This window comes from Rhinopithecus roxellana, chromosome 4, assembly GCF_007565055.1.
Source record: "Rhinopithecus roxellana isolate Shanxi Qingling chromosome 4, ASM756505v1, whole genome shotgun sequence".
Taxonomy (NCBI): domain Eukaryota; kingdom Metazoa; phylum Chordata; class Mammalia; order Primates; family Cercopithecidae; genus Rhinopithecus; species Rhinopithecus roxellana.
The window spans coordinates 136,101,242-136,245,420 of NC_044552.1; positions in this window are offsets into that span (position 1 = coordinate 136,101,242).

Genomic DNA, 144,179 nt, shown 5'->3' on the forward strand with positions numbered 1-144,179 from the left:
ATAAATCATTCAAACTGTGTCCATTTTGTTTGAAAGTATTGTTTGTTGAATACATTGCCTACAGATGATATCAGGGAAATAACTTTTGTTATAAACCATAACTGATGGATTAGATGGTAAGGCTTAGTTCCAGAGGAGGGGATTCCAAGGTGGAGTTTCAATTAACACAAGAGGGTAAGACTTGGAGGTTCTTGTGGGCAAGGCATCTTAGAGGAACAATAAAATCCACCCCTACTCTGGCTCCACTCCTACCAGATAAAGAGATGTTTGGAACATGAGATCCTGGAGGACTTATCTCTTTCTTAGGGCCTGGAAAAATGAGTATGAACACTGCCTGACTACATTGTAAGGCACCACTGTGCCTGAGCACATTGTAAGGCACCAATATATTTGGCTCTCAAAAGGGAGAATAGTTTATTTAGAAGCCAATTGTCACTGAAGAGTTCTCTCCATTGTGATAAGGGGATGCTAGGAAGTGGTTTGGGCTAGTGGCTGCAGAACTGGTGGACACAGTGTCTGCTTGTGTTACCCCTAGTGGAGGGATGGTCCTGCCTGAGGTCAACAACCAACTTAACACCAGACACCTCCACCCACTTCTCACGACTAGACATCTCAGGGGAGGGAAAAGGCCAATTCAGAATTAACTGAGTTTATGCCTCACTTGACCAAGAAACTCTGAAGTGGCTGAGAAAAAAAAAAACAAAAAACGTGGAATTGACTTAAATTAAGTTTCTGCCATCCAGCAACTAAGCTCAATTATAAAGATAAATATTATTTTACGTATCTGATTTTTCTCAGCTAAAAATATTGTGCTGACAAACATTGCTGTAATTTCAGTAAATGTGCTCTATTTCCTATGTGAATGTACAAAATGATTTTGGAACATCTATTTGATACTAGGATCAGCTTCATAGATAGGATTGTAAACTATTTTATAAAGTACCTTTAAAGGGTTAATAAGGAGAAATTAATTACCATATGTTGATATGCTCAGAAATGTTTACATAACCTATTAGTTGATTGGAATTTTTAAAATAATTAATATTTCAAGTGAAAAATCACCAATAGCAGAAGTTCAACAATATCAATTACAAAAACCTTCAGGATTTTGCTTGTCAATTTCTAGAAATGCTCACTTAAGGGAGCAGATTCTATTCTGTAAATGCATTTAGAGTGTTTGGAGCTGATTTTATGACATCCTAACTTTTTTCTTAATTGTAAGACCATTGAGAGAACCATTGAATTACATTTTTGAATTAAATATATATATATGTTTTGCTTTTCTTACTTTTTAAAGCAGTTGAACTTAATCTTTTATTGCTCTAAAAGTATGGCTCAAGTAATTTGTAAGGATTTCCCTTAAGGAAGTATTTTTTTACATACCTGGTAATCAACCATTTCTCGAAGGGTTTTGGAGACATCAATGTTCTGAGTATGGCTAAGACTTGGGTGGTTTTACCCAGTCACAGAACTCCCTATATTCACTATAGTGCATATCATAGATCTAGGTTTATGTCTAGACAAGTTCTACACTCTGAGACCTCAGTGCTTTAGAAGATTGTTTTGGATTTATGTAGCCTAAAGTAACTAATGATTGTGCTGCATAATTTTTATTAGGAATCTGTTATATGTCCAGTCATTATCTTTCTTACCTTTATCTCTTTTTATGAGTTGATTTTCAGATACATTCTTTCTTGGTAGGTATTACATTATGTTCATTGCTGAAATTCCTAAAGATTATGTCTTATTGCTTTTCAATTATTATTAACAAATTTGCATATAATGTTATAGGAAACCTAGGATGGGAGGTGTTTCTAACAGCCTGTAACCTAAGCCTGAAAAGACTTGTTATAGAAAGTTTTAAGAAAAGTTTATGTATTTTTCACATATAATAAACTGCAAACATTTAAAGTGTACAATTTGATATGCTTTGCAATAGATACATACCTGTGAGCCCATCACTATAATGAAGATAATGAACATATTCATTATGTCCCAAAGTTTCCTGTGCCATGGTAATACCTCCTTCCTGCCTTTCCCTGTCCCTCTTTTCATCCCCATGCAACCACTGATCTGTTTTCTGTGACTATAGATTACTTTACATTTTCTAGAGTTTAATATAAATGGGATTGTACTGTATGTACTAAAGTTTTCATATTAATTCTTTCACTGAACATAAATATTTTGAGATTTGTTACATGTATTGATAGTTCATTTCTTTTAATTGGGTTTTCCCCATTGTATGGCTATATGACAATGTGTTTATCTACTCATCTGTTGGTAGTTATTGGAATTATTTCCATTTTGTGGCTTTTACTAATAAAGCTGCTATTAAGTCATTATATGGATATATGCTTTTATTTTCCCTTATAAATACCTAAAAGTGGAATGACTGCATCTTACAGTAAGTGTAGGTTACACTTCTTAAGAAATGGCCAAACTGTTTTCTTAAGTGGTTGTGGCATTTTATGTTCTATAAGCAGTGCATGAGAGTTGTAATTACTCCATATTATTGACAATCACTTGGTATGGTCAGTCTTTTTAGTTTTAGCTATGCAGTGGTAACTCATTGCACTTCTGATTTATACTTCCTTAATGTTTAATGACATTGAAACACTTTTCCTGTGCTTCTTTGACATACAGGTATCTTCTTTCATAAAGTATTTGTTTAACTATTTTTCCTATTTTAAAATTTTTACATATATAACTCAGAGATTCAAAGCCCATTCATACATTTGGTTGTTCATTAGAAATACTCACAGGACTCAGAAGCAACAGTATTCCTGACTATATTTTTTTAGTGATCCGCAATGGAAACAGATTCATCAGGTAGTCTGGAGGAATCCCAGCACAGACTTCCAACATTTTCTCTGTCAAGAGGGATCACACAGAAATGCTTCTCCTCCACCAGTGAAATGCAGCAATATATGTGCAGTGTTTTGGCCCAGGAAACCTTGTTTGAGACTCAAGAGTCCAGAGTCTCAGGATGTTCCCAGATATTTGGGGCTAGTTATATAACCACCCTTTGCTGGTGTGGCCAGCCACACGTAGCAAATTTCCAGAAGGGAAGCAAGTATTCACCGTCAATCACATTTTCTTGTACAATCAGTGTAGGCAAGCTGGTACAATAACAGTACAGTAACTCATGTAGACAAAACAGCCTTATTAGCATAGAGAATATTCTGAAAGCCAAGTCCTCAGATGCCAGCCAAAGACCAATTTTGCAAGCAGACCCATCTAAAGATAGTAATCCCCAAAATGCTATGTTCTCTCTCTCTCTGTCTCGTCTCCACACGTGCACACACACGCACAATTTTATTTTCACCAAAATCTTATTACTGTGGGATATCCAGAAGAAGTGAGAGTATGGTAAACCAGAAAAAGTCACTATGTTGGAAAAAGTAAACAGCATAAGATACAGGGAAGCACAACATCTGGGAATGTGGTATTTGCCTTGCTGCCATAGCTACTGGGATTTGAGTCAATTGTAATTTATAACAATATGGTAAGGAATCCAGTTTCACCCAAAGGTAGAACTTGCTTGATCTGATGGGAAAGTGAGGCTGAGATTAGGATGAGATTTATAAAAACATAAAACTTTCTTCTGGATTGTTCTTCAGCATGACCTGAAGCCCAGGGGACATATTGGAGGTTAGGTAAGGAATGAATTCAATGGAGGGGGATTACCACTCTGGTAGCACCTCAAGCCCAGAAAAGAAATCTTTGGGATGAACATGCCATGCTCCCTCTGGGAGGCTAGATGGGTGCCTCTGGGGACAAGAATCTTACTACATCAAGCAGTGTTGCCATCTTGAACTTATTTTGATTCGTGCTTGTTGAACTGCTTGTCTTAAATTCTTGTCCCACTCTCTTTACCCATGAAAGCTTCTTGTCGTATCATAAACAATGACCTCCCCAACATTCTGGTGGTAAAAAGTACTTCCCATGTTGCTGTTTTTTCTTTTTCTTTTTTTTTTTTTCCAAGAATGTCCCTCAGGGCAAGCCAATGGGGTATGAAGGAGAATGTGGATGTGTGTAAATTAATAATTCAATCCATGTGGGCAATGTTCTATTGGTCTATTTTAATCTGAGGACAAGTTTTAGAGTATATGGTAGAACTGACTACTGGAATCTTTCAGGCAACATTGTATAAGTGTTGCTTTTTTTAATTTGGTTTTTGATAGCCATGTAAAGCCTTTCCACTAGGTTCAAGATTAGGCTTCCTGAAAAAAACCTGAAGAATAGGTATCAGACCCGTTCTTGTTAATAGGTAAGAGGCACTGGCTTTGAATTTATATTATTATGTGAAAATGAAGGCAGTCAAGAAAGACAGTTTCTAGTCAGGGTCACCCCTCCTTAGTGAGAGGGTGTGAATTTACTTTAAAGGTAAAGTTACAGTAAAGGTAGTTAAGAATGGATAAAGGAACTAATTGAAATTTGTCTTTGATGGAAATAGTAGATGTTTAGTTTATGGGCTGTCATCTGTAGTTTGATTATGCTGGTAAATTTTTTTAGGTCAAGTTATAAAGTATAAATATTCTAATTTTACCTTCATTAGAGATATGGATTTTGTTACCTGTATCTTTTGAAATTGTGTTAAAAATCAAACAAACAATTCCCATAAAGTCTTTCACCCCTGATACAAAACAGTGGTTGAGGTAACCTTATTTATTGAATACTAACTTTATTAAATGAATATAATTTCTATCAGTGCCATAATTATTATTGTGCTAATTGTGAATTATTGACATGTTTAGTGCCTAAGGAGCAGAAAGCCATGTAAAGATATTTAAAAACTTTTAGGTCTTCTATTAATACAACACTAATCATAGCCCTGAAATATTTTGATATTACATTCCTGATATCGAGTCTCCATACATCTATTCAGAATGTTGCCATTTCAAATATTACTTTCCTCTTTTTAATGGAGACAAAGATGACTCATTGAATTCATTTCATTTCATTAAACTACTTTATGCTTCTTGAGATCAACTGTGGCAAAAGTAGAGGAAAACAAGTTTCAAAGACAAAGAATTGATGTTAGCAGTGAGCAGCAACATCAAGACAATGTCTATATTGGCACAAAGTGAAGTAAGGATGTGGTAATCAAACGATTAATTTGTTCTGAGTACATAGTCATTTCTGATGATAATGTTGATGATGATGGTAGTGGTGGTGGTTCTGGTGAAGATACTAACCCAAACTACCACTTTTTGAGTACTTATCAGTGTCAGGCAATGTACTGAGCACTACTCTTGCATTAGTTCATTTAGTTATCAAATAACTCTAAGAAGTAAGTCTTATTTTTATGCTCATTTTTACAGACAGGTAGATTGAAGAAGTGACAATGTTACGTAATCTAATGTTCTAAATGATCATCTGATGTTATAAACTCTCCAACCACCTCACATGATTGTCTTCAGAGACAAAAAGGATTGGTGAATGAGAAGCATTTTTAAAACTCAGAATATAATTAATAACACAAGGATGAATTATTTAACCAAAACCTTTTATCCAAAAAGTTTAAAATTTTTTTTATTATTATTATACTTTAAGTTCTAGGGTACATGCGCACAATGTGCAGGTTTGTTACATATGTATACATGTGCCATGTTGCTTTGCTGCACCCATTAACTCGTCATTTACATTAGGTATATCTCCTGATGCTATCCTTCCCCCCTCCCCTCCTCCCACAATAGGCCCCGGTGTGTGATGTTCCCCTTCCTGTATCCAAGTGATCTCATTGTTCAGTTCCCACCTATGAGTGAGAATATGCGGTGTTGGTTTTCTCTTCTTGCAATAGTTTGCTGAGAATGATGGTTTCCAGCTGCATCCATGTCCCTACAAAGGACTCAAACTCATCCTTTTTTTATGGCTGCATAGTATTCCATGGTATGTATGTGCCATATTTTCTTAATCCAGTCTGTCACTGATGGACATTTGGGTTGATTCCAAGTCTTTGCTATTGTGAATAGTGCCGCAGTAAACATATGCGTGCATGTGTCTTTATAGCAGCATGATTTATAATCCTTTGGGTATATCCACAGTAATGGGATGGCTGGGTCAAATGGTATTTCTAGTTCTAGATCCTTGAGGAATCGCCACACTCTTCCACAATGGTTGAACTAGTTTACAGTCCCACCAACAGTGTAAAAGTGTTCCTATTTCTCCACATCCTCTCCAGCACCTGTTGTTTCCTGATTTTTTAATGATTGCCATTCTAACTGGTGTGAGATGGTATCTCATTGTGGTTTTGATTTGCATTTCTCTGATGGCCAGTGATGATGAGCATTTTTTCATGTGTCTGTTGGCTGTATGCATGTCTTCTTTTGAGAAGTGTCTGTTCATATCCTTTGCCCACTTTTTGATGGGGTTGTTTGTTTTTTTCTTGTAAATTTGTTTGAGTTCTTTGTAGGTTCTGGATATTAGCCCTTTGTCAGATGAGTAGATTGCAAAAATTTTCTCCCATTCTGTAGGTTACCTGTTCACTCTGATGGTAGTTTCTTTTGCTGTGCAGAAGTTCTTTAGCTGAATTAGATCCCATTTGTCAATTTTGGCTTTTCTTGCCGTTGCTTTTGGTGTTTAAGACATGAAGTCCTTGCCCATGCCTATGTCCTGAATGGTATTACCTAGGTTTTCTTCTAGGGTTTTTATGTTTTTAGGTCTAACATTTAAGTCTCTAATCCATCTTGAATTAATTTTTGTATAAGGAGTAAGGAAAGGATCCAGTTTCAGCTTTCTACTTATGAGTGGCCAATTTTCCCAGCAGCATTTATTAAATAGGGAATCCTTTCCCCATTTCTTGTTTTTGTCAGGTTTATCAAAGATCAGATGGCTGTAGATGTGTGGTATTATTTCTGAGGGCTCAGTTCTGTTCCATTGGTCTATATCTCTGTTTTGGTACCAGTACTATGCTGTTTTGGTTACTGTAGCCTTGTAGTGTAGTTTGAAGTCAGGTAGCATGATGCCTCCAGCTTTGTTCTTTTGACTTAGGATTGTCTTGGCAATGCGGGGTCTTTTTTGATTCCATATGAACTTTAAAGCACTTTTTTGCAATTCTGTGAAGAAAGTCATTGGTAGCTTAATGGGGATGGCACTGAATCTATAAATTACCTTAGGCAGTATGGCTATTTTCACAATATTGATTCTTCCTATCTATGAGCATGGTATGTTCTCCCATTTGTTTATGTCCTCTTTTATTTCACTGAGCAGTGGTTTGTAGTTCTCCTTGAAGCGGTCCTTTACATCCCTTGTAAGTTGGATTCCTAGGTATTTTATTCTCTTTGAAGCTATTGTGAATGGGAGTTCATTCCTGATTTGGCTCTCTGTTTGTCTGTTACTGGTGTATAAGAATGCTTGTGATTTTTGCACATCGATTTTGTATCCTGAGACTTTGCTGAAGTTGCTTATGAGCTTAAGGAGATTTTGGGCTGAGACAATGGGGTTTTCTAAATATACAATCATGTCATCTGCAAACAGGGACAATTTGACTTCTTCTTTTCCTAACTGAATACCCTTTCTTTCTTTCTCTTGCCTGATTGCCCTAGCCAGAACTTCCAACACTATGTTGAATAGGAGTGGTGAGAGAGGGCATCCCTGTCTTGTGCCAGTTTTCAAAGGGAATGCTTCCAGTGTTTGCCCATTCGGTATGATATTGGCTGTGGGTTTGTCATAAATAGCTCTTATTATTTTGAGATACATTCTATCAATACCAAATTTATTGAGAGTTTTTAGCATGCAGGGCTATTGAATTTTGTCAAAAGCCTTTTCTGCATCTATTGAGATAATCATGTGGTTTTTGTCCTTGGTTTTGTTTATATGTTGGGTTACGTTTATTGATTTGCGTATGTTGAACCAGCTTTGCATCCCAGGGATGAAGCCCACTTGATCACGGTGGATAAGCTTTTTGATCTGCTGCTGGATTTGGTTTGCCAGTACTTTATTGAGGATTTTTGCATCGATGTTCATCAAGGATATTGGTCTAAAGTTCTCTTTTTTTGTTGTGTCTCTGCCAGGCTTTGGTAGCAGGATGATGTTGGCCTCATAAAATGAGTTAGGGAGGATTCCCTCTTTTTCTATTGATTGTAATAGTTTTAGAAGGAATGGTACCAGCTCCTCCTTGTACCTCTGGTAGAATTCAGCTGTGAATCCATCTGGTCCTGGACTTTTTTTGGTGGGTAGGCTATTAATTATTGCCTCAATTTCAGAGCCTGCTATTGGTGTATTCAGGGATTCCACTTCTTCCTGGTTTAGTCTTGGGAGAGTGTAAGTGTCCAGGAAATTATCCATTTCTTCTAGATTTTCTAGTCTGTTTGCGTAGAGGTGTTTATAGTATTCTCTGATGGTAGTTTGTATTTCTGTGGGGTCGGTGGTGATATCCCCTTTATCATTTTTTATGGCATCTATTTGATTCTTCTCTCTTTTCTTCTTTGTCTTGCTAGCGGTCTATCAATTTTATTGATCTTTTCAAAAAACCAGCTGCTGGATTCATTGATTTTTTTGGAAGGTTTTTTGTGTCTCTATCTCCTTCAGTTCTGCTCTGACCTTAGTTATTTCTTGCCTTCTGCTAGCTTTTGAATATTCAGTGTTTCTTCTTGCTTCTCTAGTTCTTTTAATTGTGATGTTAGGATGTCAATTTTAGATCTTTCCTGCTTTCTCTTGTGGGCATTTAGTGCTATAAATTTCCCTCTCCACATTGCTTTAAATATGTCCCAGAGATTCTGGTATGTTGTATCTTTGTTCTCATTGGTTTCAAAGAACATCTTTATTTCTGCCTTCATTTTGTTGTGTACCCAGTAGTCATTCAGGAGCAGGTTGTTCAGTTTCCATGTGGTTGAGTGGTTTTGATTGAGTTTCTTAGTTCTGAGTTCTAGTTTGATTGCACTGTGGTCTGAGAGACAGTTTGTTATAATTTCTGTTCTTTTACATTTGCTGAGGAGTGCTTTACTTCCAATTATGTGGTCAATTTTGGAATAAGTGCGACGTGGTGCTGAGAAGAATGTATATTCTGTTGATTGGGGTGGAGAGTTCTGTAGATATCTATTAGGTCTGTTTGGTGCAGAGTTGAGTTCAATTCCTGGATATCCTTGTTAACTTTCTGTCTCGTTGATCTGTCCAATGTTGACAGTGGGGTGTTAAAGTCTCCCATTATTATTGTATGGGAGTCTAAGCCTCTTTGTAAGTCTCTAAGGACTTGCTTTACATGAAAGGACTCAGATGGAGGGGGCGCCCAAGATGGCAGAATAGGAACAGCTCCAGCCTCCAGCTCCCAGTGTGTGCTTGACACATAAGACCAGTGATTTCTGCATTTTCAACTTAAGTACCGGGTTCATCTCACTGGGGCAGTTGGAAAGACCCTGCTGGTCAGCTGGTGCAGCCAGACCAACAAGCTGAAGCAGGGCGAGGCATCGCCTTACCTGGGAAGCACAACGGGGAAGGGAATTCCTTTTCCTAGCCAAGGGAAACTGAGACACACAACACCTGGAAAATCGGGTAACTCCCACCCTAATACTGCGCTTTACCAAGGGTCTTAGCAAGTGGTACACCAGGAGATTATATACTCACAGGTGGCCCGGAGGGTACCACGCCCAGGGGGCCTCCCTCATTGCTAGCACAGCAGTCTGAGATCTAACTGCAAGGCGGCAGGGAGGCATCGGGAGGGGAGCCTGCCATTGCTAAGGCTTAAGTAGGTAAACAAAGCCCCCGGGAAGGTTGAATTGGGTGGAGCCCACCGCAGCTCAAGGAGGCCTGCCTGCCTGCCTCTGTAGACTCCACCCCTGGGGACAAGTTTTTAATATTTTAAAAACCATGGTGAGCTTGCTTGACTTTACACACAGGTGTTTAAATCCAGGGCTAAAGATATTGCTGTCTACTTTCTCCAGGAAGCCTAATGGGTGAGTCAAAAAGAGGAGAGACTATATTGGGAATGTTTAAGGGTGTTGGATAGGCTGTTTTGCTTCAAAAGCCTTCATAACACATCTCTTCCGGTTCTGGGAACTCCTCCATTTGAGGCCGAATGGTACAGAGAAGAACTAGTGCACACAACATCAGGGCTGGTGTGGCTGGTACAGCAGGCCACTGAGGTGCAGAGGGCGGAGGATGGACCTGGCTTCGGTTTCTGGTACTTCTAAGGCCCTTTTCACCTTTAACAACCCTTTGGGTGATGGTCATGCCTGTTAAAATGCACAACCTCATAGGATCGGCCTAATCAGTAATACCTAGTGAGAATTAATTAATTAGATTATTCTCAGGCAAACATACTAGGGAAGGGCTTGCACTAGGGTTAATGGTAGTTGGAGGTGGGTAGAGGGAAAAGAGAATGGCCACAGGAGGAAGTCCTGTGGAGCTGGTAACATCAAGAGGGTGCTCTAGATCCTTGAGAGGGTCCTACAGATTCTCAACAAGTGGCCCGTGGTGGAGAATAACGAGAACAGAGTGAGATGAGGAAGGCACAGTAGGAGATTTTCATTTCATGTCATTGCTTGTGTCTGTTTTTATCATAGTTCCCCTTTCCCTACTGCCCCTTTGTACCCTGGAGTCTTTCCCTTACCTCAGGAAAGATCTAAGGATTCCTTGACATGAGCACTCCCCACTCCCGTTAATTAATTTCCTCATCCTCTGTGCATATTAATGTTGAACTCTATTCCCTATCACTTGTTTTTTGATCCGACTTTCAATATACACAAGCTATGGGAAGGAACTGAAAGGTGGACAGAAAAGTAAATCTGAGATTACTGATTTTTTAAACCTAATTATTTACTTCTTCCTGTAGCGTGAAAGACTGCCATCTATGACTTTCTGCAGATAAAATTCTGGAGTTGAAGCCCCAAGGTTTTGCATAGAAAATCGTAGACTCAGTTTTAGAACTAAGTTTGACTGTAGTTCAGATCTTTTCCTTAAAGGGACAATTTAATGCATCCCCAAATATTTGAGACTTTCACAAGATATGGCAGGTCTTCTGATTCCCAGTACCATGAAATTTCCATTCAACTACATCAAAATACTGAGTGCCCATCTGTGTGTGTACCAATCCCCTGACTATATCCACACACATGCACACTCTTATTGGTTCTAAGACCAGTTCCTGTGCCTGAGCGGTCAGTGGTGGAAACAGTTTTGCTACTATTTTCCCTTACACTGTTACTAGGCCTGTGATTTGCATTTAGTATAGAGAGGTGGTTACCAGGTTGAGTACATCTAATTTGTCTACATATCTAAGTACTGGTTTAAAGTGATTTATTACTATTTTCATGATGTCAAGATTCCTAAGTGGCACCAGATGAAATGTCAAACTGGGACATGGTTACCCTGGTTACATTTGATTATATGTTTTGAAACTACAAAGAGAGATGGATTTGTATTTGTGTTTGTGTTTTATAGATATTAGAAATAAAACCTCCTTAAGGAGAGGGATTTTGTCTGTCTTGTTCACTGGTGTATGTCAACACCCAGAACAATGTTAGTAACTGTTGAATGAAAAACATTAGCCTTATCATATGTACTTATCTTTGCAGTAGAATCAAGCCCTGGAAATACTGTGTCCCTTTTCTGGTCTTATCAACTGATTTCCCTCATCCCAACCCTCAATTGATTTTCTACTATAACATTACCGAAATTGACCAGGTATAATTCAGTGACTATTATTTACATTGATTATTTAGCAAAATCTATATAAAAGTGTTTTTTAATACCCAGTAAGTTCTGGGTGGAAAACAAAATTAATATTGGCACTGAATTCTTTAAGTAATATCTGGACTTGAATGGAGAATGTATAGTGTACATTATCTCTGCTCAATGTATCAGCATATGCCAATTTTTGTGAATTTACTTGGCAGATCAGTATATTTTTTTTTCCCAGAAAGCTCGACTTCCATTTTATAGTTTGGCTAATCAAACAACAAAAATATTTTTCTTTTATTTTTGACTTTTTAAGCTTTAAAAATGAAAGTAGAAATAGGAAGTCAGACTTACCCATATCCCTTTATGAGGATAGTGAAAAAAGTGACCAATCAGCTGAATGTGAGTTTAATAACAGAAATTATGGAAAATATTGATGTCCTGAACAGTGGAAACTGACAAAATGATTGTGTTTACTTGGAGATAAAAGGGTACCTACTTCCAGCTGTTCTTTCCAGAAATAAAATAACCAGTGATTCTGTAATACTTTACCAGATTTGAGCAAATATTCCCTAATGTATGTCCTCTTGTTTTGAACTAATTTAGACCTGAAATGAGCATACTTCTGGTCTCAGTCTGATTTTATTTTAAAGATTAGAAATATCCTGAAATTTTGAAGCAATGATGTGTATCTTGCCATACTTTGGACATCCGATTATTCAATAAGATTTCAACATATGACAAGTCTGAATACAAATGTCATAATTTTAATTTTGGTCCATCAATATTGCATATTTATTGAAGGAAAGGCAAATTGACTTTTTATTTTTGTCTTTTTTTCTTTTAAAAAATAGTCTTATGAGATTTAATTTACATGCCATATAATTCACTCTTTTTTTTTTTTTTTTTTTTTTTTTTTTTTTGAGATGGAGTCTCGCTCTGTCACCCAGGCTGGAGTGCAGTGGCCAGATCTTGGCTCACTGCAAGCTCCGTCTCCCGGGTTAACGTCATTCTCCTGCCTCAGCCTCCCCAGTAGCTGGGACTACAGGCGCCCGCCACCTCGCCCGGCTAGTTTTTTTGTATTTTTTAGTAGAGACGGGGTTTCACCGGGTTAGCCAGGATGGTCTCGATCTCCTGACCTCGTGATCCGCCCGTCTCGGCCTCCCAAAGTGCTGGGATTACAGGCTTGAGCCACCGCGCCCGGCCTAATTCACTCTTTTTTTTTTTTTTTTTTTTTTTTTTTTTTATTTATTATACTTTAAGTTCTAGGGTACATGTGCATAACGTGCAGGTTTGTTACATATGTATACTTATGCCATGTTGGTGTGCTGCACCCTTCAACTCGTCAGCACCCATCAATTCATCATTTATATCATGTATAACTCCCCAATGCAATCCCTCCCTCCTCCCCCCTCCCCACTCCCCATGATAGGCCCCAGTGCGTGATGTTCCCCTTCCCGAGTCCAAGTGATCTCATTGTTCAGTTCCCACCTACGAGTGAGAACATGCGGTGTTTGGTTTTCTGTTCTTGTGATAGTTTGCTAAGAATGATGGTTTCCAGCTGCATCCATGTCCCTACAAAGGACGCAAACTCATCCTTTGTTATGGCTGCATAGTATTCCATGGTGTATATGTGCCACATTTTCTTAATCCAGTCTGTCACAGATGGACATTTGGGTTGTTTCCAAGTCTTTGCTATTGTGAATAGTGCCGCAATAAACATACGTGTACATGTGTCTTTGTAGTAGAATAATTTATAATCCTTTGGGTATATACCCAGTAGTGGGATGGCTGGGTCATATGGTACATCCAGTTCTAGATCCTTGAGGAATTGCCATACTGTTTTCCATAATGGTTGAACTAGTTTACAATCCCACCAACAGTGTAAAAGTGTTCCTATTTCTCCACACCCTCTCCAACACCTGTTGTTTCCTGACTTCTTAATGATTGCCATTCTAACTGGTGTGAAACACCAAAAGCAACGGCAGCAAAAGCAAAAATTGACAAATGGGATCTAATTAAACTAAAGAGCTTTTGCACAGCAAAAGAAGCTACCATCAGAGTGAACAGGCAACCTACAGAATGGGAGAAAATTTTTGCAACCTACTCATCTGACAAAGGGCTAATATCCAGAATCTACAAAGAACTCAAACAAATATACGAGAAAAAAACAAACAACCCCATCAAAAAGTGGGGAAAGGATATGAACAGACATTTCTCAAAAGAAGATATTCATACAGCCAACAGACACATGAAAAAATGCTCATCGTCACTCGCCATCAGAGAAATGCAAATCAAAACCACAATGAGATACCATCTAATTCACTCTTTTAAAGTATATAATTTAATGGCTTTTAGTATATTCTCAGAGTTGCACATCCATCATCACAATTTTAGAAGATTTTCATTACTCCAAAAGGAACCTCATGCCCCCACACCTCTTAACTGTCATCCCCTTTAGGCCAAATCTCCCTGACCCTAGGCAACCAATAATCTATTTTCTGTCTCTATAGACTTGCATGTTTTGAACATTTCATATAAATGGGATCAGACAATATGGTTATTTGTAATTGGCCACTTTCCTTTAGCATAATGTGTCGAAGGTTCATCCATGTGCTAGCATGTATCAGTACTTCATTTCATTTTATTGCCCAATAATATTACATGGTTTGAATATACCACATTTTATTTACCTGTCCATCAGTTGATGGACATTTGAGTTTTTTACACTTTTTGGTTATTATAAATAATGCAATTATGAACATTTATGCACAATTTTTTGGTGTATGCTTCCATTTCTCTTCGGTTTAAATACCCAGGAATGGAATATATCGAGAAATGGAATGGCATGGTAACTGTATATTTAACCATTTAAGGAACTTACAGATAGTTTTCCAAAGTTGCTCTACCATTTTACATTCTCACCAGCAATCTATGAGGGTTTCAATTTATCCATATTCTCATCAACACTTGTTAGTCTCTGTCTTTTTTTTTAATTATAGCCATTCTAATGGGGATAAAGTGGTATCTCGCCATGGTTTTTATTTGCATTTCCCTGATGGCTAATGATGTTGAACAGTTTTCAGGTGCATATTGGCCATTTTAATATCTTATTTGGAGAAATGTCTAAAATGTTATAATTTTAACTATATATTCATGATGCATCCCCATCAACTTCCATTTTAGGAAATAAGTTTGAGCTGGTGACATGAGAATTAAGGAAAAATCCAGTTACGAAAAGCTACATGTTACGTAATTTCATTGATATAAAATGTATGGAATAGCAAATCCATGGAGACAGAGATCATTGGTTACTTAGGGCTTTGGAAGGGGGGAAATGGAGAATTACAACTAATGGTTGAAAGATTTCCTTTTGGAGTGATGAAAATGTTCTAAAATTATATTGTGGTAATGGTTATACAACTCTGTAGACATACTAAAAATGATTAAATTGTATACTTTAAATAGGTGGATTTTATTATATGTAAATTATATCTCAATACAGCTGTTTCAGAAAGCCAGAGTAAAAAGAAACAAAAACAAAAACAAGAAGTAGGCAGCTAGTCCTTTTGGGTATCTATCTGTTGAACTCACAATATTATACTTTCCTTCTTGATAGTTTGCATAGCTCGTAAGTGATGCTTAGTTAGAACAGAGAACAAATAATATGACATGCACATTTGTTAACCGCTTTATTCTGAAACCAGGTGTCTCTTAGTTCTAAAACAGAGTATTTATCTTTTCCTTCTATTTTAGAGTAATAATTCAGATAAAGTTAACATTTCCAGTAAAAATTGAGGTTTTTTATTTTTAATGTGTTCTATTTTAAGCTAATAATGAAAACTTCAAAGTATAGTAAATTAATGCCTTCCTCATTTGGCACTTTTTCAAAAAACTTTTACTGAGAGTTTGCCATATGACAAACATTGCGCTAGACAATTTTACATGTTGTTTTATTAATTCCATTTTATAGCTCAAAAGACTGGGTTTCTGTTTTTATTTCCTTTAATAGCATAATTAGAATAGCATACTTTTGACTGTGCTGTGATAGCGAGAGCAATGCCCAATTCATATCATTTCCCTTGGAATATCTTCAGAATATAAAAGTTATAGGCATTCTGGTTCAGAAGAGTAGAAGATAGAAGGGAAAAAGGTCACTGGTTTTAAGCAATTTTGAAATCTACACAAGCATGTTTCCATAAGTAATGCTTAGATTCTTTTATTAGAAAAATAATCTGGGCCAGGGGCAGTGGCTCACGCCTGTAATCCCAGCACTTTGGGAGGCTGAGGTGGGTGGATTACCTGAGGTCAGAAGGTCAAGACCAGCCTGACCAACATGGTGAAACCCCTTCTGTACTAAAAATACAAAAAAAATAGCTGGGTATGGTGGCAGGTGCCTGTAATCCCAGCTACTTCAGAGCTACCTGGGAGGCTGAGGCAAGAGAATTGCTTGAACCTGTGAGGCGGAGGTTGCGGTGAGGTGAGCCGAGATTGCGCCACTGCACTCCAACCTGGGTAACAGAGGGAGACTCTGTCTTAAAACAACAACAACAACAACAAAGAAAAATAATCTGTCTTCTTGTCAAAGTATTTGATAAAACAAAATCCACATGGATTCCTAAAGTGACTTTTTCTTTCTTTCTTTTCTTTTCTTTTTTTTTTTTTTGTGGAGAATGGGGAAAAAATTGGAAGCCAATTCTTAGTTTGAAAATTATCCAGAAAATGACCTGGAATTTTTTGTTAGTTAAAAGGTTTTCTCATCAAGGTAGATTATATTAATCCACATTTGAAATAAATAAGAATTTTTAACTAGAGTCTAATTCTTTAGACTTCTTTATCCAATGAAATTATATTCCAAAAATTAAGAAAAATTTTCTGACCAAAAAAGCCAAGATAATTCATTGCTTTCAGAACTTCATTAAAAGAAGAGAGTTCTTCAGGCAGAAGAGAAGTATTACCAGGTAAAATTTAGACCCTTCTTTTAAAGATAAAATGTCTTTTATCTTTACCAATCTTTTATCATTTCCGGCACTCTACATTCTTTTGACTAAAAGAATTAAAAAAAATCTTTAAAAGATACTTCATTGCTTAAGGCCAAAATAATGACAATTGATTGTGGGGTTTATAACACATGTAGAAGTAAAATGCATAGCAATAATAGCGTAACGGATAGGAGAGGGAGATGGAGGTGTGCTGTTGTAAACTTTTTTATAGCTTGTGTAATGATATATCACTTGAAGTTAGCATGAGATAGGTTAACGATGTATGTTGTAAACCCTGAGAAGTCACTATAAAGGTAAAACAAAGAGGTATGGCAAATAAGACAATAGTGAAGATAAAATGGGATACAAAAATGCTTAATCCAAAACTAGCCAGGAAAAGAGGAACAAGGTGCAAAGAAAAGATGGAGCATTGAGCACTATTAGAAAGATGACAGATTTTCAACCATACCATATTAATAATTATGTGTTGATAAATACATAAGTAGCCAACTATATTACACATAAAATGCAAATTGTTAGACTAACTAAAAAGCACAACCCATCTTTGTCCTGTCTATAAGAGATCCACTTTGAATATAAAGTCACAGGTGAGTTAAAGTAAAAGAATGGAAAACACAGTATTAAGCAAACACTAGTCAAAAGAAGCCAGAAGATGCTATGTTAGTGTCAAAGTGGACTTTAGAACAAAGAATATTACCAGGAATAAAGACGTTACATATTAATGATAGGATCAATCTACTATGAGGATATAAACAGTTCTAAATGTTTATACAACTAACATCTCAGCTTCAAAATACTTGAGGAAAAACTGATACAACTGAATCCTTTTCTTTGTTGGAAACTTTTAAGCTCCGCAATAGCAATTCTACTAACTATTTGAATTTTTAAGAATCTAAATCCCATGGATGAGATTTTTAGATGTTTTATACAGCAGCATCCTACTGCCAATTACCAAAATCTGTATTAGTTTTACAGATCCTTCCTAGATAAATCAATCTCTATTTTTGCCTTCAGCTCAGATGGATAAGAAGGAATTAATGTACGACATCTAAACCATTAATATAAACACTGTTTTTGTGAAGACAAAATTCTAACTCCAACATGGGCACCTTAAGCATATTAATTAAAATGTTTATTCAAAAATGCCAACTACATACCAAATATTTTATATATGCTGTATAATTCACACAATAACCTATGTTGCACACAAGGAAACTGGGCCATAATGAGATTGTGTACTTGCTCAAGGTCACACAGGAAAGGCCAGAGCTGAGATTTGAACTCAGATCTGTTTGTTGTTGAGTCTGTGATCTTTCTACCATATCACATTCTTTCTCTCGAAAACACACAATGACTTGAAATAAAATAAAAAATAATTGAACTGGAATTTGTGTGTGAATGTAAGTGACGGTCATTCCCTGAATCATCAAAGAGATTGGAAAAGAAGGGAATGCCATTTGTTGGTTAACTGCTTTTGTTCTAGAGAACTACTAAACATGACTGCAGTTAGTTTAGGTAGAGACTCCATTCTATAGGAGCCACACATACTAGTATAGTCTAAAGGCCTATAAGAGACCATGCAAAATTTGCAGTAATGTATAGTCTGTAATTTCACAAATCTATATACAGCACTGCTACATTAATATTTGTTGAACAACTGAATGAATAGATAGTATTTCTGTAGTCAAATGATAATATCATGGGATTTTAGTGTTATCAATTCAGCAGTTTAAAAAGTATGTGGACCAATGTAGTGGGATTTATAGAAGCTGTTATTTTTCTGAAATTGATAAAATCTTCCTATTGCAATATTTCGATGACCTTATTAATTAACCAAGTCTTGCAAACTTGTTTTAGCAAAGGAAGTAGAACTGAATCAAAGATACAGAGAAAGCACATTGGTTGAAGAAAGATAAGGTTGATTTAAAAAATATCTTCTTCTGATTGCAACCAAAATTTAAAAACTATTTTGGAGATTCAAAACATCACAACCTATGACAATTATCTTCATATTCACAGCTTGGACATGTTCACTACCTACATGTCATGTAACAGACAGTCAGCAGAATCAATGTGTTGCTAAGGAAACACATCTAGCATAAACATAAAAGGCGTAACAGGTTCAAAGGGCTCCAGGGAATTATTATAAAGCCATAAAACCTGCCAAATAATTGGAACAATAAAAGTGGAAAATTAATTTCAAGTAAGACTAAACATTTCAACTGACTGCTGACAGGCTTTTAAAGAGTATATACATAGACAAGGAAAAAGAGGTGGGGACTTTTAAAGATCCAAGTGGCTAATTAATGGAGACTGAAGCCAAATGCAAGCACTGGGAGAATAGCAGAAAAATTTGGTTTCTGGTTTCACAAAAGAGGATTTACCTTAATCAAATTTATTAGTAAGAAGGATGAAGGTGCAGGGAACAGGCTCCTTGAAGCAGTTAAAAATGGACCATTATTCTAAGCATTGCAATTTGATGTGTTTCTTCGTCCAAGTAAAATATAACTAGGGTGTTAAAGGAAGTAGAGACAGAAATAGGAGACCTTTTTGTGAACAGTTTTACAAGTGCACTTAGTTCTAGAGAGACCCCCTAGGATTAACCAATGTGATGGAATTATTTTTAAAAGGTCTGGGAATGTACCAAGTGACTTGCATGCCAGTTGACATCACTCATAAGAAAAGTGCTAAAAGGTGTTTTGAGGGTCAAATGAAGAAACACTTGGAAGCTTACTTGCTTGATGAAGGAATGCCAACTGATTTTTTCAGATGGGAGAGAAATGCTTCATTAACTTGTCAAAGTGTCAGAAAGGTATTATTTCTGTGGGAGAAAAGAGGCGTTATAACATATCCTTAGCGTTTCTATAGTGGGCAATTTACTGAAATGCTCTACTGGGGTTAAAACGATCTCCTCTCTTAAAAGTGGCATAATGGGAAAATTGGTAGATTGAATTGAAACTTGCTAAATTGTACAAAACAGAAGTTATTTGGCAATGGAATCATTGCTAGTTCAGAAAATCACCCTCTAGAGGACTTAATTTTGGCAGCCATGCGAATAGCTTCCTCTTTTTAGACAAAATCTATGTAAAATTCCCTCTTAGGCACTGTGTGCATACAAAATCATATAGTACATGAGGTGTGACAAGCTTATTTTTTAATAAAACTTATTTTGAAGTAAAACTTAAAAACTTACACACTAAGGAAAAGTTAGTTCCATCAAAGTCATCAACTTGGCAGGCTTCATACTCATTTCAGGGATGCCACCTTTGGACAACTCATTCTTGGAATTTCTCTTGTGGAATTGTCCCACAAGACCATGCAAACCTTGAAAATTGTATTTCACAGTAAAAATTTTTCATGCTTTGAGCAAAAATATTATATTTGGGAAAGGTCCAAAGAAATCAGAGGCTCATCTGGTAAAGAAAGTGAGTGATTAAACCGTTATTAATTTTTTTTAAATGAGGTGTGACCATTAAGTAAAGAAAGTGATATTCTTTTGTGGCTTGTAACCTGATTTTCAAAGTAACTCCTAAAACATTTTAACATGTTTTGATCAGTCAGTTATGCTTGTAATGGGACTAAAGATTTTCAAGGTGACTGCCTTGAAGGACAGTTTTAGTATTGGTAGCTGGTATGCTGATTAGAAAGCCAGTCTCACGGTGTTTTAACTTATAAAGAGAGAGAAGTAGAACAATATTGATGTCTAGTAAAAATTCCTTGGTGATTTTAAGAAATGAGAGCAATATATTTTAACATTTTTATAGAAAAGGAAAAAGCCAATTTTTTGTTGTGATTTGCTATGTGAGAAGAGCATGGTACCTACTAGATGTCCAGAAGTGAAGCTATGTGAACTTGGGTAAGTCACTTTGACATCTTTTAGTGTCTGCTTTTATCTTAAAAATTGGATTATTTTTACTTTTGGACAATGACAAAAATATTATTGTCCCATTTGAAAAACATATGCACACACACCCATTAAAGGGTGATTGTGAAGTTCAAATGAGATACTGTATGAAAAAGCATTTTGAGAATGCTAGTGCATAGTATATATAATGTATTGTAATTTCAGAGAAAATATTTTATTAAGCAAAAATTAGAAGCATATAATGATATCAGACTTTGTTCTGCATCCTGACTTCCTTCCAACATTAAGCTGTTGCTTTCATTTTTACATAAACAGAAGCATGGATTTTGTCACAGCTTTTTCATACATAAAAGAAAGAGAGATGATACTTGCCTTTGAGTTATCACATGAAAATACAATGGAGTATTAGTAGAAATACTTGGAAATAAAGGCCTTGTATAAGTGTATATTTACATTGCCAAGTGAAATGGCTTGGCAAGTGCCTGGCACACAGTCAGTTTACAATACATTCTATTTATTATTGATATTCTTAGGATTCATGGACAATGGTTTGTCATTGAATGTCATACTTGTGAATTTACCTATCCAGAACTCAGATTTGAGCAGATTTTCTAGTAAAAGTACTGATTTTTTATTTTTTTAATACCTTAACTGTAGTCCAAGAGATCCTAGAGATGGGAAATATAAAGTTCCCTTTAGCAGTAGAAAAATTCACCACGTGATGGAAAATTTGACTTGAATAACATGAATTACTTTGGACACAAAAGATTGAGAACAAAGGACTTTAGCTTTAGATTTCTAAATTACATATTAAAATTGGGCATATTACAATAATAGAAACATCATGCAAAATGCTTGGAACTTGAGATATTTTGCATTTGACATGAAAAAAATCATTGAGACCTCTGAAATAATGAAATTTTGTCATTACTCGCTCTTCTCTATTAGTGGTCCAGGCTAATATGTGTTGTAAATAATCCTTTTCTGCCCAGGAAAAGATGTTGAATAGTCTCGATGTAGTTAGGAAAACAGCAATAATACATCTTCTTAGACAAGAAGTCATCTGTTTCTCCAGTGTTCTCCACTGTGCATCCAATAATTCTCTGTGCCCGATTTTGCCATATGAAAATTCAAGCTCTGAGATACAGTGAGAAAGAAAGTGAGAGAATGTTTGGGACACAGGCTGATACCTCAGTACAGCTAACTATTATAATTTTGTTTAACAAATTCCGAAATGTATCTTGGCTTCAGCACACCAAGGAGCTGGATATACTATATCACATGTTAGGAGTTCTTCCTCCACCTCATGAAATGTTTCAAACATGAGTCCATGTTTTCTGAATCTAGTGGTAAAGAATGGGAATTATTGTTTTATGGGCTGAGAGCTCACACCTCATTTCACAGACGTTTCATGAAGTGCCCAACTAGTTATCATAAGACCCAAACTCTATTTCTTGGTTCAGGTAGAGATATTCTGAATGGACATGTATAAGAGAAATAACTTTATCTAGATATAGAATTTGGGGAGGGAGGAGATATTTACTAAATGCAACAAAATTAAGGAAATTTTTATTAGGTAGAATTCAATCCATCAAGATACCAATGTAAAAAAATAAACAGCGGTCTTTGAATTTGGGATTAATGAAGTGATTTATTTAATATGCCTAAATCTTAAAACAGAATAATACCTATGTTAGTTTCATTATAAATTAATTTAAACACACAATTTAAAAAAAAATAGATACTTCTTCATGGACTAATGATATTGCTAGGGACTGGAGATAAGACTAGAGGGGCCAAGAAGGAGGCTTTTCTGATCATTTGGGACTCTCATTTTTTGTATTATCATAGTTCTTCCTTTTTTTGCCTGGCAATCCCATGGGTATCTTGGAATTGTCTCTTTTCAGTTTCAGGTCTTTATTCTAATTTTTTAATACGATTGATCAAATTATAGTCTTTATCAATGAATTTATACAATCCCTTTGCTTCACCCTTATATACTCTGCAGAAATCCTGACTGCTCAATCTAATAAATCATTTTAGTGTGTTTACTTGACCTGGTAGCTCTCTGAACAATTGTTTATCTGTGTATCTATGTCAACATATTTTCTGCTGTCTGCTTTCTCTGGTTCACTATGTGAAGGTAGGGTTTATAATTCATTTTCTTTAGTGGGAAAGTGATTTGTGTTTGAGATCCACACAGAAAATGGATGCTCAATAAATAAAAAAGACTGCTTTGATTACATGTAACAGAAAACTAAGGTTGTCTTAAACCATTAGGATGTTTAAGTTGATGAATAGGAAGCCCAGAAGTAGACTGTATGGGAATGGTTAACTAGCTTGGTGATGTCAGCAAAGAATCCAGGCACTTTCAGCCTGTGTCAGGATGCTGGCCTTATCCTTAGGCTCAAGTGCAGTCACAGAGGACTGCTAAGGCTCTTGGCACTAGTCCCAGTGTAATGGCATCTAGAGAAAAAAGAAAGAGCAGGGGTTAAATGGGATCACTCAACTTGTATATCTCTTTTTTTAAGGCTGGAATATTTTCCAGAAGCAATCAGATTTTTTCTACGTAGTATTTTCCAGAATTATGTCTCATGGCCCCCTGAGCTACAAAAATGGCTGGAAAAAATAAATTTCTATTATTTCTAGACTCCCTGACCTGAGAGAAGGTTTAGACTATTGAATGGGTAACTAAGGATTCATATCAATTACAGGCCAGGCGCAGTGACTGACACCTGTAATCCCGGCACTTTGCGAAGCCAAGGTGGGGGAATCACTTGAGGCCAGGATTTTGAGACCAGCCTGGCCAACATGGCAAAAATTCATCTCTCAAAGAAAAATAAAAGTTAAAAAATATTTATATCAATTACAATAATTGTGTTTTAATTTCCTGTTATACATAAATGTCCCCCTTTCAGCCACAGCAGAACACTTCTAATATCTTTTAATATCACGAGAGCTACATATACGCATGACTGTTCTCTATTCATTTCTAAACTGTGTCATACAGAACTATAACAGTTCTTAATTGTACAGTTATGTGGATAAACACATAAATTTTCATGTACTAGAAATGGGTGTTTTGCTGTATCTCACATATACATAATGTGTGCTTGATACATATTTAAAAAAAGTAAGAACAGAAACTGATCCAACACTGGAATTTCTCTGAATATCACTGGATAAATGTTCATTGCTACAATTAAAGCAAAAATTAGTCTACACTTGATTAATGTAAAAACAAAAATGTTCTATTAATAAAAATAGCTATTGCAGTCATATATAAAATAATATAAATATATATAAAAGTAATATTAATATAGTAATGAATTAATAAATAATTCAGGAACTGTTCAAGGATATGAAGACACAGGAATGAACAGAACAGGTAAGACTTCATAGACCTTGTATTCTGTAGGCAAAACAGACAATAAACAGATAAGTAAATACACAGTATGTCAGATGATATTAGGTGCTTGTGAAGAAAAATAGCAGAGAATGCTGTTTTGGGTGGGTGGGTGGGTGTGTGAAGACTGTTGCTATTTTATATAAGGTGACAACAAAAGGGCTCATAGGTGAGATTCCTCACAGATTAATATTCTGAAAGAGGTGAGGGAACAAGGGAACAAAGGGAAGTGACAAAGACAGAAGTCAAGAGAAAACTTGCCCTCTTTAACACACAGGAATACATGGTAACTTAAAAGACTTTGCTGAATGGAGTGTTACATAAATGAATGAACATATATAAATAATGCTTCGGTATGCTTGCCTATTGGTCTGTTGTTAAACACCAATTCTTCATTATAAGGGCACTGATGAAATGAATTTTTTTAAAGTTTTTTTAGATTCAAGGGATTTGTATGTAGGTTTATTACATGTATAAATTGCATGATGCTGAGGTTTGGGCTTCTAAAAGATCCCGTTGCCTGAATGATTAACATAGTACCTGATCGGTGATTTTCCAACGCATTTCCCTGCTCCCCTTTCCCTCCTCTTCAGGAATCTTCAGTGTTTGTTGTTCCTATCTTTGTATCCATGTGTACCCAGTGTTTAGCTCCCACTTACAAGTGAGAACATGTAATATTTGGTTTTCTGTTTTCAGCATTAATTCACTTAGGATAATGGTTTCCAGTTACATCCATGTTGCTGCAATGAACATGATTGTGATTTTTTTTTATGGCTGCGTAGTATTCCATGGCATATATGTACCACAGTGTGAACTGGACTTTTTAAGGGAAATTCTGTCCTCATTCAATCTAGGTCATTTTCTTTGTCTGTAGACCCAGTTCTTTGTTACCTACTGGTTTTCTTATCATACAGTTACTATTTTGAGTACATATTATGTGTTGGATAGAGTGTAAAATGGTTAAGACACAAATCTTACTTAATAATTTTCTCAGTCTTACATACTGAGGTACATCAAGACTAACTTTTCCAATTTCAAAGCCAAACAGAATTAGAACTTTGTTTCTTAAATGATGCCACATTTCAAACTAATTCACTAAAGCTCAGACTGAACTTACAATTTTCTTGTACTTAGTATCACATGCAAATTGAAAAAGGTATCTCCATGTCTGTAGTTGTTAAACATTTAGAATTTAGGTAAACTTCATTAATTTCTCAAGGTGTATGGTTTTAAAATTATATTCCTTGGAGCATTATTGCAAAAGGTATTAATACTTTTTATATGAAAAAGTAGTTCCATGGTCAAATAATTTTTTAAGAACACCAGATTATAGAAAGGTAAACAGGCTACTTGAATATAGGGCTTCCCAAAGCTTTTACATACTCCATGAAATGAACTTCTCCAAATTATTGGATTATGGAAGGACTGTTTATGAAAGACCTCTGAGTGTCTGAATGAACTAGTTTATGTGATACACAGTTCTTGAAATTATACTTTGGTTATGTCAGTTTCTATGAGATACTATTCAAGTCCATTCAGTGCAGGAGGTTTACTATGTGATATAGTTTGGCTGTGTCCCCACCCAAATGTCATCTTGAATTGTAGCTCCCATAATTCTCATCTGTCCTAAGAGGGACTCACTGGATGATAGTTGAATCATGGGTGTGTGATTTTCCTGTGCTGTTCTTGTGATAGTGGTTGGTTTTATAAAGGGCAGTTCCCTGCACAGGCTCTCTTGCCTGTGGCCATGTAAGACATGCCTTTGCTTCTCCTTTGCCTTCTGGCATGACTGTGAGGCCTCCCCAGCCATGTGGAATGTGAGTCCTTTAAACCTATTTTTCTGTGTAAATTACCCAGTCTCAAGTATTTCTTCATAGCAGTATGAAAATGGACTAATAGAGTAAATTGGTACCAGAATAATGGGGTGCTGCTCTAAAGATGTCCCCAAATATGAAAGCAACTTTGGAACTGGGTAACAGGCAGAGGTTGGAAGAGTTTAGAGGGCTCAGAGGAAGATATAAAAATGTGGGAAAGTTTGAAACTTCCTAGAGAGTTATTGAATGGCTTTGACCAAAATGCTGATGTGATACAGACAATAAAGTCCAGGCTGAGGTGGTCTCATATGGAGATGAGTAACTTGTGGGGAAATGGAGTAAAGGTCACTCTTGCTATGCAGAGAGACTGAAGGCATTTTGTCTCTGCCCTAGAGATCTGTGGAACTTTGAACTTGAGAGAGATTATTTAGGGTATCTGACAGAAGAAATTTCTAAACAGTATAGTGTTCAAGAGGAGGCAGAGCATAAAAGTTTGAAAAAAAAATTTTTTTGAGACAGAGTTTTGCTCTTGTTGCCTAGGCTGGAGTGCAATGGCACAATCTTGGTTCACTGCAAAAATTTGCAGCCTGATGATCCATTAAAACAGGAAAACCCATTTTCTGGGGAGAAATTCAAGGCAACCGCTGAAATTTATATAAGTAACAAGGAGCCATATGTTAATCACTAAAACAATGGGGATAATGTCTCCAGGGCATGTCAGAGACCTTCACAGCAGCCATCACAGACCTGGAGGCCTAGGAGGAAAAAATGGTTTTGTGATCTGGGCTCAGAGCCCCTCCTTTACTGTGTGCAGGTTAGGGACTTGGTGCCCTGCATCCCAGCTGCTTCAGCCATGGCTAAAAGGGGCTAAGGTACAGCTTGGGCTGTAGCCTCAGAGGGTGAAAGTCCCAAGCCTTGGCAGCTTTGTTGCGGTGTTGAATCTGAGGATGCATAGAAGTTAAGAATTGAGGTTTGAGAACCTCCACCTAGATTTCAGAGGATGCAGAGAAATGCCTGATGTCCAGACAGAAGTTTGTTGCCGGGTCAGGGCCCTCATAGAGAAACTCTGCTAGGGCAGTGTGGAAGGGAAATGTGGGGTTGAAATCCCCAAAGAGAGTCCTCACTTGGTCACTGCCTAGAGGAGCTATGAGAAGGCCACTGTCCTGCAGACCCCAGAATGGTAGATCCACTGACAGCTTCCATTGTGGGCCAGGAAAAGCTCAGACACTCAATGCCAGGCTGTAAAAGCAGGTGGCAGGGGGTCTGTACTCTGCGAAGCCATAGAGGTAGAAGTGCCCAAGGCCATTAGAGCCCACTTCTTGCATCAGTGTGACCCAGATGTGAGACATGGAGCCAAAGGAGATTATATTGGAGCTCTAAGTTTTGACTGCCTCACTGGATTTCAGACTTGCATGGGGCCTGTAGTCCCTTCATTTTGGCTGATTTCTCCCGTTTGGAACAGGTGTATTTTTCCAATGCCTGTATTCCCCTTGTATGAAGGAAGTAACTAACTTGCTTTTGATTTTACAGGTTATTAGATGGAAAGGACTTGCCTTGTCTCAGATGAAACTTTGAACTGTGGACTTCTGAGTTAATGATGTAATGAATTAAGACTTTGGGGGACTGTTGAGAAGGCGTGCTTGGTTTTGAAATGTGAGGACATGAGATTTGGGAGGGGCCAGGGACAGAATGATATTGTTTGGCTGTGTCCCTACCCAAATCTCATCTTGAATTGTAGCTCCCATAATCCCCATGTGTTGTAGGTGAGTTCTAGTGGAAGGTAATTGAATCATGGAATGAGTTTTGGCCATGTTGTTCTTGTGATAGTGAATAAGTCTCATGAGATCTGACAGTTTTATAAAGGGCAGTTCCCTTGCTCATGCTCTTTTGCCTGCCACCATGTAAAATGTGCCTTTGCTCTTTCTTCACCTTGTCTGCTATGATTGTGAGGGCTCCCCAGTCACGTGAAAGTGTGAGTCCATTAATCCTTTGTCTGTATAAATTACCCAGTCTCAGGTATTTCTTCCTAGTAGTATAAAAATGGACAAATACACTATGCTTCAGTTAGAATGCATTCTAGCTATTGCGTATATAAAAAAATCTTTCTTGCACTTCCTTAATTTGGAAAAGCTCCTATAACTTGAATTTAGATGGTAAAATAATTACATCAAAGACGAGCATCATCTAGAAGCTTTCCCTCCTTTAGCATTGATTTGTAGGTTACATTTAGAAATACCCATTTCTTTAATTCTTTCCTACCATTTTCAGTTACTTGGAATAAAGAGGAGATAAAGATATGTCCACTTTATCTTTCTTTATAGGTTGCTGTTTAACTGTTTCTTACCTGTCTGTGTGCAGTTTAGGTCTTCTCCATCTAACCCAATAGTCTTTAGCCAGCTTCAAGTAGGGCTATTTTAATCCCACATGTAACATGTCACTATTTACTCTGAGAACAAATGCTATCATTTTATATTTGGCTTGTAAATGAGACTTCTGTTTATTAGTGGTACCTAGTTGGGGCTTTGAGGAGAAGCTCATTTTTATGTAATTTATCAATGAAAGAAACGAATATACAGGTGAAATTTCCAAAATTCAGCTACATCCTGACCTTGGGTTTCTACTTTCTGGAGGTACCAATTAGCTTGGGAAGTCTTACTCTCTCAAAACTTACTCTCTTAAAACTTTCTGAACTTAATCTCTTAAAAATATCCTATTGCTATTAGCTACATGTAAGTGTGAATGTAATTCAATGTGTTACCATTGCAACAAGAACACGAAAATCAAGGTTAGTGAAATAGTTTAGTTTGCTGCTTGAACTGAGTGGACTCCATCTCTCATGCTTGTATTCTTTGTGTTATTTTTATGGCTTTTCTCTCGTTCTTTTATTCCTGACTGGCCATTGTCTGTCATCTGACTTTTTTTTTTTTTTTTTCTCTTCTGAGTGTAACTCTTCAATTTCATATGTGGACTCTGAAGCTATATGTTAAAAATCTGTTGAAAGGGTGTTTAAATAATAGTAAGCAGATGCTGAGTTGTTTCCTCTATAAGATAACTTTGGGGCGTTAGGAGATAGATTATGTGATGGCTGCTTTGACTGTTTAGTTATTTCTCCCTTTCTGTTACTTGATTACTTTTGCATTATGTGATATCTGGTATTTGATGGCAAATATTCAATGACCTCAGTTTTTTGAAATATCTCTATTGTGTGAACTTTTGACACTTAACACTTTTATGAAGCAGTCAATTTGGATTCTAAAACAGCAGAGTTAACTATGCAAACTTTCAGACAAGCGTAAGTTGGTCTAATGTCCCATCAAAGCATTTATTGTGCTGCAACATGGCTGATCTTAACATCTACTCTGTGTTTCTTGGGCCTCGTGGTGTTAACTATTTCTTTCAGCAGATGTGTTTTGACAGTTAATATACTAAACTTTGTTGCTACCTGTTTTTTTTTTTTTTTTTTCAGAAGCAATTATAGATCTTGGATTGCACTCTTCAATTAACAGCACACTTGCCAGATCTAATAGAAGGGCTGTCCTCACCTTTTAACCACCTGCCCTGACGAGATGCATCTGAGTTGTCAGAATGCTACCTCTGGGCTTTAGAGTAATGTGCTTCTTATCTCTGCACTTGTCATTACCATACTGAAATAGAGTACAAACACCTTTTGTTTACTCCCACTCAGATGTACACCATTAATTTATATAAGTACAACTGCTTATCTTGGTTATCTTTGCTATGGATAGTGTATGATATCTATAATGTCAGTTTTGAATAAGTCTATTTGTTTTGAAAGGAAAAAAAGGTGCTAATAATCGATTTAAAGAAAAATTTTAATTATCATTATTTGCAGTAAAGCTAATTTGTTTTATCTTACTAACCATTGTCAGGCTAATACTGGGTGGTACTTTGTTTCTATCTCTTATCCTCTTATCCAGGAAACTACTAGCTTTTACTTTGATAAAAAGAAATGATAACGCCTGATTTGACTAATTCTTTTTTTATTGAATTCAGATAAAAATTATGATTAGCCTAAATAAATCACATCTGAAAAATTTAGAAAGTGTTATCTCCAAGGAAAATAAGGTAAAATTATTTGACAATACTTTGCTGGTTTTGTTGAGACCTCATTCTGAGTAACAGATTGACATGTAAAAATTTTATATTCCCAAGGATTGTGCCTCCTCCCAATTTCTACACGTTTCCTTCTCTTTCCAGTTTATTTGATCCCATGCACAGGTGTCAAAGTGTGTGTGGTTACTAAATTATGTTTGATCTCAAGGCATATTTCCAAACATGGTCAAGGATTGATGGACATCTCAAAGATCAAGGGTCTAAACAAGGAGTGAGGATGACTTCAGAAGCCCTGGGAAACAATAAAGTCATGCAAAAATAATGAACTTGAAATGAAGAATAGAAAGAAAGACAAAAGCATTAGACTGAAGAAATATTGTTACCAAGAAGAGAGAATGAAAAAACTAGGGGAATTGAGATGCCAATGTATTATTATACATGTATGGATATAGGTGAAAGATGAGAGAAAAAGTGATTTTTCTTACCTGAGCTGCCTGTCGTTGGCCTAAACTGGTCCTTGGTCTTCTTTAATAGTGAAGGTTCACTTCCTAAGGGATTTTTTTCGGTGTGTGTGATGTTTAGACTGTATAATCTATTTTTTTTTCTGGTCTTTTTATTTCTCTTCTATGTTCAGGTAAAATTCATGACTAGGATATGTTTTCTTCATAAAGCTCTAAATCATTGGAAATAACATTTCCTTTTATAAGTTAGATATTTATACAAAAATAAGTAATGAGACAAACTGTTTTAAGTCTTAGGACGATAGTTTTTATGAAATACAAAAGTGTAATACTATAGAGGTGATATAAATAGAAGTTTAATATAACCCAGATATCATTTGTGATCTTTGATTTTACTGAAATGGTATCATTCGTAATATTGCCTTCTAAATTTATACCACAGATTATAAGTGCTAGAACTAAGAATATCTATAAGGGTTTATTAATATGTTGGTAATGCAATACAATATAGTTGTAAAAGCACATACTTTGGTATCAGACATGTTCAGTTCAAAATCTAACTCAATGCAGTGGGATAGCATCTATCAGGAATTAGAGACCTGGATTCAAGCCTTGATACTGCCAGTAACATTGGTCAAGTCATTTGAATCTTTCTGAGCCTCAGTTTTCTAATGGGGAAATGAGGATAAAAATACTTGCTCTGCTTAATGTTTAGGCTGCTTAGGGAGCTTAATTGAGGTAACCTGTGCAGTGTGGATAGCTGTGAGACATTGTGAGCACAATTGTGAACTTGCTTTTTAACACCTGCATAATCCTGGCTCATGGACAGTTAGTGGCACTCAGATACTTTTTACTTATTCATCAATCTGGTCTTTTTTAATCCTGAATATTTTATAGTCAGGGCTCAAGGAGAGATTGCTATGAGGAAACTCAAAGAGCCATACCCTTAATTTTGGGCCTCTTATATCCTCCCAAGAGGAGAATTTGAGGATTTCAAACATGATAATTGTATCAGGATGCAATTTCTACTCTGAGATATGCTTTAACATTTAATAAAGAAGAAATGGAAGATATTTAGTTTAAATATTAAAATTCTTGACCAAATTGAAATTTTCAAAATGTAATATTTTTCACATGAAAAGCAGTTGTCCATTTGATTTTGTTTTTGGAGAGAAACTGGTTTGCTGATACAAAGTTGATAGAACTTTTTGTGTGGTTTATCTTTTTAAGAACTTTATTGTTTAGTGAGGAAATTTCTCTGGAATGAGACGATGTTACTAGAACAGGCATTTTTAACATGGAGGAAATTACAGGACTATGTGAAATTACAGTTTTAAGATTTAGAGACATCTGAAATTATGTAATGTATTCATATTATATGTTAAGGACTTACTAATTAAGGTGGACTTTTAAAAATAATTAAGCATTATGAGTGTTATTTAGCAGTGATTTAGTCATCTAAAAACAACATAAGCAATATATCTAAATTGTGTGTAAGTTTTATTAGGGATCTTCATAATCACAGTACTGAAGACAAAGGAATTGATCCTCTTTTCAGGAATAGCACTAGTTGTAATATAATTAATGATATGGTGGCATATAAGCACAAGAAAATTATATATAATTTCTTATTTGTTGTGGCCAAGACATTAATATTTTTATGAGACTTTGTATCTGAACATATATAGAGAAATTTTTATTCAGTATTTGAAGCAAAAGACTTCTTCCCACATTTCTCTATGAATCAGTGTATATTTCATGTTCTATTAAAAACAAACAGGACTCTGGAAAAGTTTTCACTCTTTGAAAACGTGTGACTATTTTATTTGTTTATTAAATTCCTTACTCTACTATAGAGGCAAATTTGGTGATTGAAACATGACAGATAAGTTTTCTGTTATGGACGTGATTTCCTAATCAATAGTAAACTGAAAAAAAATGTAGTAAATATAGGCGGGTCGTAAGAAAAGAAGGTATTACAAGGGATTGTCCTAGTGCCAGGCTGGCAGAGAGAGAGCCACAGGGCAGTGCAGAGTGTGGTAAAGTGGGATCAAAGGGTTTGAACTCTAGCTCTGGTCCTGCCACTTAATCACTTGTATGTATGATCTCAGGGAGGTCCATCTACCTTGGAGCCTTAGATCCCCCATCTTTAAAAGGAGTGTAATTATACCTGCTCAATAGGAATTCTGTGATGATGACATAAGATTATGTTTTAAAATAATACAATGTAAGGGACAGGAAGGTAGCAAACAAACACTAGTTTCAGCCAATACATTGAAAATAAATGTTTCCACTGAAGTGGGCCATAAGAAGTTATATCATCTCCATCTTGATGTACTTAATCTTTATAGAGCAATAATTAGTCCTAGAAAAAGCTGATTGCCTTAGGAATATCTTTATTGAAACAATCATTTCTCTGTCATATCATTCATTAACATGAGGTTGTGGCTCTGGCATTTTCAATAAGGATTTGCTATGTAAAAAAGGAGGTCATTGGAGTTACTTATTATTAGTGTGCTTATTCTACATTATAACCTATTTATAGTTTCCATAAAAATTACCTGTTTTGGTATTTGAGGTGATCCACAAAAACTTTAAACAATAAATGAGTTTCTATATTAAATTTCTTAAACTAACCATTCTCTGAGAATATAGCTTTAATTGAATTATTTGCTCAGAGACAAATCAATAATTAATTTCCCCATTCAAAATCTATGACTTGGATGTTTCCTTTAAAGTATGCCAGTTGAAATAGAAGAGCCAATACATGTATACTTACTGACAAGTTGGAAGGTGTTGCTAGGCTTTTTCATGCGTTCTCTGAAGATTAATGCTTTATTTGAAAAGGAATTTCAACTACCCTTGATCAAGGTGCTTAAGTCTTAACATTATATTTCTATTTCATAATACACATCTAGCTCCCAGTGGTAATTCTACCATAGTTTGTGGTGATTAGGAAGAATTTTGTCAGACAATGAGTAAGCTTGTTATGAGTTGACTAAGATGGAAAGAACATGTTTGAATTCTTGTATTCCACGAACTTTAGAGGGCCAGTGAAAAACCGGTTGCTATATAGTATTTGTTAATGTAAAATGTTGATAAGTTTTAGCAAATTTTATTAACAAAGGATGTAAATGAGGAAAATGAGGTATTTCTAAAACTATGAGTTTTCTAAAGAAAATCCTACAGAACAATTATTCTTCTCTCTGCTTACTTAATGTCATTTTATTCAAAGTGCCTAATCTGATCCCCCTTATGTAAAATTGTACATCTCAATGCTTCTAATCTTCCTTGGAATGCTCTGTTTCCTTCTGGAGTGCTAATTACCTTCAAATGCACTACATATTTTAAAATATTTATTTATTTTATTGTCTTCACTCTTCTCCTATCAACTGTAAACTTCATAAACTCAGAAGTTTTGTTTGCTTTATTAATGCTTGCAATATTGTCTGATAGCTTGCAAATGCTGAATAAATCCTTGTTGAATGAATGCATAAACGCATCAATATCTGCAGAAATAGATAAATAGATTCAATGCACGGCATCAGCTTGTGCACCTGAAAGTGGTTCTAATTGATCATTTGGTTGGTTGTCTGAAGCCTGAACTCATCAGTGGAATGTATCAAATGAAGTTGAAATGACAGAAATAAATTTGTATATTGAAGAAAGATAAATCTAAAGAATTAAGGGAGACTGGATACCCTCTAAGTTTATTCCTCAAGAGGATATTGAAAACAGTTCCCTCAGGTAGCATGATGCCTCCAGCTTTACTCTTTTTGCTTAGGATTGACTTGTCTATTTATTATTTTGCTTAGGATTGACATGGCTATTGATTGGCTCTTTATGGTTCCATATGAATTTTAAAGTAGTTTTTTCTAATTCTGTGAATAATGTCAAAGGTAGTTTGAATGGGAATAGCATTGAATCCACAAATTACTTTGGTTAGTATGTCCATTTTTCACAATGTTGATTCTTTCTATCAATGAGGATGGGATGTTTTTCCATTTGTTAGTGTCCTCTCTTATTTCCTTGAGCAGTGGTTTGCAATTCTCCTTGAAGAGATCCTTTACGTATGTTTTTAGCTGCATTTCTAGTTATTTTACCCTAGGTATTTTATTCTCTTTGTAGCAATTGTGAATGGGAGTTCACTCATGGTTTGGCTCTCTGCTTGTCTATTGCTGGTGTACAGGAATGTTTGTGATTTTTGCACATCGATTTTGTATCCTGAGACTTTGCCTAAGTTACTTATCAGCTCAAGGAGCTTTTGGGCTGAGACGATGGGGTTTTCTAAATAAAGTATCATGTTGTCTGCAAACAGAGACAATTTGACTTCCCCTGTTCCTATTGGAATACACTTGCTTTCTTTCTCTTGCCTGATTGCCCTGGGCAGAACTTCCAATACTATGTTGAGTAGGAGTGGTGAGAGAGGACAGCCTTGTCTTGTGTTGGTTTTTAAAGGGAATACTTCCAGCTTTGCGCATTCAGTATAATATTGGCTGTGGGTTTGTCATAAATAGCTCTTATTATTTTGAGATATGTTCCAACAATACCTAGTTTATTGAGAGTTTTTAACATGAAGGGATGTTGAATTTTATTGAAGACCTTTTCTGCATCTACTGAGATAACCATGTGGTTTTTGTCATTGGTTCTGTCTATATGATGGATTACATTTATAGATTTGTGTATGTTGAACCAGCCCTGCATTACAGGGATGAAACAGGTTTGATTGTGGTGGATAAGCTTTTTGATATGCTGCTGGATTCAGTTTGCCAGTATTTTATTGAGGATTTTTGCGTGGATGTTCATCAGGGTTATTGGCCTGAAGTTTTCTTTTTTTTTTTTTTTTTGTCTGTGCCAGGTTTTGGTGTTAGGATGATGCTCGCTTCATAAAATCAGTTAGGGAGGAGTTCCTCCTTTTTAATTTTTTGGAATAGTTTGAGAAGGAATGGTACCAGCTCCTCTTTGTACGTCTGGTAGAATTTGGCTGTGAATCTGTCTGGTCCTGGGCATTTTTTTTTTTTTTTTTTTGGTAGGCTATTTCTTCTGCCTCAATTTCAGAACTTCTTATTGGTCTATTCAAGGATTCAACTTCTACCTCGTTTAGTCTTGGGAGGGTGTATGTGTTCAGGAATTTATCCATTTCTTCTAGATTTTCTAGTTCATTTGTCTAGAGGTGTTTATAGTATTTTCTGATGGTAGTTTCTATTTCTGTGGGGTCAGTGGTTATATTCTACAAGGCTACAGTGACCAAAACAGCATGGTACTGTACCAAATAGACATATAGAACAATGAAACAGAAGAGAGCTCAGAAATAAGACCACATTTCTACAACCATGTGATGTTTGACAAACCTGACCAAAACAAGCAAGGGGGAAAGGATTCACTATTTAATAAATAGTGCTGGGAAAACTGGCTAATCATATGCAGAAAACTGAAACTGGACCCCTTCCTTACACTTTGTACAAAAATTAACTCAAGATGGATTAAAGACTTAAATGTAAAACTCAAAACCATAAAAACCCTGGAAGAAAATCTAGACTATATCATTCAGGACATAGGCATGGACAAAGATTTTATGGTGAAATTGCCAAAAGCAATTGCAACAAAAGCTAAAATTGACAAATGAGATCTAATTAAATTGAAGAGCTTCTACACAGCAAAAGAAACTCTCATCAGAGTGAACAGGCAACTTAAAGAATGGGAGAAAATTTTTGCAATCTACCCATCTGACAAAGGTCTAGTACCCAGAATTTACAGGGAACTTAAAAAAATTTAAGTTCCTTTTAAGAAAAAAGCAATCCCATGAAAAAGAGTGCAAAGGATATGAACAGACTCTTCTCAAAAGAGGACATTTATGTGGCCAATAAACATATGAAGAAGAGCTCAACATCACTCATCATTAGAGAAATGCAAATCAAAACTACAATGAGATACCATCTCATGCCAGTCAGAATAGAGATTATTAAAAAGTCAAGAACTACAGATACTGGCGAGACTGTGGAGAAGTAGGAACACTTTTACACTGTTGGTGGGAATGTAAATTAGTTCAACCATTATGGAAGACAGTGTAGCAATTACCCAAGGATCTAGAACTAGAAATACCTTTCACCCAGCAATCCCATTATTGGGTATTATAAGGAATATAAATCATTCTATTATAAAGATACATGTACACGTATGTTTATTGAAGTACTGTTCACAATAGCAAAGGCATGGAACTAACACAAATGCTGATCAGTGATAGACTGAATAAGGAAAATGTGGTGCATATACACCACGGAGTACTATGCAGCCATAAAAAGGAATGAGATCACGTCCTTTGCAGGGACATGGAGGAAGCCTGAAGCATCATCCTCAGCAAACTAACACAGAAACAGAAAACCCAACACCACATGTTCTCACTCAGGAGTGGGAGCTGAACAATGAGAATACATTGACACAGGGAGGGGAACATCACACACGGGGCTTGTCAGTTGGTGGGGAGGGAGAGTATCAGGACAAATTGCTAATGCATGCAGGGCTTAAAACCTAGGTGATGGATTGATAGGAGCAGCAAACCACCATGGCACACATTTACCTATGTAACAAACCTGCATGTTGTGCACATGTATCCTGGAACTTAGAGTAAAATTTAAAAAATAAAAATAAAAAAGGAAACACTTTCTTCATTAGATATTAAGAAATTCATTGAGAAGGGGAATGCAGCATTCTTGAAAAAGACTGCAGTGTTTGTTATATGTTTGCTGGGATGATACTACCATATACAGTGGCATCCCGTATTGACTGAGGCCACACAGCAACACTTAATTGGTCAAGCTAGGTGATGTGGTTTTCATAATAATCAACTGGGTGAGAGTGATGATAATAAAATTTGACATTGAGAAAACTTTTGGAAGTGACTAAGTGATCATGAGGATCCTAGAACTGAAACTGATAATAACCCATTAAGGTCCCACTTAAAAACTTTCTAGGTTTGGCAGTGACTTGGGTGATGCACCACATTGGAAATTCATGGTCCCTCCCAACTTGCCTGCCTGACCTAATCAAATAATAGACTCAGAGCTCCTTAAATAAAGAGAAAGATTTACATCATTGAGAAGGGCCCCACAGTAATCTCTAGTATGTCTGTCTTCTTGTCTTCCTCTAGTATTTTAGAGAGTGTGTATTATTGGTTATTAACTTTATGCGATCCATAAATAGCAGGATATCAAAACTAGCTTGTGATGGCACTAAATATAAAAGGACTGAATATCTCTCAGAGATAATCGTGGTGACTGAATGTGGATATTCACTTTGAGGAAGAGGATGCATATATTTTCATCTGGAATATAGATAATTTCATTATGTCAAGTTTGAGTATGCTGTCATTGCTATTGCTTTGTTTTGAAGTTATATGTACGAGAAGAAGGCAGTGTTTTGGGGAGAAGTCAAAAGGCAGATTCTTTATTTTATTTTAAAATAGTTGCTGACTTCTCTTTTATTTGTATTTATTTTTAATTTTTGTGGGTACATAGTAGGAGTATATATTAGGTACATGCGATATTTTGATACAGGCATACAGTATTTAATAATCACATAAAAGTAAATGGGGTATTCATCATCTCAAGCGTTTATCCCTTATTTGTGTTATGAACAATACAATTATACTCTTTTAGTATTTTACAATGTACAATAAATTATTGTTGACTGTAGTCACCCTGTTGTGCTATCAAATACTATATTTTATTCATTCTAGCTACATATATTTCAGTACCCATTAACCATCCCACCTTCCCCACTCCCCTAGAACTCTTCCCAGCTTCTGGTAACAATCATTCTACTCTCTGTCTCCATAAGTTCACTTCTTTTAATTTTCAGTTCCCATACATAAGTGAAAATATGCAAAGTTTGCCTTTCTGTGCCTTGCTCTTTGCAAAGTCCAATGCCCTGTAGAATTTCCCCCAATTTTTTTTTTGAGAGTTTAATAGGCTAAGGTGTTAGACATGTCTTTAATCCATTTGGATTTGATCTTTGTATATGACAAGAGAAAGGAGTCCAGTTTCATTATTCCGCATATGGATATCCAGTTTTCCCAGCACCATCGGTACCATTTTTTGAAGACACTGACCTTCCCCAATATTCTTGGCATCTTTGTTGAAAATGAGTTCACTGTAGATGTATGGATTTGCTTCTGGGCTCTCTATTTTGTTCCATTGCTTTATGTGTCTGTTTTCATGTGAGTACCATGCTGTTTTGGTTACTATACCTCTGTGGTATAAATTGAAGTCAGATAATATGACACCCCCAGTTTTGTTTTTTTCTGCTTAGAGGAGCTTTGGTTATTGTGGGTCTTTTGTGGCTCCATATAAATTTAAGGATTTTTTTTCTATTTCTGTGAATAATGTCATTGATATTTTGGTAGAGATTGCATATAATCTGTGGATTGTTTTAGGTAGTGTGGACATTTTAACAATATTGATTCTTCCAATTCATGAACATGGAATGAATATCTTTCCATGTTTTGGTGTGTCTTCAATTTATTTCATCAGTGTTTTATAGTTTTCATTATAGAAATCTTTTATTTCTTTAATTAAATTAATTCCTAAGCATTTTATTTGTAGCTATTGTAATTGGGATTACTTTTTTGATTTCTTTTTTAGATTGTTTGCTGTTATCACATAGAAATGCTACTGATATTTAGATATTGATTTTGTATCCTTCAACTTCTACTCAGTTTCTTTATTAGTTCTAATAGTTTTTTGGTGGGATCTTTAGGTTTTTCCAAATATAAGATCATATCATCTGCAAACAAGGATGATTTGATTTCTTCCTTTTCAGCTTGATTGTCTTTTGTTTCTTTCTCTTGTCTAATTGCTATAGCTAGTACTAGACATAGTACTTCTTCCGGTACTATGTCAAATAACAGTGGTGAAATGGGCATTCTTTTCTTGTTCCAGATATTAGAGGAAAGGCTTTCAGGTTTTTTTCCATTCGATTTGATACTGGCTATGGGCCTGTTAAATATGGCTTCTATTGTGTTGAGGCACATTTGTTTTATACCCACTTTTTTTACGGTTTTGATCATGAAAGCATGTTGAACTTTATCAAATGCTTTTTCAGCATTAATTATAATGATCATATGGGTTTTGTCCTTCATTCTGTTGATACAATATATCACATTGATTGACTTGCATATGGTGTACCATACTTGCATCCCTGAGATAAATCCTACTTGATCACAATGAACCATCTTATAAATGTGTTGTTAAATTAGGTTTGCTAGTATTTTGTTAAGGATTTTTGCATCGATGTTTATCAAGAATACTTGCCAGTAGTTGCCTTTTTAAAATTTGTCTTTGTCGGTTTTGCTATCAGGGTAATACTGGCCTCATAGAATGAGTTTGAAAATATTCCCTCCTCCTCTATTTTTTGAAATAATTTGAGTAGTACTGGTATTAATTCTTCTTTAAATGTTTGGTAAAATTCAGCAGTGAAAATCCTGGGTCCAGGGCTTTTCTCTGCTGGGATACTTTTTACTATGACTTCAATCTCATTACTTGTTATTGGTCTCTTCAGGTTTGGGATTTCTTCATGGTTCAGTCTTGGCAGGTTGTATGTGTCTAGGAATTTGTCTATTTCTGCTAGACTTTCTAGTTCATTGGGATATAGTTGTTCATAATTGCCACTAATGATCCTTTGAATTTCTGTGGTATCATTTGTAATGTGTCCTTATTCATCTCTGATTTTATTTAGATATTCTCCCTTTTTTCTTCATTGGTGTAACCAAAGGTTTGTTGACTTTAACTTCGCAAAAAACTTTTTTTTGTTTCTTTTATGTTTGTATTGTTTTCTTCATTTCAATCTCACTTATTTATTCTGTGATATTTATTATTTATTTTCTTTTACTAATTTTGGGTTTAGTTTGTCTTGCTTTTCTGGTTAACATGCATCATTAGGTTATTTGATATTTTTCTACTTTTTTGATGAAGGTGCTTACAGCTATAAACTCCCCCTTGGTACAACTTCTGCTGTATCCCACAGGTTTCAATAGGTTGTGTTCCTATTTTCATTTGTTCCAAGACATTTTTCAACTTCCTTCTTAATTTCTTCATTGACCCACTAGTCATTCAGGAGCATGTTGTTTAATTTCCATGTGTTTGTACAGTTTCCAAAATTCCTCATTACTCATTTCTAGTTTTATTCCATTGTGGAAAGAGAAGATACTTGACGTAATTTCAATTTTTTGGAATGATTTAAGACTTGTTTGCGACCTAACATATGGTCTATCCTTGAGAATGATCCATGTGCTGAGGAGATGAATATGTATTCTGCAGCTGTTGGATGAAATGTTCTGTAAATATCTATTAGGTTCATTTGGTCTAGGTGCAGATTAAGTCCCATGTTTTTTGTGATTTTCTGTCTGGGAAGTCTGTCCAATGCTGAAAGAGGACTGTTGAAGTCTCTAGCTATTATTGTATTTAAGTCTATCTCTCACTTTATCTCTAATAACATTCACTTTATATATCTGGGTGCTCTGGTGTTGGGTGGATAAATATTTAAAATTGTTATATTCTCTTACTGAATTGATCACTTTATCATTATATAATGACCTTTGTTTTCTTTTTTTGGAGTTTTTGCCTTAAAATCAAGTTTTGTCTGATATAAGCATAGCTACTCCTGTGCTATTATGCTTTCCATTGGTGTGGAATCTCTTTTTCTATCCATTTATTTTCAGTCTGTTTGTATTTATAGGTGAAGTGTGTTTCTTGCAATCAACAGATCACTAGGTCTTTGTTAAAAAATCAGTTTAGCCACTCGATGTCTTTATTGGATAGTTTAGTCAATTTACTTTCAACGTTATTATTGGTAAGTCAGGACTTTTGTTATTTGTCGTTTCCTGGTTGTTTTGTGGACTTTCTCTTTCTTCTTTCTTTCCTTCCTGTCTTCCTTTTAGTGAAGGTGGTTTTCTCTGGTGTTATGTTTTAATTTCTTGCTTTTTTTGTGTGTGTATCTGTTGTATGTTTTTTATTTGAGATTATTCTGAGGCTTGAAAATAATATCTTATAACCCATTATTTTAAACTGATGAGAACTTAACATTGATTGCATAAAGAAACAAGCAAACTTACAAAAAGCAAAGAGAAAACTAATAACAATGCTACACTTAATTTTGTCCCTCTGCCTTTTAACTTTTTGATCTTTCTATTTATGTCTGATTGTGCTGTCTCTGTCTTAAAAAGCTGTTGTAGTTATTATTTTTGATTGGCTTGTCTTTTAGTCTTTCTGCTCAAGATGCAAGTCATTTATACTCCCAATTACAGTGTTTTTTAAAACATAATATTCTGTATTTTAAATCAGCATATTATTGATGACACTGTATCTTGCTCCTGCAATAGCTACTCCTATTACCTTTGAGTTTGTGTTCTATAACAGTCATTTTTGAGTTTCAGCCCAACTCCTGTCTCTTGTTTATGAATTTTTCAAATCTTTGAACATGCAGTTGATACCATACAATTTAGTCCTGAATTATACACTGCCTCATTGTTGGGTAATATTATATACATGTGTCTTTTTCTTCCTTGAGATCATATTGCTTTAAGACGAGAATGTCGTATGTTCCCTTTTGAGTCATGCTCAATAATTGCTGGACTGTTAATCTATTGGAACTTCCATATTCATGGTCTCCTTCTAGCTAGTCATTTATAATTCAAACAAACAGAGATCCAACAACTCAATTACAGCATTAATCAACTAGACAAGTCCTGACACCCAAATCCTGAAAGTCCGGGAAAATTAAAATATATTAGCATTTTTGAGGCTGGTAAGGAGGCTGGAAAAAAAGGAGAGTTCAAAGCACCCACTCTTCATTCTATGAAACCAACCAGCAGAGGGAGCAAAAGAGATATTAAAGTTTTTCTATTTCTGCTTGCGGACCTTCCTTGATGGTTGCTGTCTAAAGCGAGGCTATATTTTAAAAATATATTCTCTTTAATCCGAAGGTAGAAATTCTGCCATATAATTACCATGCGCCTGTAAAACCAATTCTAAAAGATTGTACCTGCAGGATTTATTTTCCCAATTTTGAGTGGAAACATTAAAATCTGTTCAAAATCTAGGACTAAAATTCTAGGCTTCTAGGTGGCTTAGGAAGTAAGGCAAAGGGATTTTGAATGAACAAAAAATTTAGCTTTCTAACTGTTGCTTAGGTGAATGATGTTAATAAATTTCTGCTATATTTGGTGTTATCTGAAATCTTTCAAGAGATTTTTCACACTATAATGGAGTTTTTACTACATTCAGAATCAATGTATATTTTCTATATGATCAGGAATATCACAGATATGGTCACTCCGAAAATAATGTTTTAAAAATATATATGCATGCAAGTATCTACATATACATATTTAACACATATACTGTACATAATATGTGTTCATATTTTCATATGAAATGTCTTTTAAAGATTACAGGTCAAAGGAGCTTCTCATTATCCTGAGTATTTGGGCTTAGACAGTTTTGTCAAATATAAACATGAAGATTGCCAAAGACTCATGTATGATTTAGAGCACCCTTTGCAGGGCTTTAAGAATGTCATTTCTTGCATTCTTCAGATGAATTCAGTATAAGGTTTTCTTGGATGTATCATATCTTGTTTCCAAAACTGTCCCCTAAATTCAATAAAGTTAAAGTATAGCCACAAGGGAAGTGAAGAAGCAAAAAATAATAAAAATATGTGATGATGCAAAGCTAATATGAGTTTAATATGAATCATTTTATTCCTCTGCTAGAGGATATCAAGAAAAAGAAGTATTTATAGCATATTTCTTTTTTTTTTTTTTTTTTTTGAGACGGAGTTTTGGTCTGCCACCCAGGCTGGAGTGCAGTGGCCGGATCTCAGCTCACTGCAAGCTCCGCCTCCCGGGTTTACGCCATTCTCCTGCCTCAGCCTCCCGAGTAGCTGGGACTACAGGCGCCCGCCTCTTCGCCCGGCTAGTTTTTTGTATTTTTAAGTAGAGACAGGGTTTCACCGTATTAGCCAGGATGGTCTCGATCTCCTGACCTCGTGATCCGCCCGTCTCGGCCTCCCAAAGTGCTGGGATTACAGGCTTGAGCCACCGCGCCAGGCCGCATATTTCATTTTTAAAGAGAAGATAATTTAGTTTCTTTTGTGTTGGGGTTGTATAAATTGTTACACTAATGAAATATAACACAAACTCTGGGAATTTCCAGATATCATAGCATGGTGGGCATTCTCTTCACTTGTAATTTCTAATATTAGGTAGAATTATATTAGATTTAGTTGTTTCAGTTGCTCATTAAAAACCTGTCATTTGAAGGGTTCTTTGATTGAGACTAATAAAATTATTTTATGAGGAAGTAGATTGGACACATTGTGTGTGTCTGTATGACTGATCAACAATATAATATTTGCCTCTCTAGGAAGAAACAATCTGTCATTAAAGTCATTTCTTCTCTCTGTTATCTATTTCTACTCTGTAGAAAATTTTTAGCATAATGTGGTTATTCCTTGCGCCAGAGGCATAAATTCACAGAGTAACTGGAACTCTGTGTGGGACACCTTTTCTGTCCTCTGGCTGGGTGGTTGGATTACGCTGTGGAAAGAACAGCATTACAGCTTGGAGAAGAAAACGCTCCACCAAGTGTTTTGTAAGAACATCCAGAAGAGAAACAAATAAACCAATGTTGGCATTCATTTCATTAAAGACACTAAAAAAGCAAAGTTTGAAAACTCAAAGTCTAAAAAGTACCTTTTACTTTAAAAGAATTAAACCTTTAGGAAGATTGAACTGTCTGGTGCTTCTTGGTAATACAGTTTAAAGAAGTCCATTGTTTTAGCCTTTTTGGTTGTGTGAGTATGGATAACGTTCGAGTTTGCTAAGTGATTCACAGATTGGGAGAAAGTGCTGAAGAAAAGGTGGTGTGGTGTGGTTCAGTGAGCTGGCTTGAATCAGCAGCCCAGACATGTCAGTTGTATAGATCCAACTTTATCATTCAGTAATTGCTTATCCGTGGTCAGTTCAGCAAATTTTTTCTCATCTGCTCTTCTTATAGGATCCCGTAATCAAATGAAGAAACTGAAAAAACCTGGCATGTTATAAAAATATGGACTATCTTTATGAAAATTATTTGTTGGTATTAAAAATACTCAAGCAGATGATCATCATGGTAGTTTTGAATGATTTTTAAAACTATACTCTAGAATACACAGCTCCGAAATAATAAATCTTAACTAAGAATAAGCCAAAGTGCACTGATCTTTGGCAATTAGATGAAAATAATGCAGTATTCTTGAGGACATTCATGGTGATTAGGGAGATGACCTTGACAGGTTATCAGATTCACAGCCTCTTACAATGGACCAAACCTAAGCCAATTTGATTAAAAGAGATTTTCCATTGTTTATAAAGACTACCATGGCCAGCCAGCACTTCATTCCAATACAAGCAGTTTCAATATTATGCAATCCTTTCTTATGTAATTCTTGATTCTCAGGCCACACCAACATGGGGATAAAAATAGAACATTATGATTGCTGCAAACTGGTGTTTCTCTGGCCATGCTCCTATTCACCATGTGAGAACTCTGGATTACTCTTACATTTTTATTAAATAATTATAGCATTCTTAAGATGTATGTCATCTACAATCAGAAAATTTAGACTTTTAACTACCCAGTGACATCCTATGCTCGATTTTCTCTCTCTCTTATCTTATGCCAGTGTAATATGTCTCCTGCCTTCTGGTATAAAAAAACAGCAGTTTTGCTGCCAATACCTTCCTATGGAGATGATTCTAGAAGGAACAGTGTCTGTTCCCAGGCTGCTAGTGCTGACTGCCAAATGTGTCAATGAAGTCTTAGCATTAGTCACCAGTATCTCCTGCTGTGGGGGATGAGATTAGCCCCAGCGCTGTAGTTGTCTTGTGTTCTGTATATATGCCCTGGTTGCTCTTGATTTTACTTGTTCTTCAGTCAATGCCATTCCGGTATTTGGTCAATACTATTCTGGTATTTGGCCATGAATCTGCAAGTTCTGAAGTAAGGGGAATATGAGTGACTGACATTGTACTGCCCAATAATTTTGTCTTGCCTTCGATTTTGTAGTCCTTGAACCAAACCTGTGTGTCTCAATTCAATTTTGCTATAGTTTTACCCAGGAGGAGTTTCAGTCTCTTCTCTAATACTCCCTAGGAGGCACACCTTATAGCCCTACCAATCACACGTAGTTCTTTAGGCTTAAACTGATATACTATACCCCAAAATACCCCCTAATAAAATCTATATCATGCTAATTCTGAGACTTTTCTTTTAGTTGGGGTCTTAGAGGTCTCTCTCATTTTTATAGAAGTACTTCATATACTAACAGATCATAGACGGCCTTCCCAAATATCACTTCTGCAAAAAAAAAAAAGAATTTTTTAAAAATAAGGGTGTTATTTTATAGACTTTTTCTTGTCTTTTTGATCATAGGCTTGAAGTTTTCTTCAACTTATTGAAAAATTGGGATACTTCATTCTAAAATATAACTTCTCTCTTTCACAGGGTTCCTTTGTTTATCAAACTTAAATGATGAGATGAAGTATCATTTATGGGGTCCTAACATAACCCCCATTCTCAGTATGTCCAGTGTTATTGAAATCACACAAAGAGTGCATGCCTTTTAAATGATGCATAAGAATGAAGTGTTACAGCAGGCTCCTGCTTTACCCTGGCTTGTAGTTTCCTGAGAGATGCCAGAATTGGCCAAGGGAATTCTTTTTGAAAAGATGGAAAAAGGTTCCATGGAAGACAAACATAGATCACTTTAAAAAAAAATCGTTTTCTTCCATTTCTATTCCCCTCATCAGTTCATAAATATTAAAGCCCACTTTCAAAAGGTACACATAACATATTTGTGTTGGAATATAATTGGAGGGATTTTGAGAGCCGTTTAGACATTTGACAAATGTCATTTTGAAAAAATTTCATTATTGGCTGAATAAAATCTAAAGCAGATGTCACATTTGATTGTCTCTCTTAAAGATGATATGTCAATTTATCAGTGCGTATCAAAGAGCAAGTTGACATGTTTTTTTCAACGTATTCATTTCTCTAATTTGTCTCAGGCAGTAAACGGTATAGGTTTTTTTTTTTGTTGTTTGTTTGTTTTTTAACAGTGATCCCTATAAGGTATTCTGGGAAAGAAAGAGTCCATGGTCAGTGAGCTTGGCTTTCTACCTTGTTTTCAGAGGCGCTGCAGCAAAAAGTTTTTGCTTAACTTATTTAACTGACTCATTTCCAAACTAACTGGACCACAATAACTACCCTTTCCTTTTTGTTTCAAACAGGGACACAGGAACACATTTAACATCTTGTGGAACACACTTTGATAACTGCTCTGGTTTAAACTCTCTAGTACTTTTGATTTAATGAGCCATTTATTCCAATTTTCCCCTCAATAAATATTCCAGGAATTGCACTGGTTCTGTTGAGTCAATCAGGGTTTTTGATATGGCATACATATGTAACTTTATTCTACTCACAATTTTATATGCATTTTTTACACATATTTGTTTGCCAAAATAAATGTTTGCATTAGGTTCTCATCATATTGTAAGGCAAATGCAAGAGGATCTAAACATGCATTTTTTTAATTTTATTTTTTATTTTTAAATTTTTATCTTTTGCCTGGAGCCCACCCTAAACATGTATTTTTAAAGTAAGGTATAGGCAGTTTTTAGGAGCAGGATGGTGCTGAGACTGGCTGTCTCCTGTTTGGGAAAATACTAAAGGTGCAGGACCTTCAGTGAATGGGCAGGCAGCTCAGAAATGCAATCAATTCAATAGCTGCAAGAGACCATAGACATCATGTAGTGTTAACCTTTCATTTTGTGTTAGTAATCAGAGGCCCAGGTTACCAATATGACTGGCCTCAGATTAGGCAGCAGTTGTGGTATAGTTGCATTTAAACCTGGCCTTATAAGTCTTAGTACTCTAAGATTTCTGCCATACTTAGGGCTTCTGCTATTTCTTATGCCTCTAGTGGAATAGTCAGACCTTGCCTCAACTTCATCTCTACTGTTTTCACCAAGAGCACAAAGCCACAGCCTTGAAAACATTGACCTTGGTTTTGAAAAGCACAGCTATAGAACTGACAATACATACCATGTGGAAAAAATGCCTTAAAATGATTAAACTGTATCAATATATTTCTAAGTAAAAAAGTGAGTGTGGTACCTCTGTGTGTGTGTGTGTGTGTGTGTAGGGTCATTGTGGTGGTGGTGATGGTGTGGATGGGGAAGGGAAATGCACAGTCTAATTGACTTACCTAAGCTAGAAACAAATTATTGTCTTGGGATTCCAGGAAAAAAAACAAAATAAAAGTAAAACTGTCATCCCATTAAAGTAATTGTTAAATATTTTTTCTTAATTCATTTTTTGAAGAGCTATTAAATAGGCTGTGAAATGGGTTGGTGGTGAAAAATGAGCCAGTAGCAATTATTTCCCCATGTCTTTGTTGACTTGAATAATACCAACTTTGCTTTGCTATGTACAATCTAAATGAAAATGCAGACCCAATGACTAATGTCTCGGGTGTGTCAAAATGGCATGCAGGCAGTGTTTACAACTCATCTCTCTATTTAGCATTTCTCTCTGTTTCCAGATTAATGTTAGCTTCCTCTTAACTCATCAAGCTAAGTCCTTTCACAGGGGAATACAGATTTTATTGCAATTACCTGGAAGAATCTCTACTCAAGTACTTGTTGGAAGTTGTTTGGGTGGAGTAGGGGTTTTAACAGGGAAATAAGCACTGCAGAATTACGTCCAGCTGTGTACAAATATTTATGGGAACAGCCACAGCAACTAAAATAATCGGTGCAAAGAAAAACAATTACCAAAAAAACATGACATTGTTTAGATGCAGCAGAATATTCCATGGCATCCTTCTCAATTCTCCATTATGACTGTATTCATTAAATCTCAAATAATTAGAAAAATTTCTGAAATTAGAAAGTAGTTATCAAGAACTGGGTATGCATAATTATCATTATTTTCTAGAATAAGGACATTTCTTAAAGAAAATATAAAGAAAGGGTTGTATTCTAGCCCATCTATCAAAACATGACTTAGAATACTTGGCAATTAAACATATAAGTAATAATAAAAGGCTACAAATTGTATAAATTTATATATAAAATTTTATAAATTTCTGTGTAAGAATTTGTAATTTATTAATCAGTGGAATATTGACATGAATTAGAAAGAAAGTGGTAAAATATACAAGGGGAATCATATTGATTTTATTTAAAAATATAGGTTGAAGTTCATATAGATTTACATATCTCTTAGGATAAATCTGCTTCCCAGAGACTTGGAGCCCCGAGTCTAAGAACAGTGGGTTTTAACATAAATACAATATTTAATGTAGCTCTCGCTCAGGCTTGGTGCAGTCCTGCCTGGGTGTGCTCCTCCCGCCAGCTCCAGGCTTCCCACCACCCTGCCCTGTGACAGCCAGCAGCCTCAGCCACTCCTGAGGGCACGCTGGGCACCTAGTGCATAGGCTCGCCCATGGAGGTCGCCATGGAAGTCTGTACTGCAGAGGCGTGTGGCTCGTCTGCCAACAGGTATTCTTTAGATCACAATGGATAGTGACTCTTCTCTTCTGCCTGAGAGTGGTTCAAAATTGAGTCTTCCAGCTTCAAATTGACCAGAAAGTTTTCAGAGTCTGTTGAGGAACACAAGAGTCCCCAGGAACAGCTCCAGTCTACAGCTGCCAGCGAGATCGACACAGAAGATGGGTGATTTCTGCTTTTCCAACTGAGGTACCTAGTTCATCTCACTGGGACTGGTTGGACAGTGGGTGCAGCTCACAGAGGGTGAGCCAAAGCAGGGCAGGGCATTACCTCACCCAGGAAGAGCAAGGGGTCAGGAAATTTCCCTTTCCTAGCCAAGGGAAGCCATGAGTGACTGTACCTGGAGGAGCGGTACACTCCTGCCCAAATACTGTGCTTTTCCCACAGTCTTCGCAACTGCCAGACCAGGAGATCCCCTCCCATGCCTGGCTCAGTGGCTCTCATGCTCCTGGAGCCTTGCTAGCTGCTAGCACAGCAGTCTAAATCGATCTGGGATATGGGAATTTAGCGAAGGAGGGGTGTCCACCATTGCTGAGGCTTGAGCAGATGGTTCTATGCTCACAGTGTAAATAAAGTGGCAGGGAAGCTTGAACTGGGTAGAGCCCACCACAAGTTCAGCAAGGCCGATTGCCTCACTAGATTCCACCTCTGGGGGCAGGGCATATCTGAACAAAAGGCAGCAGACAGTATCTCCAGACTTAAATGTCCCTGCCTGACAGCTCTGAAGAGAGCTGTGGTTCTCCCAGCATGGCATTTGAGCTCCGATAATGGACAAACTGCCTCCTCAAGTGGGTCCCTGACCCCTGTGTAGCCCAACTGGGAGACAACTCCTAGTATGGGCCGACAGATACCTCATACAGGCAGGTGCCCCTCTGGGACAAAGTTTCCAGAGGAAGGATCAGGCAGCAATATTTGCTGTTCTGCAGCCTCCACTGATGATACCTAGGCAAACAGGGTCTGGAGTGGACCTCCAGCAAACTCCAACAGACCTGCAGCCGAGGGACCTTTTAGAAGGAAAACTAACAAACAGAAAGGAATAGCATCAACATCAATAAAAAGGACATTCACACCACAAAACCCCATCTGTAGGTAACCAACATCAAAGACCAAAGGTAGATAAAACCACAAAGTGGGGAGAAACCAGAGCAGAAAGGCTGAAAATTCCAAAAGCCAGAATGCCTCTTCTCCTCCAACGGATCACAACTCCTTGCTAGCAATGAAACAAAACTGGACAGAGAATGAGTTTGATGAGTTGACAGATGTAGGCGTCAGAAGGTCGGTAATAAAAAGCTTCTGTGAGCCAAAGGAGCACGTTCTAACCCATTGCAAGGAAGCTAAAAGTCTTGAAAAATGGTTAGACAAATGGCTAACTAGAATAACCAGTGTAGAGAAGAGCTTAAATGACCTGATGGAGCTGAAAAACCACAGCATGAGAACTTTGTGAAGCATACACAAGCTTCAATAGCCGATTTGATCAAGTGGAAGAAAGAGTATAAGTGATTGAAGATCAAATTAATGAAATAAAGTGAGAGGAGCCAATATCATACTGAATGGGCAAAAACTGGAAGCATTCCCTTTGAAAACCAGCACAAGACAAGGATTCTCTCTCACATCACTCCTATTCAACACAGTATTGGAAGTTCTGGCCAGGGCAGTCAGGCAAGAGAAAGAAATAAAGCATATACAATTAGGAAAAGAGGAAGTAAAATTGTCTCTGAGGATGACATGATTGTAGATTGTACATTTAGAAAACCCCATCGTCTCAGCCCAAAATTTCCTCAAGCTGATAAGCAACTTCAGCAAAGTCTCAGGATACAAAATCAATGTGCACAAATCACAAGCATTCCTATACACCAATAACAGACAAACAGAGAGCCAAATCATGAGTGAACTCCCAGTCACAATTGCTACAAAGAAAATAAAATACCTAGGAATCCTACTAACAAGGGATGTGAAGGACCTCTTCAAGGAGAACTACAAACCATTGCTCAAGGAAATAAGAGAGGACACAAACAAATGGATAAACATTCCATGCTCAGGGATAGGAAGAATCAATATCGTGAAAATGGCCTTACTGCACAAAGTAATTTACAGATTCTATGCTATCCCCATCAAGCTACCAATGACTTTCTTCACAGAATTGGAAAAAAACTATTTTAAACTTCATATGGAACCAAAAAAGAGCCCATGTAGTCAAGACAATCCTGGGCAAGAAGAACAAAGCTGGAGGCATCATGCTACCTGACTTCAGACTTTACTACAAGACTACAGTAACCAAAACAGCATGGTACTGTTACCAAAACAGATATATAGACCAATGGAACAGAACGGAAGCCTCAGAAATAACACCACACATCTACAACCATCTGTTCTTTGTCAAACCTGACACACACAAGCAATGGGGAAAAGATTCCCTATTTAATAAATGGTGTTGGGAAAACTGGCTAACAATTGCGGAAACCTGAAACTGGACCTCTTCCTTACACCTTATACAAAAATAAATTGAAGATGGATCAAAGACTTAAACATAAGACCTAGGACCATAAAAATTTTAGAAGAAAACCTGGGCCATACCATTCAGGACATAGGCATGGGCAAAGACATCATGACTAAAACACCAAAAGCAATGGCAACAAAAGGCAAAATAAACAAATGAGATTATGTTCTCACTCATAGGTGGGAACTGAACAATGAGATCACTTGGACTCGGGAAGGGGAACATCACACACCGGGGCCTATCATGGGGAGGGGGGAGGGGGGAGGGATGGCATTGGGAGTTATACCTGATGTAAATGACGAGTGGATGGATGCTGACGAGTTGATGGGTGCAGCACACCAACATGGCACAAGTATACATATGTAACAAACCTGCACATTGTGCACATGTACCCTAGAACTTAAAGTATAATAAAAATAAATAAATAAATAAATAAATAAAATAAAAATAAATAAAAGTTAAAAAAAAGAGAATGATGGTTTCCAGCTTCATCCATGTTCCTGCAAAGGACACGAACTCATCCTTTTTTATGGCTGCATAGTATTCCATGGTGTAAATGTGTCACATTTTCTTAATCCAATCTATCACTGATGGACATTTGGGTTGGTTCCAAGTCTTTGCTATTGTGAATAGTGCCGCAATAAACATATGTGTGCATGTGTCTTTATAGCAGCATGATTATAATCCTTTGGGTATATACCCAGTAATGGGATGACTGGGTCATATGGTATTTCTAGTTCTAGATCCTTGAGGAATTGCCATACTGTTTTCCACAATGGTTGAACTAGTTTACAATCCCACCAACAGTGTAAAAGTGTTCCTATTTCTCCGCATCCTCTCCAGCTCCTGTTGTGTCCTGACTTTTTAATGATTGCCATTCTAACTGGTGTGAGATGGTTTCTCATTGTGGTTTTGATTTGCATTTCTCTGATGGCTAGGGATGATGAGCATTTTTTCATGTGTCTGTTGGCTGTATGAATGTCTTCTTTTGAGAAATGTCTGTTCATAACCTTTTCCTACTTTTTGATGGGGTTGTTTTTTTTTCTTGTAAATTTCTTTGAGTTCTTTGTAGGTTCTGGATATTAGCCCTTTGTCAGATGAGTAGATTGCAAAAATTTTCTCCCATTCTGTAGGTTACCTGTTCACTCTGATGGTAGTTTCTTTTGCTGTGCAGAAGCTCTTTAGTTTAATTAGATCCCATTTGTAAATTTTGGCTTTTGTTGACGTTGCTTTTGGTGTTTTAGACATGAAGTCCTTGCCCATGCCTATGTCCTGAATGGTATTACCTAGGTTTGCTTCTAGGGTTTTTATAGTATTAGGTCTTTTAAGTCTCTAATCCATCTTGAATTAATTTTCATATAAGGAATAAGGAAAGGATCCAGTTTCAGCATTTCACTACCCCTAGCACTCCTGCCACCACATGCCAGTCAATTCTATCTCTTCAATGTCTCTCAAATCTGTTTTTTGGGGGGAGTGGGATGTGTCATCTTTTCAGACCAGGATTACTACAATGACCCTCTTACTAGTTCCTCTTGTTCCGTTCTTGATCTTTTTAAATCTGTATTTAAAACAGCTACCAGAGTAATATGTCTATAATAATAAAATGTATTGAGTGACTACTATATACCAGGCACTTAACATTGATAAGGTCATTTACTTCTAATGGTAATATCTTTACTTTGTTCGATAAGGAAATTATGGCTGACAGAAGCCAAGTGGCCCAGGTGTCACATGGCAGTAAGAGGCAGAGCCGGGAACTGACCCCTCAAGAGCTGAAACCCAGTTTGCTTTTCTATTACACTATGCTTCTTCTTCAAGTCAATCAGATCATGCTGCTCTTTGTATTAATGTTGCTGTTCTGGTCATTCATGAAATTGTCAATTTGGTAAGGCAACTATTTTCTTTGCATGCTTTTGTTCTGAGTAAATTAAAAAACTACATGATATTATTTTTATGTCTATTTTATGGTATTGTCTGTTAATGAAACCCATTCATAACCAAAAGTGTTTCAATGATGCAGAGAGACAATGAATGAATTGATTTGTAAGTTAGAGGTGTGCGACTGTTAGAGAGATATAGATCTTTAATTAACTGTGGTTGTTTAATTGGGGTGATTCACGCACCATATGAATGAAGTCATGTTCATGAATTCCGTTCCCATGTGGGCCACATTATTTAGTTATGCTTGCACTCTTAACCTTAGTCAACCTCCTTACTAATGCATATTATTATCTGAAAGCAAAGTGCAATGTGAATGGAAAAGTGCAAATCCCTTCCCACACTTGGAAAAAATTACCCAATATGTATGTCCTAATGCCACTGGCAGAGAAACAGGGCACATTATTAAATCTTTGATTGTTTTTAGTTCTCCTGAAAAATTCATTATGTGACAAAGTGTCATGAATCATAAATAAATTTGAATCTCCTTAGAAGATTACTTTGACTGCATTTTAAACTAGTTAAACATTGAGATACAACAGATTTAGGTACAAATAAAAAAGAAAGTATAGTGATACCCTCAGTTTTAAGAAAAACATTCACTTATCTAGATAGGAATAGTTAATAGTCACTTGAGCATATTTGCCTGGGGTATTCACTTTCTTTCTGTTTCATAATAAATTCTTTTCATCTGAGCAAATGATGGTGATCTATGAGACTACCTTCATTTTCATAGGCTTGAAATAGGCCTTCCAAAATTGTAGAAAAATGTAGAAAATCCAACTTAGTATTTCTCAGATTCTTCCTTTCTAATCAAAGCAATGAACAGCTGACATAAATGAACCACCATCACCTTTTAGGTGCTAGAGCCTTTTTAATTCCCATTTATAATACTATTGCTCTTATAGTGCAATTGTTTGCAACTATCATAAAATACTGATTCTTTTCTTTGTAATACCTACCATGGAGGGATAAATGTATTTATTTAATACATATTTATTGAGTTTTCACAAAATAAATTCATATTTTTTGAGCACTAGTCCTTGGAAATACATTTGTGAGCAAAAACACGACATCGCCCTTTCCTCATGGAGGTTTAGAATATAGTGGGGATGAGAGACATTGATAAAATAATACCTTATTAAAAATATTTATTGAGTATTTCTATATAAAGAGCTCAAAAATATCCTTGGCCTGAGTTTATATTCCTATGAGAGGACAGAGTCTTAAACAAAATAAAAAACTAAAAATATATAATATTTCAGATAATAAGCTATATGCAGCAAAATAAAGCAGGAGTGGAGTGGGTACAATTTTATATCAGGTGGTCAGCAATGCACCACTGAAAAATGTGACGTTGTAGCAAAGAACAAAATGAGGTGAAGGCAAGAGTCTCGTGTATCTAGGAAAAGAGAACAAGGGCAAAACTCTAAGACAGAAGAGTAGTATGTTCTCAGAACAAGATCAGAAAGGTTGAGGAAGAATAAGCAAGGGTGTAACCAGTATGAGCTGAAGTCAAGGTTGTAACGGGAGGCCAGGGCAGGTAGGACCTCAGTGGGACACACAGAGATGTAGGTGGGGAGTCATTGATGGTTTTTATTATCCTATTTAGATCTTAATAACATCATTCTGTCTGCTGTATTGAGAATAGACTGCAGAGGGGAAAGAGGGCAGTGGTGAGGCACATCTATGATTTAGACTAGAGGCAATGGTAGATTTGACCAGGATGCAAGTGGTGAGATGGTGACAATTGGTTAGTTTCCACATATATTTTATTATTTCTAATAAGTGGCACAGTATAACTGATTATATATAGGGGCAAAAATGTTAGGTTTATTTACCATACCAAACATTTTCTAGTTTTCTTATATTTGCAATTTATAAAAAAGGATCTATACAATTACCAGTGGATAATTTATATGTTATTACCCTTCACTGAAACTCACTCAACAGATTCTCATTCTATTTAAATTCCAAACTTTACAATGACCTAAAAGGCTAACCTAATCTACTGCTTTGCTATCCAATATAGTAGCTACTAACCACATTTGACTATTGAGCATTTGGAAGAAGGCTAGTTCAAATGAGATGTGTCTTATATGTATGTATATGTATATATACATATATATATGATATAACAGAATTCAAAGCATAGTAAAAAAATTGCAAAATATGTCATTAATTTTCAAATAGTTTTTACCAGTTGAAATAATACCTTTGATATATTGGTTCAAATAAAATATAGTTTTATTGTTAGTTTCATGTATTTTTTACTTTGAAAAAATGTGGCTACTAAGACATTTAAAATTAGACATTTCTGTGAGTGGATCAAGATGGTAGAATAGGAGCCTGCACCATTAGTCTCCCCCACAGGAACACTTCATTTTAACAACTATCTGCACACAGAAAAGCACTATCACAAGAACCAAAAATCAGGTGAGCAATCACCTGAAATCAAAAGTGTGCGGTTTTAACTTCATGTTACTGAAAAAGACATTGAAGAGGGTAGGTACGAGAGACAGGCTTGAACCACCGATACCACTTCCTTATCCCCCAGCAGCGGCTGCACTGCGCAGAGAGAGAGAACCTATCCTCTTGGGAGAGGGAGAGCACAATGACTGGGAGATTTTATGTTGAACTCAGTGCTGACTCATCACAGTGGAGAATAAAGCCATGCTGGGCTCAGCCAGCACCTGCTCATAGAGAGAGCCCTAGCCAGAAGGGAATTGCTCATCCCAACGGTCATAATTTGAGTTTCTCTACAAGCCTCGCCACTATGGGCCAAAGGGCTCTGTGGTCCTGGTAAACTTGAAATGCAGCCTAGGACACAAGGACTGCAATTCCTAGGCAACTCCTAGTGCTGGTCTGGGCTTCAAGCCAGTGGACTAGGCTGGCATGTGACCTAGAGGGATACTAGTTAGGGCAACTAAAGAGAGTGATTATGCCATCCCTTCCCCAACCCCAGGCAGTGCACCTTGCAGCAACTAAAGTAATTCCTTCCTTCTGCTTTTGGAGAGCAGAGTAAAGAGTAAAGAGGACTTTGTCTTGCATCTTGGACACCAGCTTAGCCACAGTAGGATTGGTCACTGGGCAGAGTTTTGAGGCCCCCATTCCAGGCCCTCACTCATGGATGGCATTTCTAGACACATTCTGGATGAAAAGAAAACATGCTGCTTTGAAGGGAAAGACCCAGTCATGGCAGGATTCTTCACCTGCTGACTAAAGAGTCCTTGGCCCCTGAATAACAAGCAGCAATACCCAGGGAGTATGCTATGGGCCTTGGGCTCTGAGACATGCTGACTTCGGGAGTGACCAGCACATTCCCAGCTATTGTGGCTACAGGGAGACACTCTTTCTGTTTGAGAAAAGCAGAGGGAAAAGTAAAGGAGACTTTGTCTTGCACCTTAAGTACCAGATTGGCCACAGTGGGGTAGAGCAACAATTAGGCTTTTGGGGTCCCCAAGTCTAAGCCTAGGCTCTTGGACCTGCCCTGGGGCAGAGGGGAGTCCACTACCCTAAAGGGTGAGTCCCAGGCCTCATAACATTCACCACAGCTGACTGAAGAGCCATTGGGCTTTAAAGTGAACATCAGTGGTGGCCTGGCAGAACCCTCCATGGGCAAGTGATGGTGGAGGCCACAGGGAGAATCTTCTCTGCCTGTGGAAAGGGATGGGAAGAGCAGGCAGGACTTTGTATTGTGGTTGAGTACCAGCTTAACTGTAACAGAACAGAATGTCAGGCAAATTTATAAGGTTTTTGACTGTAATCTCTGGCTCCCAGATAGGATCTCTGAACCCACCTGTGACCTGGGGGAACTTATAGCCCTAAAGGGCAGGACACAAACCTGGCTGGCTTTACCACCTTCTGATCATAGAGCCGTAGGTCCTTGAGTGAACATAGATAGTAACGAAGTAGTGGTTACAGTGAGCCTTGGGCAAGACACAGTTCTATGCTGCCTTCTGGTCTGATCCAGCACAGTTCTAGTGGTGGTGGCCACACTCTCAGTTCCAGGTGGTGGTGGCCACACTCCCAGTTCCAGGAAACTCAGCATAGAGGGAGAGACTCCCTGTGGGAGAAAGTAAGAAAAAGACAAGAGTCTCTGCTTGGTAATTTAGAGAATTCTGCAACTTATCCAAGACCACCAAAGCAGTATATCTATGAGTCTGCAAAACCACATTGTTATTGGACTTGAGGCCCAAGTCCCTTTGAGTAGCTGGAAAGCCTTCCCAAGAAGGACGGGCACAAACAAGCCCACATGTTGAAAACTACAATAAATACCTAACTCTTCAATGCCCAGACACTGACAAATATCTAAAAGCATCAAGACTATCCAGGAAAACATGACCTCGCTAAGCAAACTAAATAAGGCACCAGAGACCAATCCTAGAGAAAGAGAGATATGTGACCTTTCAGACAGAGAATTCAAAATAACTGTTTTGAGGAAACTCAGAGAAATTCAAAATAACACAGAGAAGGAATTCAGAATTCTGTCAGATAAATTTAACAATGATATAGAAATAATTAAAAAGAATCAAGCAGAAATTCTAGAGTTAAAATGCTATTGACATACTGAAGAATGCATCAGAGCCTCTTAATAGCAGAACTAGTCAAGCAAAGAAATATTTAGTGAGTATCTCTGGATACACTTGGGGCCTGGGGGCATACGCAGCTCTGAAGGGAAGTGCACAAACCTGGCTCTGAAGGGAAGCACACAAAACTACCTGGCATCACCAGCTATTTGAGAAGACAGGCTATTTGAAAATATGTGGTCAGTGGAGACAAAAGAAAAAGGAATAAAGAGAGTGAAGCACATCTACAAGATGTAGAAAATATCCTGCAAAGGACAAATATAAGAGTTATTGGCCTTAAAGAGGAGGTAGAGAAAGAGAAAGGGGTAGAAAGTTTATTTAAAGAGATAATATCAGATAACTTCCCAAACTTAGAGAAGATGTCAACGTTCAAATAAAAAAAGGTTATAGAACACCAAGCAGATTTGACCCAAAAAAGACTACCTGAAAGCACTGAAGAATCGAAATTTCAAAGGTTAAGGATGAAGAAGGGAACCTAAAAGCAGCAAGAGAAAAAAAAAATAACATGCAATGGAGCTTTACTATGTCTAGCAGACTTTTCAATGGAAACTTTTCAGGCAAGGAGAGGGCATGATAGATTTAAAGTGGTGAAGGAAAAATAATAAAGTCAGGGGATGGAGTTAAAGTGTAAGGTTTTTATTAGTTTTCTTTTTGTGTGTTTGTGGTCGGTGTTAAGTTGTAATTAGTTTAAATAATAGGTTACAAGATAGTATTTTCAAGTCTCATGGTGACCTAAATTGAGCAACATATAATGGATACATATACAAAAAAAGCAAGAAATTAAATCATACTACCAAAGAAAATTACTTTCACTAAAAGGAAGGTAAGAAGGAAGGAAAGAAGAAAGAGAAGTCAAAAAATAAACAACCAGAAAACAAGACAATAAAGTGGCAGGAGTAATTTCCTACTTATCAACAATAACATTGAATGTAAATAGATCAAACTCTTCAATAAAAACATACAGAGTGGTTGAATGGATGAAAAAACAAAACCCAATGGTATATTGCCTATAAGAAACACACTTCACCAATAGATACTTATAGACTGAAAATAAAAGGATGGAAAAAGATTCCATGCCAATGGAAACCAAAAAAAATATATATAGAGAGAGCAGGAGTAACTATACTTATATCAGAAAAAATTGATTTCAAGACAAAAACTCTAAGAAGAGACAGAGAAGATCATTATAGTATGATAAAGAGATCAGTTCAGCAAGAGGATATAACAATTTAAAATATATATTCACCCAAAACTGGACCACTCAGATATATAAAGCAAATATTGCTAGAATTAAAGAGAGATATGGATCTCAGTACAAAAATAGCTGGAGACTCCAACAGCCTACTTTCAGCATTGGACAGATAATCCAGACAGAAAGTCAACAAAGAAACATTGGACTTAGTCTTCACTATAAACAAAATAGACCTAATAAATATTTTATGGAACATTTCACCCAACGGCTGCTGAATACACATTCTTCTTTTAGCACATGGATCATTCTCAAGGATAGATCATATGTTAGGTCACAAAACAAGTCTTAAAACATTAAAAAAATTGAGGCTGGGCGCGGTGGCTCACACCTGTAATCACAACACTTTGGGAGGCCGAGGAGGATGGATCGCGAGGTCAGGAGATCGAGGCCAACCTGGCTAACATTGTGAAACCACGTCTCTACTAAAAATACAAAAAAATTAGCTGGGCATGGTGGCGTGCGCCTGTAGTCCTAGCTGCTGGGGAGGCTGAGGCAGGAGAATGGCATGAATCCGGAAGGTGGAGCTTGCAGTGAGCTGAGATCATGCCACTGCACTCCAGACGGGGTGACAGAGCAAGATTCCGTCTCAAAAAAATTGAAATTACCTAAAGTATCTTCTCAACCACAGTGGAGTAAAACTAGAAATGAGTAACAAGAGGAGTTTTGGCAATTATCCAAACACATGGAAATTAAACAACATGGTCCTGAGTGACCAGTGGGTCAATGAGAAAAGAAGGAAATTGAAAAATTTCTTGGCCGGGCGCGGTGGCTCAAGCCTGTAATCCCAGCACTTTGGGAGGCCGCGATGGGCGGATCACGAGGTCAGGAGATGGAGACCATCTTGGTCTACACGGTGAAACCTCGTCTCTACTAAAAAAAAAATACAAAAAACTAGCCGGGCGAGATGGCGGGCGCCTGTAGTCCCAGCTACTCGGGGGGCTGAGGCAGGAGAATGGCGGAAACCCGGGAGGCGGAGCTTGCAGTGAGCCGAGATCGCGCCACTGCACTCCAGCCTGGGTGACAGAGCGAGACTCCATCTCAAAAAAAAAAAGAAAAATTTCTTGAAACATATTGTAATGGAAACGCAACTTACCAAAACCTATGGGATACAGCGAAAACAGCACTGAAACAGAAATTCATAGCTACAAGTGCCTATATCAAAAAGAAGAAAACTTCAAATAAATAACCTAATGATGCATCTTGAAGAGCCAGAAATGCAAGAGTAAACCAATCCCAAAATTAGTAGAAGAAAAAAAAAATAGTAAAGAGCAGAGCAGAAGTTCATGAAATTGAAATGAAGAAAACAATACAAAAGATCAATGAAATAAAACAGTTGCTTTTTTAAAAAAGTAAATAAACTTTACAAACTCTTAGATTAATGAAGAAAAAAAGAGAGAAGATCCAAATAAATAAAATCAGAGATGAAAAAGAAGACACTACAACTGACACTACAGAAATTCACAGGATCATTAGTGGCTACTATGAACAACTATATCCCAATACTGGGAAATCTAACAGAAATAGATACATTCCTAGACACATACAACCTACCAATATTAAACCATGAAGAAATCTGAGACCCGAACATACCAATCACAAGAAATGAGATCAAAGCCATAGTAAAAGTATCCCAGTAAAGACAACTTGGGACCTGAGGGCTTCACTGCTGAATTTTATCAAACATTTAAAGAAGAACCAATAGCAATCCTACTCAAACCATTCCAAAAAAATAGAGGAGGAGGTAATATTTTCAACTCATTCTATGAGGCCAGTATTGCCCTGATACCAAAATCAGACAAAGACAAATTAAAAAAAAAAAAAGACAACGAAAGGCCAGTATCCTTGATAAACATTGATGCAAAAATCCTCAATGAAGTACTAGTAAACCTAATTTAACAGCACATTTAAAAGATCATTTATTATAACCAAATAAGATTTATCCCAGGGATGTAAGGATGGTTCAAAATACGCAAGTCAATCCATATGATACATTATGTCAACAGAATAAAGGAAAAAAAAACACATGATAATTTTAATTAGTGCTAAAAAGTGTTTGATTAAGTTCAACATGCCTTCATGATCAAAATTGTCAAAAAAAAAAACTGGGTATAGACCAAACATACTCAACACAATAAAAGCCATATTTAACAGACCCACAGCCAGTATCATACTGAATGGGAAAAAAAACTGAAGTCTTTCCTCTAATATCTGGAACATGAAAAGAATGCCTACTTTCACCACTGTTGTCAACATAGTCCTGGAAGCCCTAGCTAGGGCAATTAGAAAAGAGAGGTATTTAGTTAGAAAGAAAGATGTCAAATTATCCTTGCTTGCAGGTGATATGATATTATATTTGGAAAAACCTAAAGATTCCACCAAAAAAAACTATTAAAACTGATAAACAAATTCAGTAAGTTGAAGGATACAAAATCAATATTTCAAAATCAGTAGCATTTCTATATGATAACAGCAAATAATCTAAAAAAGAAATCAAGAAAATAATCCCAATTACACTAGCTAAAATAAAATAAAATAATTAGAAATTAACTTAATTGAATAAGTGAAGGATTTCTATAATGAAAACTATGCAATGCTGAGGAAATAAATTGAAGAGGACACAAAACAATGAAAATGCATTCCATGTTTATGAAGTATAAATACTGTAAAATGTCTATACTACCTAAAGCAAGCCAGGGATTAAATATAATCTATATTAAAATATGATGACATTCTTCACAGAAATAGAAAAAACAATTCTTAAATTTATATGGAGCCACAAAAGACCCAGAATAGCCAAAGCTGTCTTGAGCAAAAAAAGCAAAAATTAAAACAAAAACAAACAAGCAAACAAAAAACTGGAGGTATCACATTATCTGACTTCGAAATATACTACAGAGCTATAGTAACCAAAATAGCATGGTACTCGCATGAAAACAGAAACATAGGCCAATGGAACAAAGTAGATAACTCAGAAACAAATCCATGCATCTACACTGAACTCATTTTCAACAAAGATGCCAAGAACATATATTGGGGAAAAGTCAGTGTTTTCAATAAATGGTGGTGGCAAAACTGGATATCCATATGCAGAAGAATGAAACTAGATGCCTGTCTTTTGTCATATACAAAGATCAAATCAGAATGTATTAAATACTTAAGTCTAGCACCTTAAACTATGAAACTACTACAAGAAAACACTGGGGAACTTCTACAGGACATTGGACTAGGCAAAGATTTCTTGGTTAATACCCCATAAGTACAGGCAACCAAAGCAAAAATGAACAAACTGGGATCACATCAAGTTAAAAAGCTTATGTACAGCAAAGGATACAATCAACAAAATGAAGAGACAACCCACAGAATGGGAGAAAATATTTGCAAACTACCCATCTGACAGGGCTTAATAACCAGAATATAGCTCAAATAACTCTTTGAGAAAAAAGTATAATAATCTGATTAAAAATGGGCAAAAGATTCCAACTGACATTTCTCAAAGAAGGCATACAAATAGTAAGAAGTTGTATGAAAAGGTGCTCAACATCATTGATCATTAGGGAAATGCAAATTAAAACTACAATGTGATATCTCACCCCAGTTAAAATGGCTTTTATCCAAAAGACAAATAATAAATGCTGATGATGATGTGGAGAAAAGAGAAAAGAGCAAAGGAAGCAATCAACAAAGTGAAAAGACAGCCCACAAAATGGGAGAAAATATTTGTAAACTACCCATCTGAAAAGGGATTAATAACTAGAATATATAAAGAGTTCAAACAAATGTATAGGGAAAAATCTAATAATCTGATTTTAAAATGGGCAAAAGATCTGAATAGACATTTCTCAAAAAAGTACATACAAATGACAAACAGCAATATGAAAAAGTGCCAAACATCACTGATCATCAGAGAAATGCAAATCAAAACTACAATAAGGCATCATCTCACCCCAGTTAAAATGGCCTTTTATCAAAAGATAGATAATAACAAATGCTGGCGAGGATGTGGAAAAAGAGGAACACTTGTACATGTTTGGTGGGGATATAATTTAGTACAATAACTGTGGAGAACAATTTGGAGGTTCCTCTAGAAACTAAAAACTGGAGCCACCATTTGATCCAGAATCTCACTGCTGGTTGTATATCCAAAGGAAAATAAGTCAGTGTATGAAAGAGATATCTGCACTCCTATGTTTATTGCAGCACTGTTCACAGTAGCCAAGATTTAGAAGCAAACTGTGTGTCCATCAACATATGAATGTATAAAGATAATGTGTTACTTATACACAATGGAATATTATTCTTCCAGAAAAAAATAAGGTCCTGTCATTTGCAACAACATGGATGGAACTTGATGTCATTATATTAAGTGAAATAAGCCAGGCACAAAAACACAAACATTGCATGTTCTCACTTATTTGTGGAGTATAAAAATCAAAACAATTGAACTCATGGAGACAGAGAATAGAAGGATTGTTACCAGAGGCTAGGAAGGGTCATGGGGGTATAGACGGGAAGTGGGGAAGGTTAACAGGTACAAAAAAAAAAAAAATGAATGAATAAAACCCAGTGTATGATAGCACAACATGTTGACTATAGTAAATAATTATTTAATTGTAAATTTAAAAATGACTAAATGAGTGCAACTGGATAACTTGTATCACAAAGGATAAATGCTTGAGGGGATGAAGACTTTATTTTTCATGTTATGATTATTACATACTGTATGCCTATACAAAAATATCTCATGTATTCCATAAATATATATACTTACCATGTACCCACAAAAGTAAAACATTAAAACTAAAAAATCCATTTTTTTAAAAAAAGTGTGATTAGAGGAGAAAATTAAGTGGATATACATTTCAACCTGTGCTATGCACTGCCTATGTGGTGCAGCACATATGGTAGACAGTGTTGTCACTTTTCATGTTGGGGAACTGAGGTACAGCAAAGTTAAGAAACTCATGTGCAGTCATACGTCTAGCAAGGGCAAAAGAAGAGGTTATAGCACTTGATTGTCTGATCGTAAAACTATAACTGTAATATTTTATGCTGACTCTAACATCTACAAACTTAACATTTATGAAAAATATATTTAGTAAATTTTGGAGTTTTGAGTTGTTGGCTTTTCAACAATCAGGGTATTTGGTTGCAAGCAACAGAAACAGCTATCTAAATAAAGTGAAAAAGGAATGTTGTTAGAAGTAAAGTGGGTAGCTCATGAAATCAAGGGGACTTTGGAAATGGGTAGGTGCAAAGAAAGCCCATTAGCCTGCAAGATCATTCCACTGCTATGCTCAGGACACCACTGGTACTGTTGCACTGAAGTGCAGCTGTCATGACTATCAATTCTGCCATTCCTGGATACTTGTTGCCATTTGGGTGTACTTTCAACTCTGCTAAACTTATAATGAATAACCTGTGCCTTTTCCTCAGGTTCTGGATCATGATTTCCACATCCCAAGTCTTAGGTGGCAACACCTGACTGGCTGAGCCTAGGCTTATGGACTTGTTGTCAGGGATCTGAAAAAAAACTTCTTTGGCTTCCGTTTTGGAAGCTGGAGTCTTGAATCCCATTTGTTTTAGGATTGACACCAGACAGAAAGAGTGTTGCTTTCTGGACTTCAGAAATGACAAATGTTTACCACAGTCCAAAGATTTGGCTTCCCCAAGCAACATAAACATTTTTATCTTACAGCTTCTCTTGCCCATTCAAAAGCTTTCGTCTAGCCCAATATAATTTTGGTCTTATGGTCACAAATATCTCATGATCAATTGTTCAGTCTTGACTATCCCAATTAAGAAGTATGAGAATTTTCTTAAAAGGAGAATAATATGTGTTGAGCAGTTCTCAAAATTGATGAGAACTCTAACGAACTAGACTAGGAAACTAGCCAGGAATTAATGGACATAAAACCAGCCAAGGATGCGACCATAGGCATAGCCTGTCTGGTATGTCAACACTGGTGCTGTCACTAATGGCCACTTACTACAGCCAACTCTGGACCTTGCTCCTCTTGGACACTGATTGTTATGGCACAGCACTTTCAATTCATCAGCAGGCACTAATGTCAGACTCTGTTGAGGCTGTGGGTCACTAGCAGCAGAGTTGAAGTCCTAAGTTAGAGCACAAGACTTGCCAGGTCTAGGAGCTGAGAAAGGAAATGTCTAACCACTTTGGCTTCTTTAGTCAGTTTTGGATTCTCTCAAATAAGAAAACAACTGGAAAACCCAAAATGACAAAGGTCAAGTGTAGCATATTTTTTTCTTGCATCAATATATAAAGAGTTGTTATTTAAGTCATTGTTTTTTTCTTGTATTTTATACCTTCTTGTTAAAGATAAAAGATCTCTGGACCTGTGAATCTATGAATTGATTTTTTTTTTTTTTTGCATTTAAGTAATATTTGCACTATATTTGCTTATTGTTAATTTTCTTCCTAGTAAATATTTTTCAAAATAGACATTCAAAAGTGATTTGCAAACTGTGCATCTGACAAAGGTCTAATATCCAGAATCTATAAGGAACTTTTAAGAAATTAACAAGCCAGAAATAAACAATCCTATTAAAAAGTGGGCAAAAGACATGAACAGACAATTTTCAGAAGAAGATGTGCATATGACCAACAAGCATATAAAAAATGCTCAATATCACTGATCATTAAAGAAATGCAAGTCACAACCACAATGAGATACCATCTCACATCAGTCAGAATGGCTATTACTAAAAAGTCAAAAAATAGTAGATGCTGGCAAGATTGCAGAGAAAAGGAACGTTTATGCATTACTGATGGGAATATAAACTACTTTAGCCATTGTGGAATCAGTATAGCAATTTCTCAAGGAATGTAAAATGGAATCACCTTTGGATCCAGTAATCCCATTACTGGGTGTATACCCAAAGGAATATAAATCATTCTACCATAAAGACACATGCACATGTATATTCATTGCCACACTATTCACAATAGCAAAGATATGGAAGCAATCTAAATGCCCATCAGTAATAGACTGGATAAAGAAAAATGTTGTACATAGACACCATGGTATACTACGAAGCCATAAAAAAGAATAAAATAATGTCCTTTGCAGCAACGTGGATGAAACTGGAGGCTGTTATCCTAAACAATGCAGTAACAGAAAACCAAATACCACATGTTATCACTTGTAAGTGGGAGCTAAATATCGAGAACACATGGACGCAAAGAAGGGAGCAACAGACACTGGGGCCGACTTGAGGGTGGAGGGTGGCAGGAGGAAGATAATAAAAAAAATATCTATTGGGTACTATGCTTATTAGCTGGGTGATGAAATAATCTGTACTCCAACCCCTGTGACATCAAATTTACCTAAATAGCAAACCTGCACCTGTAATCCTCAACTTAAAAGTTAGAAAAAGGCCAGGTGCGGTGGCTCAAGCCTGTAATCCCAGCACTTTGGGAGGCCGAGACGGGCGGATCACGAGGTCAGGAGATCGAGACCATCCTGGTTAACACGGTGAAATCCTGTCTCTACTAAAAAAATACAAAAAAGCTAGCCGGGCGAGGTGGCGGGCGCCTGTAGTCCCAGCTACTCGGGAGGCTGAGGCAGGAGAATGGCGTGAACCCGGGAGGCGGAGCTTGCAGTGAGCCGAGATCCGGCCACTGCACTCCAGCCTGGGTGACAGAGCGAGACTCCGTCTCAAAAAAAAAAAAAAAAAAAAAGTTAGAAAAAAACCCACTGTTTATATGAAAACATTTCTTCAAATATTTTGAGATAGTATGTTTTTTGTAATGTTACTTTTCAACATTATGTTAAAAATTTGTAGTATAAATGCATTTTTTTCTAAAACAAGCAGCTACCAATAAGTAATGTTAGTGCTTAATAATTGTACTAATGAGTTAAATAAACTTTTAAGCGACTGTCGGTGCCTAATTAAATTCTGGTGTAGCAATTATGTGTTCAAATATAACATAGGATTGTAATTTAGCATATAGCTTAGAAAATTAGACAAAATAATAATGATCCAATTTTTAAAGAAAGCATTTTTTTACCATGTCAGATACATATTTTTTACTCCTTATGCCATCAAAAATGTAGTGAATAAATTTAATTAACTAATTTTTAAATGGTTTCATTGGAACACTTAATGTATTGGTTCATTGTAAGAATTAAATGTACATTTAATGGGAAAATATAGCTAGAAGTTCCAAATTGCATTTGGCTATTAGTGTTGTAAGTATAGTATGATATAACCACCAAATGGATTTTAAAATATGTTTTCATTTACTTTTCTATTATTAATCTCATATATTTAGGATAGAAATTTAGAAAATCCAGACAAGCAATGAGAATAAAAAAATTACTTAATGATTCTAACTTCCAGAAATAGCCCCTGTTGACGTTTTGATGTATTACCTTTCAGCTTTTCTCCTGTGTCTGTGTCTATGTACTTACATGCATCTTTATGAGTGTGTGTTACTGTGTACATTACTTAATCAATTTTTTAAAAAACCGAGTTCGTAGAGTGATATATTTGTGAAGCCACAAAGGGGTCTTGGACTGCAAACATATTCAAAAGATACATTGCAAATGCTGATTTTTGAATTTTAAAAGCTAATTTTTGAGTGACTTTGCCTGGTGTAAGAATATGCAAGTGAAATTTATAACAGGGCCTTCATGGCAAAACTCATTCCTGGGTCATTTTGAGGCTGTGTTCCTCAGTTACATTTTTCTGTTTCCTGGAAATCCTCAGATCCTCCTCCCTGATACCAAAATACCTGATTCTTGCAACACCGTGCCTCACCATTGCCAATACAATCTGTTGTAGTTAATTTTTTTCTTGTGTTCTTCAGGATTGTAAATCTCAGTTTCTTTTCCCTGAATCATAGACATTTAATTTTGGTTTCAAGTTAATTTTCCATCTGTTTTGTCTCAATGACTCCTGAGTATATTCAGTGGTGAGAGTCCTGGATTGTTACATTTCACTCTTGATCACAATTTAGAATGGCAGATCATTTACCTGTTCTGGATTCCAAGTTTCTCATGATTAACATGAGGATTTTGGTTGTATGCTTTCTGAGTTCTTTTCCAGATTTTACACAGAATGTTGGTATGTCTATAAAGTAGTATGGAAGAGTGGAAAGAGAATGGGTTCTGCATCAAAGAGACAAGTTGAGGGCAAATCTGGGAGCTCTGTGACTGCGGGCATGCTGCTTAATGTCTTCAAGTTTGTATTCTCTTACATGTAAAAAGGAAATATAGAAGAGATTATTGTATTTGGCTACATGTAACAGAAATATAACTACACTGGCATAAACAAACAAGAGTTTTATTTTTCTCTCTTATTGAGAAGTCTGGAGTCTCTCTTATTGAGAAGTCAGCTCTTGGTGGTTCAGAGCTGATTTGTCTGTTTCTTCATATTAACTTTATACTGGGTTTCTTCCACTTATTTCCTCCACCATCCTTGTTGTATGGTTTTCATTTTTACTATCCTACTACCAAGTATAGTATCCATGCTCTGGACAAGAAGAATGGAACTTCAAAGGAGCATGGGAACCTGTGAGGAAATCAGCAGAGTACCTGATAGGTAGTTTTTCAACCACTGACTCCCTCCTACCTTGCCCCTCTAGTAGTCCCCGGTGTCTGCTGTTCTCATCTTTATGTCCATTTGTACTCAGTATTTAGCTCCCACTTATAAGTGAGAACATGCAATATTTGGTTTTCTGTTCCTGCATTAATTCACTTCAGATAATAGCATCCAGCTGCATATATGTTGCTGCAAAGAACATGGTTTTGATCTTTTTTATGGCTGCATGGTATTCCATGGTGTATATGTTTCCTTATCCAATTACACCTAGTAATGGAATTGCTGGGTCAAATGGTGGTTTTGCTTTAAGTTCTTTGAGAAATCTCCAATTAATGCCTCACTTAAAAAGCACACAGTGGCAAGCTGGATAAAAAGGCAAGACCCATCCACCTGCTGTCTCAAGAGACCAATCTCATATGTAATGACACTCATAGACTCAAAGTAAAGGGTTAGAGAAAGATCTGTCATGCACACAGTAAACAAAAAGAGAAGGGGTCACAATTCTTTTATTAGATAAAATAGATTTTAAGCCAACAACAGTTAAACATGACAAAGAAGGGCCCTATACAATGATAAAGGTTTCATTTCAACAGGATGATTTAACAATCCTAAATATATACACACCCAACACTGGGGCACCCACATTCATAAAACAAGTACTTCTAGACCTGTAAAAAGACTTAAACAGCCACACAATATAGAAGTAGAAATATTGTCAACAGGTTGCTGTGAAACTGGGCAGAGGCCAGGTCTATTACGTTGGTTGAGAAAGGGAAGATTTGGTGCTTAGCGGGAGGTCAGCAGAATGAGACGAGGAGGAACCAAAAGAGAGAAGTTAGGACTGGAAAGAGCAGACACAGTAGAGAACCTAGGCCTGTCTCCTTTCAGTGCACTGCTGTTCAATATTAACACTATAGCACTTCATTGTCATCACCCAGGGTTTATAGACTAGAAAGTAATGCCTGACTTAAATCCAACTCTGAATTTTGAAAGCATGCTGATATTTGACAGGAGCTGTGAATCATAGCTCCATTAAATACTTTCAGTGATATTTCAGATATTAGTAATCCCTCAGAGTTCCTTAGAGCCTTAATCTATGCTCCCCTGCCTCTGCCACTGCCATTAAATACTATGAAGATGGGAATGTTTTATAGTTCCATGCATGTCTTTATTAATAATCAGAATGATACCCTTTTGACTACTTGAATGTTCCCATTTAAGAAGATTTTCTCCAGGCTGATTGAAATAGGAAGATGTAGCTTCTTTTACTTAGGCTGTTAAATTTTTTACTTGCAAATCAGTGTGATACATTAGCATTAATTTACACGGTCAGTGGAGTAGGAGCGATATTGAGTATTCATGTAATTATTAGGTGAAATTACACTTTCTTCTATAAATCAGCTCCCTTGAAAGGTTTAGATTTGACCTCTAATTCACTAGTTTTTTTCCTTTTTTTTTTTAGTCTTTGAAAATTCTCCTTTAAATTTATTTAGCAAGCACTTATGTGCCTATAAAGGCATTTTATAAATATTGACAGAGCTAATCCTTACTATAACCCAGTGAATTAGGTATTATTATTGTCCCCACTTAACAGTGGAGGAAACTGTGGTGGAGAGGATGAGCTCTTGGGCAACCTGCCCAAGACCAAACAGCTAGTAAATGTCAGAACTGGCATTTAGATCAAGCAGTCTGACTCCAGCAGTCAAACTCTAACCCACTGTTCCAGGCCTTGAGGAACATACAACTAGACTGCTTCACAATCTTTATTCTTAGATGTCTTTTGTCTTAAGTTCGTGTGCATTCTGGAGTTTTAATATAGAATATTTTGGTAGTACTTTAGCTATAGTCAATCTAGTTTTTTAGGCAATAGATTCATGATTTGTGGCATTAAATTGATCAGGTGTTAGACTTTCATTCATTTAAATACCAAGATTTTCACTTCACTTTCCAAAGGTAAGTATAGACATATTCCCAGAAATATTTCATCTTCTCTTATAACTTTCAGAAAAATAGTCACCATTAAAAGCATTAAACATTTGGATACAAAACAAAATTCTGAAGAGCTTACAATGGCAAGCAATAAGGTACTCTACATGGTTAATATATCAATGATTTTGTGCCATAGTGCAAAAGTCTTACTGTGCAAGGAAATTTTAAAAAACTGCTTAGTATTAGATAATACTCCAGTTTTTCTTTTTAGTGAGTTGACTATTCCTATAACATTTCAAATATTACTCCTAGGGCCACTAGAAAAACCCAAGAGAACTGAATGAGCGAGGAATGAGAATAAAAAAAGCAGAAGCTAAATAAAATTATATAAATACCTATATATGTGGCATGCAGTCTAACAGAATCATGCTTTGATTTTGGGGATACTCTGTGAAAAAGGATGGTGCTTTTTCATTCTACATGAAGATGAGCCCCCATTTGCATTTAGAGGAGTGTCAGGGCAAGGTGGAACTGGTGCTTACTGGCTTAAAAGAGCCATAATTGTTTCCATTGTTTCCTAATTCTGCATTCAGAGACTCAAGTTGTAGCTTGAAATTGGCTGTGGTGGGAGTGTTTACACCATGGGAATCAGCAAACAGTGGAAATCAGGGCCTTTTCTTTTTACCCAGAGACAGTTGTTAAACATTTACCAACACACCACTGGATGCTTGGACACATAATGAATACATGGTATTTTAAAAATTCCCTCTAATAGTTTTAAAGGAAACAGACAATACAGATAAATATAACTCTCTGACTTAGCTTCATTTATTTCACACTTTGTGTGTGTTGGGGGGAGATTGAAAGCCTATTTTAAGATGAAGGTAATCAGTCCTAAGAACCTGAAATTCACTACTGAACCCTGTAACCAGACCTCTCAAAACACAATCTCTGTCAGTCTTGGAAAGCTTTGTCAGTAACCAAGTGCTCATTGGGTTTTCATTTCCATTTTTTTTCACCAGACATTTACAATGAAAAATTACTTCCTACTGAGTATCCATTAGCCCCCAGCACCGATGCTAATGAGCAAACTGCAGTGAGCTGGAGAGCAAATGGATATGAGTCACCAAATACACTTAGCGGGCACTTCCTGTTCAGCCTCCTGCGTCACTGCAGAGATACTTGTTCCTTAGCAGCCTGGGTCAAAGTCACAGTCACACAATTGTACATTGCTGGGAGAGATGCTGATCTGAAGACGTGTACTGGTTTGTATTTATGAAATCTGCGCACATACATTCCCTTTCTGGGGGTTTGCATTCAGGTTGAAATACTTGCTCTTAAATGAATATTACACTAAGAGCACTCTTTTAATATATATTGCTTTATGAATACCAGAAAGTCAAACAAAAAGGATTGAGAGAAAGTCTGCTTTTCTGTCCAAATGTAAATAAACATGCCCTTGAGAGTCAGGTAATGACGAGAACCACTAAGCAGCCAAAAGTAGGGAAGCACTGAATGCTGCCGCATGGGAGCCTGGCTCTGTGTGGTTTTGTTAGTTTATTTTTGTTTTGTACCTTCCTAATCATGGTGCTACAAATGGGAAAAGGGAGAAGTTTGTGGCTTCAAGGCTTTCCTGGGTATGCTTCACAGCATCAAATAAATAGCCAAAAGCAGCAGATGGAAGACAGAATGATTTCTGATCAGCCCCTGGGAAGGAGGTGACGCACTTTGTGTATGTGGGCTACTAATGGGAACAATGTTAATTTCAAGTTTATGTTGCTTAACAAATGATGCTGATGCCTTGATGAGTGGCTAAGAGTTCACTGAAGGACATTTTTATTTTTAAGAATGATTTTTGTCAACCAGTAGAAGGTGAACATAATGAGGCAGAACTTTGGTTCACTGGGAACTCTCTCAATGCTTGAGTTTAATTAATTAATTTATATTCTGCTTAGTCCCCACAATTATTTAAGACACTCTATGAAAGAGTATGTGATACAAGCAAGTAAGCAAAAGAGGAAATAATAGTGAAAAAACAACAAATACACGGTGAGGTTAGTCACAGTTTGCATGACGGAGGTTTCCTTTACAGATCCTAGTGGCAGGACATAGATTTGGCTTTGAGCTTTTAGGTAATAAAGGTAGAGAGGACAATATGATGAATTATTGGTTCAGTGTCTATGGGATGAAAACAAACCAGTTGCTCAGGAGAAGCACTGCTATTTTACACTGTGTAGTGAGAAAAATTTGACTGAAAAAGCCAGTAAACCTTTACAAGTTGGGAAGAGCACTGAGTGATAGGTATTTGGGTCTGATGGACATCACTTTTAATTAATTTCTTGAAGAACATTACATTTAAAAACATAATAACTAACATTTTAGTATTAAAAGTGCCAAAAATCAGAATTCAAGTACCTATCAAAGAAAAAAGAGGAGTGGGTCTAAATGGAAAATGTTTTAAATGTTTAGCAGTTAATGGAAATAAACTTTCCATTTTTATGGTAGTAAAATGATATATCAATCTAAATTGAGTGGTAGAAAAAATTGCTAAATAGTGCAAAGATGGGCAGACCTTAGAAGCAGATCTTTTAATATTGTGAAACCTCTCTGGCAATTGCAACTGTGGGCATTCAGAAGAATCAAAGCAAAGGGACACTGAACCACAGCTCTTTTCACAGTTTCTGTGAAACTTTCAAGTAGCAGGGTAAAATTGCAGACTCTTCACATTTTTTGACAGACCCTTTTATGTTACAGATAATAAAAAATAAAACTGCTTCTGAAAAGTGTTTTTAGCCTAGATGGCATACAAAAGAATTAGTTTATTAATTTTCTAAGCACTTTTATAAAATAATATTACAAACTAAAGCAACAGGAAAACATTCAAATATGAACATATAATTTACCTTTTTACAAGATAGAGTAGGCTTAAAAATAATATAAAGGATATACCTTATTCATAATCAAATAAATGCAAATAAAACTGAGTTTCTCAAACTTATCTGATGAGTAAAAATTCTTAAGCTTGTTTATGTGCAATACTGATGAAGCTTAAGGGAAAAGGCATGCTTATTCTCTCTAATTGGTAATAGGATTTAGAGTAAATATTTTGGAGAAAAAAATTTGAACATTGAGAAGTTTTTAAATGCCCATATTCTTTAATCCAATAACTTGTATTTCTAAAATTTTACTCTATGAACATATTATCTACGTTCATCAAGATCTGGTACGAGAATGTTCATTGCATGGTTTCTTGTAATAGAAAAAATAGAAAAAAAATTCTGAGGTTATATCTCAAAAACAATGGTGAAACAATGTTTGATGCATCCAATTATGTATTTATATATAGCCACCAAAAAGAATGGTGTATATATATATATATATATATGTGTGTGTGTGTGTATATATATATGTATATATATATTTGCGATTGTAGAAGGAACTCCAAGATCATTAGTAAGTTGGGAAGAGAAACAAATCATAGTATAGTGTATTTTCTGAAAATAAAAGAGCAATAGAGATAGAGACAGATGTTGTTAGACAGAAAAAAGACATATAAGATTGGTGTTTGGAATGGTGAGAGTGGATGGCACAGACTGGCTCTGAATGGACTGAGTTTGGAATCATAAGCAAACATTTCTGTGGTCATGCACATGTGTGATAACAGAAGGGAAAAGAATACAGGAACCAGTCATATCTGTGAATCACGTGTATCACTTATACTCGAGGTAAATCTCAAAATAATATTTATATGGCCCATCTGTTCCACTCCACCTCAGCCCTCTCCTTCCCAGTCGCATGATTCAGAATCTCTGGGGCCCAGGGCTGAGAGATTGGCATTTATCACAAACTTCCCCAGTACTCTTGGCGTCACAATTTCTGAAAACCAATAGGGTAATTCTCAGTTTTGGGGTGTGGAGAAACTATGTAGCTGGAACCTCTTGATCTTTCTTCCTCCTAGCTGCACTTTCCTCTCTTGGTCGAAGTACACTCAACCTCTTTCATCCCTCCTGTGTAAAAGGAACACTCTTTGCCAAAGTACTCCCAGTCATCACCTGTTCTTGATAAATACCTCCCTCTCTCCTTCCCCAGTCCACACCTTTCAAAGCCAACATAAAGAATTAATAGGTCATTTTTGTGGGCCTAAAGGTATGGTTGAATCCATCTTTCAAGTAGTCTGAAAGTCGTTTTCCTCCATAGGATAAAGAACATGACTATCTCTAGCTCTTGATCTTTACATCCTTTATTCTCCACTTCAGAGCTGGGTTGGCCACCTTCCTTTTGATCGCCCTAGGAAAGTCTCTGGATAATAATCCTAATGGGGTTGGCTTGGTCACCTGCCTATACCTCACACTTTCAACATTTGGCCTGAAATTTGGAGTCATGAAATAAGTCAGACTTTTGGCCATCCACCTGTGTACTTCTGGAACATTCTTAGTGAAAGGAAAATTATTATAACCAATGCACTCAGATAATTTTAATTTAAAATATTTTGTGTCTAAAGTATCCAACATCTTTAGCCTCTGTAATTGGAACATTGCCTGACAATTTAGTCATTCAGTAAATTCTAGTGGGATGAGTTTCATTCAACAGAGACTTACTGAGTGAATACTATCTGTATTAGGTTCTGGAGATGAGGTAAGGATTAAGACAACATACTTGTTCTTGGAAACTATGTATTTTGTGAGAGATAAATGGATTAATATGTTGGATTTATATAAAGAAACCAGTAACTGCCATGGAAACTTGATTTGTGGATGATTTAGGTTGCACAATTGTGATCAATCACCCAAAATCATAACTGACCCTTTTCTGGATCACATAATGACTGTGTTATTATTCAAAATGTAGATCTTCCGTGAGAGACTTCTGATACTGTTTACTAATTTTCACAAAGTGCTTGTTCAAGTAAGACAAATCTTGTCATGCTTAAAACAGTCATCAAATAAATTGAACTGAAGTTGCTTTTGCTCATATATATATATATATATATATATACACATATATAATTAAGAAGCCACAATTTAAGGGGGGTACATAATTTTTTTTTAAAAAAATCATTGCTTCCCATTGTGCTCTATCATATTATTTACTTCCAATCCTTTAATTAAACAATAGCAGATTACATACTTTTTAAAATTACTTTTAATTCTTAGGAATCCATCCATTCCAGTTCAAATACCAATTTGAAATCAAATGAAACATTTTCCTCTGTTTTGTTACTCGTTACACATATGTCTGAAGGCAGTCTACTGGGACACTCTGCAGAGACAAAAATGGATCCTCACCAAAAATGTGATTCATATGTCCAGAATAACGATAGCACACATGTACCACAAGGTATAAAAAGCTTAATTGTTTATATCATGGGGCTTTATGGGGACAGCAGTAAAACTCCCAAGGATGTTAAAAAATGACTTGAGAGATCTGGGAAAGGAGACTGGCTTTGGGTGCTTACTGGGTTTAGAGTGTAGGGCCCGTTGAGTGTTCCCAGGAAGACAGAGACTTACCTGGTTTCAACTTCCCGCAGGTGGCAAATGAAAGAGAACCCAGGCTTTCTTTGTTTGCCAATTGTAGAACAGAAGGAACCGGGGAGTGTGTGGGATTGACAGCTGTCAGTAGTCAAACGTTAGAAATTGAGTCAGAGTTCATTACAGGCAAAATAAGCTTCCCTCTCCCCCCGACCTTTCCGCCTTATTTTTTGTATCTGCTTGTTCATTTGGGAGGAAACGCAAAGAGAAAAATATTAACTAATTATAACAAACCATCAATACTCATTAAGCAGTCACAGTTTTTCTTTTGTACCATTGCACAGTTTTATATTAAGTGGATATATTTTACTAAAGTAGTAGATATTTTACTTGATTCATACAGAATGTGGTGGTAGATGAGAAGGTAAGTCTCTGAAAGATTTAAAAGCATGCTCCACGCTCCACATGCCACAGTCTTGCTACTCCAGGTGTGGCTGTTTTACCGGCAACATCAACACCTGGGAGCTTGTTAGGAATTGTAGACTCTCAGACCCACCCCAGGCCTACTAAATTGGAATTTGCATTTTACTGAGTTTCCCACAATAAAGGTGTCCTTTAGTCCTGCAAGTAGTTCCATTTGGAAAGTGTATTTTCCAACAAATAGCTGTTTGATAAAATTCAGCTTTAAAAATAAACTAACCGGCCGGGCGCGGTGGCTCAAGCCTGTAATCCCAGCACTTTGGGAGGCCGAGACGGGCGGATCACGAGGTCAGGAGATCGAGACCATCCTGGCTAATATGGTGAAACCCCGTCTCTACTAAAAACACAAAAAACTAGCCGGGCGAGGTGGCGGGCGCCTGTAGTCCCAGCTACTCGGGAGGCTGAGGCAGGAGAATGGCGTAAACCCGGGAGGCGGAGCTTGCAGTGAGCTGAGATCCGGCCACTGCACTCCAGCCTGGGCGACAGAGCAAGACTCCGTCTCAACAACAACAACAACAAAAATAAACTAACGTCTCAATTGGTTCTGATTTCAGAAAAGCAACTGGATTTTAATTTATCTGATACCAAAACAGGTTTTAACTAAAATTTTCAGTTATCAACTTATTATTTGAGTGTCATGGCTGGTGTATAGAAAGCATTAATATTTTTGAGATGAAAATGTCATGTTATGCAAAGTTGCCTTTCAAAATCTTGTCCAGATGCTTAGAATATGACCCTTGACAAAACATATACAACTAAAGCATGTATGTATGTGTGTGTGTGTGTGTGTGTCTACTGGTTTGTTTTAAAAGAGAAAACACTCTGCTCTGATAAAGAAATAAAAAGCAAATAGGATTAGATCTGCATTTGATACATGTTACCATTTGTGGTGAGATATGTTACCTTTTGTGGGGTTCAGCATGTAACCTTCTGTGAGGTTCAGAGAAATTCCCTCTGAGAACTGAAATAAGACAAGGATGCCCACTTTCTCTGCTTCTATTCAACATAGTACTGGAAGTCCTAGCAATCAGACAAGAAACCAGAGCAATCAGACAAGAAAAAGAAATAAAGAACATCCAAATTGGTAAAGAGGAAGTCAAACTGTTTCTTATTGCTGATGATATGATCCTATACCTAGAAAACCATAAAGACTCCTCCAAAAGGCTTCTAGAACTGATAAATGAATTCAGCAAAGTTTCAGAATACAAAATTAATGTACACAAATCAGTAGCTCTGCTATACACCAACACCAACCATGCTGAAAACCAAATCAAGAACTCAACCTCTTTTACAATAGATGCACAAAAAAAAAAAAAAAAAAAAAAAAAAAAAAAGCCTTAGGAATTCACCTAACCAAGGAGGTGAAAGAACTCTACAAGGAAAATTACAAAACACTGCTGAAAGAAATAATAGATGACACAAACAAATGGAAACACTCCATGTTCATGGATGGGCAGAATCAATATTGTGAAAATGACCATCCTACCAAAAGTAATATAAAAATTCAATGCAATTACCATCAAAATACCACCATCATTCTTCACAGAACTAGAAAAATAATCCTAAAATTCATGTGGAACCAAAAAAGAGTCTGCATAGCCAAAGCAAGACTAAGCAAAAAGAACAAATCTGGAGGAATCACATTGCCTAATTTCAAACTATACTCTAAGGCTATAGTCACCAAAACAGCATGGTACTGGTATTAAAATAGGCACATAGACCAATAGAACAGAATAGAGAACCAAGAAATAAACCCAAATACTTACAGCCAATGATCTTTGAAAAAGCAATCAAAAACATAAAGTGGGGAAAGGACACACTATTCAACAAATGGTGCTGGGATAATTGGCAAGCCACATGTAGAAGAATGAAACTGGATCCTCATCTCTCACCTTATACAAAAATCAACTCAAGATGGATCAAGGACTTAAATTGAAGACTTGAAACCATAAAAGTTCTAGAAGACAACATCAGAAAAACCCTTCTAGATATTGACTTAGGCAAAGACCAAGAACCCAAAAGCGAATGCAACAAAAACAAAGGCAAATAGATGGGTTTAATGAAGCTAAAAAGCTTCTGCATAGCAAAAGAAACAGTCAACAGAGTAAACAGATAACCCACAGAGTGGGAGAAAATCTTTGCAATCTGTGCATCTGACAAAGGACTGATATGCAGAATCTACAAGGAACTCAAATCAGCAACAGAAAAACAAACAATCCCATCAAAAAGTGGGCTAAGGACGTGAACAGACAGTTCTGAAAGGAAGATATACACATGGCCAAAACACATATGGAAAAACGCTCAACATCACTAATGATCAGGGAAATACAAATCAAAAACACAATGCAATATCACTTTACTCCTGCAAGAATGGCCATAATAAAAAAAATCAAAAAATAATAGATGTTGGCGTGGATGGGGTGAACAGGGAACATTTCTATACTGCTGATGGGAATGCAAACTGGTGCAATCACTTTGGAAGGCAGTTTGAAGATTCCTGAAAGGACTAAAAGTAGAACTACCATTTGATCCAGCAATTCCACTACTGGGTATCTATCACTACTACTGGGAAAAGAAGCCAGTATACGAAAAAGATAATTGCACATGCATATTTATAGCAGCACAATTCACAATTGCGTAAGTATGGGACCACCCCAAATGCCCGTCAGTCAACAAGTAGATAAAAAAATTGTGAGATATATATGTGTACACACACATACATATATACACACACACTTACACACACATACACACACATATATATGTGTGTGTGTGTATATATACATACACTATTCGGCCATAAAAGGAATGAATTAATGGCATTTGCAGCAATCTGGATGGAACTACAAGGAATGGAAAACCAAACATTGTATATTCTCACTCGTAAGTGGAAGCTAAATTATGAGGATGTAAAGGCATAGAATGATACAATGGACTCTGGGGACTCAGTTAAAAGAGTGGGAGGAGGTGAGGGATAAATGACTACAAATTGGGTTCAATGTTTACCGCTTGGGTGATGGGTGCCCCAGAATCTCACTAATCACCACTAAGAACTTACTCATGCAACAAAATACCACCTGTTCCCAAAAAACCTATAGAAATAAAAAATTGTTTTTAAAAAGTGTGTGGCACCTCCACTGCCCCCCTAAAGCAAAACAAAATGAAACAAAACGGACCCTATGGCTTTGCATTCCAATGGCAAAATCTACTTAACTTGCTTCAGAATAACTTGTTCAAATCTGAACTGTTTGGAAATATCTCCTACGGAATGTTTGTCTGGTCCAGGCATCTTATTGTCACTGTAAACTCTTTCTTAAGGAAACATGTAGAACATTTAATATGATCATCTGATTTTTCAGGATTCCCAGGACTATCTTCATTTACATGAATGTACATAAGCTCTGGCATGGATCACCTGCAGAAGTGAGTGCATTCAATTCATCTCATTAAGCACTAAATTTAGTCCCTGAAGACTGAAAGAGGAGAACAACAGCCAGCTGCAGAAAGTCTTGGGCTCTGTGACTGGTGAGCTGCAGAAGACAGAAGGAGGTTTGTACACTTCACTCTAGAGTAACAGAATGGTCTGTAAATCAGGAACTGGAAAAATGGTACATGAAGATGTTGAACAGGAGATTCTCTAGCCTATTGTAAGAATGTATTGAAGGATAGGAGTGGTGAGAGAGGGCATCCCTGTCTTGTGTGAGTTTTCAAAGGGAATGCTTCCAGTTTTTGCCCATTCAGTATGATATTGGCTGTGGGTTTGCCATAAATAGCTCTTATTATTTTGAGATACATTCCATCAATACTGAATTTATTGAGAGTTTTTAGCATGAAGGGCTGTTGAATTTTGTCAAAGGCCTTTTCTGCATCTATTGAGATAATCATGTGTTTTTTGTCTTTGGTTCTGTTCATATGCTGGATTACGTTTATTGATTTGCGTATGTTGAACCAGCCTTGCATCCCAGGGATGAAGCCCACTTGATCATGGTGGATAAGCTTTTTGATGTGCTGCTGGATTTGGTTTGCCAGTATTTTATTGAGGATTTTTGCATCGATGTTCATCAGGGATATTGGTCTAAAATTTTCTTTTTTTGTTGTGTCTCTGCCAGGCTTTGGTATCAGGATGATGTTGGCCTCATAAAATGAGTTAGGGAGGATTCCCTCTTTTTCTATTGATTGGAATAGTTGCAGAAGGAATGGCACCAGCTTCTCCTTATACCTCTGGTAGAATTCAGCTGTGTGTCCATCTGGTCCTGGACTTTTTTTTTGTTGGCAGGCTATTTATTATAGTGTTGGAAGTTGTGGCTAGGGCAATCAGGCAAGAGAAAGAAATCAAGGGTATTCAGTTAGGAAAAGAAGAAGTCAAATTGTCCCTGTTTGCAGATGACATGATTGTATATTTAGAAAACCGCATCATCTCAGCCCAAAATCTCCTTAAGCTGATAAGCAACTTCAGCAAAGTCTCAGGATACAAAATTAATGTGCAAAAATCACAAGCATTCTTATACACCAGTAACAGACAAACAGAGAGCCAAATCATGAATGAACTTCCATTCACAATTGCTTCAAAGAGAATATAATACCTAGAAATCCAACTTACAAGGGATGCAAAGGACCTCTTCAAGGAGAACTACAAACCACTGCTCAGTGAAATAAAAGGACACAAACAAATGGAAGAACATACCATGCTCATGGATAGGAAGAATCAATATCGTGAAAATGGCCATACTGCCCAAGGTTATTTATAGATTCAATGCCATCCCCATCAAGCTACCAATGAGTTTCTTCACAGAATTGGAAAAAACTGCTTTAAAGTTCATGTGGAACCAAAAAAGAGCCTGCATTGCCAAGACAATGCTAAGTCAAAAGAACAAAGCTGGAGGCATCACGCTACTTGACTTCAAACTATACTACAAGGCTACAGTAACCAAAACACCATGGTACTGGTACCAAAACAGTGATATAGACCAATGGAACAGAACTGAGCCCTCAGAAATAATACCACACATCTACAGCCATCTGATCTTTGACAAACCTGAGAAAAACAAGAAATGGGGAAAGGATTCCCTATTTAATAAATGGTGCTGGGAAAACTGGCTAGTCATATGTAGAAAGCTGAAACTGGATCCTTTCCTTTCACCTTATACAAAAATTAATTCAAGATGGATTAGAGACTTAAATGTTAGACCTAAAACCATAAAAACCCTAGAAGAAAACCTAGGTAATACCATTCAGGACATAGGCATGGGCAAGGACTTCATGTCTAAAACACCAAAAGCAATGGCAACAAAAGCCAAAATTGACAAATGGGATCTAATTAAACTAAAGAGCTTCTGCACAGCAAAAGAAACTACCATCAGAGTGAACAGGCAACTTACAGAATGGGAGAAAATTTTTGCAGTCTACTCATCTGACAAAGGGCTAATATCCAGAACCTACAAAGAACTCAAACAAATTTACAAGAAAAAAACAAACAACCCCATCAAAAAGTGGGTAAGGGATATGAACAGACATTTCTTAAATGAAGACATGCATACAGCCAACAGACACATGAAAAAATGCTCATCATCACTGGCCATCAGATAAATGCAAATCAAAACCACAATGAGATACCATCTCACACCAGTTAGAATGGCGATCATTAAAAAGTCAGGAAACAACAGGTGCTGGAGAGGATGTGGAGAAATAGGAACACTTTTACACTGTTGGTGCGATTGTAAACTAGTTCAACCATTATGGAAAACAGTATGGCGATTCCTCAAAGATCTAGAACTAGAAGTACCATATGACCCAGCCATTGCATCACTGGGGATGTACCCAAAGGATTATAAATCATGCTGCTATAAAGACACATGCACATGTATGTTCATTGCGGCACTTTTGACAATAGCAAAGACTTGGAATCAACCCAAATGTCCATCTGTGACAGACTGGATTAAGAAAATGTGGCGCATATACACCATGGAATACTATACAGCCATAAAAATGGATGAGTTTGTGTCCTTTGTAGGGACATGGATGCAGCTGGAAACCATCATTCTCAGCAAACTATTCCAAGAAGAGAAAACCAAACACCGCATGTTCTCACTCATAGGTGGGAACTGAACAATGAGATCACTTGGACTCGGGAAGGGGAACATCACACACTGGGGCCTATTATGGGGAGAGGGGAGAGGGGAGGGATGGCATTGGGAGTTATACCTGATGTAAAGCACGAGTTGATGGGTGCAGCACACCAACATGGCACAAGTATACATATGTAACAAACCTGCACGTTATGCACATGTACCCTAGAATTTAAAGTATAATAATAATAATAAAAGAATGTATTGAAGAAAATCTTAAAATAGTATATAGTAGTTCAGACCTTTCTTTCATTTATGTTCTCCTTTTCCCATTTCCCTAATTTTATGCCACAAAGATAACCCACAATTTTACTTTGTCTTTAAAACGTTGATTTTGGGGTCAGAGCAAATGGTTCAAATTCTGGCTCACCACTTATGGTAGCAACGTAGATAACAGCATTTGATAAATACTTAACCTTCTTACAACTCAGTTCTTTAAGTGACAATAACCGTAACGACATTAAACATGTGTAAGGTCTATATCTCTATTTTGGTACCAGTACCATGGTGCTTTGGTTGCTGTAGCCTTGTAGTATAGTTTGAAGTCAAGTAGCGTGATGCCTCCAGCTTTGTTCTTTTGACTTAGGATTGTCTTGGCAATGCGGGCTCTTTTTTGGTTCCATATGAACTTTAAATGAAATAAAGCTTGTGAAAAATTTAACTAAAAATGTTAATTACTAATAAAAAATTCAGAAAAAGCTTGTAGAACAAGGATATAAAGAAAGAAAACACTGTACAATGCATTTGTATGTTAATCTGAGTGTTATTACAAGAGTCAAAAAGTTAAAAAAATGAAGACATTTAAAAAATAAAGTTACAGTAACCTAAGGTGAATTTCTTACTGAAGAAAGTGAAAGATTATTTTATAAATTTAGTGTATCCTAAGTGTACTGTGTTTATAAAGTATATAGTAGTGCTGTTATGTCCTAGGCCTTCACATTCACTTACCACTGACTCGCCAATTCACTCAGAGCAGTTTCCAGTTCTGCAAGCTCTATTCACAGTAAGTGCCCTTTACAGGTGTAGCATTTATTATCATTTATACCATATTTTTACTGTTTTCTATGTTTAGATACACAAATACTTCCCATTGTGTTACAATTGCCTACAATATTTGATACATGCTGTACTAAACACAAATTTGTAACATGCTGTATAGGTTTGTAGTCTAGTAGCAATAGCTATATCATATAATCTATGTGTGTAGTAGGCTATACCATCTATGCTTGTATAAGTACACTCTATGGTGTTCCTACAATGACAAAAATCACCTAAGGATTAATTTCTCAGAACACATCCTCGTCATTAAGTGACACCTGACTGTATATCACTATTGTTTGAGATGAAGTAATGAAAGCTCAATAAAAAGCCACATTTTGTTTAAGCAGGGTGGTATTATATTCACTAGCTTCTATTTTAATATTATCATAATTTAATTGTTTTCCATCTACAATGCCTTCTTCCCATACCACATTCTTCTCAGACTTCAAAGTTTGGTTCTAGTCTCACGTCTTCCAAAAATTTTTCCACTTTGCAGTTTCACACTGGTTTGCTACTTCTCTACGTACTTTTGCATATACAGTATGAGTTACTTTAACGTTTTATTGTACACTGTTCTTCAGCAATTGTTTCATACATCTACCTTCTCCTCCAAATTAGACTTAAAGTCCTTTAGGGTAATATGATGTCTTAGCAATATTATATTCCTAGTGCTTCCAGTGGACTCAGAACATATTAGCTGCTTAGGTAGAAACAAGTTATTGATTAAATCAATTGAGTAAAGTGTCTGCAAAATGAAATCTAAGTTAGATTTTTCTTAGGCACATGGAATGAATCCAAAGGTTCATCAAAGCTATAAAGAAGATTATAAAAACAGAAGTAGGCTGGACATGGTGGCTCATGCCTGTAATCCCTGCACTTTGGGAGGTCAAGGTGGGGAGATCACTTGAGGTCAGGAGTTCAAGACCAGCCTGTGCAACATGGTGAAACCCAGTCTCTACTAAAAATACAAAAATTAGCTGGGCATGGTGGTGGGCACCTGTAGTCCCAGCTACTTGGGAGCTTGAGGCAGGAGAATCACTTAAACCCAGGAGGTGGAAGCTGCAGTGAGCCTAGTTCGTGCCACTGCACTCCAGCCTGGGCGATAGAGTGGGACTCCACCTCGGAAAAAAAAAAAAGAAAAAGAAAAGAAAAATATGATGGTAGAAAGAGAGTTGAGAGTGTTTGCAGTCAAACTTCATGAGCTTCACAGATTTCCTAATGCTGACTCGATTCCAACTTGACTTACCTGAATTTGCCAAGGTGAAGGTTTGTGAAAGGTGGGTGAATGATATAACTGAAGCTTAAACTAAACCATGCAAACTCTAGCACCATTATCCTGGGTTATATTTCTGGCAATGGCATACTCCCTGCTGTTGAGGTAATTAAGCACAATTATTAGAGGCCATGGCAGATCCCTAGTTTTTAGATTAAAGGCTTAATTGATCTTTCTTTCACCAGAGTCTCTCCTAAGGAGCCCTAGATTAGTTCATCTACTCTACTCTTGGATTATGAGGGAGAAAGTTGCTGGCAATCAGAAATGTCACCACTTTTTAGAACATTGTTCTAACCCCTGAAATCTGGCTGTGATTGAATTATCACATTCAGATGTGGTGTGGGGTTTTATGACCTTCTATTATATGTAGGTATTCTCTGGGCATTGGTATAACCCAAAACATCATGGAAAATCTGTTGAAATCTTTGTGGGTTTGAGTAGTAAATGCACAGAATTTTACTTTTTCATGTCTCTTATGTACATGAATACATTTGCCAGGCTCTGGCCCATTAGCATTATGGACCCTAGGAAGATTTGTTTGCTAGTTATCATGCAAGAGGGATAATTTTTTTCCTCTTCCCCAATATGCAAAACTCACTCAGAAAAAAATTATAGGCTTTAATTACCTGCTGATTTCCTTTATGGGAAACAAGAAAACTGCCAAACATGTGTTCTGAGGGATGGTATTTATAATTAACTACATGTACAGTAGTTTCCCCTTATCTATGGGGGATACCATCCAAGACCCTCAGTAGATGCTGAAACCTTGGCTAGTACTGAACCCTAAACAGTTTCTGATTTACAATGGTTCGATTTACAGTTTCACCGTGTTAGCCAGGATGGGCTCGATCTCCTGATGTCGTGATCCTCCCACCTTTGTCTCCCAAAGTGCTGGAATTACAGGCGTGAGCCACCGCATCCAGACCCCTACACCTTTTTAACAAGAACTTCCACCCTGATGGTTCAGAACTTTTCAGGCTGCTTAGGTGAGTAATTAGGCATTAACTAGCCCTACCTGATTATTCGGCAATGCTTGGAAGGTGAGTTTTCCCAGCTTCTTATTATAGTTTACTAACTATTATTTAAACCGGTTAGTATGGTTGACAGCCTCTTCCAAATGTAAGGCAGACCATTGTTTTTATGAAAACGTCAACTCCAATAACGGCATGCATATCACTTTCACATACAACTAAATAATACCACTTGGAAATCTTAGCGTCTTTGGCCTGTCTACAGAGAATATGTGCTGGGAAGATGAGTTTGTAACAATGATGACAAAAGAACTTGACGGAAGAGCTGCTATTTGGACGTTCAATAGTCTTCCCCATCTTAACTGTCAGTGAAAATTGCTGTATAAGGACAGCTATGAGAAAGACATTTGTAAAAAGGTTTTGAAGGGGCAATCACAAATTGCTGATGAAAGTAGATGAAACTATGAAAAAGATTTATGAAGACTAATTTAGAATTGAATAGTGTTATGAGACACTTTTGGAATTCCACAGTGTGGCTGGGGCCAGGAGGGAAGGGATGAGAAAAAGTAGAATACTGAATACTGTTTGCCAGCAGACACATTAGGCCTACAGCTCAGATCTCAGCTGTAAAATTTCACTGCACTCTGGGCATATTGGTTGTGGGAAATGCCTGTGATTTTCCTGAGTTCTCTCAGCGGGCTTTGACTGCAAGTTGTCTCAAAGGCTGTAAGAAACCAATAGGAAAGGAACAGTAAAAGATAACAATTAAAAAAAAAAAAAAAAGAAATAGCAATTAAGTGTTAATGGAATTTAAACAATTTTTTTTTTCATTATGTTGTGAATCATCTTACGATGATAGTTGCTCACTTCTTAAGGGGGGTGGCATGCTGTATGCAGCTCTTGTTTGGCTGAGAGTCCCCCACACATATAGGAGGAATAAAACCAAATAGCCTCTGTGGAGATAAGAGGGACTCCATCAACAGCATGTTCATCCTGGTGGGAGCCAGCAGTTTCTGCCCCTTAAACTAAGACACCCGTTAGAGAATACATCAGTCTATTGAACTTTTCAACCTTACACCTTACAAACTGACACCTAATTTTTGTCTATGTTCAGATTTTATGTAACTTTTACTCTCAATATAGTTTGTGATAATGAATCAAAGTGATATCTAGGTTAAACACTTGTTAGTTTTCCAATCATTTTATTAATGAAAACTTTAACAGTGACAAAGATTCTAAAATTTTAATACAGCAGAATGTTTTTGAAGACTACCTGTATTGGTTTGTGAGTGTGCACTTTGACCTTTTTGTTTTGTAGAAATGGGGTCTTGCTATGTCATCCAGGTGATCCTCCCACCTCAACTTCTCAAAGCACTGAGATTACAGGCTTGAGACACTACTCCTGTCCTTTCATCTTGAATAAGTAAACAATATTAGAATTTCTAGTAGACATATTCCTAGTTCCACATGAAAAGTACTATGGGAATGAGTATGTTGTAGTAGAGATGAGATGTGTAGATTTGGAATCTGTTAGATTGCATTTAAGTCACCAGCTGAGCACTCTCAAGCAATTTACTTAATTCCTCTGTTTTATACTGCTCATTTGTAAATTGAGGTTGCCACCATCCTCACAAGCTTTCCATGAGAATTAAATGATGTGCATAGAAAAACAAAATATTGGTACACAGTAAAGATACAAAATGTAATCTTCCATTTCCTTCTCTAGGGCAAAATCCATATAGTCTCAATTCATTAATAGGGAATGAGAAAAGAGTATAGCAATTAAGAGTAACTGTGTGCCACTGAGAAATAGCCCATCTGCCCCTATATATTGTATAGGATAAAACTCTTAGTGTTTTTCTCCAGAAATATTTTCAACTGAAAACTTCAATTTATGTATATGTCATGTGGTAAAATCTCAGAAGTGTTACTGATTTTTAAAAATGTAATCATGATTTGTTTATCTCCACCTATGGGATGGAACACAAAATTGTCATGAGTACAAATGTGTGAGGAATCCACGAATAAATTTTTATCCTTTTATAAAACACAAGAAATATTTTAATGAGATTTAATAATTAAGTTAGTTGCAACTGAGATATCAGTCCCAAAATGAGACATGATATTGTACATTCATGAATCTGGTATCTAAGCTATGACCTTTTTCTGGCTCCCTCATTATTTGATCAATAAGAATTAGAATCTGCACATTTCATTTTACACTTCCTGAGGCATGCTGTGCAGAATGTTAATGATCAGAAACAGAAATAGAGCAACCTTTAAAACCGATGTTTCCTTTGCAACATTTAATATCTAGGGAAATCAGAGTAAAACGATGGAAAAAAGACATAGTTGTTGCAACTCCTTGATCATTGTCAAAAACTAAGGTTCTGAAAACTAAAGGAAAGGAAATAAAGTAAATGTCTTCTGGTTATTTTTTCATTAGGACTTAGCAAACCAAGCTTGTGGACATGGCATACATTAGTATTGCTGCCTGTCCATTCACTGCTGCTCATGCCCGTTATAAAAGAAAAAAGCCTTACATGATCTCAAGAAAAACCAGAGTATGTGTTCATGCCCATTTATGCTTGGTTCTGACACTTCTCTCTATAATCCTGGGCCATTAAAGAGCTCACGTCAACTTCTCTGACTGCTTCCACAGATGCTATCCATTTTGATGGAACACAGTGGCTGTGAGTGCCGCTTTTGTTCTCTTAACCACAAACAAGTGCACATTTCTGCTCTTCTATAATACCAGACCTATTTATCTTATGGTACCTGAGAGAAGAGGTGATATCTGGGATAGACCATAATAAACCCCTTTGTATTGTTGGTCAGTTTTTCTTTTATCACATTTCCAAGAAACATATTCATTTGAATGAATTAAACTTAATAAAGAAACTAGTGATAAAGTACATGCAAGCCTCCTGATGACTATTTTTAAAGTTATGGCTAGATTTTCTAAATGTACAGTAATGCTTAAAGTAGACTCCAGTTATCTTAACATGAATGTAGACATAGACTAAAACTTTATAATTTAAGAAATATTTAAAACTGATGCCCAGTCCCAAAAGGTTCTTTATACTAAAGTCATCTTTTTAACTATAATTTTTACTATTGACTTACTTTGGCAGATTCAATGATATCTTTCTAAAATATCACTTAGAATGGTTACCCATTTTGGTGACTTTTAAAACATGGTGCTTTAAAATAATGTATATGCACGGGAAACAAAGTGCAGAATAGGACAGTAAATAGGAATCTTTTTTTTTTCTACCCCAGACCACTTGTCCTATGGTCTTCCTTTGATTAATCTAATATTACCAGACTTTGTGCATCATCAGAAAGATATGTATCTGTAATAGGAAGAATACCCATTTCATCCCCATTCCAAAGATGTTCATATCTTAATCCTTTAAACCTATCAATATATTACCTTACATGGCAAAAAAAACCCTTGCAGATGTGATTATACTCAGGGTTTTGAGATGGCAAGAGCAGCCTAAATTATCCAGGTGGGATCAATATAATCACAAGGGTCCTTATAAGAAGGAGGCAGGCGGTTCAGTCAGAGATAGAGTTGAAGACGAAGGAAGAGGTCACAAGCCAAGGAATTCAGGTGGCCTTTGGAAGCTGGCAAAAGCAGGAAAATGAATTTTTTCTTAGAACCTCCATGAGGAATATAACAGCCAACACCTTAATTCTCGCCAAGTAAGATCCATTTTGGACTTCTGACATCCAGAATTATAAGGTAAATTTGTGTTTTAAGCCCCTAAGTTTGGAGTAATTTATTATAGCAGCATTTTATATACACATACATACATGTTGATATAGAGATATAAATGAAGTTATTAGTTTCCTAATGCTTATATAATAAATTGTATATATATATAATCCTTTCTACCTTTTCTACAAATAAAATCATATTCATTCACTTTTCCTTTACAATATGGTCATAACAGCTGAAGCAGATATACTATACTTTTTAAAAGTTTTATTTTTTGTGGGTACATACTAAGTGTATATATTTATGGAATCCCATTTTCCATGATGTACTCTTTCATTTAAGAGGTTTGCATAATTTTGATATTAGTTTTTGATAGCTTTTTATAAGTTCTTAGTTGCATTGATGAATATTTCGCTTATTTTCATTCTTTTTCTTCAACAATGCTGTATTTAATATCTGCATAAGATTTAAACAGTTATGTAACATTTCAAATAGAGAATGATAGTATAATATACCCACATGTACCTATTGTACCACTTACATAACAAACCTTGTTTCCTCCATTACTCCCTCCAACTTTGTTTCCTCCATTACTCCCTCCAACTTTAACCCTTGTTTCTGGGTTTCTTTGAAGATAATTCTGGGGAGTGTATTCTCTCACCAGTAAATATTTTAGTACTGACTGCATCTCTAAAGCATAAAGTGTCTTGTTCTATAACATTTTGTTTAATTTTGAGCATGTCTGGTAAGAACACTATTTTCAATTTCATAAATTATTTCAACATGAGAGATGCTAAACAATGCCATTACTGGCACCCTGCCCTGCTACGCTAAACTTGTTCTGATAGATTTGTCAAATGATTAACACCTGGGGTCACAGAAAGTGAGTTAAAAATTTTCAAACTCAATTTCATTATATATCCATCTTGATATTTTCTTCCATATATATTTTAGAAAAAAAAATTATTTGTTTATTAACTATTCATGAAAAGATAGTTTTGTCAGTGGCAGGGCCGGGGTGGTCAGATAATATCTTCAAATTTCTTTTTTCTATAAAAAGAACTCGTTTTTACATGTTGATTTTCAACACCAGCAAGCTCAAATTCATTTGAAAATTTCAAATTTAAAAATTCAGAATGCATCAGAAATTTGTTAATACTTATTTCCCGCAGGTGAGTATTGCAGTATTTTAAAAGTCTTATTTATTTACCTTAAGAGCTAGTATTCTTAGAGGGTTTCTTCAATTAATGATTAAGAATTCTTCTTTTCACCTACTGAAAGGAAAATTTAGAGTTTGAGCCTATAAATGACATAGACCTTCACTGTATACTTTTATTTCTCCTCATCATTTTTCTGTTTCCAAAATTCATGAGTTTTAGGGTTTGTCTTTTCTCTGCTTGATGAGTAACTAAATGTGAGCACTCTCAGGTCTAAAGTATGCAGTAAGGTGCAGTGGTGGACTCTCCAGGGTCTTATAGCATTTTTAGAAACAAGAAAGAATTTAAAGGTAAATGATTTTATTAATAATGTTTTCAGCCAGAATATTTTAGTAAATTCTAGTCTGGGATTCAAACAAAGAGCTATTAAAAGCAATCAATATTCTATAGGGACTGAGTTACTGCTTTTCCCTTTGTATTGACCCCACCCACACATGAATTTCTGTGACACTTTATATGAAACATATTCATGCAATACACCTAGAGAAATGCCCATAGAATATTTGTAGATGCATGTTTATATTCTTTTACTCAAAATATGGATTGTACTATATTTAATATATAAATATATACAAAGAGATGTCATTCTTATATGCCATAAACATTGCTTTTAGTTGTCAACATGAGCCCAGCTGAGTTTGAAACTTTTTTGTCCTATAAGTCACACACATGCTCACTGGGTATCTTCCCTTATTTCTACATATGTGTGAATTTGGGGAAAGCTGTGTGTTAAGAAATTGCTTTCTGGTCTGAATATGTAGGGTGTAGAGAAAGATCAAATCCAATTTTCTCAGAGCCCCTTCCTTTTACCTGCTTTCTTTGGTTGCCAGAAGGCTCAAAGCTTCACAAATTAATATGGTTCACAGGTGGCGTCTCTTGTGATGCACATCAGTGGAAGAGCTGAATCAATTCCCAGAACCTTCCGTCTTTCACCAGGCTACGTGATCACAATACTTTAAAATAATTTCATTTAATTACTTGATTAATTAAATCTCCTAGGACGGATCTCAGATAAACTTTACCTGCAGTGATTTCTGCCATGTGTTGAGCATTAGAAAGAAATTCTACTCTAGATTGGGACTTCTGGGATCATTTAGCACCCAAACTCTCCTTTCAGTAAATGGTGAGAAGTGGTGAATATTTTTACAGTCCAAATAGAGATGTGTATTAATCCTAAAATGAAATAGTCAAATATAGGAAAAATAATCAAATGCTTTAGATGTTAAGTGGGAATAAAATTTAAATGTATCTTGAAAATTAAAGGAGGTTAAATGTAGCTATGGATGTTAGTGAGTTTTATTATATTTACTTGAAAATTAGTATTTTTCTGAATAACACATAGGTCCACCAGTATTTAATGAACTAGTATTTACTAACTGCTGGCGACAGGTGACTTAACTCCAAAATTTAGGTAAATTATTTCCAGCAGTCTTCCATTATCTCCATCTTAAAGACTTGAAGCTCAGATATATAAAATGACAAATCGGTGTCTCCTGGTTACACAGCAGTACAGCTGGGTGGATCCAGAGATTTCCTGACTCTGTCCAGTGCTCTATTCACCCTTCTACAGAACTCCTAACAATACTGAAAGAGTAAAAGTGAGTACTATGTTAAAGTTACAGGTTAAGTGTCATAGAAATACGGGGAATTAGTCACGTCTAAGAGGGGAAAAGTCTCATAGATATTAGACTGAAAATATTTGACCCGGTCACTCATATATGTTGTTAAAGAGTTTGCATTTTGTTCATTAGGCCATTGGGAGCCATTAACAGATTTTTAAAGAAGCGTAAGTCATGATTCGAGTGTGTATTAAGAGAATAACTTTAGCAGCTGTGAGAATTAGACTACAGCAGCGTTTGTTTTCCCAGCTTTTTGGATTTTTTCATAATATAACATATACTTTTTGTTTATAAGTTACATTGCTAGTGCCATAGTACTAAATTATGTATAAGATTACACAAAAGGGGAAAATAAAGATAGGATTCAACTCTTAATTCTTTTAAATTTTATTTTATTAACAGTAAAATACTTTGCTTCCTAATATAAAGTTAAGATAGTAACAGTTTCACTACTATATGAAATTTATGTATGCTTACACTGAGAGCAATGTGAATAAATATTTTTCCTAAAAAGAAAACAACTCCGTAGTTTATTTACCCTTTGTGAAAAAGCTGTGATGTGCTTATCTTAGTTCAGTTTATTTTGATTCTTTAATCATATTACTTTCATAGTTGTTATAATATTTATTCAATATCCATGATTTTATTCAATTTTAGAATATTTCTTCACTTTCAAATCTTACCCTTCAATTATGCAAAGTTTTGTATTAAAACTTAGGAAATTCCCATCTTTCCTGATGACACAGAAGTTACAAATTAATTGGAAGTTGTCAGATTTTTAAAAAATCAGCTCTATACCTACTATATCATTTGCAAACACTTTTAATAGGTGAGCAAAATGTATTCCTGAGTTTTTAAATATGTAGGTAAGAAGTTTTGTAGTTGCTAATATTAATATTGGGAGAAAATTACATAACCATATTGGATTTGATTAGTTCATGTTCTGCGCCAGAATGTAGCTGATTAAATGCATCAGTGTTGTGATTTTCTTGGCTTTTTAATGCTATCTTAAATTTAGTGTTTTATTTTACTATTTTGTTGCTGAAATCTTTTTTAAATCACTATTCTGTGATGACCAGTTTGATTAAAACAAAATAATCAAAACCTGACTTCAACTGGTTTGTAAGACAATATGCTGAAACTGTCAATTATTTCACATTGTTGAATGTCCTCTTTGCCCTCAGGATTATTACCATATCAGAGGAAATGGCTGGCATTGACTTACATATTAATAATTACAGCTAATCTTCATTTACAACTTACTGTTTTCCAAGCACTGTTCTTCCCTAACTAATCTTCACAGCAGCTCTGTGGAAAAAAGTACTATATTATCTGCCCATTATATACAAATAAATTATTTTTAATTTTACATTCATTGAATTTTGGGGGTAAAAATAAAAATAAATAGACTAATATTTCTTCCAATACTCAGGAGATTGACTTTATAGCTCCTAGGGCATCTGTGCCTCACTTTAGAGATCTCTAGATGAGAGATGTGATGGACTGAAGGAAGGAGATAGATTAGAAGGTCATGGCAGTAGGCAAATGAAAAACAATGACATCTTGAACTAGGGCAATGGAAGTGCAGTTATATAGATGGTAGAATTTATAGAATTTATGACTCTTTAACTTAAACTTCAGTTAACACAGAAGAAATATAGGCAGCAATAACAGAAAAGGCATATCTCCAATAGCCCTGGAATTAATTGGACATAAACTTTTGGTTGATTCCAAGCTATGTGTCACTGTTTCATCCTTTCCCAAGTCTAGTGATTCAATATTTCCCTTACCAGTTTTTTATGCAGTTGGTCACTGAGTGCCTTCCTCAGCTGCCCTGGTAGTAGCAAAGGACTGCAGAGAATGGCTGTCACTTTGAGTTTTGGTAAAATGATTTATCTCTCGGGAGACAGAAAGATTATGAGAAAAGCACTAGCTTTTGTTCTGATTGTTCTGTTTCATATATGGTAGTAGTTACATGGTCAGTGGTACATAGACATATTTTGAACCTACAGATCACCTGTGATCACTCAATGCCAGACTTTCCTGTTTCAGTCATGTATTTTATGAATCTTTTGCCCCCAGCTTATTTTCCTTCTAATATTTTCATTGTGTTTTTAATACACAGAACTATAAAACTTTTGTAAAGAACTAGTAAAGTTTTGTTATTTTGCTTCTAAAGTCTTTTCTTTCTCTAAAATTATGTAACTATTTACCCATAGTTCATTCCTCTTTGAAAAATGGTTTCAATTTTTAGTTAGCACTTTAACCTCCTAGAGATCTTTGGCAAGTATTGTGAAGGCTATTGTTTTTTAATATTAACCAGTTATGTTAACTGGTTAGAATATTTATTTACTAGTCTTATTGATTTATAAAAATAAGTACTTTATGTTTAATTTTTCAGCATTCTTTTATTTCAGTATTATTTATGTCAAAATATTATATTTTAAAATATGAAAGTGCTAATTAATATTTCCTTGCTCATTTCACCACAACATTTCTTCTTTACTTTATTTTGTCTATTTATTTTTCTAAGTAACTTAGAATTAATACATCCAAAAATTCTGTTTTGACTTGTATAGAAATTATTTTAGATAACTGTATAAATTAATGTTAGAGAGTCAACATTTTTGGAATATTGAGTGTTCCTACAGTGAACGTAATTTGGTTCAATATTTATTAAAGTGTTTTTAAATCCCAACATATTGAACTTTTATTTTTCTAAGTTTCTTAAAATTCATGATTTTTTTTTTTTTTTTTTTTTTGGTTTCTGAACCAAAACATTTAAAATTTTGTGTTTAAATCAATTTTAAAATTTGTTTTGTATGTAGTAGTTCCTGATATACGGGTACAAGTTTTATTTTATTTTTACATTTTCATATTCAGTCAGTGAACTTTTTTTTTTCTTTGTAGAGAAAGGGTTTCCCTGTGTTGCCCAGGCTGGCCTCAAACTCTTGGCCTCAAGCAATCCTCCCACCTCAGCCTCCCCAAGTGCTGGGATTTACAGGCATGAGCCACTATGCCTGGCCACATTTTCTTATTAGGTGTACTGATTTTTATGTTGATTGTCTGGAATTATTTAAATAAATAATTCCATAATCTTAAAATGATCTTTTTTGTTTCTGATTTTTAATTTTTAAAACTCGTTCTATTTTATTGCAGAAATAGTACCGGCAAAGTATTCTTGAATTATTTTAGCTCTAGTGTATATATTGTATGCCAAATTCTCAGTAGAAAATGAGATTCAGCTTTAATTATTGCAAAGGCCTGTGTGTTTTATCACCTTAAGAGTTACAATAGCACATGAAAATCACACTGTCATTAGCTGCTTTTCTTTTTATTTTCTTTTTATTTTATTTTATTTTTTATCAAGGGAAGTGTGGACCTGCTTATTCTGAATGTGTAGCTGCAGGCCTCATCTCCCATATCCTCTTTATTTCTCAGAAGATTTTGCTTCCTTATGACCACTTTGTATGCTGCAATCCATTAAGAGACCTATAGTGGAAATTGCTTTTCTTTAGATCATTTTTTTATTGACAGTTTTAACTCTTTACTAGATATATATATACACACACACTGTTAACCTCCTAGTAAGTATGGTTTGGAGAGTGAGTGCATGTTATTTTAATCTGATACAAGAATCAGTAGATCTGGAAGATGTGTGAACTTAAAAATGTAGCATTAAATACATTTCTGTAATATTCCAATTTCTCATCCTTTCTTTGCAAAGTTAGAAATAAGAATTTTCAACTGGAGATAAACATGCTTTATAATGCTATGGAATCATAAACACACAATCAATGTGATTAAGTACAAACATACTGGAGAAAACCAGGAATTGGCTAATGGGGCATCAGGAGGGAGCACTGTTTATTCTGACCATGATGTCTGCTGGTGTATAACCCACAGGATTGGCGAGCATACTCGAAGGCCTGTCTATGAGAACTTTTATTGGTCTCTTTGCATAGCTGGGCTTCAGAGCCCAAACAGGGAAGATTCATTTTGATGATTACCAAATCAACATCAGGAAAAGCCAATGAAGAGGATTTTGGAAAGATACCAGTATATGAGCCATCTTGAAAAATGCAGGAAGACAGGGATTAGAAGGAATTAGGATATAGTATGGGCCCACAGGGTTCTGATCAGAGTTTTGATGTGACCTGTGACCACAAGAAGCCTTTGCACATCTTGGGCCTTCTGTGACTCTGCTGTTCCTATAACCTGGGCTTCTTTGTTCTCTATTTTTTCCATTTGCCCCAACTAGATTTAATATTGAGGATCATTCCAAGACTTTCATGATGCTACCATTTTATTCGTCATCTTGAATAATTTGCACATGCCTCCAACATGGCAACTGTCATGTTGCCATGTAATTATTTGTTAATCTGGTGGTTCCTCATGGCATTATGTTTGGTCAAGAATAACGTTGGAGTTCTGTTGGGGCTGCATTTAGGGATCAAGAGATGAATTCAGGTAGAACTGTGACATAAACCATAATTCGGGGGAAATGGCAGGTATACATTAAAAAGAGAGATTAACAGGAGAATATAATAGGCCCTTTGGAGGGTATGTGTTGGATATTAAGGACAAGACTGGAGATGATATTTGTCCTGTTGCCTTTTATCCTCCAACATGATTTAAAGGGATAATTATATCTGAATCATCTAGTTAAGAATAGTTATCTTACTGAAAACAAGAAAAATAATTTACAGCATCTCAAATTTACTCAATGATCAAAATAACCTGAAATGATTGTTAAATGTTCAGCTTACCAGGCCTCTTTGAAATTCTAGTTCAGAAACAGTGTTGGTTGCCTATGAATTTTGCTTTGAATAAGCTGACTACTGATGAATCTGGTGCATGCTAACATGTGAGAACCAGTGATTGAGGCTATAATCTTAAGAAAGCTAAGCAGTTTGTTTCCTTCTTCCAATATTTATTCTTTGCTTTCTTTTTACATTAGAAGAACCCACAGATGAAGGCACATTTATAAAGATTGTATGTGTGACTAGGTTTGGCCAATGAGATATATGGAACCGATGGGCACAGGTTCCTGGTAGTGTTTTGTGAAGAAAGTCTGTGCTGCTTTTCCAACCCTGCCTTTATCTAACTGCATGGGATGTGGACATGGTGGGTGCACCATCATACGCCATGCAAATAAGGACCAGACTGCAGATTTGAGGGAGCAGCAAGATTGAAGGAGCCTGAATCCCTGGACATTATTCCTTTCACAGGAGAGAAGTACCTTTTTACCCGGCCATTCAGATCTGTTATAAATAATCCAGCTCATATCTTGAATAATAGAATATAATAAAAGAGTAAAATAGTTAAAAAACATAGCTTGGTGAAACATAGATTAATATATGAAGACAAAAAGAGGAAACAGAATCTTAAGTCACAAAGTTGTTTATGGTGGTTATCTCTTAGACATGCATTTGGTTTCAAGTTTCTAGAAAGTAGAAGTAAAAAGAGAAATATGATTAGATATATTTTCTCCAATATCCTTCACCTCTAAAGTTTTTTTTTAAATGTTACATATGTGGGGCATTAAGACAGGCAGTGGGCAGAGAGCTCAATAATTACTTATAGCGATTACATTAAGAGTTCCACAGTATAGTTGCTGGGCATGTCTCTTAATAACAATAATCAGGCTGGGCACCTTGGGAGGCCAAGGTGGGTTCAAGACCAGCCTGGGCAACACGGTGAAATCCTGTCTCCACTAAGATTACAAAAATTAGCTGCGTGTGGTGGTAGATGCCTGTAATCCCAGCTACTCAGGAGACTGAGGCATAAGAATTGCTTGAACCCAGGAGGCAGAGGTTGAAGTGAGCTGAGATTGTGCCACTGCACTCCAGCCTAGGTGACAGAGGAGAACTCTGTCTCGCACATACAAAAACAAACACAAATAATATTATTACTGTCCTGAAATCAAGGTGATATTGTGTAATCATGAAGAATTCCAATGCTTAATGCTCAGGATTAATTTAAGTATAAAATTAAGCATAAAATTTAGCATTATCACAGCACTGAATTTTATAGTTTTTAAGTATCAGAATCCCCTTTATTTTCAACTGAAATGTGTGGCCAACCCTGATATGTAAAACAACTCTCTTGATTTAGGCGGGAGTGATAGGCTCTGACATCTTTCAACCTGGCCTGTCCTTGTTTTTAAAATCCAACTGTAGAACCCGAGAACTCAAGGTAGAAGTCCCTGATTTGAAGAATGAGTGTCTTGTGTATTCTTCAAACCGTATGTCATAAATACCACTTTTTGTCAGTGGAGCTTTGATAAGATTCAGACGGCTGGCCACTCAAAGCCGTGTGTGTGTGTACATATATATATATATATATTATATATATATATTTAATATATATATATTTTTTGCAAAACCCCACATATTCATATAGATTATGAAGACTCACAATAGCACATTTCAAAAAAATTATGGAATTCTTAGATAATTTCTGGTGTACTTTGCTGATTTGTATAGAAATATGACTCTTGTTGCTTGGTGTTTTAATTTAAAGTGATAATTGATTGGCCAGAATAGATTGGTATAATCCTATCCCTCTGAATTAACTTAAGAACTTGAATTTACTCATTAAAAATTTTAAACATCTGCCAGCCTGGAAAAAAACAGAGGCATATATGAAAAGAAGTGCTGAAACAGTGAAAAGGAAAATGGAAAATTAATTCAGAGAATTTGGAATTGTTCTAAAGTAAAACTCATGTTTTAGATGGAAACACTTATTGGAGCTAACAAGATTTTTAGGGAGTGATTTCTTGATTGATCCCAGATTTTGGAGGTGTTCATTCCAAATCTTTGAGGTATTTTTTTAAAACCATAGAAATAGAGTTGGCAGCTTAGTAACTAATACTGCTTTGGAGATTAACATTTTCAAGCAGGGCACCTTTGTGTTCACAAGAAATGCAGCTTGAAATACAAATCAGACATTTTGGCTAGTTATATGGGATTAAGGATAATAGGGGATAAAGACAGAAATATAATTTTGTCACTTGAGTGTTTCTGTTACAGTGAGAATAATGTCATGTCACAGGACATGACAAAGGTTATGTTAGCAAAATTTATTTTGAAGGTTCCTAGATAATTGTTTTGTGCACAATCCTTAAACATAGTCTAATTCCTCAACTTTTGAGTCACAGAAGCTCATACAAAACTAGTGGCTCACAGCTTAATCTAGTCTATTGATTTTTAATTTTTGTGTGTGTGCATGTGTGTCTAGGAATGTGCAGAGTCAACACTTTTTTTTTTTTTTTAAACTGACTTTAAATGCTTTTTTGCAGTAGCTTACACTGCCTCTTTGGTTCATCACTGGCCCCACTGCTTCTACTGTCTTCACACTTTTGCCCATGTTACATGCATATTCATAGTCTCAACTCTGATGGTATTTATATCTACCAATTTGTAACCATATAGACTAATTCTTGCCTCTGGCATCTGAAGGGTAGCTGGGTTGCTATTCTCATTCTTTTTTTAAACTGCCTTTTTCTTTTTAATGAACAATTTTCTTTAGCAATTTTATGTAAATAAGAGAACAGAACATGCTTATAACACTCCTGCCATTCACAGCATGAAACAGAGTGGTCATGAAAACAAAAACCAGCTAACTTTAAAAGATTTATGGATACTAAGATTAAAAAGCAAACAAACTTCTCAAATATTTAGATACAGATACCTGAATAGAACAAACTGATTTCCTGAACTGTATGCTTGTTTACACATCAAAAGTTTCAGGAGTATGGCTAGACATCATGTTCAGACCATTCAAGCAGATTCAGGAACTTCGAGGAACATCTTACTATGAGAGTCTAGTCTCATTTCATGTTGACTTTATAAAATGATTTGATGTTGAGGATTTGAATAAAGCAATGTTTATACTTGTACTTGATTTTTCTAAAATGTTGTTTAAGAATAATGATCCAGATTGAGGACTCCTAGGAATTTTATTCACCTTGTTTGCCATCCTGTGTACATGGTGGTTCTATTTTTCTCCAATTAAACTTTTATTTAAAAGAGTTTCTAGAGAAGATCTTTAAAATGCGAACATTGTAAGAAAGTTTTAAAACCACAGGACTTAAAAATCTTCCTAACAACTACTTTTAATGACTCACATTTGCCAATTTTGTTACTTTTAAACATTTTAAATTTTGTGGTGGTTTATATGATAATGCTATTCTCATTCTTTTGACTCTTTCTAGACATGAGTAGTCTCATTACTCAGTGGGTTTCAGGCAATGGTGTGCTGGAGCAACTCCTAGCAATCCACTGTACTTTCCAATTTCTTTCCAATCCATGATCGGAGACCCTTCGGTTGGTAGCATGAAATCAGTCCTGGTGATATTTACACAATAGAAATCTGCAACTGCTATAAATGGTCTTGGGGAAGGGAGGTGAGTTAGTTGTCAAACATTTACCAAGAAACATTTGAGAATATACCTGAGCACTACAAAGTCTGATCTTAAAAAATGGTAATTAAATTTTTGATTTCATAATAAACATTTAGTTGGTACACTTAGCTTGCCAGGCATAGAGAGTGAATTTCTCCTGAAAGTAAATATTAACTGGGCTGAGTACTATAAGAATGGAAATGGGGAGAAGATGCCAAGTGCTAGAGTTAAGATTACAGGTTCTGAGTTGAGACTTCTAGAGGATGAGTCTCAACTGTCCCAGTTTCTCACTGTATATCTTTGGGAAAGTTGCTTAAACCCACTAAGCCTCAGTTTCCTCCTATGTAATAGGGATTAAAACAGAATGTTTCCCATGGGTTTGCTCTGAGCACAGTGGCTGGCACATAGTAAATCCTCAATAAATGCTAATATTATAATTGTATTACCTACTGTTTCTCCACATAATTTTATGAAATTATAAAATAGCACCATGATGCAGATGGAACAATTTTCATATTTTGGATGAGGAAACTAAGGCTCAGAGGTCAAATAACATCTCCATGATTGCACAAATGTTACATGGTAGAGATAGACTTTTTCTTTTTAAATCTAGGTCCACTAGGTTCCACAGCATTGGCAAATCTTTAGAAGGCTTAGAATTTTCTTTTTAGTTACGGATTAATTGCCATAAACAGTGTAGGCTTAGGTTTGGCTATAAGTACCAGAGGCAAAAGAACCGTGTCTAACATAAATTGTTGCTGCAGAACAAAGCACCCCCAAACTAAGTGACATGCAGCAATCAAGCATTTATCATGCTCACAGGTCAGCTGGAGTGATTCAAACCAAAACTGAAGGTCTGTGGGTCAGCTGGGGTGATTCTTCTTAAATTGCAGATTTGAAGGAGAGCTTCAAATCCATTTATTACCCATTCTTCAGGAATCAATGGGCTACTAGCCTAAATTTTTTCTCATGGCAATGACAGTAGCATAAAAGGATAAACTCAGTTCTAAAATACAAACACACTTCAAGCTTTTGCTTGTGTATTATCTACTGGCATTCAATTTGTCAGGGCCAAAGGCAAGGGATAGGGAAGTATACTGTGCTTTTTGTGGGAGGAACTGTAAAGACACATAGCTGGCAGGATACGGGGAAAGGTGAGGAACTGAGGGCAATATTCAGTCTATTGCATATGGAATAGTGGCTTTAAAAGGTGGGAATTTACTTTTCTTTCATTTAAAGATCTGGGGGCACTTGATCCAGGATTGTATGACAGCTCTTCTCCATGAAGCCTTGAAGGGTTGAGACTCCTATTTTATATACCATTGCCATGCCTAGCCTAGCCTCCATTGCCAAGATTAGGAGTTAATGAAATTTTTCTATAAGTGGCCAAATAGCAAGTATTTTATATTTTGTGAGTCATATGGTTTCTGTTGGAACTATTGAATTCTGCCACTATAGTATGAAAACAGCCATAAACAGTAAGATGAATGAATGTGGCTGTGTTCCAGTAAATTTTTTTATGGACATTGATGATTTGAATTTTGCATTATTTTCATGTGTCATAAAGTATTCCTTTTTTGATTTTTAGCATCTAGAAAACGTAAAACTCATTTTCTTGTCAGCTGTATAAAAACAGCTGAATTGAATTGTTCCATGGGCTATAGCTTGCTGACTCCTGCCCAAGATTATCTCAAGGATCAAATGATTGCTAAGTCATCACAGCTGCATTAGTCAGCAGGCAGGTGGAAGGGATGAAAAAACAGGGTGAAAAGGGTATATTATATGCAGGTTGGATTTTTAAGAAAAACTGCCAAAAGCTGCCACATGGCATTCCCATTGATATCTCATTGGCTAAACTTAGTCACATGGTCATGCCTAACTGCAAGGGAAGCTGGGATAAGTAGTAGACTTTACTGTGATCAGTTAAACTTCCTGGTTAAAAATTGCGAGTTCTCTCTCCATAAAGAAAAGGTAAAATAAATGCTATGGGACAACCAGCAGGCTCTGGCATCCAGTGTACAGAGTTTAGGAGTGAAGGGGCAGAAGAACTGAGTTCACTAACTCCATCACTGGACAGAATAATGTGTCACTAAATTATATTTTTATCATAGAAAATAGATACAATGTCTACTCTGAAAACAGTATCCTATAAGCCTCCTCCTTGAGAGAAAAACAAGTCAGACACACTATTTTTTTTTTTTTTATAAATTGGAAACTTTTAAAGTAAACATGAAACAAATTATTTAACACAATTTTTCTCTTCTAGTTCTGTACATAAAGGCCCTACTGTGTGTCTACGTAAACTGAATTTTTTATGCAATGAACATGTCCCTTGTCAGACTTCTTAATCGTGTTTTGTAACTATCCACAATTATCTAAGCCATATTCTTAGACCTTGACTCTCATCTAAATTTGTCTGGATGTTGAAGTTGGTGAAACATGTGTCAGATAACCATAGTTATAAAACATGGTTCATTTAAGAAATGGTAATTGTTCATAAAGTTTGCCTCTTATCAATCACTTCAAATATAAGCAAAAATGAAATTACTGGCCGGGCGCGGTGGCGCAAGCCTGTAATCCCAGCACTTTGGGAGGCCGAGACGGGTGGATCACGAGGTCAGGAGATCAAGACCATTCTGGCTAACATGGTGAAACCCCGTCTCTACTAAAAATACAAAAAACTAGCCGGGCGACCTGGCGGGCGCCTGTAGTCCCAGCTACTCGGGAGGCTGAGGCAGGAGAATGGCGTGAACCCGGGAGGCGGAGCTTGCAGTGAGCTGAGATCCGGCCACTGCACTCCAGCCTGGGCGACAGAGCGAGACTCCGTCTCAAAAAAAAAAAAAAAAAAAAAAAAAAAACCCAGTAACTTAACGATTTTATCTTTCCTAGGACAAAGCCCTAATATTTTGCAATATCAGAAGCATTTGGTGCCCAATATTCAATTGCCTCAGCCCAATATAATAACAGTCCCAACTTAGGGGCCAGGTCTGTGTACAGGGAACACCTGTCTCAAGTGCCTCCCATCCATCATCCTACTCTTCTGCCTCAGGGCTCTCTCCAGAGCTGCAGACTGTGGTTCCATGCTGGTGCAGCCCATAGTGCAAGGGCAAACCCTCAAATAATGGTAAACAGGAATCAGTGGATAAGTGTTCTACCCTCCCAGAGTCTGGATGAAATATTCTGGGGGGTTTTGGTACTTATTTGAGAGTACGAGACATTTGAACTGCTGCTGATGACAGTGACCCCCAAGGATTCATTTGTTTTCTCCTTCCTTATCTCATTGTCGCTACCTCCTCACTCTTGCTTCCTGGTATTATTCCTAGAAAAACTACTGTACTTATGGAGAGCCTAAGAATTTGCATTTCTAAACAGTTTCTTTTTTTGGCAGAGACTGGAGTTTTATTATTACTCAAATCAGTCTCCCTGAGCATTTGGGGGTCAGAATTTTTAAGGACAACTTGGTGGATGGTGGGGAAGCCAGTGAGCTGAGAGTGCTAATTGGTCAGGTCAGAGATGAAATCATAGAGGGTCTTCTTGCACTGAGTCAGTTCCTGGGTGGGGACCATAAGAGCAGATGAGCCAGGTTATCAATCTGGGTGGTGCCAGTTGATCCATCAAATGCAGGGTCTGCAAAATGTCTCAAGCACTGGTCTTAGGTTTTACAACAGTGAATTTTATCCCCTGGAGCAATTTGGGGAGGGTCAGAATCTTGCAGCCTCTAGATGCATAACTCCTAAACCATAACTTCTAAACTTTTGGCTAATTTGTTAGTCCTACAAAGGCAGTTGAGTCCGGGGTTTGTTTTGGGAAAAGGTTGTTATTGTCTTTGTTCTAAACTATAAACTAAATTTCTCCCAAAGTTAGTTCAGCCTACGCCTACGCATGAACAAGGACAGCTTGGAGGTTAGAAGCAAGATGGAGTTGGTTAGGTCAGATCTCTTTCACTGTCTCAGTTGCAATTTTGCAGTGGCAGTTTCAATCCCTTTCTTTGGGTTTTATACTACCCTAAACGTGCCGGATCTTATCTGCATTTCTAACCGATTTCTAGGTGATATTTATTTTGTTGGTTCAGGGACCACACTCTAAGAACCACTGTAATAGTGTGCTTTAAGGTTCAAGCAACACCTTGATGGGAATGAGATAGAATACCTAGGGAAATGGTGGGACACAGGTTTATAAGCAACCCTCAGAATGGAGTAACCTAAGGAGAAAGGCAAGGAGCCAATTTGTAACTAGATGCAGGGTCATACCTGAAGCCATAAGAAAACAAAAGCCATGATCAGGAAACCCACTGATAGACACTGCAGGATTGAAGTCCAAGAGGTGTCTTTTTCTGTGTAATAGCTGGAACCCTAAAAATCAATGAGATGTGAGGGGCCCAGACCAGTGCTACAATATCCAGATGTGGCTGGAATTAAATTATTACAGTGGCTTCTATTTGGTGCCTTTTCTTCCTCCATTCCTCTCTGCCTTCCTTCCTTTCTTCAACAAATACTTGACATATGACTTGCTACTTGAGACTCCTGTGAATACTCAGACAATTAATTTAACCTGATCCTCCTGTGTGTACTTCCTCACTTATCCCAATAGTCGGCATTCATTCACTTATTCATTAATTCATGGATATTGACTGAGTGCCTCCTAGGAAGCTGCCGTTGTTGAATGCTAGAAATGCATAGTCTCAGGGCTGAGATGAGCTCAAGTCTCTTGGGGGATTATGTTATTATACAGGTTATAGTACGTGAAGTTTTCACACTCTTCATCACGGTGTGTCATGATTTATCAGGCATCCCCCAAGATGTTTCACTAGTACTGCTCTTAAGCCATCTTTCTTTCTCATAGCATTGACCTAGTTGCTATAAATATTTTTCTTTTTAAATTGACAAATGAAGAGTACTGAGTTGATAAGTGTTAGAGTTAAAAATGAAGTTAAAGTCTAGATTATCTTGTCTCAGGTAGCATTAGTTTTGACTTCCAAGCTTGCTACTTAGTATGGCATTGTGATGGGACTGAGCCTCCTAGCCCCAATTCTCTCATCCATTGAAACAGGCTTGAATATCTCCCCATAGGGTTGTTTTAAGAATAAAATGAGGGATGCATATAAAGTGTTTAGCAGAGCCCCTAACACAAAGTGCAGAACACTCAGATAAATGTCAGTTAAACAACAAGAATTTGTATGGTCTCACATCAGAAATCCAGGACTGGAAGGCCCAGACTTTCAGTTCTCACTTTGCTGACCCTGTGTGTTGTCTTTCATCCCCAGCATGTTTGTTCCTTGTTGCAAGATGACTACTGCTGCTTGAGAACAGGATTCATGGAAAGACAAAAAGGGAGGGGATATTGAGTGAGAGGAACATCCTTGTGGATCTTGCTTTTTAAATCAGGGAGTGAAAATTGTTTCCCAGAGCATCTCTATGGAATCCCCTTTTGGCTCTTCTACTGGCAAATGAAGCTGGTAAATTGAACAGCCAGCATTATCAGATTGTCATGGGAAAGGTGACTAGCAGAACTGGGGGAAGGAAATGGCATTTGCTTAGCAACCTATAGTATTTGCCACATATGCTGAAAGAAAAATAGATTTTTTTTTTTTACTTTTAGATTTCCTGAGGGGAAATATTTAATTAAAGTGTTTAAAGTGCCTCTCTCTCTTTTCCTCATTTGTTTTAATGCCACTACACATGCATCATTTAGCTGGTAGAAAATGCAATACCCGGTGGGCTTACTGTGCACACAACATTATAGGAAATTAACTACAAATACAGAGGTTTCTAATAGGGACACTACACTACTAAGACCATGTATCCTTCTGAAAGTAATTTTTTCTTTCCCTCTTGTTTTATTCTTTTGATGCTATCTGTGGTTTCCCTTACGTTAGTGCAAACTCTATAAAATTCAGTCACCATTTATGTGCAAAGCATAGTGCTGGACCACTTGACGAAGACTCAGAAGAAAAAGAAGACACCATTATGGCCTTAACAAATTTAGTATATAGTGAAAATACAGAAAGGAGGGACAAAATAAGCAGTCAGGGTAGCATGCACAAGGAAGATGAAAGATTATGGGTAGTAAATCATGTACAGACTCAAGCCATGGTCCAGACATCTTCCTCGTCCCTAGGATACCAGGGTTCAGACAAAGGAAAGTGCTAGTGGCAATGGCCTGTATACGGTTTTCTTAATTTCATTCCCTGCTATCAACCCAACTCCTCAGCAAATTGAGATAGATATAGAGGCAGCAGAAGGATGTTCATGCCATTGAAAACTTTGTTTTTTGACTAAAAAATAGCTAAGTAAACTTTCAAGATCTGGTCCTGGTGTTTAACTTCTCAAGTTTTGTTGGTACATAATAGGTGTTTATTACATTAAATCATGAATAGAAAACTGGATCTGATCCCATGGTCACTGAATCAGATCATGTTCTTAAATATTACTCATATTACAAAGATTGTGTTTCCAGGGGGACCATATAACACTTTAACATGGGAGGAAAAAGAGAAAGAGGGCAGAAAAAATAAAAATGGAAACTAATAACTTAGAGGATAGGAAAATGTAAAACAATCCTTGAAAAAGAAATATTCAAAATCATAAATAAGATATCTTGATTTTTTAAAATCTTCAGCCTCTTAGTCCACATCCCAGTTTACCATGTATTCTGCATGTTAGATGTGATTACTATGTGTAGTGACTCTTATCAAAACTATATTATTTAAAGCTGCTTCTGTTGCTCATTCTGAGTTTGCAGCTGATAGAGATTATTGTATAGTGGTCAGACCATGGCTGCTGTCATGAATCCCACAATGAATAAAATACCACTAGTAAGGCCGGGCGTGGTGGCTCAAGCCTGTAATCCCAGCACTTTGGGAGGCCAAGACGGGTGGATCACGAGGTCAGGAGATCAAGACCATCCTGGCTAACACGGTGAAACCCTGTCTCTACTAAAAAATACAAGAAAACAAAAACTAGCCAGGCGAGGTGGCGGACGCCTGTAGTCCCAGCTACTTGGGAGGCTGAGGCAGGAGAATGGTGTAAACCCAGGAGGGGGAGCTTGCAGTGAGCTGAGATCCAGCCACTGCACTCCAGCCCGGGCAACAGAGCGAGACTCTTTCTCAAAAAAAAAAAAAAAAAAAAAAAAAGACCACTAGTATGTCTATAAACAATTTTTTTGGGAGGGAGATGGTAAAAAAAAATTATAGACCAAAATATTTAATTGAATTACCTGCTAATTCTTTAATTTTTATTTTTAAGATGACCTCTATTGAAAGTCAGGTCATCAACTTACTACAAAGTTTTCATGAAAAACAAGTATTTAAAGCTACAAAACATTTGTTTGCATTTCTTCATAAAATTACATGTAATCTTCATATAATCTTTCTTCTACATTATATGTAAGGAGTATATCTAAGTCTCCTTTATTTTTAGAAGCTTGTGGGCATTAACATTTATTCATAGCTTGAGTTTTTTTTTTTTTTTTTTGAGATGGAGTCTCACTCTGTCGCCAGGCTGGAGTTCAGTGGCACAATCTCGGCTCACTGCAACCTCCACCTTCCAGGTTCAAGCGATTCTCCTGCCTCAGCCTCCCAAGGAGCTGGGACTACAGACCTGCACCACCATGCCCCGTTGATTTTTGTATTTTTAGTGGAGACAGGGTTTCACTATGTTGACCAGGATGGTCTCGATTTCCTGACCTTGTGATCCGCCCGCCTCAGCCTCCCTAAGTGCTGGAGTGCTGGGATTACAGATGTGAGCCACCATGCCTGGTCAGTTTGATGTTTTTGTGTTATTTTTAATAACTGATAGGCTTGAACCCTTTGGCATTTTAGAATGAAAGGTATAGTTTCAAGGTCTATAGGAAAATACTAAGTTTTCATCATTGCTTTATTTTGGTAAGACTCCCTGTTTGGTTTTGGTCCTATGGTATCAACAGTACAGTATCCAGTTTCCATGGTAATTGAACATCAGTTTATTTCCACAAAATCTAGGTTATTTAGTCTTAAGTGAGACCATCTGTGGGACATAAGCTGTCTAGTTCACATGGGGCTACATCAAACCCAATCCAGTTCCTTGTTAGTCTTTTCTCAATAAAGAAAGAAATTCCTAAGGTACAAACTCAGCCAGGGCTTCCTTGGTACAATGTAAAGTCCCTGGCATGGAGTTGAAATAGCTGCTGTATTGAGGAAACATGGCCAAAGAGGGATTAGAATCTAAGTTCTTAGGATAAGTTCAGAATTAGCATTCCTTTTGATGAAAAATTCATCTCAAAAATGTATTTAATTGAGTACATTTTCTAGGCATTAACATGCTTTTATAAACAAATCCATCACTAGGAACCTTCCAAATGAATCAAGCAGTTCTAATAATCCTTGAAATTCATAGGGGCTTAATAAATAATGGAAACATTTAACTTTTGCCAAATTTCAAATATTGGCAAAAAGTTGCATAACATTTGATCAACCATCTAGATATTTCCACATGTAACAAACTAAAAACATGATATAAATGTGTAATGACTATATTTAGAAATCATGATAATTATTTGTACATAGTCTATCCATAGCTTTTATGTATATGTCACAGACACTTTTCTGTGAAGTATGGTTCATATATTTTGAATTTGTTTTTCTCCCATGTACGGTAGACATAAAAATACTTGTCTGTGGTATGTCTCATTGCCTTGTACTTTTTAAAACTGTTTTCAGATGTCAATCTGTGTAATGTGATAACTCACCATAAGGATTTCATGAAATGTTTTTAGTTCTTTTAGAAGACCAAAGCAGATTTATAAAAATAAATATTAAAAACAATGTTCTCCATGCAAAATTTAATGGTTAAAAAATAGAGAAAAACAGAGTCTTAATCAATGTATTACCTCCCCTGAAGATGTTGAAATTCAGTGAAAGAATATAATCCAGGTTTGAGATGTCAATCTGGTCCAACCATTGTGTACTCTCTATATAAATCCCATACCAGTATCTCTTGAAAGTAATTTTCCAGACTTTATATGGATATTTCCAGAGACAAAGAACGAAGTACTTTATCCCATTTCAGACAACTATAATTTCATAGAGCTCATTCTTATAATGTGAGTCAAAAACTGACTCTATGACTCTTCTTAGCATTTGTTTACTCTTCTGTTCTCCAAACCATTTAGAAATGAGGGTTCTTTCTTACAAGACAGTTCTTTAAATGTTTTGAGAAAACTATTACATTTTTAATGGCTTCTCTTTAGAATTTAATATTCTATTTTTTTCCTTTTTTCCTCTTCCTTTTCTCTCTCCTTTCCTTTTTCTCCTTTCTTCCATTTCTAGCAGGTTTTTGTGGTAGGTGGGGGATTAACGTGATCCCCTTTCTACAAGGAATCGTGGTAATTGCTTTAGCAGCCAGTTAAGCAGAGTGCCATCAGGGCCCACAAAATAAGAAGTTATGTGAGGCTTCACAGCAGGATGGCACCAAGTTGTAGAGAATGAGTGGTAGGAAAAACCTGGCCAACTGGGAGGTATCTTTAGGGAATGTCTTTCTAAGCAGAGAAAATAACATTCATGGCCCCGCAGGAACCCTTTTACTCCTCAAGGATCTTCATTTATATTGTTTATTCCATCCTGGTTGCTCCCTTCATATCTGTCCCAGTCTGACTATACTTTAGGACTGTTGATAGGTCGGTTAAAAAAAATAACCTAAAAAAGTAACTATTTCTGCAACAAATAGTACACTTTATTTATACAAATATTTAGGTGCAAGAAAGACAGTGTACTAAGTTGGGTTTTAAGAGAGTGTTCATTGTTAGGAAGTGAGTTAGGACATTGGAAATTAGGGAGGGAGAAAATGTAGTGGTGGTCAGGTAGAAAATAAAGACATTAAGTGGAAAAGGAGGGATTAATGGTCATTTAAAAATGAAAAGTATGAAAGAAAATGAACAGTATGCTTCCTGTATGGATGAACTTAGTGTGTTATAATCATGGCTTTGAGTATTAACATAGTTGTAAATGTGGAAATCCCTTGTTAATGTTTTGATTATTTTCAGTATTCTAAACTACTATGTGTATCTATGTGAAGGAAAAAAAAAGATGTTTTCCTCATGAATTCTTCACATTAAAAAACATTCAATGTTCTAACCCATCACAAGGAAGCTAAAAACCTTGAAAAAAGGTTAGATGAATGGCTAACCAGAATAAACATTGTAGAGAAGACCTTAAATGACCCGATGGAGCTGAAAACCATGGCATGAGAACTTTGTGACACATGCACAAGCTTCAATAGCCAATTCGATCAAGTGGAAGAAAGGATATCAGTGATTGAAGATCAAATTAATAAAATAAGTGAGAAGACAAGATTAGAGAAAAAAGAGCAAAAAGAAACGAACAAAGCCTCCAAGAAATATGGGACTATGTGAAAAGACCAAATCTATGTTTGATTGGTGTACCTGACAGTGACAGACAGAATGGAACCAAGTTGGAAAACACTCTTCAGGATATTATCCAGGAGAACTTCCATAGCCTAGCAAGGCAGGCCAACATTCAAATTCAGGAAATAGAACACCACAAACATATTCCTCGAGAAGAGCAACCCCAAGACACATAATTGTCAGATACACCAAGGTTGAAATGAAGGAAAAAATGTTAAGGACAGCCAGAGAGAAAGGTCAGGTTACCCACAAAGGGAAGCCCATCAGACTACCAGTGGCTCTCTTGGTAGAAATTCCACAAGCCAGAAGAGATTGGGAGCCAATTTTCAACATTCTTAAAGAAAATAATTTTCAACCCAGAATTTCATATCCAGCCAAACTAAGCTTCATAAGTGAAGGAGAAATACAATCCTTTACAGACAAGCAAATGTTGAGAGATTCTGTCACCACCAGGCCTGTCTTACAAGAGCTCCTGAAGGAAGCACTAAACGTGGAGAGGAACAACCAGTATGAGCCACTGCAAAAGCATGCCAAATTGTAAATACCCTCAATGCTATGAAGAAACTGCATCAATTAATGGGCAAAATAACCAGCTAACATCATAATGACAGGATCAAATTCACACATAACAATATTAACCTTAAATGTAAATGGGCTAAATGCCCTAATTAAAAGACACAGACTAGCAAATTGGGTAAAGAGTCAAGACCCATCAGTGTGCTGTAGTCAGGAGACCAATCTCACATGCAGAGACACACATAGGCTCAAAATAAAGGGATAGAGAAAGATATACCAAGCAAATGGAAAGCAAAAAAGCCGGGGTTGCCATCCTAGTCTCTATTAAAACAGACTTTAAACCAACGAAGATCAAAAGAGACAAAGAAGGCTATTACATAATGGTAAAGGGATCAATTCAACAAGAAGAGCTAACCTAAATATATATGTACCCAATACAGGAGCACCCAGATTCATAAAGCAAGTCCTTAGAAACCTACAAAGAGACTTAGACTCCCACACAATAATAATAGAAAACTTTAACACCCCACTGTCAATATTAGAAAGATTGAGACAGAAGGTTAACAAGGATATCCAGGACTTGAACTCAGCTCTGCACTAAACAGACCTAATAGACATCTACAGAACTCTCCACCCCAAATCAACAGAATATACATTCTGCTCAGCACCACATCTAACTTACTCTAAAATTGACCACTCCTCAGCAAATGTAAAGAACAGAAATAACAACAAACTGTCTCTCAGACCACAGTGCAAACAAATTAGAACTCAGGATTAAGAAACTTACTCAAAACTGCACAAGTATATGCAACCTGAACAACTGCTCCTGAATGGCTACTGGGTACATAACGAAATGAAGGTAGAAATAAAGATGTTCTTTGAAACCAATGAGAACAAAGATACAACATACCAGAATCTCTGGGACACATTTAAAACAGTGTGTAGAGGGAAATTTATAGCACTAAATGCCCACAAGAGAAAGCAAGAAAGATCTAAAATCGACATGCTAACATCACATTAAAGAACTACAGAAGCAAGAGTAAACAAATTCAAAAGCTAGCAGAAGGCAAGAAATAACTAAGATCAGAGCAGAATTGAAGGAGATACACAAAAACGCACCAAAAAATCAATGAATCCAGGAGCTGGTTTTTTGAAAAGATCAACAAAATTGATAGATGACTAGCAAGACTAATAAAGAAGAAAAGAGAGGAGAATCAAATAGATGTAATAAAAAATGACACCTATCCCACAGAAATACAAACTACCATCAGAGAATACTATAAACACCGCTATGCAAATAAACTGGAAAATCTAGAAGAAATGGATACATTCCTGGACACATACACTCTCCAAGACTAAACCAGGAAGAAGTTGAAGTTGAATCTCTGAATAACAGGATCTAGAATTGAAGCAATAATTAATAGCCTACCAACCAAAAAAAGTCCAGGACCAGATGTATTCACAGCTGAATTCTACCAGAGGTAAAAAGAAGAGCTGGTACTATTCCTACTGAAACTATTCCAATCAATAAAAGGAGAGAATCCTCCCTAAGTCATTTTATCATCATCCTGATACCAAAGCCTGGCAGAGACACAACAAAAAGAATTTTAGACCAATATCCTTAATGAACATCAATGTGAAAATCCTCAATAAAATACTGGTAAACTGAATCCACCAGCACATCAAAAAGCTTATCCACCACGATCAAGTTGGCTTCATCCCTGGGATGCAATGCTGGCTCAACATATGCAAATCAATAAATGTAATACATCACATAAACAGAACCAATGACAAAAACCACATGATTATCTCAATAGAGGCAGAAAAGGCCTTAAACAAAATTCAACAGCCCTTCATGCTAAAAACTCTCAACAAACTAGGTATTGATGAAATGTATGTCAAAATAATAAAAGCTATTTATGACAAACCCACAGCCAATATCATACTGAATGGGCAAAAACTGAAAGCATTCCCTTTGAAAACTGGCGCAAGACAAGTATGCCTTCTCTCACCACTCCTATTCAACATAGTGTTGGAAGTCCTGGCCAGGGCAATCAGGCAAGAGAAAGAAATAAAGGGTATTCAATTAGAAAAAGAGGGAGTCAAATTGTCCCTGTTTACAGATGACACGATTGTAAATTTAGAAAACCCCATTGTCTCAGCCCAAAATCTCCTTAAGCTGATAAGCAACTTCAGCAAAGTCTCAGGATACAAAATCAGTATGCAAAAATCACAAGCATTCTTATACACCAACAACAGACAGAGAGCCAAATCATGAGTGAACTCCCATTCACAATTGCTACTAAGATAATAAAATACCTAGGAATCCAACTTACAAGGTTTGTGAAGGAACTCTTCAAGGAGAACTACAAACTACTGCTCAAAGAAATAAGAGGACACAAATAAATGGAAGAACATTCCATGCTCATGGATAGGAAGAATCTATATCATGAAAGTGGCCATACTGCCCAAGGTAATTTATAGATTCAGTGCCATCCCCATTAAGCTACCAATGACTTTCTTCACAGAATTGGAAAAAAACTACTTTAAAGTTCATGTGGAACCCAAAAAGAGCCTGCATAGCGAAGATAATCCTAAGCAAAAAGAACAAAGCTGGAGGCATCATGCTACCTAACTTCAAGCTGTACTACAAGGCTACAGTAACCAAAACAGCATGGTACTGGTACCAAAACGGATATATAGACCAATGGAACAGAACAGAGGGCTCAGAAATAACACCACACATCTGCAACTATCTGATCTTTGACCAACCTGAAAAAACAAGAAATGGGGAAAGGATTCCCTATTTAATAAATGGTGCTGAGAAAACTGGCTAGCCATATGTAAGAAGCTGAAACTGGATCCCTTCCTTACACCTTATACAACAATTGATTCAAGATGAATTAAAGACTTAAATGTAAGACCTAAAACTATAAAAACTCTGGAAGAAAACCTAGGCAATACCATTCAGGACATGGCCATGGACAAAGTCTTCATGACTAAAACACCATAAGCAATGGCAACAAAAGCCAAAATAGACAAGTGGGATCTAATTAAACAAAAGAGCTCCTGCACAGCAAAAGAAACTACCATCAGAGTGGACAGGCAACCTACAGAATGGGAGAAAATTTTTGCAATCTACCCGTCTGACAAAGAGCTAACATCCAGAATCTACAAAGAACTTAAACCAATTTGCAAGAGAAAAGCAAAAAGCCCCATCAGAAAGTAGGCAAAGAATATGGACAGACACTTCTCAAAAGAAGACATTTATGGAGCCAACAGACACATGAAAACATGCTCATCATCACTGGTCATCAGAGAAATGCAAATCAAAACCACAGTGAGATACCGTCTCACATCAGTTAGACTGCAATCATTAAAAAGTCAGGAAACAACATTTGTTGGAGAGGATGTGGAGAAATAGGAATGCTTTTACACTGTTGGTGGAAGTGTAAATTAGTTCCAACATTGTGTAAGAAAATCTGGCGATTCTTACGGATCTAGAACTAGAAATATAATTTGACCCAGTGGCCCCATTACTGGGTATATACCCAAAGGATTATAAATCATGCTACTATACAGACACATGCACACATAGGTTTATTGCAGCACTATTCACAATAGAAAAGATTTGGAACAAACCCAAATGTCCATCAATGATAAACTGGATTAAGAAAATGTGGCACATATAAACCATGGAATACTAGCAGCCATAAAAAAGGATGAGTTCATGTCCTTTGTAGGGACATGGATGAAGCTGGAAACCATCATTCTCAGCAAACTATCACAAGGACAGAAAACCAAACACTGCACGTTCTCACTTATAGGTGGGAATTCAGCAGTGAGAACACTTGGACACAGGGCAAGGGAACATCACACACTGGGTACTGTCAAGAGTGGGGGACTAGGGGAGGGTTAGCATTAGGAGAAATACCTAATGTAAATGACGAGTTGATGGGTGCAGCAAACCACCATGGCACATGTATACCTATGTAATAAACCTGTAGGTTGTGCACACATACCCTAGAACTTAAAGTATAATAAAAAATAAAAATTCACATTGGTACATTCCACGTCTTTATGGCCCATGTTTTATCTTTTTCTCAATACTTTGTGATTTCCTTATTTAATCTGTACATTTAGAATACATGTGATTCAATAGAATCAGTACTTTTTAAAAAATTACCATTGACCCATTATTTGACAATTTTAAAAAATTTTTACACAATCCTGAATTGTACTATTTGAAAGCAAAATTCACAGTGGAAATGTATTTTCTGTTAAGAAAATAAAAATTTCTTCTCTTTCTTGGGATATTTTTCTTAAAAATATAAAACTGTTTTCCACAGTGATGGATAGTACATGAATAAGAACATGTTGTGTCTTCTCAGCTATTGAGCACAACTCTAATCTCACCCAGTTTTAAAGGAATGATGTAGCTCCTGGGGAATACGCTGGTTGTGATCCCATTTAACTCCAGTGCCTGTGATGTCTACAGTCTTTCTCCTGATACCCAATCCTGCTTTTTCTTCAAGGTACAGCCTTCTGGATCTTTTATAGAAACTCTTCTTTTTCAGTTTCCTTTCTTATTTCTTGACCATTATCATACCTGTCAAGTTTTTTGTTTGTTTTCCATTTCATTAGGTTCCTTTTCATATTTGGGGTCTCTGTTTGCATACCAGTATGTTTGTGTGCATTCAGAAAAGACATCCTTCCTCAAGCACACAAATTGCTAATAGATGCCACCAGTGGCTGGGAAAATTAGCCAGAAGTCTCTTCATCTCGGGAGAAGGCACTATAAATAGAGCTCGCCTGGATTTCAGCCGTCCCTTGCCCTTTGGCTGGGTATCCACGTGAACAACTGCAGTATTATGTACAGTTTTTTTCCACTCATCAAATTTGACATACATAGGACTAGTAATGGGCACTTAATAAATAGCTGCGTTCATTTCAATCTTTGTTAAATTAGCAGGAACTTTTTTAATCATAAAAAAATGCCATAAATCTTTTTTTCCCCAAAGTACAAGGTCGTCCTGATGCTATAGTGTTTATATTTCTGGCCAAATAAGAGCAGGAAAGCACAGCAGAAGGGAGGCAGAAATTAGACAATTTAGTAAGTAGGGTTGTCATTGAAACTGCGGTCACAATGGGACCAATTTTCAATGGATTTTTGGCCCAAGCAGGTTGTGAAATAAGAGTCTAATTTTTTCAAAAGCTGTTCTCATGCTCACACAAGCTTGTTTTTCTACATCTCATTTAATTTCATGTTTTTCTTGGATGCTGTATCAAAGTTGTTACATTTTCACATGATGGTGTAGTGCCAAGATGCGATTCTACGCATGGATCATGTGGTGTGTGCTTTCCCTGGAGCAACTGCATGATCCTGTCACAGACGCTGGAGAAAGACTGCATCCTCTGGCTGGATTTCCTAAGCTCCTGGAATTTAGAAGCTTAGCCAGTAGCCAGGGGCAAGGCATCCATGTTTATTAGGTTACTCTTTAATATTTAGGATTTTATAAACAGTGCCTCTTTCGAAGTTGCATCAGTTCTCTCATTATGCCTTATGCATGTTAACATTTGCAAAAAGCATTGCAGAAAATCAGGTGCTGTTGCTATGCTTCTTACCATCTGTTGTGCAGTTATTTTTAGTTCTCTCCATCTATCACCATGACTATGAGGGAAAAGGGACTACAAGTGTTGCCCGACTGTGTTTATACTACCAGTGACTTCTGAATCAGTTTTTCCTTTTTTTAATTTGAGGCATCACACTGGGTTATGCCTGGCAAGTTTATTTTAGTAGAGAGATTATTTAATAGATTGGCATTAGATGAAATAGTTTATCATGATTCTGGTGAATAGACATAGACTAATAAGTTTGAGTATAGCTCACAGAAATAAGACTCATTCAATTTACTTGGATTCCCTTACTTACCACTGCTTTTGCCTGCCATTTCTGGGAATGTGGAAATTTCCTGGCAACTACTGTCCTTTTTGTAAAAATGCTAATGAGTAAAATAAGCAGTGTTAGAAAATATATGGCATGTAGTAACTGTTTTGGATAATTTTAAAGTATATGGTATTTTCTGAGGTATATTTACAGTTCAGAAGAGTAAACTTTTTCTATCCTTTAATGAAACTCAAACACTTTTTTATTCTTTTTGTGGTATAGCGATGGTCATTTATATTGAATAAAGATAGTTGAGCATTAACAGGGAAAGTGTCAATTTGTGTGATCAGATGCATGACGGTCAAGTCTCCACAAAGATGTGTATTGCACTGGGTCATGTTCATCTGTTCCTTCTATTCATGTCCATGAATCTTTATAACCATTAGCATCACTGCCCTCACATAATCTTTACTGATCACAATTCATAGCACTTTTCTCTGTATTAATCATTGCCATAACTTGGTGTACACATTATAAATGCCCATGGGGACTTACATTTGAGATAAAATTTTGAACTTCAGGCTCTCATTATACTTGGACTGATAAGTGCTATTTTGTTGCGACACATACTGCTGACAGTCTTTATACTCAAGCAATAAATGTTTGATTTTAGATTCATTCAATACATGTACCATTTCTTGGTGAGACTGCATTTAGTCTATATTAAGCCAGTTTATAGAAATAGCCCCATATTTTGTCTCCTGAGACCATGTGTTTCATTTAAATGGTGATGGACATTGGTATGTTTTCAGTTTTTGGTTATTATAAAACTGTCTTGAACATTTGAGTACAAGTCCCTGTGTGTATGTCTTGATTTCTCTTGACTAATTCCTAAAAAAGATTAATAGTCTCACCTGGAGATACATCACAAATTAATATTTAATATTGTTTTTCGAATATTTTGCATTATTTTCCTAAGTGGTAGTGTCATCCAATGTATGAGAGTTCTTAATGCTCAGTTGTCAACACTTTTAAGTTTTTAAAATTATTTTAATATATTTTTTACTATTTTATTTTTTGAGACAGGATCTGGCTCTCTTACCCAGGCTGGAGTGCAGTGGTACCATCTCGGTTCACTGCAATCTCCGTCTCCTGGGCTCAAGCCATCCTCCCACCTCAGCCTCCCAAGTAGCTGGGACTACAGGAGCATGCCACCGCACCCAGCTAATTAAAAAAAAAAGTAGAACCAGGGTTTCACCATGTTGCCCAGTCTAGTCTCAAACTCCTGAGCTCAAGTGATCTGCCCACCTTGGCCTCCCAAAGTGCTGGGATTACAGGCATAAGCCACTGTGCCCTCCCAATCTTTTTAATTTTAGCCTTTTTGGTAGAGTATAGATGTATGTCATTATAGTTTTAATTTGCATTTCCTTGATGACTAATGATGATAATTTTTCACGTGAATATTTAACATTTATTATATTTTATTTATTATTATATATTCTGTTAAAATTTGCTGCCCATTTTTTTGTTTTGTTTTTCTTACTAATGAGTTTAAAGAGTATTTATTATGCTTTAGATAACAATGCTGTAATAGATATATATATATATAGCTAATATTTTCTCCAAATATAGAGCTTGTTCTTTTATTTTAGAAACAAAGTTTTAAATTCTGAATAAGTGCAATTTATGAATTTTGTTCTTCTATTATTAAAACTTTTAGAGTCCTAGCTAAGAATCCCTGCTTCCCCTAATGTCACAAAGATTTTCTCTTGTTTTCCTTTGTTTTATATTTTTTGCTTTAGATTGAGATATATAATTGATCCCATGTTTTTATGCGTATTGGAGGCGAGGATTCATTCACTTTTTCCCCATGTGAACAGATACCAGATTTTCCAGTACTATTAATTGAAAAGATTATCCTGTCTCTTTAAATTGATCCTTTTGAAAATCAATTGATCGTGAGTGTGTGTATGTATATAGACTTTCTATTCTCTCATTTACCTATATATCTCTGTGTTAGAGCCACACTGTCTTGATTACCATAGGTTTATCAGGTACCGTAAGACTTACAGTTTTGTTCTTCTTTTCAAAATTACTTTGGTGTTTAGGTTTTTTTGTATTTCCATGTAAATATTAAATTCAGCTTGTGAATTTTTGCATCTTGCTGGGATGTTGATTGAGATTGTTTTGAACTTATAGATAATTTGAGGGAATTTTTATATTTTAATAATATTGAGTCTTCCAATTCATTATGATATATTCCTTTTTTCTAGGACTTTAGTCACTTTTAAGAATGTTTTGTAGTTTTTTTTGTGGAAGTTTGCACCAATTTCTGTTGTTTATCTAAGTATTTAAGGTGTTTTTCATGCAATGATAAAATATTTTATTTTCCAATTGTTGATTTCTAGTGTATGAAAAATAATGTTTGTTTTGTACATTGAACTTGTATTCTGTTTTCTTGATAAATTAACTTCTTAGTGCTAGTAGCTTTTGGTTGTATATGCCTTAGTTTTTTTCAGGTATAAGATTTTTTCCTATGCAAATCAATAGTTTTTCTTCTTTCTTTATAATATATTCGTCATTATTTGTTATTCTCGCCTATAGTATGGCCTAGAATCTCCAGTACTATGTTGAATAGAAAAGAGAAGAGGAGACATGTTTGCCTTGTTCCTATTTTTATGGCAACAATGTTCAATCTATCATCATTAAGTAAGATTTTTAGGTAGTTGTTCCATAGATGCTCTATATAATATCACAGAAAGTCTTTTCTGTTTCTAGTTTGTCAAGTTTTTTTTTTTTTGTATGAATGGATATTGATTGAATTTTGTGATGTGATTTTTCTGTATTAAGATGATCATGTCATTTTCTTTATTCTTTCAAACTGAATTAATACATTGAATATTTTTCAAATGTTAAACTTTCGTTTTTAAGGTAAGCCCTACCTCATAATAATACATTTCTTTTTATGTATTGCTGGATTGAATTAGGTAATGTTTTGTTAAGGATGTTTACATCTATGTTCATGAGTGTCTCTCTTTTCCCCTGCATCTCTCATATTATGTTAATGAAGCCTATAGTTTTCTTGTGTATTTGCCCAGTCTTGACATCAAGGCAATATTGTCATAAAAGTATTTGGAAATGTTCTCTTCTGTATATTACAAAATATTTTTTAGTGACTTGCTATTATTTCTTTACTGTTTGATAGAATTTACTAGTGAAGCAAACTGGCTCTGTAGTTTCCTTTGCTAGAAGGCTTTTAATTACAAGTTGAATTTATTTAAAGATCTATGAATATTTTGTATTTCTTCCTGTATTAGTTTCAGTTCTTTGTATCTTCCAAAGAATTTGTCCATTTTCTCTAAACTGTTGAATTTGTTGACTTAGTTATTGATAATATTGCCTTAATACCATTTAATATTAGAGTAGAATCAGAGTTCCTGTTTATCTTTCTAATATTGGCCATTTCTGTGTTCTTCATTCTCCTTTTTATTGCTAGGTCTAGATAGAAGTATGTCAATTATATTGATCTTTTCCAAAAATCAGTTTTGATTTTTGATTATTTTTTTGTTTCTTAATATCAGTGATTTTGTTCTTTTTTTCTTTATTTCTACCTACTTTGCATTTAATGTGATTTTAATTTTCAATCTTCATTAAAAAGCTTCAGTCATTGATATTAGACCTTTGTAATTTTCCATTATAAGCATTTATTGATGTAATTCTTTCATAAGTACATCTTTAGCTCAAGTCAGCAAAATCTAGTAAATTTAGTCTTCATTATCATTCAGTTCAAGATATTTTCTAATTTATTGTGTGATTTATTTTTTGATCCATTGATTATTTACAACTGTATTGTTTAATTTCCAAATGTTTAGAGATTTTTTAGATCTTTTTCTGTAATTGATTTCTAATCTAATTACCTGGTGATCAGAGAATGTCCTTTTATAATTTTAATCCTTTCAATGCTAATGAGATTTGTTTCATGTCATCTATTCCACCTTGGAGACTCTTCTATATTCCCCTCCCCCCCCAACTTTTTTTTTTTTTCTGTTTGAGTTGGAGTCTCGCTCTGTTGCCCAGGCTGCTGAGTGCAGTGGCACAATTTCAGCTCACTGTAAACTCTGCCTCCCAGGTTCAAGCAATTCCTGCCTCAACCTTTGAAGTAGCTGGGATTACAGGCATGTGCCACGGTGCCTGGCTAATTTTTGTATTTTTAATAGAGACAGAGTTTCACCTTATTGGCCAGGCTGGTCTCAAACTCCTGACCTCAGGTGATCTGCCTGCCTTAGCCTCCCAAAGTGCTAGGATTACAGGCATAAGCTGATCTGTATTCTTTACAGGAGATTAGGCAAAGGAATTTTTGGAAAGAAATATTAATCTAAGATTCCTCATGATTTACTGAATATAGAAGTAGTATTTCCAAGTTGATTTATTTAATCTTCTCAGAAATATTTATGTACAGATGAAGTTATACTGGTGTTGAACTATAGGCATAGTGGGTACTTCCTTTGTAGCATCCAGAAATATCAAGGAGATATTGTTGATAATTTATTTTTACCTGCAAACAAAAACAAACTTAAATTTGTATAAAATTTTAGAAAAAAATTTATAAGCTCTAGCAATTCATTTCAGGTTGTTTAAAAGATTGTAATAGCAACATGAGGGATGTTTCTAGAAAAGTAAAATAGTTCTAAGTATAATACAAGTAATTATACAAACTAAATTTCTTTTGTTAATATTATAGCAGGGAGCAACCAGTTCACATTTTGAAAGTATAAATAGTAGGTTAGTGCAAAAGTAATTGCTGTCTTTGTCACTGAAAGTAATGGCAAAAACCACAATTACTTTTGCACCAATCTAGTAATTGTAACAGTATTCTTAATGGCAACAAAAAATAATTCTAAGATCATTGAAATAATTGACATAAGATCTACTTTTCCAGTGAAAATAGGTGTCTTATTAAAAACATTGTTATTTACCTTTTAAAATATTTTCACAAACAAAGCCAAGTAATAGTTCTTCTTTGCTTAAGGTGTAGAAACTCAGCACAGTATGTGATTTTACTCTAAAAATGAGAGCCATATAATCTACAATGTTTTAAATTCCCTTAGAAAACTGAGGTTATAATGCAGCCAAGTAAGCTATATTCTCAAAACTCAAATGCCTCAGGAGAAATAAAACAGTTTGTTTTGCAGTTGGCAGAGCACAAGAGGAAGAGGTGGTCATCATAAAAGTAGATAAAAGGAATACAGCTGATATTTTAAACAAACTCTCAAAGGCCGAATGTAGGCCAGCTTGACAGTTTAACATAACTGGGAGCTCTAGGTCAAAGGGAGTCCACATTTACTTACAAGTACTTTTCCATGAGTCCCAGCAGGTTCTCACAAGAAAGGTCAAAGACAATTTATTACCCTTAAGAAAAGGACCCTCAAGTGAGTGATATAGAAAAAAACTAACCTGCCTCTAGAACCCTGGGTAAATAGCCACTGGTTCTGGAAAGAAATAGAAGGAAAAATGGTCTGCACCTGTGGGGAGGGACAGAAAATGCTCTTAGACTCAAGATTCTGAGCCAAGTAGAAACTAAGTGGAAATTTACTCCCACGGAGAGAAGGGCAGAAAACGTTCACAGAAGAACCACCACAGATACAAGGTAAAGTTGGGAAGTGCAGGGATACTGAGAAAGCTCCATTATTGAGGCCCAGGCTCATATGTCCTTTCTGTGACCAAGGCTGGACGAACATAACTGAGAATCCCCTAACCTCCTAAAACAATTCTAGCAGTGAGTAACAAGAAATAGTAGTTATTTTTTTAGGGAAAACAAGAGCAAGGAGAGGATATCACTATGGGGTCCAGGAGTGCAAAGATGACTGAAAGCTTAGAGTAACACACAAATGGTGAAAAAAGAAAAAAACAATCAAACACTGCAGTCTTTACCCTAGGGCACAAGAAATAGCAGTCCAATTCTGGAAAGATGGGATGCTTGTGTTGCACTGGAAGTAATGACAGAAACACAAAAGTATAAACTAACTCAACCCCTGGATAGAGTGATTGAACCTCCCAAAGAAGATACATACACATACATAAATATGATTTAACTCAGTCTCTACTGTCCTATACACAATGAACTGTATTCATTAAAAAATTGACAGACACAAAAAGGATGAAAAATTAACACATTTTCAAGAGATAAACAGAACTAGACACAGAGATGACATTAAAATAGCTATAAGTAATGTACTAAATAATCTAAGAGAAAAGATGAACAGAATTCAGGAAAAGAAAGGATATTTGAGCAGAGAAATGGTGATATAGTTTGGCTACGTGTCCACCAAAATTTCATCTTGAATTGTACTCTCATAATCTCCCACCCAGTGGGAGATAATTAGAAGCATGGGGCAGTTTTCCCCGTACTTTTCTCATGGTAGTGAATAAGTCTCATGAGATCTGATTCCTTTATTAGGGGTTTCCACTTTTGCATCTTCCTCATTTTCTCTTGTCACCATCCTGTAAGAAGTGCCTTTTGCCTCCTACCATGATTCTGAGGCCTCCCTAGCCATGTGGAACTGTAAGTTCAATTAAACATATTTTTCTTCCCAGTATCGGGTATGTCTTTAGCAGCAATATGAAAACAGACTAATACAGTAAATTGGTACCAGTATAGTCGGGCATTGCTGAAAAGACACCTAAAAATATGGAGGTGACTTTGGAACTGGTAACAGGCAGAGGTTGGAACAGTTTGGAGGGCTCAGAAGAAGACAAGAAAATGTAGGAAAGTTTGGAAGTTCCTAGAGACTTGTTGAATGGTTTTGACAAAAAACCTGATAGTGGTATGGACAATAAGGTCGAGGCTGAGGTGGTCTCAGATGGAGATGAAGAATTTGTTGGGAACTGGAGCAAAGGTGACTCTTGTTATGTTTAGCAAAGAGGCTGGTAGCATTTTGCCCTGCTCTAGAGATTTGTGGAACTTTGAACTTGAGGCAGATTATTTAGGGTATCTGGTGGAAGAAATTTTTAAGCAGCAAGACATTCAAGAGGTGACTTGGGTGCTGTTAAAGGCATTCAGTTTTATAAGGGAAGCTGAGCATCAAGGTTTGGAAAATTTGCAGCCTGACAATGTGATAAAAAATAAAAACCTATTTTCTGAGGAGAAATTCAAGCCAGCTGCAGAAATTTGCTTAAGTAACTAGGAGCTGAATGTTAATCCCTGACAACAGGGAAAATTTATGCAGGGAATGACAGAGGTCTTCATGGCAGCCCCTCCCATCATAGGCACAGAGGCCTAGGAGAAAATGGTTTTGTTGGCCGGGCCCAGGGTCCATGTGCTGTGTGCAGCATAGGGACTTGTTGCCTGTGTCCAAGCCACTCCAGCCATGGCTGAAAGGGGCCAATGTAGAGCTCAGGCAGTGGCTTCAGAGGGAGCAAGCCCCAAGCCTTAGCAGCTTCCATGTGGTGTTAAGCCTGCAAATGCACAGAAGTCAAGAATTGGGGTTTGGGAACCTCCACCTAGATTTCAAATGTATGAAAACACCTGGATGCCCGGGTAGAAGTTTGCTGCAGGGACAGGGTGCTCATGGAGAACATCTGCTAGGGCAGTGCAGAAGGGAAATATGGGGTTGGAGCCCCCACACAGAGTCCCCACTGGGGCACCTGCCTAGTAGAGCTATGAGAAGAGGGCCACTGTCCTCCAGACGTCAGAATGGTAGATCCACCAACAGCTTGCACCTTTTGCCTGGAAAAGCCACAGACGCTCAACACCAGCCTGTGAAAGCAGCCCAGAGGGAGGCTGTGCCCTGCCTAGCCACAGAGGTGGAGCTGCCCAAGATCATGAGAACCCACCTCTTGCATCAGTGTGACATGGATGTGAGACCTGGACTTAAAGGAGTTCTTTTTGGAACTTTAAAAATTGACTGTGCTGCTGGATTTCAGACTTGTGCGGGCCCTGTAACCACTTTGTTATGGCCAATTTCTCTCATTTGGAATGACTGTATTTACCCAATACTTGTACCCCCATTGTATCTAGGAAGTAATTAGCTTGTTTTTGATTTTACAGGCTCACAGGCAAAAGGGAATTAACTTGTCTCAGATGAGACTTTGGATTGTGGACTTTTGGGTTAATGCTGAAATGAGTTAAGACTTTGGGGAACTGTTGGGAAGGCCCATAATTGGTTTTGAAATGTGAGGACATGAGATTTGGAGGGGCCAGGGGTGGAATTATATGGTTTGGCTCTGTGTCCCCACCCAAATCTCATCTTAAATTATACTCCCATAATTCCCATGTGTTGTGGGAGGGACTTAGTGGGAGATAATTAGAATCATAGGAGCAGTTTCCCCCATACTGTTCTCATGGTAGTGAATAAGTATCATGAGATCTGATGGTTTTATCAGGGGTTTCGCTTTTGCTTCTACCTCATTTTCTCTTGTTGCCATGTAGGAAGTGCCTGTCACCTCACACCATGACTCTCAGGACTCCCCAGCCATAAACTCTAAGTTCAATGAAACCTCTTTTTCTTCCCACTGTCGAGAATGTCTTTTTCAGCAATGTGAAAATAGACTAATACAAATGGAAACTATAAAAGTGTCAAATAGAAATGATTATAAATTTTTAAAAAATATAACAGAGAGGAAGCATTCGGCTGACTGATTTATTAGCAGACTTTACATAGCAGAGGAAGACAATCAATGAGCTTGAAAATAATGTAGCAGACATTACTAAAGTTGAAATATGAAAATAAAACACATTTAAAAGAAGACAGCATCCATGAGGCATGGGCCAATATCAAACTATCATATTGGATTTCAGAACAAGAGAAAGATGATATAGTAAAGAAATTTTGAATAGATAATAGCTGAGAATTTCTCTCATAATAATGAAAGAATTAAACAACAGACTAAAGAATCTCAGAGAACCTCAAGCAGAAGAAATACAAAGCAAATCCTATGATATCCTATTCGAACACTGAACATTAAATAATGAGAAAATATGAAAGCAGTAGAAAGGGAAGAAGATCTGAAGGGTAGGCCTGGTATTAATAGTCTTATCTTGTAAAAGGATCGAATGATAATTTAAATTAAAGAAACAAAAAGTGAATGTATTACTCAAATGTCACAAGGGTAAGCCAGAGAGAAGCTAAAATATCATAAAGTCAGATAAAAATATATTAAACCTCTAGGCCTGAGAAGACTGAATACTCATCAGTCATAGCAAGAAGTCCTTAGATAATATCAAAATCTGATAAATTGAGAAGTAGCACTCAAAATAACTCTTATGTATATTGAATAACCACTGGAGGAAATAGTTAAATAATTAAAGTTAGTTGTATTAAAGTATAATTTTCAAAAAGCTAAAATTATGACTCTCAAATAAACATAAAATAAGGATGTGTCAAATATCTAATCCAATTCATTAATTAAAGAGGGAACCAGTAAGGTACAGTACAAAGGGTATTTGAATTGCTAAACAGTGTTAGGAAATTTATGAAAGAAATGTTAGGATCTGATTGCTGGATCAGATATAAAACTGCATAATGTCCCACAGGACAATAAACTGTATCTATTATGTTTGCCACTGGATCAAATTGGTTGCATTCTCTATCAGAAAAAAATCTACTAGTTAATATGTAACCTCACTAAGTTGAGCTTTTATCCTTGGCCTAAAGTGTTGCTTTTGGTGAATTGGTCTACAAATAGAACAGAACATTTAAAAAATGTTGTTTAGCCGTGTGATTACTACTTAGGTAAAAAGAAAATAGAAAATAAATGAAAATATTTGTCTATTAAGATAAGATCAGACAACATTTATTTGAAGTTTGATATGTGCTGAGCACCTTGAAAATATTTAACATAAATTACATTGTTGAATTTTGCCACATCCTCGGAGTGAGATAGATGGTCTTTAAAAATTTGCTACATCCTATGAGATATATAATATTAATTTGTGCATCACACATATGAGGAAAGAAGTTCTAGGTAAGTTAAGAAACTAGGCCAAAGTTACATATATACTGAATGGCAATTGCCTGTCTGGTACTTGCATCTCTGCAATTAGTACCAGAGATGCAATTGCAATTGCGTCTCTGGTACTAATCATACCAGAGAATGAGGAGAAGCTGGCTGTTTCAATATTAGAATAGAATACATTAGGATATGGAGATTATTCTGGGATTTGAATAATTCATTAGGAAAATAAAACTCATTTCTGATTTGATGCTATTTGTGTTTAGGAGTTTCAAGAACAAGCACTGAAGCAGACAACATTTAAATATTTCCCTACTCAGAACAGCAGAGACCTTTTGTTTGCATGGCCTTAGCTTTTCTCTTGCACAGTTTTAGCCTTGTCAGCTCATTTAAACCGATTAGCTTTTTGAATGTTAATAATACTAAATTATCGCCATCTTCAATGAATGCCTTTGTTTATTTAACTGCAGTTTTCTCCACATGACTACTCAGTGTACCAAACTGTTTTACTATTCAGATTTCCTTTTTCAATTAAAAATTACATGATTATCTTTTGAATATGAAATATCTACTTGTTGCCAAATAGTTTTGTTTTGTTTTTACTACAATACCGGGTGTCTTAATATAGGTGTGCTTGAGAATTTCTCATTTATTTGTGTCATGACAGAGTTTTTTTTTTTTTTTTTTTTTTTTTTTTTTTTTTTTTTGGTATTAATCTTAGTTTATTTATTTATTTTTTTTTTATTATACTTTAAGTTCTAGGGTACATGTGCATAACGTGCAGGTTTGTTACATATGTATACTTATGCCATGTTGGTGTGCTGCACCCATCAACTCGTCAGCACCCATCAATTCATCATTTATATCTTGTATAACTCCCCAATGCAATCCCTCCCTCCTCCCCCCTCCCCCCTCCCCATGATAGACCCCAGTGTGTGATGTTCCCCTTCCCGAGTCCAACTGATCTCATTGTTCAGTTCCCACCTATGAGTGAGAACATGCGGTGTTTGGTTTTCTCTTCTTGTGATAGTTTGCTAAGAATGATGGTTTCCAGCTGCATCCATGTCCCTACAAAGGACGCAAACTCATCCTTTTTTATGGCTGCATAGTATTCCATGGTGTATATGTGCCACATTTTCTTCATCCAGTCTGTCACAGATGGACATTTGGGTTGATTCCAAGTCTTTGCTATTGTGAATAGTGCCGCAATAAACATACGTGTACATGTGTCTTTGTAGTAGACTAATTTATAATCCTTTGGGTATATACCCAGTAGTGGGATGGCTGGGTCATATGGTACATCTAGTTCTAGATCCTTGAGGAATTGCCATACTGTTTTCCATAATGGTTGAACTAGTTTACAATCCCACCAACAGTGTAAAAGTGTTCCTATTTCTCCACATCCTCTCCAACACCTGTTGTTTCCTGACTTCTTAATGATTGCCATTCTAACTGGTGTGAGATGGTATCTCATTGTGGTTTTGATTTGCATTTCTCTGATGGCCAGTGATGATGAGCATTTTTTCATGTGTCTGTTGGCTGTATGAATATCTTCTTTTGAGAAATGTCTGTTCATATCCTTTCCCCACTTTTTGATGGGGTTGTTTGTTTTTTTCTCGTATATTTGTTTGAGTTCTTTGTAGATTCTGGATATTAGCCCTTTGTCAGATGAGTAGGTTGCAAAAATTTTCTCCCATTCCGTAGGTTGCCTGTTCACTCTGATGGTAGTTTCTTTTGCTGTGCAAAAGCTCTTTAGTTTAATTAGATCCCATTTGTCAATTTTTGCTTTTGCTGCCGTTGCTTTTGGTGTTTTAGACATGAAGTCCTTGCCCATGCCTATGTCCTGAATGGTACTACCTAGATTTTCTTCTAGGGTTTTTATGGTATTAGGTCTAACATTTAAGTCTCTAATCCATCTTGAATTAATCTTCGTATAAGGGGTAAGGAAAGGATCCAGTTTCAGCTTTCTACTTATGGCTAGCCAATTTTCCCAGCACCATTTATTAAATAGGGAATCATTTCCCCATTTCTTGTTTCTCTCAGGTTTGTCAAAGATCAGATGGCTGTAGATGTGTGGTATTATTTCTGAGGACTCTGTTCTGTTCCATTGGTCTATATCTCTGTTTTGGTACCAGTACCATGCTGTTTTGGTTACTGTAGCCTTGTAGTATAGTTTGAAGTCAGGTAGCGTGACGCCTCCAGCTTTGTCCTTTTGACTTAGGATTGTCTTGGCAATGCGGGCTCTTTTTTGGTTCCATATGAACTTTAAAGCAGTTTTTTCCAATTCTGTGAAGAAAGTCATTGGTAGCTTGATGGGGATGGCATTGAATCTATAAATAACCTTGGGGAGTATGGCCATTTTCACGATATTGATTCTTCCTATCCATGAGCATGGTATGTTCTTCCATTTGTTTGTGTCCTCTTTGATTTCACTGAGCAGTGGTTTGTAGTTCTCCTTGAAGAGGTCCTTTACATCCCTTGTAAGCTGGATTCCTAGGTATTTTATTCTCTTTGAAGCAATTGTGAATGGAAGTTCATTCCTGATTTGGCTCTCTGCTTGTCTGTTGCTGGTGTATAAGAATGCTTGTGATTTTTGCACATTAATTTTGTATCCTGAGACTTTGCTGAAGTTGCTTATCAGCTTAAGGAGATTTTGGGCTGAGACGATGGGGTTTTCTAAATATACAATCATGTCATCTGCAAACAGGGACAATTTGACTTCTTCTTTTCCTAACTGGATACCCTTGATTTCTTTCTCTTGCCTGTTTGCCCTAGCCAGAACTTCCAACACTATGTTGAATAGGAGTGGTGAGAGAGGGCATCCCTGTCTTGTGCCAGTTTTAAAAGGGAATTTTTCCAGTTTTTGCCCATTCAGTATGATATTAGCTATGGGTTTGTCATAAATAGCTCTTATTATTTTGAGGTACGTTCCATCAATACCGAATTTATTGAGCGTTTTTAGCATGAAGGGCTGTTGAATTTTGTCAAAAGCCTTTTCTGCATCTATTGAGACAATCATGTGGTTCTTGTCTTTGGTTCTGTTTATATGCTGGATTACGTTTATTGATTTGCGAATGTTGAACCAGCCTTGCATCCCAGGGATGAAGCCCACTTGATCATGGTGGATAAGCTTTTTGATGTGCTGCTGAATCCGGTTTGCCAGTATTTTATTGAGGATTTTTGCATCAATGTTCATCAGGGATATTGGTCTAAAATTCTCTTTTTTTGTTGTGTCTCTGCCAGGCTTTGGTATCAGGATGATGTTGGCCTCATAAAATGAGTTAGGGAGGATTCCCTCTTTTTCTATTGATTGGAATAGTTTCAGAAGGAATGGTACCAGCTCCTCCTTGTACCTCTGGTAGAATTCAGCTGTGAATCCATCTGGTCCTGGACTTTTTTTGGTGGGTAGGCTATTAATTGTTGCCTCAATTTCAGAGCCTGCTATTGGTCTATTCAGGGATTCAACTTCTTCCTGGTTTAGCCTTGGGAGAGTGTAAGTGTCCAGGAAATTATCCATTTCTTCTAGATTTTCTAGTTGATTTGCGTAGAGGCGTTTATAGTATTCTCTGATGGTAGTTTGTATTTCTGTGGGGTCAGTGGTGATATCCCCTTTATCATTTTTTATTGCATCTATTTGATTCCTCTCTCTTTTTTTCTTTATTAGCCTTGCTAGCGGTCTGTCAATTTTGTTGATCTTTTCAAAAAACCAACTCCTGGATTCATTGATTTTTTGGAGGGTTTTTTGTGTCTCTATCTCCTTCAGTTCTGCTCTGATCTTAGTTATTTCTAGCCTTCTGCTAGCTTTTGAATGTGATTGCTCTTGCCTCTCTAGTTCTTTTAATTGTGATGTTAGAGTGTCAATTTTAGATCTTTCCTGCTTTCTCTTGTGGGCATTTAGTGCTATAAATTTCCCTCTACACACTGCTTTAAATGTGTCCCAGAGATTCTGGTATGTTGTATCTTTGTTCTCATTGGTTTCAAAGAACATCTTTATTTCCGCTTTCATTTCGTTATGTACCCAGTAGTCATTCAGGAGCAGGTTGTTCAGTTTCCATGTAGTTGAGCGGTTTTGATTGAGTTTCTTAGTCCTGAGTTCTAGTTTGATTGCACTGTGGTCTGAGAGACAGTTTGTTATAATTTCTGTTCTTTTACATTTGCTGAGGAGTACTTTACTTCCAATTATGTGGTCAATTTTGGAATAAGTGTGATGTGGTGCTGAGAAGAATGTATATTCTGTTGATTTGGGGTGGAGAGTTCTATAGATGTCTATTAGGTCCGCTTGGTGCAGAGATGAGTTCAATTCCTGGATATCCTTGTTAACTTTCTGTCTCGTTGATCTGTCTAATGTTGACAGCGGAGTGTTGAAGTCTCCCATTATTATTGTATGGGAGTCTAAGTCTCTTTGTAAGTCTCTAAGGACTTGCTTTATGAATCTGGGTGCTCCTGTATTGGGTGCATATATATTTAGGAGAGTTAGCTCTTCCTGTTGAATTGATCCCTTTACCATTATGTAATGGCCTTCTTTGTCTCTTTTGATCTTTGATGGTTTAAAGTCTGTTTTATCAGAGACTAGGATTGCAACCCCTGCTTTTTTTTGTTCTCCATTTGCTTGGTAGATCTTCCTCCATCCCTTTATTTTGAGCCTATGTATGTCTCTGCATGTGAGATGGGTCTCCTGAATACAGCAGACTGATGGGTCTTGACTCTTTATCCAGTTTGCCAGTCTGTGTCTTTTAATTGGAGCATTTAGTCCATTAACATTTAAGGTTAATATTGTTATGTGTGAACTTGATCCTGCCATTATGATATTAACTGGTTATTTTGCTCGTTAGTTGATGCAGTTTCTTCCTAGCCTCGATGGTCTTTACATTTTGCCAAGTTTTTGCGATGGCTGGTACCGGTTGTTCCTTTCCATGTTTAGGGCTTCCTTCAGGGTCTCTTGTAAGGCAGGCCTGGTGGTGACAAAATCTCTAAGCATTTGCTTATCTGTAAAGGATTTTATTTCTCCTTCACTTATGAAACTTAGTTTGGCTGGATATGAAATTCTGGGTTTAAAATTCTTTTCTTTAAGAACGTTGAATATTGGCCCCCACTCTCTTCTGGCTTGTAGAGTTTCTGCCGAGAGATCTGCTGTTAGTCTGATGGGCTTCCCTTTGTGGGTGACCCGACCTTTCTCTCTGGCTGCCCTTAAGATTTTTTCCTTCATTTCAACTTTGGTGAATCTGGCAATGATGTGTCTTGGAGTTGCTCTTCTGGAGGAGTATCTTTGTGGCGTTCTCTGTATTTCCTGAATTTGAATGTTGGCCTGCCCTACTAGGTTGGGGAAGTTCTCCTGGATGATATCCTGAAGAGTGTTTTCCAACTTGGTTCCATTTTCCCCCTCACTTTCAGGCACCCCAATCAGACGTAGATTTGGTCTTTTTACGTAATCCCATACTTCTTGCAGGCTTTGCTCATTTCTTTTTCTTCTTTTTTCTTTTGGTTTCTCTTCTCGCTTCATTTCATTCATTTGATCTTCAATCGCTGATACTCTTTCTTCCAGTTGATCGAGTCGGTTACTGAAGCTTGTGCATTTGTCACGTATTTCTCGTGTCATGGTTTTCATCTCTGTCATTTCGTTTATGATCTTCTCTGCATTAATGAGTCTAGCTGTCAATTCTTCCACTCTTTTTTCAAGATTTTTAGTTTCTTTGCGCTGGGTACGTAATTCCTCCTTTAGCTCTGATAAGTTTGATGGACTGAAGCCTTCTTCTCTCCTCTCGTCCAAGTCATTCTCTGACCAGCTTTGATCCGTTGCTGGTGATGGGCTGCGCTCCTTTGCAGGGGGAGATGCGCTCTTATTTTTTGAATTTCCAGCTTTTCTGCCCTGCTTCTTCCCCATCTTTGTGGTTTTATCTGTCTCTGGTCTTTGATGGTGGTGACGAACTGATGGGGTTTTGGTATAGGTGTCCTTCCTGTTTGATAGTTTTCCTTCTGACAGTCAGAAGGACTCTCTGTTGGTCTGTTGGAGATTGCTTGAGGTCCACTCCAGACCCTGTTTGCCTGGGTATCAGCAGCAGAGGTTGCCGAAGATAGAATATTGCTGAACAGCGAGTGTACCTGTCTGATTCTTCCTTTGGAAGTGTCCTCTCAGGGGTGTACTCCACCCTGTGAGGTGTGGGGTGTCAGACTGCCCCTAGTGGGGGATTTCTCCCAGCTAGGCTACTCAGGGGTCAGGGACACACCTGAGCAGGCAGTCTGTCCGTTCTCAGATCTCAACCTCCGCGTTGGGAGATCCGCGGCTCTCCCCAAAGCTGTCAGACAGAGTCGTTCGCGTCTGCACCGGCTCCGGCTACTTCCCCTGTTGGTCTTCAGCTGTGCGCTGTCCCCAGAGGTGGAGACTACAGAGACAGGCAGGCTTCCTTGAGCTGCTGTGAGCTCCACCCAGTTCGAGCTTCCCAGCGGCTTTGTTTACCTACTTAAGCCTCAGCAATGGCGGGCGCCCCTCCCCCAGCCTCGCTGCTGCCTTGCCGATAGATCGCGGCAGACTGCTGTGTTAGCAGTGAGGGAGGCTTCGTGGGCGTGGGACCCTCCCGGCCAGGTGTGGGATATATTCTCCTGGAATGCCTGTATGCTTACAGCGCAGTATTGGGGTGGGAGTTACCTGATTTTCCAGGTGTTGTGTGTCTCAGTTCCCCTGGCTAGGAAAACGGATCCCCTTCCCCCTTGCGCTTCCAGGTGAGGCGATGCCTCGCCCTGCTTCAGCTCTCGCTGGTCAGGCTGCAGCAGCTGACCAGCACCGATTGTCCGGCACTCCCTAGTGAGATGACCCCAGTACCTCAGTTGAAAATGCAGAAATCACCGGTCTTCTGTGTCGCTCGCGCTGGGAGTTGGAGACTGGAGTTGTTCCTATTCGGCCATCTTGACAGAGTTTTTTTTTTAGTTTTGCTACTTAAAACATTATGCTAATGATTGGACCTATGCTATTTCAATGATTTTGTGCTTCTTCAAAATTCGTTAGACCACAGATAGATAGATAGATAGATAGATAGATATAGATAGATATGTATATGCTAATTAATGGTTATTGCCTAAAGAACCTAATTCCTACCACTGCTGCATGTGGAAAAGGAAACATTGAGAAAATAGTGCTACCAGAGGGATATGATAGGGAAATGTATGTGTGTGTGTGTGTGTTTGTGTGTATAGATTCCCATAACCTACTAGCTTTAGCTGAAACCCACCTCACACCTTCCCACCCCAGAGGACTTGCTTTCCACTTGGTTTGTTGAGAAGCTTATTTTTTCTCGCATCACACAGACCATGCTTATGAGTGATGTCCTCCTTGCTTCCCTTCAGGGCTCCAGTCCCTAACTTTGTCACTGTCAGTCTACTCCTTTGGGGCTAGAACATTCTCTTTCTCTTCTTGTTGATGTCACCTTCTCTCCTGCTGTCATTCTTCTATACCTAGTGGAGACTTTAGATTCTGGACATTCATCTCCTCTAAGAAGACGCTTTTCATCCATCACTACCATGTTAGGGGGAAAAATATCTAACATTGCAATTTGTTCATTTCTTAAACTTTTCATTTTTGATAATCATTTTCCCCATACTCTTTACCATCTATCCTGATGGTCGTATGCTAGATTTTGCTTTCAATGTCTTATGTCTTTTTCGTTTTTCAGTTTCTCTATTAGTGCCTTATTTTATATTAAATATATATTATTTAATTTCTTTGTTACTTTCACTAAATTTTTTGAGTTATTTTCTTAGTGGTTCATCTGGAGATTAAAATATTCATCTTAATTTATAGCAATTTAGTTCAAATTCATACCAATTAATTTTAATAATATAAAAAACTTTGCTCACATACATATAGCATGCATCCCGTCTTTGTATTGTTATTGCCATAAATAACATCTTTATAGATTTTATGCCTATCAACTTAAATTTATAACTGTCATTTTTATGTAGTTCTTCTCTATCAGAGAGAAAAAAGGGAGTTAAAGATAGAATACAGTTGGCCCTCATATCCATAGATTCTGTACTTGTGGATTTAGCCAACTGCAGATCAAAAATATTCAGAAAAAAATCCAAAGAGTAAAGTTGCAAAGAGCAAATTTTGAATTTGTTGTGTACCAAGTACTGTGTTAAATCCTCACAAATAAAGGAATGTGTAGGCTTCTATTGGGTATGATAAATAATCTAGAGATGATTTAAAGTGTATGGGAGGACATGTATAGGTTATATGGAAATACTATACCATTTTATGTAAGGGACTTGAGCATCTGTAGATTTTGGGATCCACAAAGATTCCTGGAACCAATCCCCCATGGATACTGAGGAATGACTATATACATTTATACTGTTTGTTATATTTTCCTATGTAGTTACATGTCTCAGTGTTTTTTTCATTGCTTCAGGGTGAAATGAACACTAGACAATAACTAAACTCTACATGAGTTATTGTCTAGCGTTCTTTACTTCAGGTTAAGGACTCCCTTTAGCATTTCTTATAGGACAGATATGCTAGTGATGAACTCTCTGATATCATTTATCTGGGAATGTCTTAATTTTTCTTTCATTTTTGAGGGATACTTCTGCTGGATATAGAATTCTTGTTAGACACCCTTTTTTGTTTTTCTTTTAGTACTTTAAATAAATATATAACCCAATGCCTTCTGGCCTACATGATTCTAACAGTTTGATTAAAATGTGCTTGGTGTGGATCTCTTTGAGTTTATCCTGTTTGGAATTTGCTAAGCTTCTTGAATGTATAGCAAAATGTTTTAAATCATGTTTGGGAAGTTTTCAGCCATTATTTTTTCAAACATTCTTTCAGCTTGTTTCACCCTGTCCTCTTCTATTACTCCCATGATGTGTTTCTATGTGTTACCTATTATTATTTTTTCTTCCTCAGACTAGATAATCTCAATGGACTTATCTTAAAGTTTGTTGATTCTTTATTCTATCTATTCAAATCTCCTTTTAAGCTCCCCTAGTGAACTTAATAATTGTTTTACAAGAAATAATTATTTTGAGTACAACAAAGAAATGAACTTTCTCTAGAATATTGTGATAAATTCTTTCTTGTTATTTTGAATAATGTTAAATGTAGTTTTGTCATTTCATTAATGTAGACTTTATAAATAGATTCATAAATGTATTATTCTTGAATATTTTCAGTCACTATTTGATATGGTTTGGCTATGTCCCCACCCAAATCTCATCGTGAATTGTAGTGCCCATAATCCCCATGTGTCATGGGTGGTACCCAGTTGGAGGTAATTAAATCACAGGGGTGAGTTTTTCCTGTGCTCTTCTGGTGATAATGAATAAATTTCGTGAGATCTGATGGTTTTATGTGGGCCTTTTCCCCCTTTTGCTTGGCCATTCTCTTTGCTACCACCCTGTGAAGAAGGATGTGTTTGCTTCTGACTTCCACCATGATTGTGAGTTTCCTGAGGTTTCCCCAGGCCTGTGGAGCTGTGAGTCAGTTAAACCTCTTTATTTTATAAATTATCCAGTCTTGGGTATGCCTTTATTAGCAGAATATGAATGGACTAATACAGTAAATTGGTACCACAGAGAGTGGGGCACTGCTGTTAAGATACCTGAAAATGTGGAAGCAACTTTAGATCTGTGTAATAGGCAGAGGTTGAAACAGTTTGGAGGGCACAGAAGAAGACAGGAAAATGTGTGAAAGTTTGGAACTTCCTAGAGAATTGTTGAATGTCTTTAACCCAAATGCTGATAGTGATATGGACAATCAAATCCAGGGTGAGGTGGCCTCAAATGGAGATGAGGAACTTGTTGGAAACTGGATTAAAGTCACTCTTGCTATGCAAAAAGACTGGTGGCATTTTGTGCTCATCCTAGAGATCTGTGGAACTTTGAACTTGAGATAAATGATTTAGGATATCTGGCAGTGGAAATTTCTAAGTGGCAAAGTGTTCAAGAGAAAGCAGAGCATAAAAGTTTGGAAAATTTGCAGCCTAACAATGCAATAAAGAGAAAAACCAATTTTCTAGGGAGAAAATCAAGCTACTGCAGAAATTTGCATAAGTAACAAGAGGCTGAATGTGAATAACCAAGACAATGGGGAAAATGTCTCCAGGATATGTCAGAATCTTTGTGGCAGCCCCTCTCTGTCACAGGCCTGGAAGCTTAGGTTTTGTAGGCCTGGCCCCGGGCCCTGCTGATGTGTGCAGCCTTGGGATTTGGTGCCCTGCATCCCAGCTGCTTCAGTCATGACTAAAAGGGGCAAAGGTACAGCTCAGGCTGTGACTTTGGAGGGTTCAAACCCCAAGCCTTGGCAACTTTCTTGTGGTGTTGAGCCTATGGGTGCACAAAAGTCAAGAATTGAGGTTTGGGATCATCCATATAGCTTTCAGAAGATGTATGGAAATGCCTAGATGTCCAGGCACAGGTGTGCTGTATGGAGGAAGCCCTCATGTAGAACCTCTGCTAGGGTGGTGTGGAAGGAAAATATAGGGTGGGAGTCCCCACACAGAGTCCCTAATGGGGCTCTGCCTAGTAGAGCTGTGAGAAGAGGGCCACTGTACTCCAGACCACAGAAGAGTAGATCCCCTGACAGCTTGCACCATACACCTGGAAAAGCTGCAGACACTCAAACCAGCCCATGAAAGAAGCTGGGAGGGGCCTGTACCCTGCAAAATCATGGGGTGGAGCTGCTCGAGGCTATGGGAGTCCGCCCACCTCTTTCATCAATGAGACTTGGATGTGTCACACATGAAGTCAAAGGAGATCATTTTAGAGCTTCTAGATTTGAATGTCTTGCTGGATTTCAGACATGCATGGGGCCTGTAGCCCCTTTGTTTTGGACAATTTCTTCCATTTGGAACAGGTGTAATTACCCAAGGCCTGTACCCCCATTTTAACTTGGAAGTGACTAACTTCCTTTTGATTTTAGAGGCTTACAGGTGGAAGGGATTTTCCTTGTATCAGATGAGATTTTGGACTGTGGACTTTTGAGTTAATGCTGAAATGAGTTAAGACTTTGAGGAACAGTTGAGAGGGCATGACAGGTTTTTTGAAATGTGAGGACATGAGATTTGGGAGGACCGGGGTGGAATGATGTGGTTTGGTTGTGTCTCCACCCAAATCTCATATTGAATTGTAACTCCCCTAATCCCCATGTGTCATGGAAGGGACCAGGTGGGAGGTAATTGCATCATAGGGTTGGGTTTTTCCTTTGCTGTTCTTGTGATAGTGAATAAGTCTCATGAGATCTGATGGTTTTTGTAAATGGCAATTCCCCTGCAAATGCTCTCTTGCCTACCACCATGTAAGACGTGCTTTTGCTCCTCCTTTGCCTTCTGCCATGATTGTGAGGCCTCCTCAGCCATGTAGAACTGTGAGTTCATTAAACTTCTTTTTCTTTATAAATTACTCAGTCTTGAGTATGTTTTCATAGTAGTATGAAAATGAACTAATACACTAGTATTTAAAAAACTATAACCAGGGTATTTTAAATGTAAACTTTTTAGCTATGTTATTTTCTTTTAAATCTCTTTTACAGTCATTTTTTTAGTTTCATGGATTTCCAAATTTGGGGGATTCTCTGAACATTTATTAGGTTAATCAATTTGCCAAATTTACAAATTCCTGTTTTATAAAGTCACTTTTTTACCATTTAAAATATTTTGTAGGTATTTACAGTAGATAGAATGATTTTAACAACTTTTTGTAATACATCTACAAAGTTTTAGTCAGTAAGTTTTTATTATGTATTGAAACATATTTTATGTATTGTCTTACTTTACCCTGTGCATGATCTAAGCTCCCTCTGCTTCTGAAGCTACAGAAATATGCAGTGTAGATGGGGATCCTCTGATACAATAAATATGATACGGGAGATAAAACCAAAGGATACAGATAATAGGATTATGTTATAGGGCTGTCGGAGAACTATACTCTGAAGAGATACACATTAGTGGAAATATAGAAGATGAGGAAGAGGCAACTATGCAAAGAGTTTGGAGAACTACCTTATAGAAAGAAAGAACAGCAAATTGTGTTTTTGAAGACCCTAAAGCAGAAAAGATCTTGGGCTATTTTGTTAGCTGAGAGGACTAGTGATTGTTATGTAACACTTTGCATATGCAATTACTAGATGTATACAATTGCACACCACTGTTAATATGTGCAATTATAGTCAATCCTAATTATTTATGGATTCGTATTTGCAAATTTGCCTGCTTGCTAAAATTTGTTATGTCACTTAGTACTCCTGGCATTTTGTGGTCATTCTCAGATATGTACAGAGTAGTAAAAATAGAGTCATCTGGCATGCATGTTACTAGCTAAGGTCTAACAGGGTGACCCTCTGCCTTGTTTCAGATCTCATTAGGTTTATAAAAAGTGTCTTTTTTGTGATCTCTTTAGTACCAAATTTTTGTTTTTGCATGTTTGTGCTTTTTGTTGGGAGATTTCACTCCCAATAATGGGCCCCACGTGTAGCGCTGAAGTGCTGTCTAATGTTTCTAAGGGCAAGAAGGATGTGATGCACCTAATGGAGAAAATATGTATGTTAAATACTTTCATTTAGATGGAAGTTATAGTGGTATTGGCTGTGAGTTCAACGTTACTGAATCAACAATATATATTAAAGTATCTTTAAACAAAAACACAAAATATTATTTGATAATGTGATCAAAGACTCACAAGAATCTAACCCTTTTTTCCCCTAGCAACAATAAATTGTGTTTGCTAATCCAGTGTTCTCAACAATTTTATAGAAGAGAACTACCACAAATAATGAGACTTGATAATATAATGTGGTGCTTACATGACTTTCTCAGGTTTATAGACGGCATTTGTTTATATGTTCCTAGCCTTTACCTTTGTATTGGCCCTTGAAGTAGTGTTTGATAAATGTTTATTGTGGTACATAAAATAATGAACTATCACTGCACATTATATTCAGTCATTTGTACTTCATTTGTTTTGCATGCTGCCAATTTAAGCCAGGATTTATTCTAGAGCAACACTTTAGCAAATCCACAACACAAAAACTAATAACCTTATTATTCTGATTGAAAAATAATATTACTTATGAATTTTTAAAATGAAGACTGTAAGTTTGATATGTCTGCTGTATAATCCAACTTTTTTTTTTAATGAAGCCATTTTCTCCAAGGAAATTAGTAGATTTGAAAATTTAAACACACTGGATGCATGTTGAGATGTGTTAAGTGTAACTGAAATTTCTGAAACTGATAATTAAGGACTGAATTATAATTCTGATGTCTTTTAGCACAATACTTTCCCTCAAATTATCATCAGTTACTCAGAAGATTACATATACCTTGAAATATTTCACTGAACTGTGAGAGAAAGGATTTTCTTTTCCTTTTTTTTAGATGGAGTTTCACTCTTGTTGCCCAGGCTGGAGTGCAATGGTGCAATCTTGGCTCACATAATTTCCGCCTCCCAGGTTCAAGCGTTTCTCCTGCCTCAGCCTCCTAAGTAGCTGGGATTACAGGCATGTGCTACCACGCCCAACTAATTTTTGTACTTTTTTAGTAGAGACGGGGGGGGGGGGGGAGTTTCACCATATTGGCCAAGCTGGTCTCGAACTTTTGACCTCAGATGATCCACCCGCCTCGGCTTCCCAAAGTGCTGAGATTACAGGCGTGAGCCACTGCGCCCAGATTTACATGTTTTAGACAGCTGATGTGAAACACATTAGTGATTTGTCTTTGTTGCTACAGGGCCCTTTCTTTCACATTTGTGGAAATGTGCCATTGATTATGCATCATGGACTGAATTTATCATTACATAAATAGATCTCTGTCATATTCTTATTCTCATTTGTATCTTAGGGACTTGTATACACAACTTTCTTTTTCACACCTGGAGTCACATAGACAAATGAACTTAGAATAGTGAGGAGGACAATAATTTCCCTTAACTACTCCATAACAGGGAATCCTAAGGTGATTTCTCTATGCGTAGATTGTCTCTAATTTTTTTTTCAAGAAAGTGACTTTATTAGTTGAATCCAAGTTTGTAAGGAAATTGCAGGCTCCCTTTTTTTTTTGAAAAACAACAACAACAACATTATTTTGTCCCAAGTGATTAGTCAATTTGGTCATACTTTGAAGTACATGAAAATTTATGACTTCTTTTAGAAAACGTATTTTTTTAACAAGTTGTCTGAGATGGGCCAATATGTATGAATCAGTGAGGTCTCTAGATGGTGTCTTATAATTTATGGTAATTTAAGATATTGATTATTAATAAAATATGATTACTAGCAAAGAGTTTGAGGAACAGCCTTCCTAATCGTGTCATTTACTATATATCAGTTGCTATATTAAGTGATATATAAGCACAATATAATTTAATTCTTGCAGTAACTTATGAGACAGGTGCTATTACTTTTTAGATTAAAAAAACCCTGAGGCTTATTCAATATAAGTAACTTTCCCAAAGCCACAAAGTAAACAAGTAAACCTTAACTCCTCTCAGATCTTATCTTCTTGGGAAGCCTGCTGCCACCCCCTCACGTGGGGCAGGGCCTCCTCAGATACCATATGCTTTCATGGTATTATGCATCTCTGCTTGTTTGAGCATCCATTTGACTGATAGATGATTCATGAGTGTATGGACTATGTACACATATCTTCAAACTCAGCATGATGCCTGGCATGTAAAAAACTCTTTATAATTATTTGTGAAATAAATGGCTGAAATGGAAAAGCCACTGTTTGATTCAGAAAATTTGTTTTAGAACTGTTGCTCTTCACCAAAACACTTATATTTAAGGACCACAATAAATTAATTAGTAAAATCTTGATTATACACATGTGAATTATGGATTTTACTGAATTTGAATAACTGCTTCTGGACTGTCTCATATATATTGAGAAAAAAAAATACCAAAAAGTTTTTCCTTCTCAAGGTATAGTCAGATGGGAAATTTGCCACATAATCCCCCAAAGTTCTAAGCAGCAAAACTAGTCATCTTTAAGATAATCTGCTATTCTAATTATCCACATTATGTTTCCAAGATAGTTAATTGTGTTTTCTGTATGTCATTAAAATATGTTGTAGAAATGTCTGGCTAAAGGTATATAGTAAGGAGTCTAAGTTGATAATAAAAACTCTTAAGTAAGGTGAGATATTGTCTCACAATTTACCTTCTAATTAAATTCTTTTGTAAATTGGTACTTTGGAATATGACAAATTATAGTCAAGTAGAGTTCAAATTAAATATCTTAGTAATCATTGACCCTATTTTACTTTGCTAGAATATGAGAATATGCTTTTAAGGACATTTTTCAATAACTTGATTCCACTACAAATTTTTATGTAGTACAAATCAAAATAGTTATAATAAACATTAAGACATTTTGAAATAGGTTACAAGATAACTATATTTTATGTTTTTATATCCTACTGCTTCAAATTAAAACATTTTACATTCAAAGGAAATTACCGTATCCACAGCAAGGAGTAAAACTGCTTTTGTTTGCTGATAAAACTTCCTCTGAAAAAGTACTAAAATAAGAAACATTTTTGGAAACTTTCAAGGCATATTTTCGTTGTTTATATTTAATAAATAGGAAATGATTTATAAATGATAGTGATACTTCATGCCTTGAAGGAAATCTTCATATTTATGGAACAAAACACATCTGGTTAGTACCCACAGTTTGTTTTTTTGCTGTAAAACAGCAAGACAAGTTACGCCAAAAATAACCTTATACCTCCCACTTTAATTACTCTAATTTTACATCACTCTGAATTCTAGTGTTTCTGTTCCATTAATAGTACTGTAAATAGCTCCTATCTACAAATCAAGTCTATAGCAACATCACGTTTTGGAATTCCACCAAGATTTTAAACATTAGCAAAAGAGACTTTGTTAGCTATATTAAGATGGTCCAAACCCTATATGCCCAAAATTCACATACTTTGTAGACGTAGTATTTCAGGCCCACACTTATGTCTCATTTATGTACGTGTAAACCTCAAGTTTAACAACCCGGTTATTTATTTTACAAAATAACCAAAAATTAGAAACACTATTAGCAATTGAGACAGCTGGCATACATAGCCAGGCATACCTAAGGCAGTGATGATAGATGTGGGAAGCAGTATAAGAAAATGCAAATCAACCCCAAAGTCAGGACTAATTGTCTTACCAAACCAAGCAACAACAAAAACAACAACAACCTCAATGAAATGAATAATAACAGAGTCACAATAAAGCGATTTAGACTTATTAGTTCAGTAGCAAAGTTCTGTGTTTTAATTAGTTTCTGCAAGTGTTTAACTATAACTGACATTTGTAATAATGACAGTGTCAAGCATAATTTCAATAAAGTGAAAATGAATTAAATATATTCCAATCATTTAACCAAACTGAATAATAAAATATATTGTTGCATAAAGGAGTTAACCAGGAACTCTTAAATTTTTAATCATCCATACCTATTTTATATTGACTTCCTATAATCATGAAATCACCT